The sequence below is a fragment of the Mauremys mutica genome, chromosome 5 (genome assembly GCF_020497125.1).
Source record: "Mauremys mutica isolate MM-2020 ecotype Southern chromosome 5, ASM2049712v1, whole genome shotgun sequence".
Classification (NCBI taxonomy): domain Eukaryota; kingdom Metazoa; phylum Chordata; order Testudines; family Geoemydidae; genus Mauremys; species Mauremys mutica.
Window position 1 is genome coordinate 14,396,571 of NC_059076.1, and position 144,179 is coordinate 14,540,749.

The window sequence follows — 144,179 nt, forward strand, 5'->3', positions numbered from 1 at the left end:
ACCATTTAAAGCTGACATGATCGCAGCAATTCATTGGAATTTCCTCTTTCAAATGTTAATGTAAGGAAAACAATTATCATATAACCATCTTTGTTTAGTGTTCTTGTAATCTTTGTCTTGTGGCGTATAATTTCTCATCACTCATCCTAGCTGCCACTTCTGTTATGCTGCATCCTCTACAAGTGTTACTTTGAGAAACGGAGTTTGCCTCTTTGAACATGCTACAAAACAGTCTTCTACAAATTGTACATTTCAATGCTTCAGTTGACTTGGGTGTTTAATGTTAAGAGCCAACTTGTGCCACCCTTGCTCATGGTGAGTAGTAGCTTGCTACTGAAATCACAGAGATTGTGTATGTAGTCGGGTACTATTCAATATGAGTAGAGTAGCACCGCTGGGCTCTGAGGGAATATACTGCAGCCATTGGGTGCCATTGGCACGGCTCCATTGAAGTTAACAGTGGAGCTACACCAGTTTGAACCAGCTGAACATTTGGCTCTGGAATTCTACAGTTTAGGGTGGGAATTTCCCCCTTTTATGATGCCTATTGACTAGGTCAATAATCACACACTGTTCACAAAATATGCAAATAATTTGTACAACAGAACTTATTATGGCTTATTTTCCCTCCCTTCCCATTTCAAGCAGGATGTATACCATGGTTTATGATTACAGTGAAATTACTAGTGCAGGGTGCTTGCAGTAACAGAAAATTGAATTACTAGCTAACTGCCCACCTTTGAAGAAAACACATGTTCAAAAGTATATTGGCCAAATTCAGATCAACTTTGTTTGATCACATCTGTACATGATTCTATCTGGAGCCCTCTGCTGCAGTTATACATTTTTATTAGGGCTGTCAAGTGATTAAAAAAAATTAAATTGTGCGATTAAAAAAATTAGTCATGATTAATCACACCGTTAAATAACAAAAGAATACCATTTATTTGAAATATTTTTGGATGTTTACTACATTTTCAAATATATTATTTTCAATTACAACATAGGATACAAAGTGTACAGTGCTCACTTTCTATTTATTTTTATTACAAATATTTGCACTGTAAAAAACAAAACCAAAAAATTTCAATTCACCTCATACAAGTATTGTAGTGCAATCTCTTTATCATGAAAGTTGAACTTACAAATGTAGAATTATGTAAAAAAAAACTGCATTCAAAAATAAAACAATGTACAATTTTAGAGCCTACAAGTCCACTCAGTCCTGCTTCTTGGTCAGTCAGTCACTCAGACAAACAAGGTTGGTTACAATTTGCAGGTGATACTGTTGCCTACTTCTTGTTTACAGTGTCACCTGAAAGTGAGAACAGGCGTTTGCATGGCACTGTTGTAGCCGGCGTCGCAAGATATTTACGTGCAAGATGTGCTAAAGATGCATATGTCCCTTCATGCTTCAACCACCATTCCAGAGGACATGCTTCCATGCTGATGACGGGTTCTGCTTGATAACAATCTAAGGCAGAACGGACTGACGCATGTTCATTTTCATCATCTGAGTCAGATGTCACCAGCAGAAGGTTCATTTTCTTTTTTGGTGGTTTGGGTTCTGTAGTTTCTGCATCAGAGTGTTGATCTTTTAAGACTTCTGAAAGCATGCGCCACACCTCGTCCCTCTCAGATTTTGGACGGCACTTCAGATTCCTAAATCTTGGGTTGAGTACTGTAGCTATTTTTAGAAATCTCACATCGGTATCTTCTTTGTGTTTTGTCAAATCTGCTGTGAAAGTGTTCTTAAAACGAACATGTGCTGGGTCATCATCTGAGACTGCTATAACGTGAAATATATGGCAGAATGCGGATAAAACAGAGCAGGAGACATACAATTCTCCCCCCAAGGAGTACAGTCACAAATTTAATTGACACATTTTTTTTTAACAAGCATCATCAGCATGGAAGCATGTCCTCTGGAATGGTGGCTGAAGCATGAAGGGGCATACGAATGTTTAGCATATCTGGCATGTAAATACCTTGCAACGCCGGCTACAAAAGTGCCATGTGAACACCTGTCAGGTGACATTGTAAATAAGAAGCAGGCAGCAGTATCTCCCGTCAATGCAAACAAACTTGTTTGTCCTAGCGATTGGCAGAATAAGAAGTAGGACTGAGTGGACTTGTAGGCTCTAAATTTTATACTGTTTTGTTTTTGAGTTCAGTTATGTAACCAAAAAAATCTGCATTTCTAAGTTACACTTTCACAATAAAGAGATTGCACTACAGTACTTGTCTGAGGTGAATTGAAAAATATTATTTCTTTATCATTTTTACAGTGCATATATTTGTAATAAAAATAATATAAAGTGTGCACTGTGCACTTTGTATTCTGTGTTGTAATTGAAATAAATATTGAAAATGTAGAAAAACATCCACAAATATTTAATACATTAAGTTGGTATTCTATTGTTATAAGTGAGGTTCATCGCGATTAATTTTTTTGAGTTAATTGCGTGAGTTAACTGTGATTAATTGACAGCCCTAATTTTTATCTTTGGTCACTGTGTCTTTCAGACAGCTCAACAACCTTTGAAAAATCCAAAGGTATGGACCAGCCTTTAGACAGGGTTTGTTTTATTGGTTTATTTATCATTGATGTCATAAAGGATTTTGGAGATGAGGAAATACCTTCTCTAACTTATAAAGATAATGCAGTGAGGACAAAGCTATTTGACTACGTGGTTTATTTGTTTTTGTTTGGTTGGTTTTTTGCACTTCCTTAGCACAGCTGCAGGCTGAGTGTAAAACTAAAAATAAACTAAAAAGAAATTCCTAGTCATCCCACAAAATCATAGACAATAGAGACAGAAAAGAGTTATTAGATCAGCCAGGTCATGCTTGATTGCTCTGTACAGGACATTTTATAGAGCACCGTGCTGTCCAGTTTTAAAAAATCCCCACCCTTTTTCCTTGGGAGACTATTCTGCAGCTGATTCACGGATAGGGAGCTTTTCTTGAAATTCAGTCTGTCTTAATTTCATCCCATTCCTCCTAGTTGTATCTCTATTCCCCACAGTGTGGGATTCCTCTCCTTCCCTGGGGTCTACGCTTTTCAGATTTGTGGCCTGTTTTCATGCCCTTCTGCCTTTCTTCATTGCTTAGCTGTACATATTGCTTCTATTACAGTAGCACCTAGATCGCTTAAGCAAGGTCAAAGCCCCCGCTGTGCTTTACTGCTGGGCATGTACCTCCTAAAAGGCAGTCCCTGTCCCAAATAGCTTATAGTCTAAAGAGACCAGACAGACGAACCATAGAAACAGCATAAAGAGGGGAAGTGATTTGCCCATGGTCACCCAGCAGATCAGTGGCAGAGCTGGGAATAGGATGCAGGTCTCTGCTTCCCAGTCCAATGCACTCTCCATCAGATTATGCTGCTTCTCAGCACCAGTTTTTTAAAATATTTTTTTCATAAATTAATCCTGCCCTCCCACTACATCCCCCATCATTTTTGTTGCTCTTCTCTGAACTCTTTCCCGTGTGCCAGTATCTTCCTGGAAATGTGATGTCCAAACCTATAGCCTGACCTGAAGTCCAGGGAAGTCCTTTCTATTGACTTCAGTGGGCTTCAGACCATGCTGTTGATGCTTTTCTCAAGAAAGATACATTTTAACCTATCCAGGAAGATACAACCAAATGCAAATATTCTGACTGTTCTATTGCTGTTGATAACATTATGTACGTAGATACTGTATGCAACTTGGGTGCAGCCCTTGAATTCCTGACTAGTAGCCAGTATAACCCTCGGGTCTGAACCTGCCTCAGTGAAATCAATGGGAGCTTTGTCACAAACTGCAATGGGGTTAATCCTGTCATCCATTTGGGGGTTTTCCTGTAGAGACTCAATCCCTTGTTGGTGCCTACAGTAAGTGCTTTAGGGTGACCAGAGAGCAAGTGTGAAAAATTGGGACACGGGGTGGGGGTAACAGATGCCTGTATAAAACAAAGCCCCTAATGGATGGACTGTTCCTATAAAATCGGGACATCTGGTCACCCTAAAGTGCTTTGACAGGCATGTTCCGATCATTTTTACAGTTCTCTTGTCCAATGGCTGACACACATTTTATTTTTAACACCAAGCAAATAAAATGGTTCCATGAAACGAGTGACAGCATTCCTGCCTGCTGACCACAGACGGGAGGTGCAAGCCAGAGAGTGACACTGACTTCAGGGGAGAGAAATGATAGCAGCAGAGCCGCCAAAGGGATTTGCGATGACTAAAAGGATCTTTGCGTGGTGGAACTGGCTTCTCCAGTTTGTGCTGTCCGGCCTTCACTGACTCTGGCTTTCCTCACCTGGCCTGGGTACTTCTCCTTTGTTTGTAAACTGAACAGCTGGCTCAGATATTGACAAAGGCAACTCTGGGATGTTGATGATGTTCTGTATGGAATCCTACCAGGCTGCCCTCACAAGGAGGCAGATAAGAACTTGAGCCTGCACCCAACGTGATCCAGGGCCTGGGCCTCAGCAGCACTCAGTGGGGATTTCCTCTGCCACCTAAACCGAGGCCTGGATAGTGAATACATGATGCATTTGCTCAGCAGTCCTTTGTCCATTGCCTCTGATCAGCTGCATAGAGGGAATTCAGGAGATGTGGCTGAACAGCTCCATTAGAGTCAGGGCCGGCTCTACTGTTTTTGCCTCCCCAAGCAGTGGGCCGAATTGCCGCCGCGGACGGCGGGGGACAGTCCGTGTGCCCTTAGGAATGCAGGCGCATTTCCGCGGCGGCAGCAATTCGGCGGCAGCTTCTGTCTTCAGCCGGAAGACAGAAGCTGCGATGCCTCGGACAGCTGAACATAGAAGCTGCCACCGACTTGCCGCCGCCGTGGAAATGCGCGAGCCGCCCTAACGGCACATGGACGGCTCCCGCCCTCCACGGTGGCAATTCGGCAGACTGGTTGGGGGCAAAAACACACAGACTGCCGCCCCTTGCAGATTGCCGCCCCAAGCACCTGCTTGGGATGCTGGTGCCTGGAGCCGGCCCTGATTAGAGTAAATACTCAGATCTCAACCAGAATGGTGACATAAGAACGGCCATACTGGGTCAGACCAAAGGTCCATCTCCCCAGTATCCTGTCTACTGACAGTGGCTAGTGCCAGGTGCTTCAGAGGGAATGAACAGAACAGGGAATCATCAAGTGATCCATCCCCTGTCACCCATTCCCAGCTTCAGGCAAACAGAGGCTAGGGACACCATCCCTGCCCATCCTGGCTAATAGCCATTGATGGACCTATCCTCCATGAACTTATCTAGTTCTTTTTTGAACCCTGTTATAGTCTTGGCCTTCACAACATCCTCTGACAAGGAGTTCCTCAGACTGACTGTGCGTTGTGTGAAGAAATCCTTCCTTTTGTTTATTAAACCCACTGCCTATTAATTTCATTGGGTGACCCCTCGTTCTTGTGTTATGAGAAGGAGTAAATAACACTTCCTTATTTACTTTCTCCACATCACTCATGATTTTATAGACCTGTATCATATCCCCCCTTAGTCATCTCTTTTCTAAGCTGAACAGACTCAGCCTTTTTAATCTCTCCTCATGCGGAAGCCGTTCCATACCCCTAATCATTTTGTTGCCCTTTTTTGAACCTTTTCCAATTCCAATATTTGCTTTTTGAGATGGGTTGACCACATCTGCACGCAGTATTCAAGATATAGGCTTACCATGGATTTATATAGAGGCAATATGATATTTTCTGCCTATTATCTGTCCCTTTCCTAATGATTCCCAACATTCTGTTTGCTTTTGTGACTGCTGCTGCACATTGTGTGGATGTTTTCAGAGAACTATCCACAGCGACTCCAAGATCTCTCTCTCAAGCGGTAACAGCTCATTTAGATCCCATCATTTTCTTTGTGTAGTTGGGATTATGTTTTCCAATGTGCATTGCTTTGTGCACATTGTGACACTACCCTGGGCGCCGGCATGGGAGAGGGAACGTCTCCCTGCCACCTATCTCCGCACTGAAGTGCGTGAGGGAATCAAGGGAAGGAGTGTGGAGCTTTTGGAGACTACAGCCAGTTCTGAGGCCCATAAATCCTTAGCCCAGCTCTGTACTGTCCCCCCCCCCACCCATTTCTGAACTGACTAAATCATGTACCTTATATAAAGAGTCAGGTCAGTCTCTGTGCACTCTAGGCATACCCTGGCTAATCTGACTCAGGCAAGAGTCCCTGTGAAGCCATCGGCATTCTCACCTGAGTCAGGACTGCAGCCTACCCTATGTGGACAGTGGAATCTACCCTATAGTTTGGTCTTTGATGTATACTGGTTTGTTTAAAGCTCGGGGGCGGGGGGCTTTCTGTATCCCCACTTCGGCTAGCCACGACCTTCATATCTTATGCCCAGGTAGGGGGGAGACTTTAGTAGCTTTATGTGCTTTTTCTCTGGCTGCCCAACAACTCAGAATGAGCATCCTAACCTTTACTGGACATCACAGAAACTATGACAAGGTAGTGACAAGTGGCGGAATAAACAACATTCCCCTGAAACTCCAGGATCCAGACAGCTTAGCCAACGTGTGCCTTAGCAGGAAATGAAATCTATGCGCACCTTGTATTTGTTTTGCCTGGTAACTTGTAGCTAGGCACTGGAGCAGACTCAACCAATTAGTGGAATTCCCCCATCCAGGAGCATTATAGGACACTCCTAATGTTGTTATAATTACCATTAATCATTTCTATTTCGGTAGCATCCAGAGGCCTCAATTAGGCTTGGGGCCCCACTGTGCGAGGCTTTGTCACGCACAGGTGAAGAGATGTCCCTGCCCTAGAAAGCTGCTAAATCCGTGTGTCCACTTCGTCACCATTGTCACAATGCCAGCTGGCCCCTCTGTGGCCCACAGCCAGCTGCCCTACCAGCTTGGCAGCCAGTGGCTCAGCACCTGGCTAAGTCACATGGAGCTGGTTAAGGTTTGCACCTATCTGACGCTCTCACCATCTATATGTGTGTCTCTGTCACACACCCACAAACAGCCTCCGTGATCTACTTGAGTAAACGGGTTCCAGCTCTGCACTTTTCCCCTGACAGCCCACTAGAAGGTTTGTTATTTATTCTCTCTGTAGCCAGAACCCCACACCACAGCGGTAATGGGAGAGCAACCTGTCCTTGCCTTCCAGCCATCCCGCAGGCAGACCATAGCCTGTGGCGCTACCCTCGCCAGAGAGGCAGTAGCCAAGACACCAGGCAGTCTGGCTCTGGCCTGGCCCTAAGCATGCCCCCTGAGAAAAAGCCACAAACACCTCAGGAGGCGGGGAGCCGGGAAGGCCACAGCCAGTTTCATCACCCATGGAAACCAGCTGCCTGAGGCACCGATCTCCCTTCTCCCACCCTTTGCAGGCAGAGATGCTGCCAGCTGCCAGGAACGAGGAAATAGGTCAAAGGTATTTGGCCAGATCCTCTCCCTCAGCCTTCAGTCCTGGAGAGGGAGCCAGATCCTTCCCTCTAAGCAGGGTTTGGTTGGGAGAGCTGGCCAAACACAGCCCGTTTGCCGTCCCCATGGCAGGTTCTGCAGAGTGCATCTACTGGCCTGTGGGGACGGGTGGGCTAAGGCTGCACTGCAGCGCTGCTTGTTAGCTATAAGGGTGTGATAACACAGCACCCTTGGCTGGGCCGCAGCTGGCTCGGGTCAGCTGACTCTGGCTTGTGGGGCTCGGGCTGGGGGAGGCTGTAAAATTGCTGTGTAGATGTCTGGGCTCGGGCTGAAGCCCAGGCTCTGGGACCCTGCAAGGCGGGAGGGTTACAGGTTAGATCCTCCCACCTCGCAGGGTCCTCAAGTCTAGGCTCCAGCCTGAGCCAGAACGTCTACGCTGCAGTTAATAAGTCCCTTAGCCTGAGCCCCACAAACCTGAGTCAGTTTTGCCAGGCATGGGCCAGAGGCCGGTGTTTTATTGCAGTGCAGATAGACCTGAGGCCTCTGCTGGGGCTCTCCCTTGGTGGTATCTCCTGAAGACCTGCTGTCTCCAGCAGCCAGGCTGCTTCCTGCAGCTGCCTCACTGGAGAGCTTTCAGGGGCCTCTTTGGATGCTACAGCAGGGGGCAGAGCTTATTCCTGAATGAGGGTGAGGAGAGGGGGCTACCGGGGGCTCCTCCGAAAGCCCACATAGTTAGAGAGACACCTTCTGCCCCATATTGGGGCTACAACATCCCATGGCCTGCAGGGTTTTTTCCCCTACATCAGTGATACGCCAGCTCTTTGAACACAGCGACCGTTGTTTTTAACTACCTGACACATTGGCCAAACCGGACAGTCTCTATGCAAAAGAATAAATGGACACAAATCTGACATCAGGAATCATAACATTCAAAAACCAGTGGGAGAACACTTCAACCTCTCTAACCACTCAGTGACAGACTTGAAGGTGGCAATTTTGCAACAACAAAACTTCAAAAACAGACTCCAAAGAGAGACTGCTGAACTCGAATTAATGTGCAAATTAGATACAATTAGCTTAGGTTTAAACAGAGACTGGGAATGGTTGGGTCATTACACTAATTGAATCTATTTCCCCATGTTACGTTCTCCTCACACCTTCTGTGGGTCATCTCCATTATCACTTCAAAGGTTTTTTTCTCCTGCTGCTGCTAGCTCATCTCAATTGATTGGCCTCTTAGTTGGTATGGGTACTTCCACCTTTTCATGTTCTCTGTATCTATAAATATCTTCTGTCTGCATGTTCCATTCTATGCATCCAATGAAGTGGGCTGTAGCTCACGAAAGCTCATGCTGAAATAAATTTGTTAGTCTCTAAGGTGCCACAAGTCCTCCTGTTCTTTTTTATTAGAAACTTGTGTTTCACTGGACTTGGTTTAGCCGTTGAACTGAGACTATCACTAACCCAGGATAGACAGCCTCTGCTGTACACTCCTGAAGGCAGGGACTCTGCTCTTCGTACGTATGGAAGGCACCGGGGATGGTGCTGTGAAAAACCACAGAAGGAGATAAAACTAACATGAAGAATGAGGGACGAGGCTGTGGAATCCAATCACTGTCAGATCTGCAAACCTAAAGTTAAGCCTCTAAATCCAATATTTAGGTTCCTCCGTGAAAGTGGCCTGATTTCTAGAGGCGCAGATGACCCCTGCCCCCACCACCGAGAACGTCAGTGGGAGCTCTGTCCCCCTGAACATTGGGGCATTTTTATCTAAGAAGCTAAATATTGGATTTAGACACCTAACTTCAGGCACTCCAGTTACAAACGTTTAGCCCTTTACTTCAACAGGAGTCCTGCAGAGGTGTCTGAGAGTAGGACTTCTCCCTTCATACATAATATTCTCCCGGTCCAACTCCACCCTCATATTAATCTGCCCTGCCCGAGACGCACATCACTGAATATACAAGCAACCTCTGTTCAAATTCAGAACAAAATTAGTACAAGAGATTGGCCAGAACGAACCAGGGATTTGCCAATCTTCAAATCCTCCAGAACACTTTGCAACAGAGGGCTCCTCTCTCAGACTCGCCTCATCTCCCATCAGTTTCTCTGCCTGGGTCTCAGAATATTCCATTTGTGGAGCACCAGCTCCATGAATGGTTGGTGTTCCTGAGGCCTCAGTATCAACACTTATTACTTATCCTTCAAAATGCATGGTTTTTATGGGCACAGAGGTTTAATGCACTTAAAATAAGATCTTTAAGGAAATCTGCTTATATCAGTCTTATGCAATGCAGTCCAAATTGCAACATTCCTTTGGTTATGCTGGGGCATCATTTGATTACAATATGCATCAGCCGTATCACATACCATCTGACTTGCCATCTGCCTTACAAACACTGGAAGCATCTTTGGGTAATGGGCTTCCACCGTTTACATAGTTTTTGTAAACAGGATATTACCAAATCGTAAATATCCTGTTGGAAATTTCATCGGCTGTGAATCTGCAGCTTCAGAATAGATTAGCTTAAACATGCTAGTTTGTGACTTGTCTCGATTTATTAAGAATCCGCTGGTAAAGTTGCACAATCATTGCTAACAATGACATCTGCCTCCAGTTTTACGTATTTCAGCATTTTAATTCCTGAATTGGAAAGGTTACATCTCATGTGAGTCAGAGGGCCTTCACAACGGTGCATGGGGACTAAATCATGGCTTTATTAGTAAGCTGCAGACTATAAGTCACGTCTTTAGTAATCAGCTGAAGTAATATGTTATTGCTAGCCTCATTTTTCAAGGGTTTGCACGGTTGTAGTGCATTTCTGATCTTCTTTGCCTACAGAAAACAGTTTGACTCATGCTCGTGCTGAGTTCATTTTAGTACATCTTGCCCTGAGACTACTTGGAGATTATAAAGGTTCTTTTCCACACATATGTGAACATGAACTCATTGCCTTATAAGAATTAGCTAAGACTTTTCTAAAGCATTGATGAATGGGTGTTGATTGGGGTGGATCACCATTCAGTGGCCCATAAACACAACATTCATCTGCAATACGTTTTAAAATACTTTTTAGTAAAGGTGTCAGCACGTTCCATTGTGTTACATCATCCGGTACCATGACGTAACAGGTCATCAGGACAAATGAGAGGTGAAACGTTTCTTTGGGACTGAATACCTAGTGTGGGTCCAATCAAAGCTATTACCTCACCCACCTTGTCTCTCTAATACCCAGTGTATTAACGAGTATAAAACAGAACACGGTCAACCTGGATTTTTGGCAATTACTTAAAAGATTGGATACTCCCCCTGTGTAGTTCCAGTGATGGGCATTTTTTGCCTACATGCATGTGGAATCTCCAGTTTGGAAGGGAATACAAATACTCTGATTGAAGAATCACATCTCTTCTCACCAGGGGCTTTTCCTACCAGTCCCCAGGGTGCTTCCCCCTGCCTCTCCGTTCCTTCCTCTCTCTATAGCAGCTACCTGCAGTCACTGCTCTCTGCACAGCTCCACACTACAGCTGCCTTAGGTACTCACAACACTGTGGAGATGGGGCCATGTAAGTGCCTAGATAGACAGAGGCTTCTCCCTGGACACTGGTTGTTCTGGGCCCTATGGTGCATGCCTCTGACCCTAGATAAGATGGGAACGGGGAACTGATCCTGCCTGACACCTGTTTCTGTGCCCAAGAAGGGTGGCTTTCCTTGGAACTAGCTCCTTAGGATAAGTCTACACTGCATTGTAAACCCAGGTCTATGGGACCTGCATTTATGGGTTTTTAAGCCCATATTTAAGCAGCTGCATCGCACTGTAAAACTGGGTTTAGACTCCCTGGACCTGGGTCTCACAGACGTGCTAATGCATCCTTCCTGCACTACGCAGACCTTCTGACTCTGCGGCTTGAGCTGTGTCCACACTGCAAAAAGACAGGGCTTGGCCCAGAGTCACAGCAGGACTCGGACTCTGACCCACGCCTCCCCCAGTGAGGGTTCTAGAACCCGCGTCCTAAGGTCCTAACCTCAATCAGACTAATTTGTGTGTGGACGGAAGGGGAGCTCTGTGCTCAAACCTGAGTCAGGGCCTGGGCTTAGTGTGTAGTGCAGCCCTACCCGTAAGGCCTTTGGAGGTGTCCTCCACCCACCTAATTCTCTACTGGCTTGGATCATCGACCTTTATATCTCTGCTTCCCCCACCCCTGGAATGAAGTATGCTCTTCCAGGCATTCATAGATTATCATAGATTATTAGGGTTGGAAGGGACCTCAGGAGATCTTCAGCAGTGGCCCTGGCCATTCTCTGCATGCAAGGAAATGCCTGGCAGCTCTCCTTAAGGTAAAGCCCTCCAGACATGCAGTCTGCCATAGGTAGGAATTTTAGGAACAGCCCTTTTCCTTGGTGATATTTTTGCCCCAAAGCTACTAAAACATGGCAGCAGACCCCAAGTGTCTTGAGCTGCTTTGGATACTAGAGCTGGGTGAAAAATTAAAAGGATCTGTTTGGCAAAATATTGGCAATTAAAAGGATCTGTTTGGCAATTTCAAAATTGGGTGCATTTCGAAGTGTTCAAAATAGACCTGTTTTTGGCTATTTGCAACATTTTTAGTGTTGTTGTTGTTGTTTTTTTAAATATTGAAAATATTTTCTAAATGGTTACGGACCTTTTTATTTGCTGAAAGTTTTCACGTGATAGTTTTTTCCCTGATGTTTTCACTAAAAACATCAAAAGGCACATTTTGTGAAAAAATGGTTGATGGCGACCTTTCCCTCAAAAGAATCCCTACAAAAGCGGCCATTTTTCTACTAAAATCCCCCCCAAAAAACTAGTTTGAAACATTTCAGACAGTTCTAGTCTAGATCAGCATAGTGATATCAACGCTGAGTGGCTGGAGAGCCCCAGTCCGTAAGAACCAGAAAGTCATCAGGACATTTCTTTGCAGGGTGCTGTGAAACATCAATGGTAGGGTGACCAGAGGTCCTGATTTTATAGGGACAGTCCCGATATTTGGGGCTTTGTCTTATATATTACCCCCCGCCCCCGGCCCGATTTTTCAGCCTTGCTATCTGGTCACCCTAATCAATGGTGACATTGCACCCCCAAGGTACCTCATCACCAGAGCTCCTTTGAGTCTGCACTGGTTCCTTTCAGTGCCGTCTCTGTCTCACTCTCCTTTAACTCCCCGCTGATGGGAGGGGGGGCTGTTTCGCCTCTTCCTTTCTTTTCCCTTCCCCCCAGCTCTGCTTGCTTAAAGGATCACCACGGCTCCTTTTCTCTGCACCACCAGGCCAGTTTTCTCGTGCTCCCAGATGTATCAGGCCAGTGTGGGGATTGTGCTTCTGAGCAGCACTCTTCTCAGCCGGGGCAAGATCTAGACAGAGCAAGACAAACGCTGATCAGATCCAGGGTCTGCGAAAGTACGAGCCTAGAGGGCCCATGCTTGGTGCAGGAGCTGTGGGCTGAGTACCGTTCCGCCGTGAAGGAAAACAGGAATGCACGCCACGTTTTAAGCGTGTTTCCCAGTGCAGCCCCCACAACGGAGTTGTCACCATAACACTGGCCCCCCTGTTCTTTGCCTCCACTCTGATATAGGTCACATGGAAGGAGGGCAAAGATGGCTCCCCATAGTCTCAGAGCCACAGGTGCTGACTTTCTATTTTTCTTGAGGCCCTGCCCCCGCTCCACCTCTTCCTGCCCCTCCCCCTTCCCTGTTGCCCCTCCCTCTCTCCACTCCTTCCTGTTCCGCCCTCACCCTTGAGCCCCCTTGCCTGCCTGGCCCTCGCTGCTCTCTGCCCTCCCCTGAGCACCTCCTGCCAGCCATCAAACAGCTGATCGACAGCCCCGCCAAACAGCTGTGGCTGGTGGGTGATGAGCACCCCCCCCCTATTTTTTTTCCGTGCATGCTTGAGCCCTGCCGCACCACGGAGTTGTGCCCAGAACTGAGGATATGCTTGACTCCTCATGTACGTTAGAGCAGCTTCGGGGAGACCCTAACTTACAATCTAGCTGTCTATAAACTCTGTGGGCATCTGAGACTGTGCACACTCTGGCCACACCCTCTCTGCACCTCCTATGATGGAGACTGGGAATGGGGGTTGGTGCAGAGTCATTCCAGCAGTTCTGTACTGCCAGAGGAACTACCATAGGCAGGGGACACGTCTATGCTCTTGAGGCTGCTGCAGCACGACCGAAATGCACCGTCCAGTGCATCCACTTTTAAAGGGAATAATTGTCTCTTTTTCTCTCTCAGAACTTAGGTGAAAACACTGGTCAGACCCAAAGCATTAGGCTGGCACTAGTCGTTGCATATTGTCCTTCTACCCTCTGCAGGGCTTCACGGGGTGTATTTCCAGCTTACTTCTCAGATACAGCAGGAGGAAACTGTACCAGCGCACCCACTAGCGAGAGCCAAGGAGCAACATAACCAAACACCCTCAGGGAGCTATGTGAGGTATTTAAGACATAAAGGTTGCTTGCTTTTCCCTCACAAGGCAAAGCGACAGATAAACAAAGCTCTCTGTTCAAATAATGCTCACAGGACTGACGCAAGCCCGCAAAAGAAAGGAAATCAAGGCTCAAACTGCGTTCTTAACTGAGCACACTGCAGGGATGCGCACCCCAGACGAAGGAATGCTTCCCACCAACCCAAAATGCTCAGCTCTGTTTGAGACTCGCAATGGCCTGGCCTGTCAATGGAAACACGGGGCCTGTGCATGCTGCTCTGGATGTTGGCAAGAGGACTCCAGCGTTTCACACCAGCCTTCCAGCCAAGCAGGAGTTGCTGGATTTAGGCTCAGGACCCGGGGGGCAGACACTGCTCACTGTACATTGTGTGCCGACGGAGGGCGGGAACAGTTGGTTTCACTGCTCTCACCAAAAGCCTCTATTAGTGAGGGTTGTGAAAGCTCCTCAGGCAAACAATAACCTAACAGCACCCTATGACATTCCCACCCCCTGGGAAACGCCCCCCTGTTGTTTGGTGATGGGGGGGGGTGGAGTGATGTGAGTTGCAAAGGGTGCAAGCCCGTCTCTGCAGCTGCCTGCAGTGCCATGGGAAGAGGGTAACAACAGTCTGGTTTCAAACAGGGCTGCCCAGAGGATTCAGGGGGCCTGGGGCAAAGTGATTTCAGGGGCTCCTTCCATTAAAAAAAGTTGCAATACTATAGAATACTATATTCTCATGGGGGCCCCTAGGGGTCTGGGGCAAATTGCCCCCCACCACCCCCCGGGCGGCCCTGGTTTCAAAGGGAACATTGACTGCTTACAGACAGTCTGCACCCAGCGCTGAGGGAGGTGTGGCAGGCAGGTCAGGGCGATTGTAGGGAGCCACTGAACGCAGGGTTTTCAAACTGGGGTATGCGTACCCCTAGGAGTCTGCGAGCTCTCATCGGGGAATGCATTTTATTTAGTCCGCCTCGGCAATCCAATCACAGGTATACTACGGTTCCAATCGCAGGTGGTGGTATGTGGTAGACTACAGCCTAAAAAGTGTGAAAACCAGTGCACTAAACCCACAGTCCGCTGGAAGGGTCGAATAGGACCTGGAGCTGGGGGGTCAGCTGGCTATCTTTGTAGCACCACACCAAAGGGCCTGGGGTGAAAGGTGCTATATAAGAGCTAGGCATTATTATTATATGGCCCCTACTCCCAGAGCAGTTGAGCTCCTCACTCCCGTTAACGTATGTAGCCTCACACAGAGTGGGTAAAAGATTTTTTCAACTAGAAAGGAGCCCACTCTGTGTCACCAGCTACGGCTCTGTCCCGAAACTCCCAGCAGAAGCAGCTACACCGACGCACAGCCGTCCAGGCCCATTAATCAGCCGTCGCCTCTAAAAGGGGTCCCCTATTAATGCATGGCCACAAGTTTCCCCCAAAACTTTCAGAGGCTGGTTTTGATTGCCTGGCTCAGTAGTGCTGCCCTTCGTTCCCCCAGAACATATAAATATGTTCACATTACAGTAGTTAGATGCACATCTGTGGAGTTTCTGAGTCCTGGGCTGGGCCAGAACAGCAACCAAAGGCTCATGTTGGAACCATCCTGACACGTGCATTGGATAATGTCTGCAATGCCAGGCTGTAGTTTAGCAAGGTCTGTTCCATACATAAGTCTTTATCTGGCAACTTCTTGTATGTGATTGCGGTGGGGCGTAACTAGAGTATAGCAGCCTGTCCTCATGCTAGAAGTTTCATGACGTAGGCTCTGATCCTGCAACTGTTTTTTCCCCCACATTGGGTTATTTTAAATGTGAAATTTCCAGGATCTCTTTAATTTGGGTGGGGTCAAAGAAAACGGTAACGTTCTCTGCAGGTTTTTCCCCCATGTAATTGTGTTGAACAACCTTAATTCCACATTAACCAAGTTTTCCCTTAGGAATTAAGGATAAAGTTGCAGGCCTGTTCTTATATTTTCCTACTTTTTGAAATCAAAGTCTCAGCCTGAAGTGGAAACATTTTTGAAGTTTACCATTATTCAGTCTCTCCCTCCCGCCATGGAAGACGAAAGGGTGCAATTGGTATACAACTATATTATTCAGATTATATGAATTGCAGTAGTACATAAACACCCCAAGATCAGGGTTCTACCTTGCTAGGTGTTGTGCGCACACACACACACACACAGAAAAGATGATCCCAGCCCCAATATCCTGGCCCGACTTACAATAGTATAGTGTCCTAACTTGACCCCTTTGGACATCCGTACCGGATCCATTATGTGTTAGCTGAACTTTGTATTGTGAATCTGTATCCACAGCATTCTCCCCTAGAAACAAGTGGCCAATTTAGCATAGGCTGTGGAATGCATACTAAAATTAGACATTTTTATATGGCTATGGAATGCGTTTACTACATTTTATTACGTATTTGCATGCCAACAACCCATAACACTAAAAATAATTGGGCATAGCAGAAATTACGCATGTGTGGCAGCAGATCTTTCAATTGCCTTTTTATTATCTGTCTAATTTGTTTTCCCTTTTGTCAATGACTATAACGTAAGGTGTGTTGCTTCAGAGCATGGTTGATACATGGAGTACGATAGCATGGTGGTTTTTTAGGCTTACTGCAACAAGTTAATGTTTAATGGACAAACAAATCATTTTCTACTCCTATATGATAAGACGACTTAGCAAGAGCCAATGGGTCGATATCATTTTAAAATTATTTATTATTTATTAAATGCTAGGGATACATATGGACTTTGGTCCATATTTTATTATTGTTCCACCTGCTTCGAAATGGAAGCTGCAAGCACTTTGATAGATGGGTTGAAACACAGTTTAGTTTCGTGGCAGATACTGGTGTCTGAGGTCACTTGTTGAGTTTCATTGGAGGGATGACATGTGAAGAGAGGGTAAGGGCCACATTCTGAGCAGGTGTAAATAGGCTTAGCTCCATCCAAATCAATGGGCCAGATCCTCAGCAGGTGTCAATGGAGCTACGCCAGCTGAAGATCCGGCTGTAAAATAACTAAATATGGAGAGAGACCTTTACAGAGACAACAATATTCCCAGGATGAAGATAACCCCTTTGCCATATTTCAAGTCTCTGCTCCAAAGCATGAAGGGGCTAGAGCGTGTCAACGTTACAACTGTAAGAATATTTTTTTAACATGGACAAAATAACGTACCTTCCCTAATCTCGGTTTTGGAAACAGCTGAACTATTTTTGCTGAAACTTTCCAAAACAATTCAGCCAAAGTCAGACACCCGGCATGGAAAGTTTCAGCCCAAATGGTTCAAGTTTGGCAAAGTTATAAGAACTGACACCAGGGTTACAGAATGGAAAGCGTCAGGCAACCTTAACTACAGGCATCACTGTCCGCTCTGCCTATAATGACAACTAGGGGGCAAAACGAAGAGTGCACACATATCTGAAAGGTGTAAACACCAAGGAGGCACAGTAATTATTTAGGGTGGTTCATGGGGTAACAGGACAGAATTAGGGAAGGGAGAACGTAAAGGCTGACTAACAGGAATACCACCCTGCCCATTTCTCCCAATGGGAGGGGATGTTGAATGGACCAGCAGTGGGATGAACAGCCATGCAGAAGGGAGGGAGAGAGGGAGCACACATGCCTGAGGATGCTGGGTCTGGGCCCTTCCTTCTAGCTCCGTGGCAAGAGACCACGCTGGCTTAACCAGGAGATCTTCAGTGATCTGAAACTCAAAAAAGAGCCCTACCAAAAGTGGAAGCTAGGTCAAATTACAAAGGATGAATATAAACAAATAAAATTACGTAGGGACAAAATTAGAAAAGCCGAGGCATAAAATGAGATTAAACTAGCTAGAGACATAAAGGGTAACAAGAAAACGTTCTACAAATACATTCGAAGCAAGAGGAAGACCAAGAACAGGGTAGGCCCACTACTCAATGAAGGGGGAAAAACAATAACAGAAATTGTGGAAATGGCAGAAGGGCTAAATGACTTTTTTGTTTCAGTTTTCACCAAAAAGGTTAATAGCAATTGGACGTCTAACATAGTGAATGCCAGAGAAAATGAGGTAGGATCAGAGACTAAAATAAGGAAAGAATAAGTTAAAAATTACTTAGACAAGTTAGATATCTTCAAGCCACCAAGGCCTGATGAAATACATGCTAGAATATTATATTCTATACAATAGAGATATAGGAGATATCTGAGCCATTAGTAATTATCTTTGAAAAGTTATAGAAGATGGGAAAGATTCTAGAGGCCTGGAAAAGGGCAAATCTAGTGCCAATCTCTAAAAGGGGAAATAAGGACAACCCGGGGAATTACTTCAGTACCCGGAAAGATAATGGAGCAAATAATTAAGCAATCAATTTGCAAACACCTAGAAGATAATGAGGTGATGAGTAACCAGTCAGCATGGATTTATCAAGAACAAATTGTGTCAAACCAACCTGATAGCTTGCTTTGACAGGGTAACAAGCCTTGTGGCTAGGGGGGAAGCGCTAGAGGTGGTATATCTTGACTTTAGTAAGGGCTTTTGATACTGTCTTCCATGACCTTCTCATAAACAAACTAGGGAAATACAGTCTAGATAGAGCTACTATGAGATGGGTGCATAACTCGTTGGAAAACCGTTCCAAGAGAGTAGTTATCAGTGGTTCACAGTTACAGGGCTGCCCAGGGGGCCTGGGTCAAGGCAATCTTGGGGGCCCCTTCCATAAAAAAAAGTTGCAAAACTATAGAATATTATGTTCTTGTGGGGGCCCCTGCAGGGCCCGGGGCAAATTGCCCCACTTGTTCCCCCGCCCACCTCTGGGCGGCCCTGCACAGTCATGCTGGAAGGGTATAACAAGTGGGGTCCCGCAGGATCAGTTCTGTTCAATATCTTCATCAATGATTTCGATAATGGCATCGAGATAGTACACTTAACAATAACGATACCAAGCTGGGATGGATTCCAAGTGCTTTGGAGGATAGGATTAAAATTCAAAATGATGAGGACAAACTGGAGAAATGCTCTGAAGTCAATAGGATGACATTCAATTAAGGACAAATGCAAAGCGCTCCACTTAGGAAGGAACAATCAGTTGCACACATACAAATGGGAAATGGCTGCCTAGGAAGGAGTCCTGCGGAAACGGATCTGCATGTTATAGTGGATCTCAAGCTAAATATGAGTCAACAGTGTAAAATTGTTGCAAAAAAAGCAAACATGGTTCTGGGATGTATTAGCAGGAGTGTTGTAAGCAAGACATGAGAAGTAATTCTTCCACTCTACTCCGTGCTGGTTAGGTCTTAGCTGGAATATTGTGTCCAGTTCTGGGTGCCGCATTTCAGGAAAGATGTGGACAAATTGGAGAAAGTCCAAAGCAGAGCAACAAAAATGATTAATGGTCTAGAAAACATGACCTATGAGGGAAGATTGAAAACATTTGGTTTATTTAGTCTGGAGGAGAGAAGACGGAGAGGGGGCATGATAACAGTTTCCAAATACATAAAAGGTTATTACCAGGAGGAGGGAGTTCGATTGTTCTTTTTAGCCTCTGAGGATAGCACAAGAAGCAATGGGCTCAAATTGCAGCATGGGGGATTTAGGTTGGACATTAGGAAAAACTTCCTAACTGTCAAGGTGGTTAAATACTGGAAAATTGCCTAGGGAGGTTGTGGATTCTCCATCACTGGAGATTTTTCAGAGCAGGTTAGACAAACACCTGGCAGTGATGGTCTAGATAATACTTAGTCCTGCCAGGAGAGCAGGGGACTGGACTAGAGACCTCTCAAGGCCCCTTCCAGTCCTATGGTTCTATGATTGTATTTACTGAAAGTTAGGCTGGGATTTCACAAAGCACTTCATGCTGGCCTACCCCTGTTCCCATTGAAGTCAACAGGAGTTTAATTATTGCCTTCAGCCAGGCAGAGTTAGGCCAGTGTTGAGTGCTTGAGAAAATCTCAGCCTCGTGTACAGTTTATTTAAAAAAAAATATCAGTAAAGAGAGATTTTTAACTGGCCAAATCCCACAAATACTTGGTTTTAAAAAGAGAAAGAAAAGAAAAGCTCAGACTAAAACCTTACGGAATGCCTAATGCATGGCCTTACATCCTGCAGCTCGCCAGTGTTGAATACAAACCCTGGAGCATTAAAGAGTGATAGCATCAGAGCAACTGCCATTCACTTAGCACGAGGACATATGCTTCCCTCTGCTACGGTGAGCAGAGGGGTGTCATAGCCGGTGGAAACTGGCCAGGGGGTCACTGAAGGGTGAAGCAGTAACAATATGGCATGCTCTGTCCTTCCTCCTCACCCTGCAGAAGCCTCTCTGCTCTTCATTCCACAGGGGTATGGCTCAGCTTTTTAGAAGGGTGTGCAGGGTTCAAGGCCAGGGTGCAGCTACTGTCTGCAGCATTGTCCCACCGCATATCCATGGTGTAACGGGTTGGACTCACCCCTGCAGCGCCTCCTGCTGGTGACTCCGGGAATTAGCTCTGTCCAGCGCTGGAGCGCCCTCTGCAGGCCGGTGATCCGCCTGTCCTCTGGCCCCCGTGTTCCTCCCTGGACCCGGTGCCCTCTTACATGGGGTGCTGCCCCCTGGCAGTAACCCCTTTCTCTCTAGGTCTCCCCTCCTCAGGGAACCCCCACCCTCTATCCCTACCTTGCCTCAGTATTTGGCTACTGCCAGTCATTGTCTAGCCCCCACGCCCTGGGGCAGACTGCAGTGTCAGCCTACTCATCACCGGCAAAGGGGTTTGGACCTGCTGCTTTGCCTACCCCTGGGCTGCCCTCTGCAACCCTCAGTACCAGTTGGCCCTGTGCTAGGCCGCAGCCTGGGGCTTTCTAGGCTGGAGCTCCCCAGCCCTTAGCCTGTCCCCAGCCCTGCTTCCCTCAGGTACTTGGTCTAGCTCCCTGCAGCCAGGCCCATCTCTCTCTCTACAGGCAGAGGAAGACTGTGTTGGCTTCTGGCTTCCCTGCCTTCTTATAAGGCCCTGTTGCTCTGTTTGGGGCGTGGCCCCAGCTGCAGCCACTTCCCCAATCAGCCCAGCTTTTAGAGCCACTGCTCTCAAGCCCTGCCAGGCCACTTTTAAACCCCTCACAGCAGGAGCAGGGTCCACCCTGCTACAATGGAGAGCAGGGGCGGCTGTATAAATTAGAGCGCCCCAAGCAGGGCGGCACGCTCCGCCGCCCTTCCCCGGTCCCGCAGCTGGGTCTGCGGCGGGTGCGCTGGTCCCGGCTCCGGTGGAGCTTCCGCAGGCATGCCTGCGGGAGCTCCGTCCGAGCCGCGGGACCAGCGCATCCGCCGCAGGCATTCCTGCGGGAGCTCAACCGGAGCCGCGGGAAGAGGGGACCCGCCGCAGTCATGCCTGCGGCAGGTCCGCTCGTCCCGGGCTCCGGTGGACCTCCCGCAGGCATGACTGCGGGAGGTCCGCCGGAGCCAAATGCCGCCCCCCCGGGAAAGGGCCGCCCCACGCGCCTGCTTGGCGCGCTGGGGTCTGGAGCCGGCCCTGATGGAGAGTTCCTCATTAGAGACAAAGTGGACCTAGTCCATTTCCCTGTGCAGACAGACCTCTGTCCTTGGTGGGGATGCTGTGGAGCAGGACGGCTCTGGAAGTAGCCGTGCTGTCATAAGGGATGGGAGCTCTGGAGCGGCAGGGGCTCTGCCCTGCTTCTCGCCGCCATCCTGAGAGATCCATAGGATTTCTTTGAAGATCTCAGAACAGCGCTGTATTTGGAGAGCCACACCCCTGACCTGTCTCACTGTCACCCTTTGAAATGATTACAAGGAAGTTGATGGAATTTGCTGGCTCCTGCACAAGTTTTTACGCATAGGGAAGCATCCAGCTCACAGTCTCAATGGAGAACATTTTTGTGACTCTAATCTTGATGGAAAAGCAGATAGAGACGGAGGAAAGAATTTGGGGGGGGGGGTTATTGAAAAGCCTGCTGGAAAAGAACCATTCGGCTTACGTACTTTCAGAAATGCCTGTGTGTGAAAGTATTGAGCGTGTGACTAGGAAAAAAGTCAAGGAAGGTACTAATGAGGCAGCAGGAGGGAGGCCAGGTGAGCAACAGAATTTCCTGTTTTCAGCATCTTTAGCCATCCTGCTTTCATTGTGGCTGTATTTTCCGTATGCTGGTCCATTCCAACAACCCAAGACAACGGAATGGGGGGTTGTGATGAAGGCTCAGGAGACTACTCAGCTGTGACTCATGTGCAAGTGTATTTGCGGCACTGTTGTAGCCGGATATCGGGGAGACAAAATTGATGAGGTAATATCTTTTATTGGACCAACGTCTGCTGGTGAACGAGACGAGCTCTCGGGCGACACAGAGCTCTTCTTCAGGAACAGCTTTGACTGGAAAACAGGGAGCAATCACCTTTTAGCTTGTGTTTATCTGTGATACGTGCCCAGGAAATTGCCCACGTAATATCCAAAGTGTGAGTGAAAGAAGCAAGTGATAAGCAGTGCCTTAAAATGGTGCGAGTGGGAATTGGGACCAAATCCAGCTTGTCTTTCTCCAGCCAGCTCTTTGGTGATGATGCAAGCACAAACCCCAAAGCGAGGAGAGCAGGCAACTGTTTCTCCTTTTAAAACTAACCCAGAAACCATAAACACACTGCTGGATTGTTTAGACACCTGCGTAGTAGAGGCCAGCTCTGCGGCTGATGGAAATCTGCCCAGATCTCATTGACTTCAATGGAGCTACGTCAATTGACACCAAGTAAGGAGTGGTCTCTTGAATTTTTGTTCTGTCCCTAAGTACTTGGTGTTGCTCCCATTGACTTCAGTGGTACCAGAGCAATCCTTGAGTGAGTATGTGGAAGGCTAATTAAGAACAGTGCACTTCAGCCAGCAGCCCAGCCACAGCTAATCACACTCAACTGGATACTTAGTATGTTCAGTGGTTAGAACATAAGAACGGGCCATACTAGGTCTGACCAAAGGTCCATCTAGCCCAGTATCCTGTCTTCCAACAGTGGCCAATGCCAGGTGCCCCAGAGGGAATGAGCAGTACAGGTAATTATCAAGTGATCCATCCCGTCGCCCATTCCCAGCTTCGGGCAAACAGAGGCCAAGGACACCATCCCTGCCCATCCTGGCTAATAGCTATTGATGGACCTATCCCCCATGAATGTATCTAGTTCTTGTTTGAACTCTGTTATATTCTTGGCCTTCACAACATCCTCTGGCAAGGAGTTCCACAGGTTGACTGTGCGTTGTGTAAAGAAATACTTCTTTTTGTTTGTTTTAAACCGGCTGCCTAGTTCTTGTGTAATGAGGAGTAAATAACACCCTTCTTTATTTACTTTCTGCACACCAATCATGATTGTATAGACCTGTATCATATCCCCCCTTAGTCGTCTCTTTTCCATGCTGAAAAGTCCCAGTCTTTTTAATCTCTCCTCATATCTTTCAAATCTTTACAATTTTGCCTTTTTGCCTAAGAACCATGACTGCAAGTCTGATGGTAACATTTATTAATGGAAACCAATTATAAAGATTTTAACAGCCACCCCTGTACCCGTGACAGCCATTACACAGCCCAGATTTTGCTCTTACTTCTGCATAAGGATCTGACCCTGATTTCAATGGAAGGATCAGGCCCATCGTAAACAAATACCATCCTGCCTGCCAAGCAGTCAGATAAGACGCTGGGACTTTAGACTCAGTTATTTTCCTTGTTGGGAGGGAAATGAGTGGTACTTGCCAGATCCTCGGCTGGTGAAAATAAACACATCTCTGCTGACTGTAATGGAACGACACCTATGTGCAACATCAGGGGATCTGGACCAGTATGTTCCCCAGTCCTGTTCACCTAGACAAAGCCAGTGAAAAGACCTCAAAACTTCACAGAGACAATTCCCCGTCCAGAGCTCCAGTTAGAACACCTGCACCGGCGCTTTTACCAGCAGCCTCTCTCTCTCCCTCTGCCTGGCTGTGTCTACACTAAAAGTTGTCAGTGATTCTCCCACTGGTGCAGCTAGAGCAGACAGGGCATAGATATTTTTAAACACCGGGGTTGTGACAAGGCATTGTACCCTGACACCGTCTCCATCAGCTAACACCATAGGCAGGGCCCTACCAGTGACAGACAAGAGTGGAGAATTTCTGAAGGACACGCAAACGCAGACAAGGCCTTGGCAGCCTGCTTCCAGCATTATGTCCCTGGGTGTCCTGATAGCCGGCCTCAAACACATAGGCAGACCCCAGAAATTCACAAAGAACGTCAGCAAAATGCATGTCCCGTTGTCCAGCTCCCCAGGCGTGTGATTCAGGCATAACGGTCCCTCGCCTCCTCCACTGCATGGTCAGCTTGTCTCCGCTCATCCAGCCCCACTTGGCGTTTGGCTGGGGGGACCCATTCACACAAGTGGATCCTCCCTGCTACATAAAGCTGCAGTAGCTACCTGATTAGTCCTCTCTCCCATCTACTTGTTGCCTAGCTACCATTAAGCTTTGCAGTGTTAACCCCTGGGAGGGGCCCTGGAAGGTGTGTCATATCCAAAGCTTCTGCTGGCCCATATTAGGCAGCTCAAGAATTCAATAAATTGCAGCTCATTATTGTCTTGCCATAACAATAGGAGACAAATACACTTTCTTATCTCTAGGTAGTTCTGTTTAAATACTTCATCATAACGTAATTAGCTTTGCCTGGGTTAGTCATACACGTCTAGGAAGCAGAGTCCTTCCTCTTCCTAATTATTGCAGCCCTGGCTGCTATATTTTTCTACATTTCCTAGCTAGATTCATCTTACTACAGCATCCTAGGATATGAATTATTTGGACTGATTTCTGTTTCTTTAAAAACCGGTGCTAAACGGCGCTTCTGCCACATGATGCACTACAAAGGAGAAAGGTGCAGAACTCCCTCTCCGGGGGCCAGCAGTAATCTGGCTCCAGTTCTAGGGAGTGGAAAGGCTGGACAGCTAACACAGCCAGCAGCGATAGCTACTCCAGAGGGGGGATTTCTAGGCAGATCTGCGGCCTTACCTGCACTGCACACTGGATAGCTGTGCTTATGTGTTGGACACAGGTGTAGCGAGGCAGCCTTCCCTGCATTCTCCCTGCCTCTAAATATACTTTTCAACGGCAGAATACTTACAGGCACTGCTGCCTCTCTATCCCCAGCACTGGTCAGCTTTGCGAGAGCCATATCTGAGCCCTTTGTCTCTCGATATTGTACTAACCTAGTGAGCTTTGCTGAGTACTGGTAAATTATTTCAGTCCTTAAGCACTAAATTCTGCCCTTTGTTACTGCATCATGGCCAATCCAACACCCGCTGAACTTAATGGAAAGACTCCCATTGATTTGAAATGAGTGTTGGGCGTGGCTCCTAAACCCTGATTCAGTAAAGCACTTAGGCACACGCTTAAGTTTAAGCGCATCCTGAAATCCAACTGAATTCAATAGGATTTAAACACGTGCTTAGCTTTAAGCATGTAGTTAAGGTCTTCCATTAATCAGGGTTGAATTACATAAGACATTTGAACTCCAAAAGTTGAGCTATTCTGGAGTGCTATGGATCACCAAGCAAAGGCAGACACTTCTTTGTAAAAGGGAGAAGGCACTGGAAGATGAATAGGTTTCTAACTTTAAAATCGTGTGCTTGATTTCCTTTGAACTTAAAAGAAAAGAAAAGAAATTCACCCGTGAGAGACAGAAATTTCTGGCCAAAAGAAGGGGGCTTTGTGTGTATCAAAGTTAAAGGAAGTAAAAAATCACATTTGATAATCTATGAACAGTTAAACTTGCAACCTATTATGAAGCCAAAGCAGATAATTGTGAACATCTTGTCTGATCTCTTGTATAATACAAGGCATAGGACTTCCCTGAATTAATTTATATTTGAACTAGAACATGTAGTTTAGAAAAACATCCAATACAGAGATGTTTGCTCTGTAATATCTCTGCCTGTCTCAGCATCCAGCACAAAAAACTAAAGATCCATGACAAACCACTGTGACACTAAAGTAGAAAATCAGATCTGCTTTAAACACACAGGGTGAAATACATCCTCCCGTTTTGTGACCCTTTTGTGTTTGCTCCCCATGAACCTCTGAGTTTTGTTAGAATCAATGTCTGCAGAAATCAAATTTGAACATCACATGTGTCAGTATTTGTGCTGGAAGTGCTTATATACTCATCTAATCAGGGAACAGAAAATACTATTTGACTTCTCTGACCAGTCATGACTAAGACATGCGGCTTGACCTTTAAATATCAAGTATTAAATGTGCACAGTGAACTATTCGCAATTCACCCATTGAGCAAAAGAAGGGGAAAAAAAGATGAATAGATAAGAATAATGAACAAATATGAGGAAATCACAATCTGTTTGAGAACATTCATCAGATAAATTTATCACAAAGTCTTAATTGCAAAAAATTTTGTGAACCTCAACGTTTAAGTATTGGCCTGAAGCAAAACCTCAGATCTGGACATCTCTGAACTTTGTGTGGGTTAGGAATTCAACTCTGAATCCACATGAGAATTCCACAGATGGCCCAATCTCTATAATGGGGCAAACAGAAACCTCAGATTGAACCCCCCCTGGAATCTGGAGCAGTAAAACACGTCTAAACCCACTCTCTAAGCCTATCTCTAATTCTTATGAAGGATGGGCATTTAAAATAGTCCTTATTCCAATTTGTGTTTGAGATTCTTAACCAACAAACGCAATGAATGAGTCTCACAGGCTAAACCGCCAGGGCCCCCGTCTCGCAATGAGAACAATGGTGTCCACGTGGACTTGATTGCAGGCTTGGGACCGTAATGTTTTGGGAGAAAGGGGGAAGGGGTAGAGTGAAATGAACTAGAAGAACAAGAGAAGGATAAATAGGGTGACCAGATGTTCCGATTTTATAGGGACAGTCCTGATTTTTGGGTCTCTTTCTTATATAGGCTCCTATTACCCCCCCCACCCCCATCCCGATTTTTCACATTTGCTGTCTGGTCACCCTAAGGATAAATTCCAGGTTTCTTGAACCCTTTCATACTTTAAATACCTGCCATTTGATGTCCCTTCTGTGACTTTGTTTATCAACTTACTTGCAGTCCCAAGAAGGCAGCAACTATCAGAAGAATGCTGAGAATTTTGGTTTTGCCTCTTTTAAGAAAATGCCCTCACTGGACACTGCAAATTCCTGTTTGTCCTGCCAAGACCTCCACAATGCTCCTGGGGATGAGCTGCAACATTGGTGACCAGAGGGTGTGGTACCAGATTGATTTCGCCTTTCTTTTCAGGCCCTTACACTACCCTGATCTCTCCTGCAGTGGCTAATAAAAGAGCAGAGCCTTAACGCTGCTGTATGCCCTGGACTGGGCGGCAGGAGGCCTGGATTCTGTTCCTAACTCTGCCATTGTGCAACCCTGGTCATGTTACTTCCCCTCTCTGTGCGTCTGTGTCCCCCTCCACTCCATCCTTTGTCCATCTTGTCTACTGAGGCTGTAAGCGCTTTGGGGCAGGACTGGCCTCTCTTTATGTGGGTGTACAGCACCTAGTACGAGGGGACCTTGGTCATGATTGGGGCGTCTAGAGGCTGCCGTAATCGTCATTGTGCTGTGTGTGTCTCTCCTGCAGAATGCACTCAGCGTTCAACCACGCTGACAACCTGGAGATGGCAGCCTCCTCCCTGTGACTCAGGGAGTATTCCAGCTCCTCCAGGCTCATTCTAATAGGCCTTGCTCACATTGAATTCAGAGAGAGTAGAATCAGGTCCAGAATGCAGTCATAGGACAAGATTTTATTGCTGCCATGACTTTTTACACTGAACTCTTAGTGAGCAATCCCTTTTTAAACCTAGGTTGTGAAGGAGTCCCAAATGATTTACCTAGTACAATAGGGACCTCTACAGGTGTCTTCCTCTTGATATCAACAAGGACAATAACATGCTGGGAGTGGGATGTGACCAAACAGAGAAATGCAACCGCCAAAAAGAGACGCTGTGAACACAGGGGACAGATGAAGTTCAGAGCTCTCAGATCCATACCAGCCTTGCAGAGCATAGGACTGTATCTGTACTGCATACTGGTAATGTTACTAACCTGTGCATAAACAATGAGGAGTAGGGTGGAACCTTAAAGACTATCAGATTTATTTGGGCATAAGCTTTTGTGAGTAAAAAAACCACTTCTTCAGATGCATGGAGTGAAAATCACAGATACAGGCATGGATATACTGGCACATGAAGAGAAGGGAGTTACCTCACACGTGGAGAACCAGTGATGACAAGGCCAATTCAGTCAGGGTGGATGTGGTCCACTCCCAATAATTGATGAGTAGGTGTCAATACCAAGAGAGGGAAAATTGCTTTTGTAGTGAGCCAGCCACTCCCAGTCCCTGTTCCAGCCCAAATTAATGGTGTTAAGTTTGCAAATGAATTGTAGCTCTGCGGTTTCTCTTTGAAGTTTGTGTTTGAAGTTTTTTTGTTGAAGGATGGCTATTTTTAAATCTGTTATTGAATGTCCAGGGAGATTGAAGAATTCTCCTAGTGGCTTTTGTATGTTATCATTCCCGATGTCTGATTTGTGTCCATTTATTCTTTTGCTTAGAGACTGTCCGGTTTGGCCAATGTTCATGGCAGAGGGGCATTGCTGGCACAGGATGGTATATGTCACATTAGTAGATGTGCAGGTGAATGAGCCCCTGATGGTGTGGCTGGTGTGGTTGGGTCCGATGATGGTGTCGCTAGAGTAGATATGGGGACAGAGAAGGCAACGGGGTTTGTTATAGGGACTGGTTCCTGGGTTAGTGTTTCTGTGGTGTGGTGTGTAGTTGCTGGTGAGTATTTGCTTCAGATTGGGGGCTGTCTGTAAGTGAGGATTGGCCAAGGTCTGTGAGAGTAGGGGATCATTTTCCAGGATGGGTTGTAGATCGTTGATGAGGCACTGGAGAGGTTTTAGCTGGGGGCTATATGTGATGGCCAGTGGTGTTCTGTTATTTTCCTTGTTGGGCCTGTCCTGACTTCAAAGAGAAACTGCAGAGCTACAGTTCATTTGCAAACTTAACACCATTAATTTGGGCTTGAACAGGGACTGGGAGTGGCTGGCTCACTACAAAAGCAATTTTCCCTCTCTTGGTATTGACACCTCCTCCTCAATTATTGGGAGTGGACCACATCCACTCTGACTGAATTGGCCTTCAACATTGATTCTCCACTTGTAAGGTAACTTCCTTCTCTTCATGTGCCAATATATATTTATTCCTGTATCTCTAATTTTCACTCCATGCATCGGAAGAAATGGATTTTTTACCCACGAAAGCTTATGCCCAAATAAATCTGTTACTCTTTAAGGTGCCACCAGACTCCTTATTTTTTGTGTGGTTACAGACTAACACGGCTACTACCCCTCTGATACTTCTAACCTGTGCATGCTACTTGGCCAAGACCAGGATTAGTGAAACATAACAAATTACTGCTCGTTTTTTTTTCCCCGTCACTACTTTTTCATGCTTACTTATTAGGGGCTAACCCAGCCACCCTAACTCACTTCATGTAGCTCCTTTCTGTGGGAGTGGCCCTTGAAATCAATGGAACTGCTTGAGGAGCAGGGTTCTATTCAAGGGAGTAAGGGTGGAATAATCCAGCCAGCAGGTTATTTAGCTAGACCACTCAAATGATAATTTTGGCATATCCTTCCAATTCGTCATGAAATTTCCCTGGGAACGGTTACACAGACAAATACCAAGTTTGAACGTGATGATGCAGACTTCGTATGTATATTAAAAAAGGGTATTTGCTCGTGGTCTTCCAACACAGCTTGCCCTTGAGAGCAATAGTCTGTTTCCTTCTTACCCCTTCTCTTCTGCCTTTTGTGAACTACTGTGCGTGCGTAATACAACTATTTCACCGTAATTACACTAAGAAACTCACTATCAGTGGAAAAGAAGGATGATCCAATAGGTAGGGCACCAGCCACGGACTCAGGAGATCTGAGTTCAATTCTTGGCTCTGCTAGAGACTCCCTATGGGACCTTGGCACCTCTGGAGCCCTTTTAAAAAATTGGCATCACATTAGCTCTCCTCCAGTCATCTGATACAGAAGCTGATTTAAATGATAGGTTACAAAGCACAGTTAGTAGTTCTGCAATTTCACATTTGAGTTCTTTCAGAACTCTTGGGTGAACACCATCTGGTCCTGGTGAATTATTACTGTTTAGTTTATCAATTTGTTCAAAAGCTTCCTCTAATGACACCTCAATCTGCGACTTTCCAAGGAAACAAAGGAACGTGGCGTGACCATCGCTACCAGTGATGGCCAACTGGCAAGGGACGTGTTAGAACTCCAGTGCGCTGGGCATGCCTTTCCGAGAAAGGCAAGCTTCCCCAGAGGGAGGCTAGAGGAACAAAGCTAATCCTCTTGACTCCTAAACTAAGCTAATTTAACTAACAAGCAAACTATCTAAAACTAAACATGCAATGAGGCAAAAAAACTTTTAGCCAAGGCACGCTCAAGGTATGACGCTCTTAAGCACCATCTCAAGCCAACGTGGTCAAAAAGGAGCTGAGGGTGTTTCACCTGAGCAGCCCTACGTAATCTCGGTGCTTGGCACAAAGCTGCGTAGGGAGCATGAGAGGGCTGAATGGACAATGCTAATGGAAATCTGCGATCGAAGGCGTGTGGGGCACACGTGCACGTAAAGTGGGGCATCCAGAGGGGGACACATCTCGGAAAAGAACCTGTGGAGGATCTTCAGGAAGTTAGGCAAATTAGGCAGCAACATAGAGCATGAGCCCAAAAGCAGCTGGCACTCCCCAAAGAACTGGTAGCAAAGGCCCAGCATGGCTGACTCCATGAAGGAATCTCTTGCAGCATGGACTTCCTTAGTGGGGTCATGGAGTCAGCTGCTCACTCAGTACCTAGTGTGACACATTTGTCTCCAGTGCCGCAGAGGCACAGGGGGCCTGGTGCGATACATACCTTGGGTTAGCAGTGACAACCGCCTTTCTCCCCCATTGGCTGCGTCTCGGGAGCAATCTGTACATCGTCCCCTCCACCAATCACCTTTACCTGTGTCACCGACACCAGATGTGGGCCAGGTCAGCGTCCCTGCCCAGTTGCCCAAGTTACAGCACTTGATTGGCGAGGGTGCGATCTCTGGAGGCCTCAAAGTCACCCACTGAAAGGGCAGTGGAGAAATAAAGGAGGGGCACCGCCTCTCTCCTTCTCTGCTCTTTCCCATTTCATTTCCCTTTTCTTTCTGTCTCAGATTCGCTTATACGATCCATGTCTAACCTGCAACATTTGTCTGGTGTTTCTTTTATTGATCTTTTCCTCCACCAGCAGAAGCGTCAGAGGTTCTCCCTAGGCAGCCTCTGCCCTGGCACCGGAGAGGAACCTGGAAGAGAGCCTAACAATTTGGGTGTGCCCTGATCGTGCCTCCATTTCAGGCCACACAATCTGCGTAGCCATCTCCCTGCCCAGTTTGCTCATATGCTACTCGATCCTCACAAAACACAAGAATCAGGTGTGCACATCTTTAGGCACCCTATGTGCCTTGACACCCCTTTGAAAATCAATTATGCACCCTGTTAAGTATTACTTGGCCACTTAGCCAAGTCAGCTGCTCACCCCAATGGGCTTCAGAAATTGCAGCCAGGATGTTAAAACAAACAAAACCACGTCTCTCTGTGTAAACCTTTTAAGGTTATAAGTTGCCGATGTTCATACCCACAAAATATGTGCCCTTCAAACAACTCATTAATCTATATTCTGGCACACAGCAATTCTGTGCAAAGACGGAATCACGTGCAACCTGCATAATGTGTGTGCACATAAAGATCATTGCTGGGTAAAGAGAGACACAAAAAACCTGAAGTCTTCCACCTTTGACTCATTAGACTACTGCCAGTTTCACATGAGAAAATGTCGAACCCTCTGTCTCCAGGCTGAGCATAAGTTTCTACGTGAAGCACCTGCCCCAATGATTTAATCATTCCGGGCCAGATTTTGCTCTCATTACAAAAGCATTAAGTCAAAGAAAGTTGCTTCAAGCTGATGAATTTACTCTGAGCGGAACAACTGAGAGAGGAGAAATTGTAAAAGTGTAGAAAAAAGAAGTCAAGATAATGTAAGGGAACTGCGCTTATTTAGTCTGCAGAAGAGAAGAGTGAGGGGGGATTTGATAGCAGCCTTCAGGGGTTCCAAAGAGGATGGAGCTCGGCTGTTCTCAGTGGTGGCAGATGACAGAACAAGGAGCAATGGTCTCAAGTTGCAGGGAGGGAGGTCTAGGTCGGATATTAGGAAAAACTATTTCACTAGGAGGGTGGTGAAGCACTGCAATGGGTTACCTAGGGAGGTGGTGGAATCTCCTTCCTTAAAGGTTTTTAAGGCCCGGCTTGACAAAGCCCTGGCTGGGATGATTTAGTTGGTGTTGGTCCTGCTTTGAGCAGGGGGCTGGATTAGAACCTCCTGAGGTCTCTTCCAACCCTAATCTTTTATGATTAACTAGACAGCTAGAGAGTTTAATGAGGTTGACCTTGAGAAAAAGGAAAACCAAACCAACGTACCTTAAGGAATGCTCACTTCAAAACCTAGAGGAAATGGATGGTAATGCACCTAAGGTCAGCTCCTTGCCCATACATCCTTGCTCTTGTATTCATTGTACATTGGCACTTCTAATCAAGCAGGGCATGTCATGCTAGAGGACTTAGGGTCCAGTTTAAAAGGGGAAATGTGCATGTTGACCTAATTTACATATTTTGTTGTGAGCATTTCACTTCTTACTAATGACATTATATAAAAAAAACACGACACGCATCACTTGGAAAAAGTGAATACACATAACAAGGGAGCCCGATTTTCAAAAGACAAATGAGGTCCCCAAATTAGCCCTTACACAGTTAGGCACTGTTTCCCCATGGGTGTCTAAATGCAGCTGAAATCTGGATCCACAATGTGCAGCACCTGAAACAAAAACAAAACAACAAAAACCCTTCTGAGCAATGTTGAAAATGATCAGCACCAGTATTCCAAAACTCACAGTTAGAAGCTGCAAAGTCTTTCAGGAGCCACTGTCCTCTGAATCTATTTTATTTCCCTATCTCAAGAACAAATCTCCCCATCTGAAGACATCTTGTGGGTGAGAAGATGAAAAAGAAAGCACATAATATTAATCTGGCAGGTTGGAGCTGGGCATATTTCCTTTACCCATTTCATTCTTGTTTAAATGGTGATATACTACAAGTTCCATGAGCGTGAAGCCAGCTGGGTAGAACTGTATTAACGAGTCCTTATAACAAAATAGCAAGTAGAGTCTTGTTCCTCTTGTCCAGCAGTGCACATCACTGGGCAAGAAGATGCCTGACTGACAAGTCTGGGAGTGTGGGGAGCTGCTATTTGATGTACTGGAAGATCAAGGTTGTCCAGATGAACACTTTCATAGTCTTCTCAAAACATCATTAGCCCTTTGTCCTCTAAGATCTCAAGGGCTGCTCTCATTCTCAATATTATTTTTCCAAAATCATCTGATCTTTATTCTTCTTCGTTTTAACGATATCTTTTTTCAGTCATCCATTTCCCAGTGCAAAGCCTTGGCCGCCTTTGTCCACTGTGGCAATAGAAGCATAAATTGCATTTAACCCACTTGAGAGATCCGCCGTATTCATGTCAGCCCAGGCCCACACTATAGGCCATTGGGAAACCAGAAGTGGGCTAGACGGACTACTTGCCTTTGGCAGCGCGTGAACTCCATTCTTTGCCTCAGAGTGTTGAGACACACATCGTTGTCTTCCTCCATACAGAATGCCTTTCCCTGTTGAACAATCAAGGCTTGAAGTTACCAAAAGCAGCTAAAAGAAGTCAGATCTCCACCCAAAACCAAATGAGCCGTAGTCGGACAACGGGGAAGGATCCTCAGCCATGTCAGTCTGCTCAGATAAGTCCCCCAACAACCTTTATTAAAGCAACGAAGGCTTTTATCAAAATGAGTGAAGCCAGACAGTTCTACAGGCGTGCTAGCTGTGCACCGGTTTTTTGATTTCCACTGTCTCCGGTTATCAGTGGCGCCTGCTAGTATTTTGTTGGCACTGGTAGTTCTTTCAACTAGGAACCTCCTGTAATTTACAGGAAAATCAGTAAGCATCCGATGTCAGATCTTCACAATGCTGTCTCCCCGGTTCAGACTTTATACGGTGATTTCAACTTCCCGCACCTAAAATGGATAGCCAATTTGTGAATTTAATCACGTGGCAGAACTGTAATGATGTAAACCGAGCCAAATCCTACTTGCCTAAGTCACGTGAGCAGTCCCCATGAACTCAGTGCTCGTGGGCAGCTTCAGAATAATTTGAAATAGAGGCACAGAGGAGTTCAATGACTTGTCTAAGATCCCGCAATAAGTGAGTGACAGACCCAGGAACAGATTCCTTAGCCCTCTGCTCTATCCACTCAGACTAATATAATGCTCTTGCTTCCAGGTATTCTGAACAGTCTAGAAATTCACATAATTTTCATGCCCCGGAAAACACCATTTTCCATACCTCTTTCTTACATAGCAATAGATTAGAGCGATGATCCCACTCAGTAACATTCCAGCGCCAATTCCCACTGCAATATAGTGCTCATAAGAATTAAGCGCATACGAATTCAACGTCAAGTGTTCACATCTTTCGCCGTTGTAACCTGTCAGGCACCTAAAAAGAAAAAAAAAATCCACAAGAGTATTCAGAAAATCTTAACTTGAAACTGGAAGATACCTGTTACCTTTGATTCATTTTAAACACTTTGCAATTAAAACGTGGAAGGGAACTAAACTGGGGTGGGCAGATTCTATTTTGCAGTCGGAACCCCGTATGTCAGAAAGCTGCTGGATCCCCTGCACTGCGAATCCCCCCAAGAGAGGGTGTAGTGAGAGAACACTGTGCTCTGGTGATACCGAGCTGCTGTAATGACCATCGGGCCCACAGGCAGCCAAGAATAGCTCTAGAAAGCCCTGAGGTCCGTCAGGGCCGGATTTGGCGCACAACCACTCCCAGAAGCAGGGAGTCCCTGCTAGCTCCTTTGCGGTCCCTGCCCAGCAGTCAAGGGGCACAGCTGTAAATTTAACCCTTTGGCTTCAGATTGCAGCTCGATGCTACAGTTCTGATAGCAGAATGTGTCAAAGCAGCTTCCAAGCACTTCATCTTCTGCTTTAGCTTCTCCAGTAAGCTTTAATTACCAAGAGTATGATGTTGTCACAGCTCCATTGTGTTGTTAATAAAGAACCTGAACTTGCATGGAGCCTAATTTGAAGCATGTGCATAGGTCGCACTGGCTTCCGTGGAACTACTCAGATGATAAACGTATGCCCGCATACAGATCAAATTGCAGGTCAGGATAAATGTTAAGTGTAACATACACAGGAAAACAAATATAAACTCGTCTACTTCTCCAAGAGTGTCTATTTAAACATTCAATGTATTTACCTGCATATGGGTTTCTTGAGTTCACTATGAAACGCACAGAGGCCATTAATACAATAACTGTTGTAGTCTTCAAGACAGGATTGCATAAACTTCAGAGCAATAGGTTCCTCTGTGTGGTCTATTGGGAAAGACGTAGGGGAGGAGGAAAAGTTACATTTGAAGAAATAAAATGGTCTGAAAACAGTAATCACGTCATTTTTAAAAGTACAATCGTTTACAAGAGAAAACCCCATTGCACACACGTTGAAGGTGATGTAAAATTTGCTGACCAATAGCGACACTGCCAACTAGAACAGAATGGAGACGCTGGACACCTTAGCCTGGAGTTTTTCAAACACCAGTGTTAAATCAATGATTTCTTCTTAATAAATGTGCAGAAGTTTAATGAATATGCTGGATTCATTCCAAGTTAATGTCAGCATAACCCAGCCTGAAACCCAGCAGGATAGGAGCACAGAGGATTAGCAGGATTGTTGTTAGCCACTGCTTCTGAATCTGGCCTAATTTGATTAATTTTTAATCAAAAGGACAAAACACCATTGCTTTAAGGCAGCTTGCCCGTCGTTTGTTCCCAACACTGGCAGCTAATTGTTTTATGTAAATGGCACAAATCAGGACCATTCTTCAGGATTGTGGCTAGATCACTATTTGTAGATAGAACGAGCCAGAGGCCAACAGTAATGGGTCGCGGGATGGGGGAGTGTGGTGGGGCAAAGGAAGGGAAGATGTCAAAGGCTTGCCAGTTGGAGGAAGTATTTGTTTGAACAGGTCTCCTGGCTGCAGGAGTTATTGATTGGGTGGAGCGGCCAATCAATGCCTGTTATTTCGGGGAATTGTTTTAGACATAGCCGAGTGAGTTCTAACCTGAATATTTCACAACACCGGCTTTCAGTCATGACCGCAAGAAAAGCAAAAACGCATGCAGGACAAGAACAACACCACTTCCAAGTCACTGCAGTCTGGTATTGGTCTTTTGTCAAGCGGAAAGCTTCCCTCTGAGTACACGCTGAAACAATGCTCCACCAGGGCACTCATGTACTCTACGTCGTTGGAGGTGCCATCAGAGATGTAAGCCCAACGTCCTGTCCTGACCACTTGTGGTCACTGACAATCCCATGACACATTTCTCAAGAGTGACATTATTAATCCCCCATTTCCTGACCAAATTCCAATCGGAGAGATTCCATTCTGCCTTGCTACATTCCCCCGTGCTCTCAGCTCTTCCTCTTCTCATCCTAGTCCAAACAGTTCCAGGTGGCTCTTGTGTGCCAACGTATTGTAAACCACTTTTGTCTGATGAGTCGAGTGATTCTGGCATATAGAGGGCCTGATTCTGTCACCGTTACTCAGGCTGAGCAGCAGCTCCCTAAGGGAGTAGTCCCACTGCCATCCAAGATACCGTTATGCTGAGTGAGAGGGACTGGAGATTGCGTCAATCATGTACCTCTTTGAGACTGGATGCGAACTCACCCTTCAGTTAATCAGAAGCCCCTCCACCATCACCCCTGCATCAAAGACAAAAGGGGGTTGTGAACCTGCCCAGGAGTTTGGAGTGAGAGGGCAGAGGAGAGCTTTGCTGAGACACAGAGAGTGGACCAGAAGGCACACACAGAGAGGCAGGCAGACGCAAAGAGCAAGCCAGCCAAACAGTAGCCAGAGAGTACAGGAGGGTTGCCACCCGTCTGGGTTTTACCTGGACAACCCGGTTTTTGGCTTCGGAGTCCGGGTGCCATTTAGGATTGCCAGGTGCCTAGTTTTTGACCGGAAAGTCCGGTTGAAATGGTGACCTGGCAGCGCCCAGTCAGATGTACTGACTGGCCACCAAAAATCCAGTTACCGCAGGGAAGGAGGCGGAGCCAGGTCATTAAGCCACACCAGCCCCTGCTCAGCTGGGGCTGCCTCCTACCTGCTGGCAGGCTCCTTGTCAGGCTGCAGCAGCTCCCATCCCAGCCCTGGAGCAAGGGGGCCCAGCTGGAGAGGGAGGAAGGTGGAGAGGATCCAGGGAGCTACAGGGGGAGGGAGGGAGAGGACAGAGGGATTGGGGCGGGGCCTTGGGGGGAAGAGGGAGAGAAGGAGGCAGGGCCTCAGGAGTCCTGTTACCAGCAATTAGAAAGGTGACAACCCTAGAGTAGACTGTGACCCTGGAAAAAGCTACAGAGAGTATTTTTGGGTCTGTTGGCTAAAGAGGCTTGGAGCTGTAAGCTCAGAAGTCGTTTCCTGCTATGTAATGTTTTCTGCGCTCACTCAGAGATACAGGACTTTGTACAGTCTTTGTAAACAAAATTGCATCAGATAAATACCTGATATCACCAATTTCATCTCTCAGCTGAACATCCTCAGAGCTCCAAACTGCAGCTCAGGTCAAAAAGAGGCAAAGAGTACAACGCAGCCTGTGTATTGGTAGCAGCACCAAGCCTCGGGGTTGTTAAGTGCTTTGGTATTTTAGGGGATGAAAGAGCCTACAGACATTTATTCTTGAAATAAGTAGGTGGGTTATTCCTCCCTTTCAGGAAATGCTGCTGGAGTGGGAAGAACGACCTTAATTTAAAATGAACTTTTTTAGGCGGTGAAGCCAAATTCTCTGCTGCTGTAACCACAGAAGTCAATGACTCTTGCTAGCAGAGAATTTGACCCTGTATCTAATAATCAGACTAAAATGTCCCACACTATAAACCATGCCCATGTTAACAGAGGCTGACCAAGCCTCAAGTGATGGTACTACAAAGCCAGGGCCGGCTCCAGACCCCAGCGCGCCAAGCGCGCGCTTGGGGCGGCATTTTGCCGGCAGGGCGGCAGGCAGCTCCGGCGGACCTTCCGCAGTCATGCCTGCAGGAGGTCCCATGGAGCCGTGGGACCAGCGGACCTCCCGCAGGCATGACTGCGGAAGGTCCGCTGGAGCCGCCTGCCGCCCTCCCAGCGCACCCTCCGCAGGCACGTCTGCAAGAGGTCCCCCGGAGTGCGGGACCGGCAGCGCGCCCCCTGCGGCATGCCGCCATGCTTGGGGCGGCCAAATTCCTAGAGCCGCCCCTGTACAAAGCAGAGGCTTGGCAAGAGTCTTGCAGGTCAGCTGAGGATGGCCGGGCTGTGCAGACAATGCACTCAAACCCTGGATTGTGGGAGCACTTTGGGTAGGTCTACACTGCAGTTAGACACCCAGAACTGGCTCAGCCCACAAGCCCGAGTCAGCTGGCATGGGCCCGCTGCGGGTGTTTAATTGCAGTGTAGACATACCCTTTCTGTCACTCCGTAGCAACTCTTGCGGCTGACTCAGAGGGAAGTGCATTTAAGACATGTGACTCCTTTGCGGAAAAAAAAGAGTATAAAAAGCAAGCAAATTAAATTAGTGTTGGGATTCCTTAATTAACGCTTAAAGAAGCAATGCTGCTGGACAGAGTAGCCAAAACTCTGCTCCGCGGGCTCGAGTAGGACTGTGAACCAGAGGGGTCTCCAGGCAACCGAGGCCTTGTTTCGGGGCAATCCGAGACAGACCAGAGGGCTGAAAAGAACAGATCTGGAAGGAAGAAGCCGTCTATAAACTTGGTAACCACCTTCTCTGTTTGCCAAGCAGGAACTGCGTGAGGCTAGTGCAGGGCCTGTTTGTGTATGATTGTGAAAGAGAGACTCGTTAAGGGGAATGTAATGTATAGCTCTTAATGTCTAACATAGGAGTTATGTGCTTGCTATAACCCTTTACCACTCGTGTAATTCCTTCTCAATAAACTGCTGTGCATTGAAAATAATGACTGTGGACCTTTTTCACTGGCATGACAGTAATCGCTCCGCCAGGAGCCAGTAAAGATCCATTTCAGGGGTAGTAGCACCCCCTGTTGTCAACCCTGGGGAGGTAGGATTATTCTGCTAAATATTTCACGTAAAGCCATGGTATAATGGTTAAAATAAATTAAAAACATTTCATTAAAATTTGCTAATCTACATAGAAAAAAGCACAAAATCTCCCGCTGTCAGAATAAAACTATAATATTTTCACTCTGCATAAAAAAACACCTTCCTGGTTTTCTATAGAAGTACCACAGCAAGTTGCCAAAAGGTGGCAGCATTCCATTTTCATAGGATGAAAGTACAAAACAGCTGTATCAGACCTCATTGTTATTCTAAATGCATTTAAAACAGGAATGAAAACAGGCCTAGAAAATGTTTTGAGACAAAGCTTGGAGAGAACAATCTTGTAATTCAAGGGCCCAGTCCTACAGTAATTTTTCACACACACACACACACACACACACACAAAGCCCTCGCTGACATCGGTGGGAGTTTTGTCTAACTAAGGGCTGCAAGCTCAGATCTCAAATCCAGACCCCAAAATTAAAAGTGCTAAATACTGTAACACTACAATTTAAGAGGAATTACATTCAAATGAATTATAAAATCTGAAACAAAAAGAAAAACGTTTTTTCTAATCACATATGGAGACAATTCTACTAACTTAAATATCATATTATCCACCTACACACTGGATAAGCTGTTTAAAGAGCACATAGTGACACTGACCTTTGCAAAGCAGTTTGTGATCTATCAACGAAAAGCATCATATAATAACCGGGTATTAGTTCCCATTTGCCCTTTAAGTCATGTGAAGAAAATACGCAGTATAAGCATGCATATAGACGGATGTTTGCCACATGCGAGTCATACAAAGAGGTGAATTTGACCTGATCTGACATGAAATCAAAATAATGGATAACTGAAGGATTGGTCATGACAAAACTGACAAATTTTACAGTTTGACACAAAATGACAGAGCTGCTATAAAAGAAAAACTAAGTGTATATGCTATATAGTTACCATATGTACCAGCACACACACACACACACACACACACACACACAGAGTCCACGTGTGCACGCACATCCACATGCAAAATATCCAAAAACCATTGTGAGTGCCAGAGGTAGATTTGTATAAACTACAAATGCCCAGCCTTAGCTCCAGACTGCAATGCACTTAATAGAAATTGCATCAGACAGAAATCCGTCATTTCTTCTGCATTAACTTTGATGCATGTTGCCCCATTTCTGAGCAGGTGAGAACTAATCATCTCCAGGGATGCAGGTAAATGCGTCAAAGAACTTATCTGACCACAGTACGACAGCTGATCCATCAGGGGGCTATTTGGAGTAGGCTGTGCAAAACAGACCAGGAGTTGGCTGGATGGCCTGCACAGGTTCTTTTCCCTGCATTTTGAGAGTATATTCACCCTCAGCTCCTGGCACTCAGCTGATGACGATGAGTATGTAGATTTTCATCCGTGATCCAGTTCATCTAACTCTCTCCCAGTTCTGTCCCACTCTGAGTAAAACAAGACCCTTCCTATCTCCCCAATTCCTTCCTGATGAACACTGGAAGACGTCCCCCTCGGGCAGGAAGAAATTCTCATATTCCCTATCAACTTCCAGTCAGCTGCCAGCCCAGCCTCCTGTCTCTCCATGTTGCTTCTCTCCTCTCGCTGACCTTGCCTCTCAAGATGAACCACCAGCCCCTAAGTTTTGAAGTTGAGGATGACTGCGTACGACATGCAGACCAGGGAAGGAGGAAGGTTCCTGGCTGATGGGTGTGGGACTCAGCTCACTCTTGCCTGGATCCACAATCCCACAGGATAGTGCCATTTCCAACCTGGCATTCACTTGGGAGTTAATTAATTTCCTAAGGGTTTGTTATTAACATGCTTTAATTATGAGCTTCCTTACTTCAGTGTTTAATGACTGTTCCACCTGTCTAGAAATGGAAGCTGCAAGAATGGAGTGAAGGGATGTGGCCAGTTTCACACAAGAGTCTTTAAACATTTCCATCCACCCTGAAGTCCAGACTTCTAACTCTTAAAGGGTTACAGTTTTTAAAAGCAGAGGACTCTGATGAAGTGGGTTATATCCCACGAAAGCTTTTGCCCAAATAAATTTGTTAGTCTCCAAGGTGCCACAAGTACTTCTCATTGTTTTTGCTGATACAGGCTAATACGGCTACAGCTCTGATACTTGTATCTGCAAACCCCAAGTGTGCAATTGCATGCCTGTATTTGTGAGCAATTGTTAAAGCTGACTGCAAATATCCATTTTATATCCATAACGACAGCAAGTGCGCATTGAGGAGGTACAGCTGCCCACGTGGCTTTGTTCATGCAAGTGAACCTCTCATTTGTGAAAATCTGGCCCACAATAAATTCTCTCTCTCTAGTACCACCAGTATTTCAGACAGCAAGGCTAGTCAATGAATCACAGCATAAATGTCTACAGCCATGTGACACCAAAGAGCACCATTTTTTCTTCTTTATCCAATGCTGGAAGAACACCCATGTCACAGAGAAACACTCTAGGCCACATCATGGGCTCCATCTACATCAGGTGTGGGCAAAGTACGGCCCGCCAGCCGTTTTAATCTGGCCCTTGAGCGCCTGTTGGGGAGCGGGGTCTGGGGCTTGCCCCACTCTGGTGTTCCTGCCGGGGAGCAGGGTCGGGGGCCACTTCACGCGGCTCCTGGAAGCAGCGGCATGGCCCCCCTCCAGCTCCTACGCATACGTGCAGCCAGGAGGCTCCGCTCTGAACGCTGCCCCCACAGCTCTCATTGGCCGGGAACTGCGGCCAATGGGAGCTGCAGGGGTGGTGCCTGCGGATGAGGCAGCGTGCATATCTGCCTGGTTACGCCTCTGCGTAGGAGCCGCAGAAGGGACATGCCACTGCTTCTAGAAGCTGCTTGAGGTAAGCGCCGCCTGGAGCCTGCACCCCTGGGCCACAGCCCCGATCCCCCTCCCGCTCGCCAAACCCCTCAGTCCCAGCCTGGGGCACCCCCCTACACCCCAAACTCCTCAGCCCCAGCCCCACCCCAGCCCCCAATCCCCTACCCCCTCCCGCACCCTGAACTCCTCATTTCTGGCCCCACCCGGAGCCCGCACCCCCAACCAGAGACCTCACCCCTCCCACACCCGAATCCCAATTTTGTGAGCATTCATGGCCCGCCATACAATCTCTATTCCCAAATGTGGCCCTTGGGCCAAAAAGTGTGCCCACCCCGATCTACATTGATAAAGGAAAGTACTGCACTTAAAAGCAGACCAAAAATTATGATGAATGTCTTTCAGTACTACTTCTTGCATACTGCTATGGCTCTCATGTGACTATGACTGAGACCAGTCAACAGGATCAGTATTTTGACTCTTTGTGGATGATGGGGGGAAAGGAAAGTTTACAGACTGACTAAAAAGCTACTTGAAAGCCTTCAGATGACCTAGCATTAATTGAATGCATATGTCAATTTAAAAACTAAAAACAAATACATCTTAAAAACAGAATAGTTAAAAATCCATTCCTCCTTTCCTTACCTGCCAAGACCTGAGTTCAAGATTCTTCACTTCCCTAACAACAAGTACACCGCTACCTTGATATAACACCACCCAATATAACACGAATTTGGAAATAATGCGGTAAAGCAGCGCTCCGGGGGGGGGTGGGTGGGGAGCGGGGCTGCACACTCCGGTGGATCAAAGCAAGTTCGATATAACACGGTTTCACCTATAACGAGGTAAGATTTTTTGGCTCCCAAGGACTGCGTTATATCGAGGTAGAGGTGTACTGTCATCACATTGCTAATACCTATGGTAGCATCAAGACTGCAGCTTGCAGGAAAAACACAAAGCTCTGTACTCAGATCTTGGCAACCTTTCAAGTTTACCTTTAAGCAGACGTATATTGAAGAGAAACAAGAAACAGAACAAAAGGACACCATCAACATCAGTTGCAGTGGTTTTGGCAATCAAAGACTGCAGTGCAACAAATAAAGAAGCTGTCCAATAGTCCAGTATTCGGGTATCAGCTGCATTCTCACTTGATGCACATGACAATTCGGATTTAAGAAATAGCTGCTGATACATAGAAAAGGAATAATGGTTCAGGCTGGCAGAAGAGACCTTCAGAAAGTGCACAGAATCTACAGTATCTGGTTATTACATACTTAAAAAAAACCAACCCTGCGTATCTTGGGATAAGTATCAGCAGAGGGGAAATTATTTTTTTGTAGTGACCCAGCCACTGCCAGTCACTACAAAAAATAATTTCCCCTCTGTTGATACTCACACCTTCCTGTCAACTGCTGGGAATGGGCCACATCCACTTTGATTGAATTGGCCTCGTTACACTACAAAAAGTAATTTTCCCTCTGTTGATATTCACCCCTTCTTCTCAACTGTTGGGAACTGGCCTCGTTAGCACTAACAACTCCACTTGTTAAGGCAACTCCCATCTTTTCATGTGCTGTATATTTATACCTGCTACTGTATTTTCCACTCCATCATCCGATGAAGTGGGTTATATCCCACGAAAGCTTATGCCCAAATAAATTTTAGTCTCTAAGGTGCCACAAGGACTCCTTGTTTTCACTGATACAGACTAACAGGGCTACCCCTCTGAAACTAATAGAGAAATGTTCGCATTACAATAAACGCTACCATTTGACTAAATGACAGTCATGTTAAGAGTAGTTATCAATTCAGGTACACTCAGTAGATAAGCATTTGTAGACTGAAAAAAAAATCCTATTTGAGACAATACAGAGCAGAGCAGAAATACCTTCTGTGTTGTTTTTTGCCCAGCTATTCCATAGGTCTGTGGTTAGCGACGAAACAGTAATAGCTGCCTCTTCACCCAGCGCTACCATTGCTGTATAATGCAAACACATATTGGCTTTAGCAGGAAAACACTTTTGATTGAAGCTTATTTCATCTGTACAAATGTGTCCATTAAATGGACTGCTGAATGACTAAACTTAAATAATGAGGATTTCTTTTTATTACGTTCTTGCCTCTTTGAATTCCTTTTGTCACAACTTAGTTATGACTGTGGGGAACAGAAAATGAGCTACTGTTTGTGTAGTCTCAGAATACATATTCATGCTGTTATAAATCCCATTGTAATTACTGGATATTGTACAATACAGTTCACTAGAACATGCTATATAAGGCATATCTACTGATAGATAGATTCTCTTTAAAATGATTCGAAAGGAAATCATCTCTATCCAAAAATTCAGTGAAGTCAGAAACTATTGAAACTAATTTTGTTTCTGAATTCCTTTGAGCTTTTTGGATTTTCTTCCCCACTGCTTATTACAGAAAATAGGAGTGAACTTTTCTTAAACAAATGTATAAATACAAAACCTTATGTCTGTAAGACACCAAGAAAAACCCCAGTAAACCTACCTCTTAGCAAAATATATATTAGCATTCCAAGAGCCATATCTAGCAGCAGATTAACAGCATTTGCTTCTCTTCTTTCCAGACAGCTGGGTTGTTCTGCTTACCTGTGCTCATGTGTCTTCCTTGCACTTATATACCGTGAAGCGTCACCTGCTGTTCTGACCAATCAAAAAAAAAAAAAGTGCATCTGGCAACAACCTAAAGCCTCAGGGCAACCACACATTCATTTAGGAAGCTACCATTATCTAGCAATGTGTTCGGGTTCTCTTTTGAAATACCCGTTTCCTATTACCTGTAGGCATAATTGTGCATGCAAGGACACTATTTTATGGAGAAACCTGGTATCTGTCAAAGCAGAGTAACAAGATGCAGTGAAGCAAAAGTCAGTGAAACGAAATGTATGCGCTACTTACAAATGAGAGATATTTTCTGTGTGGCTTGTACTTTGGGGGGCTTGTATTATTCCTAGAGAGGAAGGATTGGCCAATGGTTAAGGCACTAGCTGAGAACTTAGAAGACACAGACCTCACTGAAGCTGATGGGTGTGCTAGCCACCTCTCATTCAGGCTAAAAAGGGAGCAATGAAATTTCTCTTTGTTTAGTGATAGCTGAAACAATGGGAGACCACCACCCAAGCTACTGGCTGCATAAAGGCCTGGGCAGAGGCTTAGCCATGCATGCCAATGGCTTTCCTTAGAATGGATTGAAAATGCAAGGGTTGGGGCATTCTTTGGTTGGAGCTATGGGGGTGAGAAGCAGATAACCTGGGGAAAGCCAGAGAAGAACTGGTAGCATGGCTCTGAAAGGAAACCAAGAGGGCTTCTCTTTGGGCAGAAAGATAGACTTGGAAATTGTGAGGAAGAAAACTGACTCTTCCTGTTTCTATTGTGTGCAGGGAAACAGGACACTGTTTACATTCTTTGTAAATAAACAGGGTTGCACTGACAAATATACCTCACTCCTATCACTCATTGCTCTTTCTAATGGAAACAATCCTGCAAGGCCATCCATATTGGTTAACAGCTCAGGCCAAAGGGGCACCAAGAGCCATACAGGTACCTAAGAAGATACCTGAAAGATAGTACAACATCAGTTACATTTCTATTAGTATCTACAATTAGGACTGGTCCCTCCCAGGGTCACTAATTTAATCAGCGGTCCCTTGTCCAGCAAAGCACGTGTACATGCAGGTAGTCCCATTGCCCTAACTCTCACACATTGTTATGCTCACAGACCATTAGCAGCCACTTCCACTTTCTCAACAGAGAGCTAGAGGGAGGGATGAACATTTCACAATGTAAGGGCTGGTCTACACTGGGGAGGGGATTGAACTAAGATACGCAACTTCAGCTACGCTATTTGCATATCTGAAGTCGAAGTATCTTAGTTCGACTTACCTGGCCGTCCTCACGGTGGCGAGTTGACCAACGCGACTCCCCCGTCGACTCCACTTACTCCTCCTGCCAAGGTGGAGTATGGGCGTCGATCCCCGATAGATCGATTACTACCCGCCAATCCGGCGGGTAGTATAGATGTACCCAGAAAGGATACTGTGGTACATCTCTAATGTGTCTCACTGTGTCAGGTTATTCCTCTGTGTTGTTCCTCTCAGTGACCCATGGGATTAGATCCAGGAGCTTCACTTGTCAAGAGGCAAATGGTGTGCTAGCCTTGCCCATTCTAATTTACTCTCCTGGGAATGTGTTACAGCCAGGACGTTTTGATCTTTGTCAGGTGTGCTGAGTCACTGCACACTTGCACATTCGTGGGGTGCAGCTTGTGTTTTATGCCTAGGTGGGTAACCCAGGCTAATAAATCGCAATTCAGGAGGACAGATAGATCAAGCGAGCTTTATTTTCTATATCTAGCATCCATCCACCCACCCACACAATAGGAACTTAATTGTACTAGTACCCACAAGGTGGCTTCTTCATTATCAGTAGGTTCAGTAGGATTGTATCCTTATATCCTGATCCTGCAAACACTTACGTGTGTGTTTAAATTTAAGCACATGCCTAAGGCTAGGTCTGCACTAATGTACTGCTGCAGCTGTGTTGCAGTAAGGTCTCTGTGTAGCCGCTCTCCTGCTGGCATAATTAAACATAGTGGTAGCTATGTTGGCAGAAGAGCATCTCCCGCTAACAGCACTGTCCACTGGCGCTTTTGTTGGTGAAACCTGTGTCAGTCTGGGGTATGTTTTTTCACAGCCCTGACTGACAAAATGATTTGCCAACAAAAGTGCTAGTATAGACAAAGCCTAAGTGTATGCAGGACTGGGACATGATTTGTACGTGGTTGCTGGACACTGTTTATGCCTCAGGCTTCAAATGTTCTTCCTGTAAAAAACACATTACAGAAATGATCATTTTATTCTGTTCATTTGGCACAACAGTTTTATTTACTTCCTTGGTTTATGCTATTTTGGCCACCATTAATTTTTCTAAATATGTAGAAAAAATGTTAGCAGAAATATAATAATAGGAGATATACCAATCTCCTAGATGTGGAAGGGACCTTGAAAGGTCATTGAGTCCAGCCCCCTGTCTTCACTAGCAGGACCAATTTTTGCCCCAGATCCCTAAGTGGCCCCCTCAAGGATTGAACTCACAACCCTGGGTTTAGCAGGCCAATGCTCAAACCACTGAGCTATCCCTCCCCCCTTTATAAATACTTTTACTTTTCATTTTTGTATTTTATGTAAATTTAACAAAAATAGCAAGTATTTGGGGTTTAAAAATTAAACAGAAAAAATCGTCATAAGAAAAATCAGTACAAATGTAACTTTCCAACATTTTTTTATTGTAGAAAGTACATTTTTGCAATTGAAGAAATATTCAGCATTATATTTGGGCTTTTTTCATTCAGGCAATCTACAAACTACTAGCAAGCATCAATGGCTCTTGATTAGAGTAAATAATCAAAACCCTCTCTACTGAGATTCAGAGATGTAAACAATGGCCCAATCTGACACCAACTGACGTCAGTCGGAGCTGGAGTGGGCCCTCAGTGTTGTTAATATATGCAATCAACATCAGAATGGCTTATTTTTGGTATTCACTGGCATTCCCATTTTAATTTTACATCACATTTGATTACTCTAATCCAGTTTTTGAACTGACTCTCTCAATGAATGAATAAGTGAACATCAACATTTTTATTCCTTCTTTAAATGCAGATAAATATTCTCCATTCTCCCAAGTTTGCCTCTTATTTTTATAGCAGTAGTGTCCTCTTCCCAATGTCACTCTTCTGTGGTCACTGAAGTTAATAGCAAAACTCCCATGGAACCTGGATTGGGCCTTATGACTAAGAACATCAGCTGATCGCAGGAGGCAAGAGGGAATGCAGTTCATAATTTTAACACAACTATTTCATTCTGGATGATCTTTTCCTCCCCTTTTATGTTACCAATGACACATTTCTATAGTAGGTTTTACTATAGACTTATTAATCCCAGTCCTGATCTTGCTAAGTGAGCCATGCATGGTCACATCGTAGGACCAGGGCATATCAAACACTGAGCATGCTTAAAAAGAAACAACACACTGCATGTGTATCAACACATTTGGCTAACGAAGCCTGGATTTTGAAGGAGACAAATTCTGGTTTCCATTCTAGTGCACGTAGCTCCCACTGACTTCTGGGTACGTAGATAAGGTCAGAATTTGGCCTCTGGTGTATAAGCTCATTTTAATTTAAAAAATGTACATGCTGAATGTGAGCCCTTCATGATTTCAGCATGACTGGCATGCAGTTGAATCTTAGGTTTGAATCTTGCATTACTTGGGCATGCAAAGTGCCTACTGACATCAACAGAAGTTTTGGATTTGCAAGGAATTCAAGATTTAGAATAAAATTTTCAAAAGTGTATAAGTGACTTGGGAGCCTAAGTTCAATTTTCAAAAAGCGATTTAGCATTTAGGAGCTTAAGCTTCATTAACTTTCAATGACGTTTAGGGTCCTAACTGACTAAGTCACTTTTGAAAATAGGACTTAAGAGTAAAATTTTCAAAAGCATCTTAGTCATTTTTTTTTATAAACAAGATTGACCCACAGAACAACAATGCACATGTGAAAGCTGTGACTGCACATTGTTTTACTCACAATTCAGCTGCAGGAGGTAACAGAAGGTATTGCAACATTTTGTAAATCATCATCAGAGTCATAATATTTTACATGAAAAAATAAATACAATGTAGAAATAAATATATTTGTAGTAAAAAATAAATGTTTTATGTATCGATAAATAGAATGACTTGGATTCATCTTTTAGTGTCGCAGTAGCTCTCTAGTAAATGAGCTTTTTAGCAGTAATGAGCGTGTTCTTCAAGAGCATGGCCACAGTCATAGGCCCTACTCCTCCTGGGACTGGAGTGATAAAGCCAGCTTTCTTCTTTACCTCTAATATAAACAGAAAAAAGATACGACTGTAAGAATATTTCCAAACACTATATTTTCAAAAGCTCTGATATTTCAAAAGTGTGCATGAATTTTACTGCATCATCTCAGGAAAGTTTGGGAATCACACTTTGAAAATAAAAAAAGGAAGCCCAAGTCACCTGTGCGCCTGGTGGATGGAATTACAGATGGGCTTCCACCATCACTGTTCTAAAAACGTACAAACAGCAGGGCTGCAGTTGAGGTTTGAGCCCTCTGTCTCAACGTGGCCTACCGCCTGTGGCCAGAATACTTAGGCCTACACTGGAGGTGGGGATCGATCTAAGTTACGGAACTTCAGCTACGTGAACAACGTAGCTGAAGTCAACGGACTTAGATCTACTTACCATGGCGTCTTCACTGCAGCAAGTTGACTGCTGATGCTCCCCCGTCAACTCCGGAGTACCAGTGTTGACAGGAGAGTGCTTGGCAGTCGATTTATCGTGTCTAGTGAAGATGCGATAAATCGACCCCTGCTGGATTGATCGCTCTGGAGGTAAGTGTAGACATGTAGTGTCCATCAAAGGAAAGGGAGGAGTAAAAAGAGAGCGGAATTTACCGGCTAACACGGCTTAGAGATCTGGGATAAGACCAAAAGACAAAGTTGGGGCTGAATGGATCCAGCGCCTCAAGTAATAAATTCTCCCGGGGGTCATCAGTTTTACATAATTCGTTTCCTCAGAGGAGGCTGCTGAAAACCACACCAGCAATCCAGTCACAAACCATGAAACATTACCCCCGCGCAGGGTTAGGACATTCTTTCATTACTCGTGAGAAATACTAAGGCAGCGTCCTGGACATTTAAAAAAACAGCCTTTAAGGACACAGGAGAAATGGAGAACAGTGTCACATTAACCTGCTGGCATAGGAGATGGAATTTCTTGGCACAATGTGCTACTTATATATTTTGCATAAGGTTACCCATTGGAACTCCAGGCTAATCACTTGCAAGGGAATCATTTAACTTTCGGAAAATGATGGAATGCAATCAATACATTATGTGCTAGTTGTGGTTATTCTACATGGCAAGTCTATTTCTGCACTCAACTGTCCAGACTGCTGCAGAGCTTGTGATTTTTTTCAGGTTGTACATCTTCACTTCCCCACTACCTGCTTCAGAACTGGCAGTGCTAGCTCTTAAGGAATTGCCAGAAAAATCAAACCCTGTTATTTCTGCCAAATGCATGAAACAGAATAGAGGAGTGAACTGGAATTGCTAAACAGCATTTGCCACTGAGTTGGGCTCTGCATAGCATGTGGACTCTGCTAGAGAACAGTTTGGGAAAGGCACCTATTCACAGCATATATACATGGATTAAGAAGGAAACATCTTTTTTCCCCTAAATGGACCATGTTCATCTCTGATGTAAGTGGGAATATCCCACCAAAGTCAATAATGGGTTGAAATTGCACCATTATTTTCAAATTAAGCATTATATGAGATCCATGGAGATTAAGGTCTAGAAAATTAGGCGGCTAAAATATGAGGAATAAAGTTACTTGACAATAGTACCGATAAATTAAATGTACTTGGATCTGGTGCTCGACTGGTGAGTAAATGAAAGATTTTAGAAAAGCATTGAGAGGAAATGAAGGGTTGCTATTAATTATTTTCTAGCTGTTTTTCCTGTAACGAACAATTGATTACAAATGAAGATACCTCTCCATACTATTTTTTGCAGTTAGGGCCTGATGCTGCATCCATGGATGTAATTGACAAAGTTCCCATTGAGTTCAGTAGCACCAAATCAACCTCGTATTGAGGCGAAATCTAGTAGTGGTAATTAAAGTTGATAGGGTTTTAATTACACCATTGATTGATGCCATCAGACATGTTAAAAGCTTTTTGAAAGGTAAACATAAATTGCAATGTGTTTTTTTGCTTATATTGTACAATAAGAATGAATTTGATGAAATATGACAGTCACTCTTAAAATTCTCGGATACATGATATGCCTTTTCTTTTATTAGTTTTATAATTTTGAACGAATTCCAACTCATTTTTTGATTGAATTTGGTGTGTTCGTTTAGTCAAGTTATCACTGCACTGTCCCAATCAATGTCATAATCACTGAATGGAACTGTATCCGGGCCTGAAGTAATATTAGCCCATATCAGGACTGTTACCCTGTATTGCGAAGTAACGCAATGTTAATTAAAACAGAATGTATCTCAAATGGATATATTTCAAGTGGTAATATATCGTGGTTTTCTTTGTGGTACTATTCAGAATGCAATTCATGCCATCTTATTTACAAAGAGATGCAATATACAACCTGAAGATGTTTTTCCTGTAGAAAGCTTAGCAATGAAAATCATGCACAGTATTAATTAATTACCTGAAGTGTTGGTGTCCCTGTTAGGACTAAATGCATGGGGTGGTGTTTTTCCCAGATGCTGGGCAGTTCCTATTCTTGCACTGTATGTTAGGCACTGTATATTGTGTTATGTACTGTATCATTATCCTGCATCTGAGTGGGACAGAGGTTTACTTTTATATTGGCTTATATAACTACCTGCCTAGGATCAGTTTGCAAAGGACAGGCCAAGGGCCACATTTTTTAAATGAACATAGGTGACCAAGTAAAGCCATCTAAAAATGAGTTTGCCCTTACAAAAGGGTGAGTGCAGTCTGGTAAATCTCTAGCTAGAGGAGTAAATGTGGATGTGTTGAATGCATTTTTTGCAGACAAACTTCGGTGCCCAGATCTGAAAATTTGGCCTTGAAAGTTCTAAGGAGATTTGGTTTGACTGTGCAGCTTGATAAATCAATGTGCAGTTTCTGAGCCGGCATTTGGATATGACAGCCCAATCAACCGCAAGTGACGTGTGGCATTGCCAATTACTTTGTCTCACCTTCACTTTTAGGTGATGTAAAAGCTTTAGCCTCTGAATCTGCTTTAACTGCATGAAGACTCCTGAAACATTCAGTGCCCTAAGCATTTATTTGGCAGTCTGGAAAAAGCCAGTGTTCTAATTAAGCACCTAAGGGGAACGAGTTGTCATTTTGCAGCGTCTTTAGAACTTTAAAATATCTCTTTGATTCTTAACAAGAAATGAAAAGCAGATTGTTTCCTTGACAAACAGGATCCTCTACTTTGGAAACAGTCTTCATTTGCTAGGTTCCTTTAAAGTTAAGAACTTCAGACATTGAAGAGGATTAATCACACAATCTAAGAGTAGATGATAGTGTTCTTAAGCCAACAAACTAGACTCACTCTTGTCAACAACAGCCAGATACAAACATAACTTCACTCTTTGAACTGAACATTTGTGGGTAACAGTCTCAAGGAGCAGTCTGCAACTTTTGCAGCTCAAAAGTTGATCTGGGTACAACAGTCACGAGCATTTTGGCACAAACATTACGTTTAGCACGTTATTTACTCCAAATTGTCATTAATTTAAAATGCAACTTTTCCATTATATATTTCACACATAGTACTATTTTTTCCCTATGTGAACATCTACACTGTGATTTGCCACTTTGTACAGTAGTTACACACCAGTGTAACTCCACTGTTTCTAATGGAGCTACTTCTGATTTACAAAGGTGAAAGTGAAAGGAATGCCGGCCCACAAAATCTGTTCGATACGATCTGATCTACCTAGCAAGCTATTTGTGCAGTGCCTAGCACCATAGCATGTAGGTGCTTTGTAAAGTAATTAGTAAGAAGCATTCATTGTCTGCCCACATTAACTCTACTCCTCCCATGGATGGAAAGGAAATGTATTGAAAGTGTTGGTTTTTAGGAGGAGGGTTTGATTTGTTGCTCTGTTTCTCTATGTTTAGATCAATATATAGTCTTCTCTGTTGAACACACGTTGCTCTGAAAGGGGAAACACATAGACTCAGCCTGATCTCCAGTGTGTAAGATGTTCCATCACCAAGAGCCTCGATCCACGTGGTAGAGATGCTTGCAGATATTGGCCAATTTTTCAAAACATCCACTAATGTTGGATGCCCTACCTCAGCCCCTTAGGGTATGTCTACACAAGGAGCGCTATACTTGTATACTAGCCTGGCAAATCGCTCCTAGTGTGAACGCAGCTTATACTGGCAAAACTGAGCTTTTACCAGTATAGCTGAGTTTGTTTGGGAGTGAAAGGGTGGGTAGGGGGCTGGAATAAACTATAATGGCAGAAGCTCAGTTTTGCCAATATAGGACTTTTGCCAACACAGCTCTGTCAGGGGTCACACCTCATCATACTCCTGACCAAAATAGCTAGGCCAGCAGAAGTTTGTTGTGTGGAGGTAAGGCCTGATTTTCAGAGGTGCTGAGTACCCACGGCTATCATTGCTTTCAACAGGAGCTGTCTCCTTTGGTCCATAAGTGAAGATCCAAACACACCAGGACCACCTAAGTGAGAAAGCGTGTGCATTTGAGCAACATCTGGATATAACAATGTATTTAAGAGGTTTGGGGTATAGTAAGCACACAGAGCTAAATTAAGCATTGGTGTACACACTTAAGGCAATGGATTAACAGCTGTTTACACCAGGATTAAATTTGGTTCAGAGACCCAAGAGAGAATCTGGATGGAAAGAGTCAGTTCTGATCCTGCTTGGAAGTCCATAGCTAATTTCACACTGTCTCTGTACTTGGACCAACAAAGACCATCTGAGAACAGATCTGGTGTGCATCTCTGCATGGTCAGAAACTCTGGATGTTTTGTGTAGAAAATATGCTATGGGTACTTCAAAAACTGTTGCAGCCATCAAATTTACTATCTGCTGCAAAATCCTTATTGACATATGGAGGCTCTGCTGCAGCCTTCCTGCCAAATCTATGATATCCCAGACTCTGGAAGAAGGAAGGAAAAAGAAGACTTTTAGCTGAGCCATATGAGAAACCCCAGGAAGTTATCAGCAAATGTCAGGTTCTCTCAGCACATTAGAAGTCACTATTGAGAAAAGACCCAACCTGAACTTTGGGGTCAGGGTTCACTTGCAAATCAGATACAAGAGGGGAGGTTTTCAAAAGCACCTAAGGGAATTAGGAGCACAAGTCTCACTGACAGTCGGTGGAACTTGTGCTCTTAAGCCCCTCAGGAGGTTTTGAAAATCTCCCCCAGGACTAGTAGGGGAAAGACTTAAAAACTCAACCACAGTGATTAGGCCCTTTGACATCAATTCATGTACACGGAATAGTCGGTACACGATCAAGTGCTGCATAAAGCCCATTGTGTTGGGCCTGCACCAAAATACTTAGTCCTCTTTTGAAACTTACTAAGCTATTTACTTTAATGATACTCTGTGGAAGTGAGTGCCACAAGCTAATTATATAATGTTTTGTATGTTGCACAACTATTCCCTATTACAATTTTTATGTTTGTTTCCTTTGAGTCCCATCAGATGTCTGTTTTAGCCTTATATTCTGGGAAGAGTAAGCATGAACACCCACATGATGTCGATCCTCAGCTCTGCTCAAATGTGAAACTTGAAGGCTTTGTTTTGTTATCATTTCTTTGAGCATAAAGAGAAATTTTATAAGTACCATAAAGTAAAACTTTAGAAGATCTTTCAAAACAGGTGTAGAGAGCCATCCTGAACTCCTTCCAGCAGAGGTGGGAATTCACCCCACTGTCTACTTTTAAAGCATTTAAAGCTTACTTTAGTTTAAAATAGCATCCTTCAGTATTTATAAAGCAGGGAATCCAAGATGTTAGTTGTGATGTGGCAACTGAAGTTCCCACCGTGCTGTTAAAGGTGATCTCAAATCATACTGCTTGATTAATCCAAGCCATATTTATATATTTTTCTTACAAAGGAAATTTAAATTTGCATTGCCCAAGTGAGAATTAATGCCCCACTTTCTATTCCAGTGCACATTTTTCTATGTCAAGGATGGTTTAATAGTAAGGAACAGCTGAGATCAGGGAGGGTGGCAGGATGGAGCCAGGTGACCCTTTAAACTCTTACTGCATATTACTGCTGGCCATTTAAAGCATCTTATACTCAACTGTAAAAAAAAAATAGTGTATAAATATGAATTCAGCCAAATGGTCAGATTTTATACTAACTGATTATAATTCAGAGAATCATTAAGTTAATTCTCAGTACAATACTTTTCTCAGTTTAAGATACTGTTGGTAAAAACACACATGTAACTTAAACACATTAAATAAAAATGCAAATCTCTAATAACTCAGATTGTGATTACTATATCATTTTCACTTGTTATAATGGCTTGCTCTACTTCTCAACTGCTAAATCAAATAATTTGCATGTAAATGTTTTACTTTACAGTCTATATGCATCAGATTGTTGCTGGTTCATTAGTATCGGTGAAAGTTTCACTAAATTATTAATCAAAACAAAACAATCTCCCTATGGCAATGTGCAGCTAAGTACTACCTGTAACTTCAGTGGCATAACCCAAGTTAACAAAGTTCCTCCCTCCTTCTGGGATCTTCCCTCACCCCAGGTAAAATCCTGAGGAACAACCCACAGCAGAACTTGTCAAGACATACACAGCACAATAATATGTCTGTATGTACAGAAACTTTGAATCATGACCTGGCCATCCGGATATAGCTTTATATTATATTCAGATTTCAGAGTGGCAGCCGTGTTAGTTTGTATCAGCAAAAACAACAAGGAGTACTTGTGGTACCTTAAAAAGAACAGGAGTACTTGTGGCACCTTAGAGACTAACAAATTTATTTCAGCATGAGTGTTCGTGAGCTACAGCTCACTTCTTCGGATGCATAGAATGGAACACACAGACATGAGATATTTATTAAAAGGTGTTCATGTTCTCTGTATGTATAAATATCTCATGTCTGTGTGTTCCATTCTATGCATCCGAAGAAGTGAGCTGTAGCTCACGAAAGCTCATGCTGAAATAAATTTGTTAGTCTCTAAGGTGCCACAAGAACTCCTGTTCTTTTTGCGCATACAGACTAACACGGCTGCTACTCTGAAACTTGTGGTACCTTAGAGACTAACAAATGTATTTGGGCATAAGTTTTCATGGGCTAAAACCCACTTTAGCCCACAAAAGCTTAAGCCCAAATAAATTTGTTAGTCTCTAAGGTGTTACAAGTACTCCTAGTTGTTTTTATTATATTCAGAGTGTCAGACAAACTTTTTAAGAAATCAAGAGAAATGTGGCACACAAATTTAAGATGTGTTTCTGCAAATCATGTTTCCTTGTATATACTAGTAGTTTGTTTACTATATTTTGTTGTAGTTCTGAACAGCATCTGCTATGTAACATTTCTTGTACCATTTTACCATCTTTTACTTACTACCGTACAAAGCGGCAAGTGAAGAGAGCATTTATTACAATTGTATTTTCACAATAATTTCCTGTATATCTCTATTTTAAACATGCAGTTATACATATGCACATACACCTCAACCCCGATATAACGCTGTCCTCAGGAGCCAAATTATCTTACCGCGTTATAGGTGAAACCACGTTATATCGAACTTTCTTTGATCCGTTGGAGTCCGCAACCCCGACCCCCCCCCCCGGAGCGCTGCTTTACCACGTTATATCCGAATTCATGTGATATCGGGTTGCGTTATATCGAGGTAGAGGTGTACATGTCTAATATATATCTAGGATCAAGCCTGTTGCTCTACTCATGAGAGTAATTTAATTGACTTTAATAGATCTTTATGTGTGAGTAAAGCAAGCAAGCATGATTTTGTCTACTTTATGTATTTGAAGCTCTAGTAGTCCTTTTAAAAACATTTTGAATACAATTGTGCTGTCGGACTGAGAGCCTGTGTGCCAAGACTTGAAAGATTATTTTAAAAAAATGTGAATGAATTTCATGCATATCAAAATGAGGGGCCAACAGCTAGAACATGGATAGGTGTAAGCTTCCCACACACAGCTCTGCCAATAAACTTTAATTTTGAACTGTAACAATCCTGCTAGTCCAGTCTAGAACTTCTTTTGAGCAGACACTGTCTATCAAGACATATTGTGCAGTTGTTTGGTAATACATTGCACAAAAAAGGACACTAAAATGAGATCAATGTGCACATTGTCATTTATGATCTAAGATAAGAGCGTTTGCACCCAGATTTTCAGGATCAAAAGATTTATATATAGCAAGTCTTAGCACGGAGAAAATTACTTAAGCAAAATTAATATTTTAAAATATGAGTTTCCCGTGGAAGTGCAGAAAGATCCTTGATAACAGCAGCTTGACCAGTGATGCTGTAATACATACTCTATGCAATTGGAGTCCCTAAACTTGTTGAGGTCTGGGAATTGCTTTCTCTAAGGCCTGGTCTACACTATGGGGGGAGAGGGGGAATCGATCTAAGTTACACAACTTCAGCTACATGAATAACGTAGCTGAAGTCAACGTACTTAGACCTACTTACCGCAGTGTCTTCACTTGGGTAAGTCGACTGCTACCGCTCCCCCGTCAACTCCGCCTTCGCCTCTCACCAAACTGGAGTACAGGAGTCGACGGGAGAGCGTTCGGGGCTTGATTTATCACATCTAGACTAGACGAGATAAATCGATGCCCACTAGATCGATTGCTGACCGCTGATCTGGCCGGTAGTGAAGACTTACCCTTAGTGGTCATGGACACAAGATGCCTAAAGGGAGCAGGGAAACTTGGGGAAGAAGTGGCACCACAGCCCTTTGCCATTGCTTCCCCTGCACCTGTCATCAGTGCTGTCATGCATTTTATAGTGATACGTCCCAGTTTCCTTTAAAAACAGTTATACTTTGGCTCTTTATTAATAGAGTATGTATTAAGTTTAGATACAACTTCTTGCTTCTTCAATACACTTCTTCAGGTGAGGAGAAAATATTTTATTTGACAAATTAATTTAACCTTCTCATTTTTAAAATAATCAAATACCTTAAACCCAACTTATCTAGTCCTTTTATATCAGAAGGGATATTTTTCTTACCTTGAAAGTCCACATCCCCTACTAATTTGGTTTTCCCTGTCAGAGGGTCATGGATATGGTTGATGCCTACGTCAATCACAGCTGCACCTTCTTTAACCATATCAGCTGTAATCAACTTTGGAATACCTGAAATCATCAAGAAATATTTGATTAACGCAGCCAGATACAGAACTAAGTAATCTGCTCTTAATTATAGAAAAGGCAGGAAAAAATTGGGTTTATTTTTTCAGCATCTTTGTCATAGTTCTGATACACAGAAAACACTATGGTTTTAACTACATTTTGAGGGTCAGAAACAAAGCTGATGTCAAGAGGCTGTGTCTACAGTGAGCAAATAATTTCATTTAGGCTATGTGAGATCCTATTTCTACAGGACATCATTGGATTATTTGATTTTCCATATATTTAATTGTTAAATACTTGACATTCTAGCCATTTACCTGAACAGTGTACAATACTGTTTACGTAACATTGCTGACACAAATTTTACTATTCTAGAAGCAGATAAAATATTGCAACTGTTCAACATCTACATGCAGCCACTAGGAGATCTAGCAAGACACTATGGACTCAAGATATGCAGGTGACACACAAAAGACGGTTACTCGCCTTTTTACCTGTTTTCTTCGAGATGTGTTGCTCATATCCATTCCAATTAGGTGTGCACGCACTGCGTGCATGTTCGTCGGAAGATTTTTACTCTAGCAACACTTGGTGGGTCGGCTGGGTCGCCCCCTGGAGTGGCGCCACTATAGCACCGAATATATACCCCTGCTGACCCAACGGCCCCTCAGTTCCTTCTTGCCAGCTACTCCGACAGAGGGGAAGGAGGGCAGGTTTGGAATGCATATGAGCAACACATCTCGAAGAACAACAGTTACAATGGTGAGTAACCATCTTTTCTTCTTCGAGTGCTTGCTCATATCGATTCCAATTAGGTGATTCCCAAGACTTACCTAGGTGGTGGGGTCGGAGTGAGATGTTGCAGAATGCAAACTGCTGAGCCAAAGGCTGCATCATCTCTGGACTGTTGGACCAGTGCATAATGTGAGGCAAAGGTGTGGACCGAGGACCAGGTAGCTGCGCGACATATCTCCTGGATGGGTACGTGAGCCAGGAAGGCAGCAGAAGAAGCCTGAGCCCTGGTGGAATGTGCAGTGAGGTGGCTCGATGGAACATGGGCCAAGTCATAACAGGTGCGGATGCACGACGTCACCCAAGATGAAATCCTCTGTGAGGAGACAGGTAGGCCCTTCATTCAGTCTGCCACTGTGACGAAGAGTTGGGGCATTTTATGAAAGGGCTTTGTCCGCTCGATATAAAATGCGAGCGCCCTATGGATGTCTAGGGAGTGCAATTGTTGCTCCCTTCGCGATGAGTGTGGCTTCAAAAAGAAGACCGGAAGGAAGATATCCTGGTTGATATGAAAGGCCGACACCAAATTAGGGAGGAAGGCCGGATGTGGTCGCAACTGCACCTTGTCCTTGTGAAACACAGTATACGATGGGTCCACCGTGAGAGCCCGAAGCTCAGAGACTCGTCTGGCCGATGTAATGGCTACGAGGAAAGCTGTCTTCTAGGACAGGTATAGCAACAAGCAGGTTGCCAGAGGATCGAATGGGGCAGTCATAAGTCTGGTTAGAACCAGGTTGAGGTCCCAGGTTTGGGCGGGGCGGCGAACTTGGGGGTATAAGCGCTCCAAGCCCTTGAGGAACCTAGAAACCATAGGGTGCGAGAAAACGGAGCGGCCACTCTCCCCTGGGTGGAAGGTAGAGATGGCTGCCAAGTGCACCCTCAATGATGACACCGCCAGGCCCTGCTGTTTGAGAGACCAGAGGTAGTCCAAGATGGAATGGATCGGGACCTCGGTGGGAGTAACATTGTGCGTTTCGCACCAGCAGGAGAAACGCTTCCACTTGGCCAGATATGTTAACCGAGTGGAAGGTTTCCTACTACCCAGGAGTACCTGTTGTACCGAGGCAGAGCAACGTAACTCGGATCGGTTTAGCCACGCAGCAGCCATGCTGTGAGGTGCAGGGATTGCAGGTCTGGGTGGTGAAGTCTGCCGTGATCCTGCGTTATGAGGTCTGGGCGAAGAGGCAGGGGAATCAGGTTGGCTATCGACAGGTCTAGCAACATGGTGTACCAGTGCTGCCTGGGCCACGCTGGAGCGATCATGATCAGGTGCGCTCTGTCCCTGCGGAGTTTTAGCAGGACCCTGTGAACCAGCGGGAACGGTGGAAAAGCGTACAGCAGATGGCTTGTCCATGGCATCAGAAAAGCGTCCGAGATCGAGCCCGGGGAGAGTCCTTGGAATGAGCAGAACGTCTGGCACTTCCTGTTCTTGCGAGAAGCGAAGAGGTCTATGCGGGGAAAGCCCCACTTCCGGAAAACGGAATGGATAACGTCCGGACGAATTGACCACTCGTGAGACAGGAAGGATCTGCTAGGCTATCCGCCAGAGTGTTCCGGACCCCTGGGAGAAAGGACGCTACCAGGTCTATCGATTGGGCTATGCAGAAGTCCCAGAGCAGGATGGCTTCCTGGCAAAGAGGGGAGGATCGTGCTCCTCCCTGCTTGTTTATGTAATACATGGCCGTTGTGTTGTCTGTGAACACTGAGACACAACGGCCTTGTAGGTGCTACTGAAACGCCTGGCATGCAAGGCGGACTGCTCTCAGCTCTCTGACATTGATGTGCAAGGCCAGCTCTTGAGCTGACCAAAGGCCCCGAGTGCAAAACTGACCAAGGTGAGCACCCCAGCCGAGAGACGAGGCGTCCGTCGTCAGGGACACCGAGGGGTAAGGTGGATAGAACGGCATCCCTGCACACACACCAGGGAGGGCATCGACCACCAGTCGAGGGAGCCTAGGATGCTCGGGGGGATCGTGACAATCATGTCTATGCTGTCTCTGCTCGGGTGGTACACCGAGGTGAGCCACGATTGGAGTGGACGGAGGCAAAGCCTGGCATGTTTGGTTACGAACGTGCAGGCGGCCATGTGACCCAGGAGACCTAGGCAAGTGCGAGCCGAAGTTGTTGGGAAGTTCCGTAGACCTTGTATAATTGTTGCCATCGCCTGAAACCGAGGCTGAGGTAAGCAGGCTCTGGCGAGATTGGAGTCCAGGATGGCCCCAATGAATTCCATTCTCTGTGTGGGAATCAAAGTGGATTTCTCTATATTGATCATCAGGCCTAGATGCAGGAATAGGTCCTTGACAATGCCCACATGACGGGTAACTTGGGCCTTGGAGGTCCCTCGAATTAGCCAATCGTCTAGATACGGAAAAAACGTGTATCCGACTGCGGTGGAGGGAGGTGGCAACTATAGCCATGCACTTTGTGAATACTCTTGGGGCTGTAGAGAGGCCAAACGGAAGGACCGTAAACTGAAAATGTTGACGGTTGGCCACAAACCGGAGGTACCTTCTGTGTAGAGGACAAATGGCGACGTGAAAATACGCGTCCTTCATATCGAGGGCGGCATTCATGAACTTGTTGAGTTCCCGCAGGTCTAGGATAGGTCTGAGACCTCCCTTCGCCTTGGGGATTAGGAAATAGCGGGAGTAGAACCCCTTGCCCCTTTCGTCCTTTGGTACCTCCTCTCTAGCTCCGATGGCGAGGAGCGTCCGCACCTCTTGCAAGAGGAATTGCTCGTGAGAGGGGTCCCTGAAGAGGGACGAGGATGGGGGGTGGGAGGCGAAATAAACTGGAGGCGGTACCCAAGTTCCACTGTGTGTAGGACCCAACGATCTGAGGTTAGATGGGACCACGCAGGGAGGAAAAAGGAGAGGCGGTTGTAAAAGGGAGGGAACGGATCCTGTGTAATAACTGGTACGCCGTCCTCAGGCGTGCCTTCAAAAGTTTGGCTTTGGCCCCGCTGGTGGTTTAGAGGGACCCTGATTTTGGCCCCCTTGGGGCCCTGACTGACGCCTACGACCGTCTTGGCCACGCCTCCTGCCAAAGTCCTGTCTTTGTCTAGGAGCAGGGTAAGGGCGGTGGGGCTGGGGACGGAAAGGCCGGCGCTGAGTCACCGGCATGTGCATGCCAAGAGAACGCATAGTGACCCTGCTGTTCTTTAGGCTTTGCAGCCTAGGGTCAGTTTTTTTTGGAGAACAGGCCTTTGCCATCGAAGGGCAAGTCCCGTATAGTATTCTGCAGCTCTGGGGGAAGGCCTGACAGCTGGAGCCATGAAATGCGCCTCATGGCAACACCCGAGGCCAGAGTCCTGGCAGCGGAGTCAGCTGCATCCAACGAGGCCTGGAGGGAAGTTCTCGCCACTTTCTTCCCTTCTTCCAGGAGGGCAGCAAACTCTTGACGGGAGTCCTGAGGAACCAACTCCATAAATTTGCCCACCGCCGCCCAGGTGTTGTAATTGTAGTGGCTAAGCAGGGCTTGCTGGTTTGGTACGCGGAGTTACAGGGCCCCTGTCGAGTACACTTTACGGCCCAGTAAGTCCATTTGCTTAGCCTCCTTCAATTTAGGGGCTGGTGCCTGCTGGCCATGGCGTTCCCTCTCATTGACGGACTGGACAACAAGGGAGCAAGAGGGAGGATGTACATATAGGTACTCGTACCCCCGGAGGGTACCATGTACTTGTGTTCGACTCCCCTGGTTGCGGGCGGGATAGAGGCTGGAGACTGCCAGATGATATCCGCATTGGCTTGGATCGTCTGAATGAACGGTAGGGCCACTCTAGTGGGGGCGTCAGCTGACAGAATGTCTAGGACCAGATCCTCTATCTCCGAAACTTCCTCCACTTGGAGGGTCATATTGAGTGCCACCCATCTTAGGAGGTCCTGATGGGCCCTCAAGTCGATTGGAGAAGGGCCCGAGGAGGATGTTCCTGCCACCGCCTCATCTGGGGAGGAGGAAAAAGAAAGGCCAGGGACAAGCGGGTCCTGTGTGGGCTCGTGCTCCTGGACGACCTCCTGTTCCAGTGGGATCTGGGAGTCCAGTGGCTGAACCGGGGCTTTCTCCGTACCAGCCGGAGGGGGACAGCTAACTGTCGCCTGTGGCACCCAGTGCTCTGACGGAACAGAGCGAGATGGGATCACAGGTACGCCTTGGGCCTGGTGGCATGCCCAAGGTGTCCAGAATGACCATTGATGGGGGCCAGGGTCCTGGGCCTGGGGCTCGTGGAAGACTCGGGTGGGCACATCCGAATCACGATCCTGTGCGTATGAACTGCCCACGTGGGACGACACTGATGCATGTCTGGATGGCCATGGAGGCGCTGAAAAGCCCTGGGCAGAGTCTCCCTCTCTAGCTGGCGTTGCTTGACGTGGCACTGGGGATCGGTACCGGGAGGCATACCGGTATCGGGAATGAGATCGGGACCTGCGACCGGAGCGGTGCCGGGAGGTCGACCGAGATCTCGAGGCTCGACGACGGGAGTGGCTACGAGAGTCACGGTGCCTGGAGCGGTGCCGGGAGCTGGATCGGTGCCGAGTGTATCGGGCCGGTGAACGGGACGCTGACCGGTGCCGCGAGTACGACCGGTACCGAAATGGAGAATGGTGCCGGGATTGCAAGAGGCGTCGGGACCTGGATCGGCGACGGGACCGAGAGCGTCTGTGGGACCGTGATCGTGAACGGTGCCGCTCTGCAGTGCTGACGGAGGGTGGTCTGATCAAGGCAGGCTTGCCGATCGACTGTATAACCCGCACCGGCGGTGCCGGGGGTTGAGGCAGCACAGACTCTGTCATTGCAATCAACTCCCTCGCCGTGGAAAATGTCTCCGGCGTGGAGGGAATAGTGAGCTCAACCACAGCTTGCACCGGGGAGCTTTCAGGTACCGGACTCGACGGCTCTTGCGTGGCCGGAATCGACGGTCCCGATGTTGTCGGTGCCACGGCAGGTATCGGTGCCAGGCGGTCCGACTTAGTAGAGCGCTTGGACTGCGGAGCAGGCGGTGCGGACGCAGCAGGAGTCTTGTGCCTCTTCGCCCTCGGGGAGAGGGATCGGTGCCGAGCAGACGTTGGTGCCGGCGACGGCCGGTTCCGAGAGGCCTTGGCGGTATCGGCGCGATACGGTGCTGAGGGAGTGCTTCTTGAAGACTGTCCAGAGCTCGGTGCCGAGGGCGGAGGAGTAAGAGCTGCTTCTCTCAGGAGCTGCTTGAGACGAAAGTCCCACTCCTTTTTTGTTCTCGGCTTAAAGGCTTTACAAATGCGGCACTTATCTGTTAGGTGAGATTCCCCGAGGTACTTAAGACAGGAGTCATAGGGATCTCCTGTTGGCATCGGCTTGTGGCAGGCCGAGCACGGTTTGAAACCCGGTGAACTGGGCATAGGCCCCGGCACCGGGTGCGGGGAAGGGGATAATCCCCGAACCCCTCTGAACTATATACACTAACTATACTATAAACAAATAAAGTTAACTACAACTATATAAATCTGAACTATGTATACAAGAATTAACGAGAGAACCATGAGTAGCTAGGGAAGTGTTTGTGGATGCAAGCAGTTTTAGGGGAGAAAGGGACTGCTGTATAAGAGATAGGTGATACAACATTTCTCTCTATATATTGTATATGGATGAGTTTGAAAAGTGTTGAAAGAAGCAAATTTTCTAATATACTTTCCAATAATGTTGAGAGGTGCTGGCCTATGTCTATTTCATCAAACTGTTGCACAATAAACTGGAAGTTGTACTGGTAATAAGACAACTCCAGAATTTTATGGGGGAAATTATCTGAGTGGCATAGGGATAAAGGCATACTCTACAACTCTTATTAAAGCTAACAGGAGTTGCACAGCTAAATCCTTTATAAAAAGGTTTGAGAACATGCCCCATCAATAGAGTAATATTTAAACTAAACAAAAAAAACACACTCCCCCAGAACAAAATTAACAAAGTTATTTAATTCAGCCTCAGCACAGAAGGCTGGACTAGATGACCTCTTGAGATCGCTTCTGAACCTACATTTCTAGGATTCTGTGATTTACGAAAGCCTCCTTTGCATAACCAACTGCTAGGAGATCACTTTCTCCTAACATGCTTTACTTCTAATATGTGGGAAATTCTTAAATGCGTAGGTTTTGCAGAAAAAGCTAATTATCTATTTTTTCAATATCCCAATTTAGGCAGAGCTCTTCTCTGCAAGAAACTTGAAATAAGAACACTTGAGGAAATGAATAAAACGAAGGCTTCAAAAATTAACAATTAAAATGAAGATAGAGTATTGCATCATGAGTAGCATTTATTGCAGAAAAGGAGTCAAACGGGGGGCCAGCCTGCAAGTGGGCTTTCTATAGATGTGTTAGGGAACCCACAAGGAACCTCCTCCTGCTGGCACTTCCCACATACAGGCCTGTCACAACTGCGGCCCCACCACAAATGGGGTGGGGAGGAAATAGGTTCATGCCCTGAGCTCCCTTCATCCTAGCAGCAGAGCAAGCCAGGCACATCCGTGAGAATATTGCACCATCCAAGAGAATGATGCAGTCTGCACAGTTCCTGTGAACTCAGGGAAACTTAAAGGGATTATGCCTTCCTGAGGCGCTCTCTCTCCCTGAGCTTCCACTGGGGCTGTGCAACTCCACGCCACACCCAATGCAGGGCTGTGTGTACTTTGCACAATCTAGCCCAGATATATCTCATATTGTGTAATGAGTGTTGTATCATGTTCCTGTAACACAGGGGTTCTCAAACTGGGGGTTGGGACCCCTCAGGGTGTTGTGAGGTTAATATGTGGGGGGTCGCGAGCGGTCAGCCTCCACCCCAAAGCCTGCTTTGCCTCCAGCATTTATAATGGTGTTAAATATATAAACAAGTGTTTTTTAATTTATAAGGGGGGGTCACACTCAGAGACTTGCTATGTGAAAGGGGTCACCAGGACAAAAGTTTGAGAATCACTGTTCTAACAGGTGACATGAAGAAAAAGTGTAAGGAACAGGTATTGCTGAATTGGTCCTGAACGCAGTTTAACTGCAAGCATAGCCAACTCCTCACTTTGTTCAGAAGCTGTGATTAAACCCTGACAGTAAGTTCTGATGAACTACTAAGAAGCATTTATCTACACAGACACGCTAAAGAAAATGATTCCAAATCCTTTATTATTTTTCACTTACAATTTGTGAATTCTGGTTAAGTGCACAGTCTGGTAATCACCATGTAGGAGATCTGAGCTCAAGACCCGAGCTTATTTTCTTGCTCCTAAGCTGGCATGTGAAGTGCATTTAGCCTGTCAGGGAAAGCAGCACCTCACTTCACACTTGAACAGAAATGATAAGCCTAAGAGTAAACCATCCCCATCCCTATTCCTCGGGAAGGCAGTTAGCAAGCCTTGGGGTTTGGAGTGTGGAGGAGTGATGGGGGAGGTGAAATGACACAAATCCTGTGTACTGCAAGAGCGGCTTGAATGGCCACTGTGAAAAAAAAACAGAAGAATTGCATAGACATTGGCCAAACTTGTTTCTAATGTTGTTAGGACGTATATTAAAAATACCATTAAAGCAACATTTGCCATCCAAAGTTGGAACTCTGATTAGTTCTTTATTAGTGAAGAAAGGCCAAATCAAAACACAAGTATTTCTGTCTACATATCTCCAGTAATATCAAACCACTGAACTTTCCAGTTACTAATTATAGAAAATCCATTCTTTCAACAGCCCATTCTTCCATTTCCCTCTTTATACTGCAATTGTACAAAACAAGGATGAATAATACATACATAATACCAAAACAACCGCATTTAATTTGCCAAGGCTGACCTTAATTCTAATAGCAAAAGAAAGGCACTATTGTTACCTGAACGTGGCCTCCAGCTGATTTAAGGAAACTCTACTGTCAGAAGTTGAATGACTCACCATTTTTGTACAGTACAGAAAATGTTTTAGTTTATATAATTATACCTGTATAAGCTGTGCACTGACTGGTTTCCATTCCTGAGTTCATCCTTAAGCTTCCCTAAGGGGAAGGTGTCATATGTGATGAGAAACTAGTTTATGAATCTGCAAATATGAAGAGCAAGAACTGAGGGCCAAATCTCTTCCCTTACTCAAAACAAGCAGACCCACTGAAGCACCCTCAGCAAGCATGATCACAATCCACTTAGTTAACACATTTAAAACAACTAGCGGCACCACAGTTGTAGAAACGGAGTACCTGGTGGGTTTTTAACATTTGCCACTGTAGTATTAAGGACACTTAGTATTACCTGCAGCTACTATTATAATGTCAGCTAGTTGGGTATGGATCTTCAGCTGCTCTTTTGGAGTATATCTGTGAGTAATTGTCACTGTAGCATCACCTGTAATGTACAATATTCACAATTAATTGTCATTTATAAAACACCCACAAAGTATTTATTAACATGCGGAAACGATTCATTAGATTTTGGTATATTAAAAACACACATTTGATCAAATAAATTCCTGTCTTATGATCTGACACATCATCAGATATATTTCTTTTTTATGATCTGACACCCTTTTTCAGCATATGCAGAATGCTATTGCTTGCCTTCCCACACGTACAAAGAAGTGCAACCACATCACTCTCATCCTTCAAAAACATAACCCAGTGCAGTTGTTTAACAGTGTGGACTAAATTCCTTTCTGGGTTAATGTCACTGAGTTTCATGGAATTACATGGGAATGAATCTGGCCTCATGTATCTGTCTTACTAAATGTGATAGGAGTGTAGCATTGTAAGACCCCTTCACTTATCACAACCTAAAACACTGGATATAAGGGAAGTATGTTTATAACTTTCTCCTCATGTGCCCTTGGCTATTCATCTCTCTCTCTGCCAACTATACACCTCTCCTGCCATTCTGTGGCACAAATTCTGAGGGAGACTATGGACTTCTCTATGTCTACAACCTGAGGTAACAGCAGAGTTACCTCACATCTCGGCATTTCCCGCAGGTCAGAGTTTAGTCTTCAATGTATGTTTTGGAGAGGCTGGAATATACCAAAAGGGCAACGTGTGGTAATTAATGTTAACAGGAGCAGCATTCATTCTTGTTGATATTTCCCCTCAGATTTGGAAATGGTTCATCATGCAGGAAGGAGACATCCATGGCTCTGCCTCCGTTCTATCCACAACAGAGCTTGGATTGCATGGGGATTCCTGGGAGCTACGACAGCAATATGGAAGTCTACCACCAAGGATTTTCTGCTTACAAAGCTCTGCCCCTGGCTACCATTAGTTTCATGTTGGGGGCCAGCACAAGGAGTATCACTGTTGATTGCAGTGGCCCTAGCAGATTTCAGAGAGGAGAGGATTTCTTTAAGAAACATACATGCCCAAAACAATTAACAACACTGTCACTATTTGTGTATCTGGTAAAATTCCTATTAGACAGACTTGAGAATGCCTGTCACCGTGCCTACTTAGGGGAAGAAATTAGCCAGACCAAATCATATGGTACTATCAAATGAGGTATCTTGGCTGTCCTATGCCTTCTTCTCCTAAACCCCAGGAGAAGCACAAAGATAGCTCATCTCATACTGCTCAGACACATATTATTCCATTACTATGGATACCAAAAAAAGTAGAAAGGAAAATGTCTCCCAAATCTCCATTTCTGCTTTTCTTTCATTGCAGATGCAGAAAAGGCTTATTCCACCATCTCCTGTTACTTGCTGTTAAGCAAAGAGCTGATCACTCATCTGTGCTAGAGACCACAGGAAGAGTTTGCATGCATGGCAAATGGAGGCCTACAGTCTTTTGGGCAAACTCAGCAGCTCTGGAGCCCTGCCCTTGCATGGGTGTATGTATTTGGGCAAGGACAGTTCTTCTTTGGCGCCTAACACTAGATATGAAAAATCGTACAATTGTGGGGTACCTGAGAGTAGCCCATCACGCAAATCAAGGAGGTTCGTGAGCATGGGGACCAAGCTTCCTTGTTGTTTTCCAAAAGCAAGGAGGAGATAATTGGGAAAGCAATGAAGGTAACAATCAGCAAAGAAGACTCTTCCCAGGCCCTGAGCCTGATACCAGCTCTCTTTCTCTTTGCTATCTTCCCTGCATATCCTGAACCTGTTTCACCCCATGTTTTTCACGCTCCATCCATCTCAGGTCCCTTGGCACATTGTTTCCTCTTAAAATTTTACACTACAATTTTCACTATTTTAGTCCCTGCCATCAGCTCTGACACCTCAGGAACATCTATTATTGACCAAATCTGCACCTCATCTCATTGATACACTTTTCTTCCTATACCTTCAAACTGTGCCCTCACTGGATTCTTTGTTCTTCTTCCCTATCCATCCTTCATGTATCCACCCTACTGGGAAGGTCACTCCCTCTTCCAGCATATGCCTGTACTTTATGTGCTCTCCCACAAGAGAAATGAATCATGAGTACTACAGTAATTGGCAGCAGGGAGACACCCAGAGTGTGGGAACAGCTTCACTGAATCAGTGGACCAGAGGAGGTTACACTGACAGAATTTAAAATGCTGTTGCAAAACCCACCTATCTGTTAAAGCTTATCCATAACCAAAGTTAAAAACAAACAAGGAAAAAATAAAACCAAATAAGCTAAAGGAAACAAACAGGCATAGATTCATAGAAACTGGAAAGGGTGAATCCCCTACAAAGTACCCTCTGGACATCAGCATGCAGATCTGATCTAACTGTTCAGCACTGAGGCTCTTTGTTGATGGGGTCCCTGGGGAAAAAAACCTGGATGGTTGGCTGGCTGAAACACAATTCTAAGTGACAGGAGATAGACAGAAAAGATGATAAGGGGTCAAAGGGAGGGCAGCAACTTTCCATACTCAAATTCAGGCTCTAAGGACAAAGAGCCTGGCTGCAGCTGACTCTGGGTGTTAGCTGGACCATTCTTCTAGAATCTCTTATCTAATAAGTCTGCTGTGACAGAAACACCCCCAATCATTCTTGTCAAGAATCCTATAGATGAAGCCTAGGCCTTGAGGTTACTTAAAGCTACATTTTCCTCCCTTAGCATCTTAGGGATCAATAAATGAAAGGAAATGCACAAAACATATATTGTGGAAACAGAAAGGAGATGTTATTCTTTCTGGAAATCTGCTGTCCTGTCTTTCAACTTACTGATTATCATTGGCACAACAAAAATTAATGAGGGAGCAATCCCACTGGTTGTTTAGATGGCAAAAGTTTATCTTCTTCAAGGATCTCTCTCTCACATAAGTGAATTGATACTTTAGCCAACCTGCTTGCATATTGAGACGTTTATATGAGATGAACCTCTTTTATAGTTAATTTATTTTTTCCACCCAAATTGCAGAAGAACCAGATCTCTTCTTAGGAAATTAATGCTATGGGTTCATTGATATAACTAATAGGTTCCAGATTGTCTGCATTGATCCATTATTGCTGAGATTTCAGGAGAGAGCACTGAATGCCTCACATTGCCAGGACAATCTGACTCTGGAAAACAGCCTGAGGTGTAGATGCTATCCTGAATGGAAGAGCTTTATGCTGGTACTAATCATTCCACATTACCAAGTGCAGGAATTGATAATGCTGTGGAGCTACTGGAATGTGTAACACAACTCCTCCGAGCATAAGTAATGCCCCAGCTGAGCTGCTGCCGCCACTGATTTCAAATTTCTTGTAAAAAAACCCCAAAAGAATTCAGCTATTTTACATCATTGCTTGGTATCCTTAAACTTCAAATGAACTGTGAAGAACAGGGTAGCGTGTCTACCTTCCAGCTCCGTGCTAAAACTGCAGTACCAGAGATGCAGTGCTGTAGACCCACCCTCTTTTCTAGACTGATGGGGAGATCAAAAGGGACAAAGCCACAGAGGAGGAAATGTCCATGAGGCAGCAATTAGAAACTGGATGTTATCGGTTTCCATTCCCTTAGGGAGAAGAGTCGAGGGAGGGGAAATATAGACCCTGACATTATGGAATCCAGAGCCAAGAAACATAGCTGTGTATCTAATAGGGGATCTCTGAAAGAAGAGCCACCTTTGCAACAGTACATATGGGTACAGTTCTTATTAAGATTTTAGAAAGGAAGACTTTTTAAAAGCTGAAAGGTCCACACCAACTGTCATCAAAGAAACTTCCTCTGAGGAGAGGAAATGCCAGCTTGTTTAGAAAAATATACCTTTCCTTCATGCACATAATCACACAGCCTTTTGAGCTACTATACTGCTGGCCAGAGATTCTGCAAAGTCAAGAGTAGGCTTGAAACTTAATCAGCTTCTAAGGATGAACATTACAGGCTTTCCCTACAACTTCTGAGGAAGGATTTGTCCTTAGGCAGTCCCTAAAGCCAAAGAACTAGCAGCTGCATTGAAGAATGGGCTTCACATCCACAGCAGTTATCATGGGACTTGTATGAACCTCAAAGTAGGGAGCTTTTCTGTTTATTTTGTGGTTAGGTTAAAATACCATAAATATATGTTTTCCATACACCATTACCTAAACTTCAAGAATAAACCGGAGGAAAAGATTTTGCTGACTAAGGCTTTTTGTGTGATCCTGCTAAATCACTCCACCAGCCTGCAAATATAGTTAGGATTGAAGCCTGGTTTCTAGAGCAGCGGTTCTCAAACTGTGGGACGGGACCCCAAAGGGGGTGAGACTCCATTTGAATGGGGTCACCAGGGCTGGCTCAGACTTGTTGGGGCTTGGGGCCAGGGCCAAAGCCCGAGCCCCACCGCCCGGGACCAAAGCCCAACCCCAAGTGCTTCTGCCCTGGGCGGGGAACCTGCCACCTGGGCTCAGGCTTTGGTCCCCCTCCCCTTGGGGTCATGTAATGATTTTTGTTGTCAGAAGTGGGTCACAGTGCAATGGAGTTTGAGAACCCCTGTTCTAGAGAAGAATATGATTTCCTTTCTGAGGCCAGCATCAACTTTCCTGCCAGAGGGATCAGATAGGGAGGTGTTGCCATCTGCAGGACAGAAGGACTTCTAGAAACAGATCAGTATAGTTGAATCCAGCACAGGAAAAGAGCCCCATAATTGTGATATGTCTGTAAAGAATTTGTATCAATTTATCAAAACTTTTAGATATGGGGGATTCCCCATCAGGAACATCTCTGACCTCCAATACAATCTAATCCTGATCAGATAAAGCTAGACAAATTCTGTATCTCCTCTCAGCCTCTAAAAAGATCCCCCGTGCCCCCAACTTTTTCAGCTTTAAGACAAGCCTGAAAATCTGTAGAAAATAATTTAATCAGATTACTGATGCCATCCAATTTAACGTTCCTCAAAGAGTCATTGTTTGAGGATTTGTATTTATTGTACTCACTGGGTTCTTAGGAGGAAGAGGAAACCTTTTAAAGTTTCTTTTGAAAGTGTGTGGGTTTGTTTGGGGGTAGATGTCTTATTCTTAGGAGAAACTGAGGGTGACTATTTTTACTTACTTTTCACCTTTGCCCTTATTGGTGGAGGAGGGATCATTGTTGTCAGAGAAAGAACCACTCAGAAAAAATACAGAATGGGACTTGGTTTAGTGAGATTTGGCAAGGAACAGGGGGTTGTTCCATCAAGAGGTCATAAACGTTTAAAGGGTGGTTCGACTCCAACCAGTGGCTGCAAAAATGACACTGTGGGGTTAGATGCTTATTGTCCTTCACTGATTTCAGATACAATCCTTAATTTTATAAATAAAAATATGCATTTTAAAAAATGTTAGACCTTCAAGCTCTACGTGAGATCTGAAAGTCAAGCTTCTTTTCTTTTCTCCTCACTCATCATCATCAATTACCCTGAGCCAAAATGATGTGCATTGGATTCCAGATGCTCCTTAACAGCAGGTTGCCATATGCTAGGTGGGGCATTGTTGGTGGGATGGTCTTGGGACAACACTGTGAGGTTTTTGATTTGTCAGGGAAGTGGGGGTCAGAATGAGGGAAGAATTCTGACTAGTATCTTATTTTTTAGAAGTCAGATGGTAAGAGGTAGCTGGTTTATGAGGGTAGGTTCAAACGTTGTATGATGCAAATTATAACTCTTAATGTAACCAGGACACATATACGCTTTAAAAAAAGATTTATCCCATTAGATCATTTCACCACAATTAGTATATTCACTCTCATTTATAGATTAAAACAAGGAAAAGGTATGTAAAAATGTATGCCAAAATGCTAAATTTGAGACTTCAAATTAATAATAGAAAATCCAATGAAGATTCCCTTAGCTACTATCTCCTTGTTCTCAGGGATTACAAGAATGTTGTCCATTATCTGAGCATTGGGTAACGACTACAATGCAGTAAATTATACACATACTATACACAAAAGAACTTCACTTTGCTGGAGGAGTCTCTGCAGCTTGAGGTCTTCAAACCACGATTTGAGGACTTCAATAACTCAGACATAGATTAGGGGTTTGTTACAGGAGTGGGTGGGTGAGATTCTGTGGCCTGCATTGTGCAGGAGGTCAGACTAGATGATCATAATGGTCCCTTCTGACCTTAAAGTCTATGAGTCTATAACCAAAGATGTGAATACTGTTGCAGATTACAAACATGTAAGTATAATAGATATTTGTAATCTGCAACAGTATTCACATCTTTGGTTATAAAACAAAGTGAAGTTCTTTTGTGTATAGTATGTGTATTATAGTACGTGTAAGCTGAGTGTTTTGAGGAAACCAACAAAACACTTCCCTTGTTTTATCATTTCCCTCTCACCTGGGCCCTGATTCACCTGGGCTGTGGCTGAGCTGAGGTTGCAGGAGCCTCATAAGTACAAAGGTGGCTGTACGCTTCTTTTGCACCTCCCAGATTAGGATACAGCAGGGGCTGCTCTAAATATGCTGAGCCGCAATGACTCCGCACAGAGCCACCTAGCACTACAGTGTGGCTGAAGTGCAGAGCTCCATTCCACTATGACAGGGACTGTATAAGAGAGGGAGCCAGTTCTGCTGGCTATATGCCTCTTGGGAATCCCCTCTAAGACTGGGAGCTTTCCATAGAGCCATCATACAGGGGTCACAACACAGGGCAGAATCTAGCCCCTTGTGTCTGTAATTCAACCATTTTATACAGACTGATTAAATAGGGATGGAAATCACACCTACAAAGACAACTTCTGGGTCGTCTACAAAGCTCCTATCAAGCCAAATACTGGTTAAACTGATAGAAGCATCTTTAATTAATTCATCCTCTAATAAGTCACCCAATTCCCAAGTTACGGCCAGCTTTTGGGTTGGCAAAAGCCCTCTTACACACCTCCGCATCCATCTTCCTTTCATTCCCGCACTTGTTTTGTTACGGTTGCTTTGACTAGAAGAATAGATAATTTAACCTATAAAATACAAAGACACCTCTCTAGAAGTACAATACATTTGGCTGGGAGGAAAGCAGCATGTTGTATCTTTGCCAGCCAGGAGCACGCCGGGAGTCTCAACATGGGAGGGAGAAAAAAAGAGTAGGTTGGAGGCACAAGTTGGGAGCAGATACTGTGGTTGAGTTTTATGGGGGGCGGTGTGAGGAGGAGCCAAGGGCATGATGGTGATCTCCTTTATCAAGCTATACAAAAAAATGGATTCTATTCAGTGGTTGGGTGAAGCTTTTCGCTGGGTCCCCTTGTTCCCCTGCCTCATTTCCCCAATGTTCAAATATTAAATCCTGCTTCAAAGGCGAGCCAGTGAAAAAGCCACTTATATGCTGAATGGTACCTTATGCACAGAAATACAGGAGGAAAAGGACCTATTAGTAACAATAGTCAGAAAGTAGAGGCTTCATCCTTGACAAATAAAACAAGCAAATTAAGTCCTACAAAGTATATGCAGGGTGAACATTTAAAGACCCTGTAAGATAACGCTACCCTTTTAGAAGGCAATGTTGGATGACAGTCTATTGTGTACAATACAGAAATGAATATTGAGTCTACAGAGACATTCAAATTCTGGAAAGAGTACAGAACTTGCCAAATTAGCTCAAGGGGCATGAAAAAGATTTCCCAATGAAGCAAGGCTCATTGAATTTAAAGATATGTTTTGAGAAAAGGTGACGGCAAAGGAAGTGTTGTTATAGCTTTTAAGTACCTCTGGGGTGAAACAATGAAACAGGAAATATTTCCAGGAGGAGGGTTTTCAGAAAGCTGAGTGAATAGTGCAAAACAGCATTTGAAAACATTTGCTGGAATAAAAATCCATAGATGTATTTCAGTGGTAATTCATAACCCTTTCATTTCTCTCTCACAAATATTCATACAAATAACGTTCATGTGCAAAAACGTTCATAGAAAGAAAAAGTCTTACAAATACCTGTGCAAATATATAGTTGCAAAGTTTTGTGACACAAGTATTTGCCTGGTCCTCTGGAAAATGACTTAAACAGCTTCAGTGACTTATTCAATTCCTCCCCCCTGTATATAAAAGTTTCAGACATCCAGTAATGGAACAGAAACAATAGTCCTGGGACTCAGATGTTCAGTCACACAGCATAAATAATTAATTATGGATGGCAAATAGGAGCTGCTTATAATCTGTGAGCAATCCCATAGACTGAAAGATATTTGCATAAAACATTAATCAAATATGTTGAAAAAGAAGTTCATACTAGCTTAAGTCTGTTGATATAAGTAAATCTGCAAACAGACAAAGAACTAATTTACTCAAATAAACTATTCGCTACAAATACTTTACACAGTTCTGGATATCAAATGTATATGGAGGAGTCATGCAATCACAGAATCACAGAATATTAGGGTTGGAAGAGACCTCAGGAGGTCATCTAGTCCAATCCCCTGCCCAAACCAGGACCAACCCCAACTAAATCATCCCAGCCAGGGCTTTGTCAAGCCTAGCCTTAAAAACCTCTAAGGATGGAGATTCCACCACCTCTCTAGGTAACCCATTCCAGTGCTTCACCAACCTCCTAGTGAAATAGTGTTTCCTAACATCGAACCTAAACCTCCCCGACTGCAACTTGAGACCTTTGCTTCTTGTTCTGTCATCTGCCACCACTGAGAACAGCCGGGCTCCATCCTCTTTGGAACTCCCCTTCAGGTAGTTGAAGGCTGCTATCAAATCCTCCCTCACTCTTCTCTTCTGCAGACTAAATAACCACAGTTCTCTCAGCCTTTCCTTGTAAGTCATGTGCCCCAGCCCCCTAATAATTTTCGATGCCCTCTACTGGACTCTCTCCAATTTATCCACATCCCTTCTGTAGTGGACGCAATACTCCAAGTGAGGCCTCACCAGTGCCAAATCGAGGGGAATAATCACTTTCCTCGATCTGCTGGCAATGCTCCTACTAATAGAGCTCATTATCCCGTTGGCCTTCTTGGCAACAAGGGCATACTGCTGACTCATATCCAGCTTCTCGTCCACTATAATCCCCAGATCCTTTTCTGCAGAATTGCTGCTTAGTCGGTCGGTCCCCAGACTGTAACGGAGCATGGGATCCTTCCGTCCTAAGTGCAGGACTCTGCACTTGTCCTTGTTGAACCTCATCAGATTTCTTTTGGCCCAACCCTCCAATTTGTCTAGGTCACTCTGGACTGTATCCCTACCCTTCAGCATATCTATCTCTCCCTCCATCTTAGTGTCATCTGCAAACTTGCTGAGGGTGCAATTCATCCCATCATCCAGATCATTAATAGAGATGTTGAACAAGACCGGCCTCAGGACTGACCCTGGGACGCTCTGCTTGATACTGGCTGCCAACTAGACATCGAGCCGTTGATCACTACCCATTAAGCCCAACATTCTAGATAGCTTTCTATCCATCTTATAGTCCATTCATCCAATCCATACTTCTTTAACTTGCTGGCAAGAAGACTGTGGGAGACCATATAAAAAGCTTTGCTAAAGTCAAGATATATCACATCCACCACTTTCCCCATATCCACAGAGCCAATTATCTCATCATAGAAGGCAATCAAGTTGATCAGGCATGACTTGCCCTTGGTGAATCCATGCTGACTGTTCCTGATCACCTTCCTCTCCTCTAAGTGCTTCAGAATGGATTCCTTGAGGACCTGCTCCATGATTTTGCCGGGGACTGAAGTGAGGCTGACCAGTCTGAAGTTCCCCGGATTCTCTTTCTTCCCTTTTTAAAATATGGGAACTATATTTGCCTTTTTCCAATCATCTGGGAACTCCCCGATCACCATGAATTTTCAAAGATAATCGCCAACGGCTCTGCAATCACATCAGCCAACTCCCTCAGCACCCTTGGATGCATTAGATCTGGACCCATGGACTTGTGCATGTCCAGCTTTTCTAAATAGTCCTTAACCTGTTCTTTCACCACTGAAGGCTGCTCACCTCCTCCCTATACTGTGTTGCCCAGTGCAGCAATCTGGGAGCTGACCTTGTCTGTGAAGACCGAGGCAAAAAAAGCATTGAGTACTTCAGCTTTCCCCCCCATTTAGTAAGGATCCCACACTTTCCCTGACCTTCTAATTGTTGCTAACATACCTGTAGAAACTCTTCTTGTTACCCCTTCACATCCCTTGCTAGCTGCAACTCCAGTCGTGCTTTGGCCCCTGCATGCTCGAGCAATATTTTTATACTCCTCCCTAGTCACCTGTCCAAATTTCCACTTCTTGTAAGCTTCCCTTCTGAGTTTAAGCTCACCGAAGATTTCACTGTTAAGCCAAGCTGGTCACCTGCCATATTTGCTATTCTTTCTGCACATTCTGCTATTCTTTCTGATTTAAGGAAAAGGTTTAACATTAGTTATGGATGTAGCTGTGCAGATTTTTAATTAAATTTTCATATAATTTAGGCCACATGTTAGGGGCAACAGTAGTAAGTAACAGGATACTCAGGAAGCAGGCTGAGCTTTCATTGGAGCAAATACATTCACATGGCAGTTGCTACAAAGAAAACACTGGGAGAACTGGTTCATTTAAATACTGTATCAACAATTCTAAGCATGAGAGAACAGAGGCAAATCCTGAATACAAGTGAAGAAAACTGAGGTATTTAACTGGCCTGAATATCTAAGCTGTGAAACAGGTCATTCCGAACTAATTCCATAGCAATTTCTCTTTCTGATTATAAAACAAAAAGTGTCTCAGATCATTAATTCTTCTAAGTCTTGGCTGGTAGAAGCCAGAAAACTGTACAGTATTTTTGCCTATCAAACTTCACTGCTCTAATTAGATCAGCGTTGTAGACGGGAACTTGGAAAGTTAGCCCTGCTTCCTTAAACCTGATAACTAACAATATAAGAGAACTAATTCTTCTTCCAGGGCAATGAATGGCAAAATTCCCACTGATTTTCATGAGAGCAGGATTGAGCCCAGAGCTTTTCACTGACTATAATTACTACACAAACATACAGAGATGTTCCAAACACTAACTTTCCCACAGAGGCTGCATGGAAAAAACAACTATATGATTAGTAAGAAGCTTTCAACATTTCATTATAGTAATAATACATTTCACTACACTCCTACTAAACATGACCGAAATTAAGCAACACCCATGTTTACTTCATTTATAAATGACACTTCTGAAGTTCTAACATCAAAACAATGTTGCAACAGGGTAATATCTTATTTAAAATTAAATAGCATTTGTTATTCTTTTTACACTGCAATTATAGCGGCATATCAGTGCCGCTATAACTAAGGAAGCATCAATAATTCCTTAATAAACCTTATTTTCCCTTATTTTCAGGGGGACATAAATTGAACCATAACTAAATTCCTCCAGGCTAAGAGTTAATGTTATAGGTCTCAGTTGAAAAGATACTTTGGTTTTCATTTATAAATGTTGATAAGCACAGCCTAAATAATATGGTATACTACAAAAGTGGTCAGATGTACATACCAATAATTTAAAAGAATATAAAAAAATTAAAAGTAATATACAAGTTTGGAGAACGAGGGATGTATCTGTATTATTTTTTTCCCTAAATATCATGTGTACCTCAGTTTACCTCTGTGATATCACGCTGCCTGGCTCCACTGAATTAAATGAAAGGATGCTGCTAGGGGGAAATCAACGGGAAATGAAACTATGGCAAAAATAAGGTACAGTCCAGAGAACACCACCTTGGGGAAAGAATGAGGAAGCTATCAGTTGGGAAATACCCTGGGCCAGATTCCAACTAGGCTGGCAAAGTTTACTCTTCCGTGCCTAGAATAATAGGGGATGCTAAAACCTTAAAGATGCTGGCTTAGGGAAGAAGGAGGCAGAGTTAGTTGTCAGCAGCTGCCTTGGGGGAGAAGACTCTGACAGAGACACATTAAGAAAGCAACACAAACCGCAGCAAACCGGCTCGCCCTCTCAACCCAGAGATGGAGACAGCCAGGCCGAAGGGAACTTTCAAAAGCTTGCAAGGAAAGATTATGGTGTAGGTAAAGACCTATGCGTATAAATGTTTTGGTTGTTATCCTTTGTTGTGTGAATTATGTACATTTGGCTGAATAAACAATGCTTTCTTTTGAATGAAATATTTTTGAGTCACTTTAATCAGCAGCTGTTTCAGGCTCCCAGAGGAAAACAGTTGACAGGTGCCAAACACAGTTGGATCTTTTGGGTTTACATGGTTAGTAAACGGGAGACTGAAGCCCAGACATCAAGTCTGAGAGCGGTAGGACCATATGGTTTCACCCGAGAGGGCTGAAGGTAGCTAAACCTCTCCCCAAAGGGGTGCAAGTTGAGAGAGATTAAAGGTCTAAAGTGCATCTCGCCCTGTAACCGGGACAACATGACTGACAGAGGATACTATTTTAACACATTGAAAAATTAATCATTATCAACAGTTTTAAGCCATATTGGAACAAACAAAGTTGATTTGTTTTGGATGCATTTTCTCATTAATATAACTTAAAAACCCATCCTTATCTGAAGTCAGTGGAACTATTTATGTGCTTAAAGTTAAGAATGTGTAAGTACTTCGCTGAATCAGGGCCTTAGGTATATGGAGGCAAAAGGGGAGGGCCTTATCCTGAGGTCAATGGTAGCAGCAGGAATTCAGCAGATGCTCAGCACCTTTCAGGATTTGATCCTAATCAGTTGTGTAAATTAATACTTATCGCTCCGTACGATCAAGTCCAAATGAATGGCCTTACACGAATAGTCCCATTTAAGTCAATGTAATTATTTGGGAGAGAAAGACAAACTGCATTTGTCGCATAGCTTTGAAATCAAGATGAAATGGCTGTTGCTGAGAGTAGCCTCGGTGATGAAATATTGTGACTGGCCCAGAAAAAACAAGGGACAAGGAAGACAGGAAGAGAAGGCGCGTTGGGATTATGGATAGTTTGTCATACTGACACTTGAGCTAGAAACAAACTACCATTTCTGCTTTGAGATTTGTGTTTCATAGAATCATAGAATATCAGGGTTGGAAGAGACCTCAGGAGGTCATCTAGTCCAACCCCCTGCTCAAAGCAGGACCAACACCAACTAAATCACCCCAGCCAGGGCTTTGTCAAGCCTGACCTTAAAAACCTCCAAGGATGGAGATTCCACCACCTCCCTAGGTAACCCATTCCAGTGCTTCACCACCCTCCTAGTGAAATAGTGTTTTCTAATATCCAACCTAGACCTCCCCCACTGCAACTTGAGACCATTGCTTCTTGTTCTGTTTCTGAGCAAGCTTTCAGTAAGGTCCTAAGTATGGACATGTATAAAAAATTAAGTCACTACATATCATTTTTAATATTTCTATGGTCAACATTTCTTATAGAAAATTTAATTTAGTTTTAATCAACCCCTTCCTCAATACACTGTTAGAGACCACTGTCTAATTGCTTCAGTTGTGCTTATCATCAGATTCAGTGCAGAGGAATATCTATCTTGGGAGACTGGTTCTGTGTTTGCGTGGAAAAGATTTGTTGGTGAGTAGAGAGATTTCAGATAATTGGTTATGCATCTAAACAAGGTAAACTTAGAAACTATACATTAACAAGATTGCTAGGATGTGTTCCAAAAATGACAAAAGGCCCTCCTGGCCAAATTGAACATGTTTATTTTAAGTAGGGATTGATGAATCTCAGAAGTGCAGAGTTTGGGCTGAATTTGGATAAGTATCCAAAAGGTCAGATTCTTATCCAAACAACCTGAACCTCAAGAGTTTAAACAACTAAGCTGGAAATTTTGCAAGAACAAATATTTTCACGAGATTATGAGCATGGTGTTTTCTGCATGGAAACTGGAAGGAAACATTATTAATCCAAACATATTCAGAACACAGAAAAGATTGTTTGAGTATGATTCTAAAAAAATAAAGTGATGGTACTAAGGGATGGGCATCTTCACTGATCAGGTTATTAAACTAAATCATAATACTCTTGGACATACCTCCAGGCCTTTCATGTTCTCCATCTGTATGTAAAAGCATTGAAATAGGCATTCCTACATTCTTAGATCTTCCAGCTACAACAACATTTTTTCCAAATGTTTGTATTCCTTACAGGGAAAAAACAAAATAAAAAAATAATTCAGCTAGTCTAAAAGACCCCAAAACCTCACCACTTGAACTTGAATATTTTTTTTTCTATTTTAGTGTTAAAATAGGTGTTTTCATACGAGGGAATTTTTGCCCTCAATTTTATATTTTTCTGCAGAATTTATCCAATTTATCACTTCAATTATCTTTCATTACTTAAAATTGAGGTTCATATAAACTCTAGTACAGGTACTTGCATATGATATTACAAAAATATGCAAAATATATCAGTGACCATAAAATTACATCATGAAAGATCAACACATTGTTTTGACTATTGTCTCTGTGCTCAATTTATTGTACATCTACTGGCTTTAAATATCTTATTCTATCTGCAGAATACTGCTCCATCCATCTTACTATTCTTTAAATATTCTTTTAATCCTTTCTTCTCCATTCAGTCCAGTACTGTAACATAAAAAAATAATATGAAGCAGTACGTTTGCTGCCAAGTTTTGAAATGCCAAACCAACTTTTGACAGCAGCAGTCTCTTCAGAGACTGAACTACTTCAGTGCAGAGAGAACATTTTTTTCATGTCAATTTATTCAACTAGTTAAATTCAATGATGAGTTCACTGGAAGTTAAGACATCAATTGGGAGTTGGAAGAGAAGGAAAACTTCTTTTCCTCTTCTGATTTAGGAATAAAAACTTGGTGAAAGTGCATGGGATCTACTAGTTCTAAAATTTGGAAGCACATGGTGACCAGAAGTAATCTGTTCAATTCACTAAACTACAGATAATATTTACTTTGTTTAATAAATCAGTTAGTTTATCACACATTTTGAAAAACGTTGTTTTACATTTAAAACTTTTTTTTCTTATGCATCCAGCACATTTAAGGTAGCTTTATTTAAAAAAAAATAAAATTCTGTTTTTGTTCATGTTTAATTGAATTTGAATTTCCATCCAAATAAAATTTGGCACTAATCACAAGTAAAAAATTAATCATCATCTAATAAATAAGAAAGGCATAATCCTTCATTTTCTAATATAATAAAATATGTAAAAGTTAAGAATCTCAATTAATAGAAGTTTAGCTCAACTAATCGCTTAAATAAATGTATATAGCGCATTCTCCTGGTTAGCAAAAAGAAGCACCAAATTTAGTGAAAGGCTATATTTAGTAGCAATTCAACATGTTTTAAAGGTTACCAACTAATGAGAATCAGACTTTCTTTAGGAAAGAGCTTATTTAAATCAAGCTTTCCTACTTACTGATTAAAATTGATTATTTAAATTGCTTTGATTTAAATCAATCCATCCTGCTGTATTCTATCACGTAAATTTCTTTTTTCTTCTCCAGAGCATTTCAATAGACATTTAGTTTCCTACCTGTTCTTTTTATAATTTCCCAAACAGCAGCAGCAGTGGCAGGTATTACAGAAGGTTGATCAAGACACAGTCGTCCAATGTTGATAATATGGAATCCATCCACATCCTTTTCAGGTGCAACAATATTGCAGACTGTTCGTTCATCTATATGATCTGGAAAATTGTTATTTAAAAATTATATTTCTTCTCAGCTGTCAACAGAAGTGAGCACTCCCAGCCCAACTATTTTATTTTTAAGGAAAACCACATGTATTTTATTCAGTTCAACAGTCTGTCAGGTTACCATTATTATTCACCATGACTAAACTGCCAGCCTGATATGGGGGAAAAATCCTTCCTACCCCACATATGGAGATCAGTAGTTTAACTGAGATCTATGTCAAACAGATTTAGTTAAACTATCACATATTTTGTAATATAGACAAGCCCAGTTACCTCATGAGTTAAAATTTAAATCTGTTGTTAAAATATAGTGTTCATTGGTCTGTGTGAAAATAGTGGTTTCAGTCCAGGTTCCAGTGGATTGATGTCTGCAACACTCAGAAACCACCACCATAAATGACAGTCTAAACAGAGTAGTGAAGGACCAAATGAGAATGGAGCGTGAATTACTCTCTCGCTCTTAGGGCATGTCTACACTACCCACCAGTTCTGCGGGCAGCGATCGATCCTGCGGGGATTGATTTATCGCATCTAGTCTAGATGCGATAAATCGACCCCCGAGCACTCTCTTGTCAACTCCTGTACTCCAGCGCTGCGAGAGGTTCAGGCAGAGTCGACGGGTGAGGGGCAGCACCACTCACCATGGTGAAGACACCAAGGTAAGTCAATCTAAGTATGTCGACTTCAGCTATATTATTCACGTAGCTGAAGTTGCGTCACTTAGATAGATTCCCCCCATCCCTCGCAGTGTAGACCAGGGCTTAGGCTATGTACGCAACCACTTATCTCAGCAGATGTTGCTCAGGGGTGTGTAAAAAACACCTCCCTCAGCAGCATAAGTTACACTGACATAAGCGCTGGTGTGGACAGTGCTATGTTGGTGGGAAACACGCTCCTGCCGGCACAGCTACTGTGGCTCATTCGGGGTGGTATAATTATGTCAATGGGAGAGCACAGAGCAGCTACATGAGAGATCTTGGTGCAGCTGTGCTCTGTAAGCTGCCTAGTGTAGACATAGTCTTAGATCAGCGCAGAGGCCTAAAGGCAGGGCTCTGCAAGAAAGCGGAGCGTTTACAAAGCCACTACTGTAACTGTTCTGAGTATATAGAGAGGACTTCAATCCCCAGGCTTTGAGGTGGGACCTTTCACCAGTTCTAAATTCACAAGAAATACTTAATGAACAACTCTCACCTCCACCCTTGAATCTGTTAATATCGCTGCTGCTGCTTTGCAGACAAAACCAATGACTCTAGAGCTAAAAGTCAGCACACTCCAATCTATTCCCAGAGTCAATCATTAGTCAGTAAATCAGACTTTGTCCTCCTTACTTATGTTACAGTGCCATCATGTGGCCAATTCATTCCACTGATTGAAAACTGCTGAAAATAATACTAGATAACCTTAAAAGTTTTGCACTTTAAAAACAAACAAAAAACCAACACTTTCCAGCCACAGATCTCAAAACAACTTAAGAGATATTAAACCTCAAAATCCTTTGTGAAGTATAGATTATTTATCCCTATTTTACAGATGGGGCAACTAAGGCACAGAGAGGTGTCCAAGGTCAAAGAGCAAGATGGGTGGCAAAGGTGGAAACCTGATCTGACTCACAGTCCTGTGCTTTATTGCTGTTATTTGTATGACAGTAGACCTTAGAAACCCCAGTCAGGAGTCCGGGCCCAATTCTGCTAGGCACTGTACACATGTGTACCAAAAAGACAGTTTCTGCCCTTAAGAGCTCACAATCTAAGTGCACGATGAGACAGCGGGTGGACACAACAGAGGGGAACACAAGGCAACAGATTATGATCAGCTCAGTAAGCAGTAGTCACAGCGCACCAACTGCCTAGCCATTGCTGAGGGTTTTGTAGGCATCACAGCATGGATGGGCTTGTAGAAGAGACGTAAAGGAGGATAACAAAGGCTTTGTGAATTTTTACACACAGCTCATTCTAAGCATAAGAGATAACATGAGAAAAAGCATGAAGCTGTTTGAAGGAAAACTGGACTAATGGGTGATAAAGGTTAGCACTGCTTGCGGAACAGAGGTGAGGCTGACCACTTGATAGCTTACAAGACGCAATAGGTAGGATTGAGATATGCCATAAAAAGGCCTTAAAAGTGAAGACAAACCATTTGTTTTATGCGGTGGAGAAGGGGGAACCAATGGAGGAATGCAAAAGGAAGTGACAAAGCAACAAGCCAAGAAAATTATCGTGGCAGCAATGTTTTGAGTGTATTTAACGGGTGGTGGGCAAGATGACTTTTATCAAGACTCAAAAGAAAGAGGTTGCAGTAGTCAAGTTGGGAAATGCTGAAAACCTGCATGAGAGTTTTAGCTGTGTTGGCAGAGAGGAGAAGCTGAATCTTACGGTATGGCTACATTGTGAGCTAGCGCTGTGATACCCACCTCATATACATATACTTGCTCTAGGACTCTTCGAGCTAGCATGCTAAAAACAGTAGGACAGCCATGGTAATGTGGACAGTGGCAAGTGGTGGCACAGGCTAGCTGCCCGGAATATGTACTCACAGGATTCAGGCAAATTTGTATTCCAGGCAGCTAGTGGCTACGTTACTATTTTTAGTGCGTTAGCTCGAAAAGAGCTAGCGCAAGTATGTGTACAGAAGCTGCGTCTCACACCCCTAGCTCGTAGTGTAGATGCAGCAAGATTTAAATGTAGCCTGGATGTGTGGATCTAGAAAGAGGGCCGAGTCAAAAGAAGATGCCAGGATAAAGTGACAAGGAGGACCACAGTGTTGTCCTTGGTGACAGAGAGATGTTGGGATGTAGAAGAGTAGTTTGGGAGGATGTCTACACTGTAGACCTTACAGCCGCTGTAAGGTCTCCTGTGTAGCAGCTCCATGTCGGTGGGAGAGAGCTCTCCTGTCGGCATAATTAAACCACCCCTAAGGAGGGCAGTAGCTATGTCGGCAGAAGAGTCGGTCAGGGTGTGCTTTTTTCATACCCCTCACCGACAAAAGTTTTGTTGAGAAAAGTACTAGTGCAGACATAGCCCTAAAAGCTTGCTTTAACCATGATACCATGTTTCCTCTGGAAAAAAATTACATCTCTCACTTCTATTCTAGCTACTGTTTTATCAAATGATGTTTTTCTTTGGAGGTTATACAATAGCTGTAATTTGTTATTGATTTGTTAATTAGTTAGATACTAGTTTGTTTTCACATGCGGGAAAAAACATGCAGAAAATGTTGTCCAAAGCCTATGATTAGCAAGTATGAAGGGGTCACCTTTAATGAAAAACCTTATTAGCAGAACAAGTAATCTAAAAACAGAACAAAACAAAAACCCACTTGCATATCCCATGAAAATGATAAAGTTGGCCATGGTCAAGGAGAAAACAGAAAGATGTTTCAGAGTAGCAGCCATGTTAGTCTGTATCCGCAAAAAGAACAGGAGTACTTGTGGCACCTTAGAGAGTAACAAATGTATTTGAGCATAAGCTTTCGTGGGCTAAAACCCACTTCATTGGATGCATAGACTGGAACATGTTCTCTGTATGTATAAATATCTTCTTGCTGTATGTTCCAGCCTATGCATCTGATGAAGTGGGCTGTAGCCCACGAAAGCTTATGCTCAAATAAATTTGTTACTCTCTAAGGTGCCACAAGTCCTCCTTTGTTTAGAAAGATGTTTGACTCAATGCAATCAATACAAAATTTTCCGGGATGCTAATTAAGAAACAGCAAGCACTTTATTTAAAATAAATAAATAAAATAAATATTTTAATAAATAAATAAATAAATATTTAAAATAAATAAAATTGAGATGGAGGGGAATACATAGCAGCTGCCAAATGCCAGTATGACACACAGCACCCCATAATGAATAGGGGGAACCAGGAACCTACCTCTCCCCCACACCACCCTAAGGAGTGTGTTGGGCTCATCAGGAGAAGTATATATGGCCCACACACTGGGACTCAAGCAAAGGATTGTGTCAAAATGATAAAGGCCTAAAATGGTTAAATCTCTTGACATTTGTACTACCAGACTGCATCTGCCATAGTGTCTATGGGAACGCACTGAGTTATATAAACATGGACATCTCATATGCTTGTCCCACTTTGCACATGCATCGATCTGAGAGCCACCTATGAAGGGACCCCTCCATGCACACCTATACAGGGGTCACATTAAGCAATGATTTCTGGAGCTCTGCTTATGCAAATTAACAGGTAATTGAAGCAAATCATTAAGTAGTTCAAAGTACTTCTATCAACAAAGGCTTAACTCACTTGTAAAATTAGGACTTCCCTGGGGTCAGAAACAGTGAAGCAGTTAGCAAAGCAATCAGATCTTATATTTCTAATGGCCCATTTTTATAATTACTGTCACTCATATAAGTGTGTGTTACATAATTAGTTTTTATTATAACAATTATATTTTAATATTATAAATTATTTTCCATGATACACATTTAATTACTATATTGTGTCTGTGCAGTGTTCCAACACCTTTGGAAAAGAAAGAGATTGCAGAATATAAAAACACCAAAGAAAAAGCAAGTTCTGACCTTCCAACAGTTACAGTTTAGAAAAAAAAATAATAAGAGGCTCTTTGTGGCTGACCATCAGTTGTTAATTCATTCTAGAGAAGCTACATAGACCTAGCATTCCCAGATCTCAAAGCAAAGACAGCTCTCATTTCGTGTGCCTGCATGCATGTGTATGAAAATACCATAGGAACAGATTCTCTACCAGACAAGGAAAGAGATGCAACTGAATCTCTGAGCAGTTTGAGGAAGAATATTGCCTCATCTTTGAGAACATCCAAAAGAACCAAATTACCTTGGGAAAAGGCTAGCATTTATTTTTTAAAAATGTATTACATACTTAATGCAAAACCACTGTGCTCAAATACAGAATGGGGGACAACTGGCTTGACAACAGCACTGCTAATAAGGATCTGGGAGTTGTGGTGGATCACAGGGTCAACATGAGTCAGCAATGCGATGCTGTTGCAAAAAAAGCAAATGCAATTTTAGGTTGCATTAACATAGGCATAGCATGCAAGTCACAGAGGTGGTAATACTGCTCTACTCAGCGGTGGTTAGGCTCAGCTGAAGTACTGTGTCCAATTTTGGTCACCAGTGTGTAAAATCACACAATCATAGAAGATTAGGGTTGGAAGAACCTCAGGAGGTCATCTAGTCCAACCTCCTGCTCAAAACAGGACCAATCCCAACTAAATCATCTCACCCAGGGCATTGTCAAGCCAGGCCTTAAAAACCTCTAAGGAGGAGATTCCACCACCTCTCAGAGAAGCTGGAAAGAATCCAGAGGTGTGTGTCAAAGATGATCAAAGGGATGGAATGCATGCCATATGAATAAGGTCCTACCAAATTCACAGTCCATTTTGGTCAAATTCATGGTCATAAAATTTTTTAAATAGTAAATTTCATTATTTCTACTCTTTAAATCTGAAATTTCATGGTGTTGTAATTGTAGGGGTCCTGACCCAAAAAGGAGTTGGGGGAGGACTTTGCGAGATTATTGTTTGGGGGCTTGAGATACTGCTACCCTTACTTCTGTCTGCTTTCAGAGCTGGACAGCTGGAGAGCGGTGGCTGCTGGCCAGGAGCCCAGCTCTGAGGGCAGAGCCATGGCCAGAAGCAGCACAGAAGTAAGGTTTGCATGATGTGGTGTTGCCACCTGTACTTCTGCACTGCTGCCTGCAGCGCTGGGCCCTCAATCAGCAGCCACCACACTCCGGTTGCCTAGGTCTGAAGGCAGCAGCGCAGAGGTACGGGTGGCATAGCATGGTATTGCCACGCTTACTTCTGTGCCGCTGCTGGCGGGACACTGCCTTCAGACCTGGGTGCCTGGCCAACAACTGCCGCTCTCCAGCTGCCCAGCTCTGAAGGCAGCATAAAAGTACGGGTGGCAATACCACAATCCCCCTAAAATAATCTTGTGACCCTCCCTCGTGGCTCCCTTTTGGGTCAGGACCCCCAATTTGAGAAACACTGGTTTCCCCTGTGAAATCTGTATAGTATAGGGTAAAAGCACACAAAAGACCAGATTTCATAGGGGGAGACCAGATTTCATGGTCTGTGACAGATTTTTCATGGCCGCGAATTTGGTAGGGCCCTACATATGAACAAAGGCTGAGGGAACTGGGTATGTTTACTTTGGAAAAGAGGAGATTGAGGGGGAACATGATCGTGGTCTTCAAATACTTGAAAGCCTGCCATAAAATAGATGGAGAAAAGTTGTTTTCTCTTGCCACAGGGCGCAGGACAAGAGGCAATGGGTTCAAATAACAGCATAGCAGATTTAGATTAAATCTCAGGAAACACTTCCTAACTGTAAGAACAGTAGGACAATGGAACAGATGCCTAGGGAGGTTATGGAAGCTCCTTCACAGGAGATTTTCAAAAGGAGGCTGGATAGCCATCTGTCTTGGATGGTTTAGGAACAACAAATCCTGCATCTTGGCAGGTGGTTAGACTAGATGAACCTTGTGGTCCCTTCTAACCCTATGATTCTATTCTGGGGAAAAATCTGGAACTGGGAGTGTGTTGGGATCACCCTGTGGGGATTTTTAAGGCTGGTGAGAGAGAAGGTATGGCTGACTGGCTGCAGCACAGAGACAGACATAGCTGGGAGAGGCTTACATGCTGGAGGCTGTTTGTGAGTAGTCCAAGCTGGTGGCTTCAGCAGCAAAGCATTGGAAAGGGCATCCCAGGTTACAGGGCGGAGTGACATAGCTACTCATTAGTCTGGACTGTTCCCAGGTATGTCACAGCTTCCCCAGCCAGTGAGTATAGCCCCACCCCCTCTCACACACAACACAAGGGAGTGGGAGAAAGTCTGCCCAATTTATAAAGAGACTGACACAGAATAATTCCAGTCCACCTTTGAGAAAATATGTGAGATGCACAATATTCCAGGGCATAAACAGATACCTATCCTCTTAATCCAATTAACAGGGAAATTTGTGCATTTGATAAGAAACCTCAGCTTCAATAAGAATAATCTCCACTGTTTCATTCGTGAGGTACAGGATAAAATAAGGAATCAATATTAAATAACGGGTGTAAGCATCATGCAGCGGACTCATTATAATCAGCAGTTTCCTCTGAAGGGCTTTTTATACCAATGGGCTGCAGCTTGTATGCACAAGTTGTTTACAGTTTTTCTCTTACAACTGTCCAAATTTAAAGCATATAATAAAATTGCATTACTTACCTGGAAGAGGTAACTGGACTAATATACCATTAACTCTTGAATCATGGTTTAATTTGGCAGTCAGATCTAAAAGTTCTTCCTCAGAAATGTCTTTAGGCTTCAATATTATCTCACTACAAATGCCTGATAAAAAAGCAAAGCAAAAGATATTTGCATAGTGCAAGCTTTTTCTAAGGTGAGCTGAGACATTTTTGGTGAGGTTTTTTAGAAGTGCTCAGCGCTCGCCCAACTCTGCTCCCATTGACTGTCTTCAATGAGCACTTATGAAAATCTCACCTTTTCTGTTTAATTTTAATAGTATGCATATATAATTCATGTGTAATCTTATAAAGAAATTCATAGGAAGTTAAATGTCTTAATTCAGTAGGTCTAACAATATTAAAACAGATTTATGTATGTTTGGAAAATCCTAATCAAATAATTTGTCAAGCAACATCATAGAATCGTAGTTGTATTGATATCAAAGTGATTCAGATTTCCATTTAGACTGTGGTGTTAATTCAGGAGGGCTGCTTATTCTTCCAATGTAGTCATTATTAAATGTATTTTTCCTGCAGGATTTTAGAGGAAACATTTAATAATAATAAAAGTAATTCTTCTATTGATGAGACAATATAACAGAATTCTAATTTCATTTTATATACCAAATTCTCCATCTCCCCTATGAATTGAAATAATAAAATTATAGGGGAAAAATAAAGATTTTTGCAACATCATCTGACATTCCTGAGCAGTTCAATTTTGTTTGTTTTGTTTTTAACTTAATATAAAACCTAGTACATGAAAACAATACAATTTAATCTAAAAATATATAAAACCAACTGACTATTAGTGGGTCAATTCATTCTTTTCACTACTACGGGTAATAAAGTATAAGACAAGAATTTCTGTTTAAAGCCGGTATTCTTAAGGACATCTAAAAGAAATACCCACACCCTATCTGTTTTATATTCTTATACCACACTCATTACCATGGTGTCAGAGCATCCTGTCCCATAGTATAATCTACAACCCTTTCCAAGCAGGGTAAAGAAAGATGATGAAAATAGGGGTAAAAAGCAAGACTGTAACAGGATGGTCTGCCCCCTTTAAGGTAGTGGGGACACAGAGCCAGCTAGTGCTGTTAAATTAATTATATATCACTGGTTTCTCCTGTTAGTCCTTTCTTCACTGCTACTGAATTTTCACTGCGATCAAAAGACTGATGTAAGATAAGAGGTGAAATTCTGCCTCTATAGAAGTAGTGTGTCTATTAGGTAGAATGAAAATAATATTGTAGCTGAGCAACTGGCTGCATTCCATATATTTGCTAGGAATGACGGTTTTCTTTATGCCGAGATGTAGATGTACTTCTTGTAGTCACACTGTAAATGAAGGGTACAAAAACTGATTTTAACCTATTTTTTAAATTTTGTTAGGGAAGACCTGGATCCTTTTTCTCCCTCTCATTTTTAAGGTATACACGTTATTTTTGCTTGAGGAGGAAAAGCTGTGATTTTTTTTGGTGAGGTTCTTTGTGGTTTTCATGTAATTTCTTATTGTTTTAATGATGATATTTGAACCAAAGAAAGAATGTGCCTTGTCTTATGAAAATAGATACCCTCTCTAAGCAAGAATCCTAAGCCCGCTCTAAGGAATACTGAAAGACGTGTTCGTCAGGAAGTTTGGGCAACTTAATCCTAGCCAGCGATGATATTGCTATAAATGATACTTGGTAGAAGCTATTAAAGGGGATTGATTCGAGAAAGATATCCATAGCTAACGGCATGCGTTTTAAAAATGGTATCTAACGTTAGGCAACTAAATCCTTATTTCATCATATAAATAAGTGGACTGACTTTCAGAAGTGAATGAGAATGGAGCATGGTTAGAACTTACATTTGAAAAACTGAATCTAGGCCTTTAGCATGGTGGATCCCACTGAAAAATAACCAACCTCTGAGATGGAATTGTAAGCAGAAGCTTTTCAGAATTTTGATAGTGCAAAAGAGTTAGATGAGTTATGGGGAGTAGTGCTGAGGCGCTGTGGTCTACTGATTGGGCACTCAACTGCAGAATCTATGAGCTATTTACAGGTTTCAGAGTAGCAGCCGTGTTAGTCTGTATCCGCAAAAAGAACAGGAGTATTTGTGGCACCTTAGAGACTAACACATTTATTTGAGCATAAACTTTTGTGGGCTAGAGCCCACTTCATCAGATGCATAGAATGGAACATATAGTAAGAAGATATATCTACATACAGAGAACATGAAAAGGTGGAAGTAGCCATACCAACTCTAAGAGGCTATTCTTTAAGCTGAGACGGCTGCCTTTTGGATTTAGAGGTGTGACGCTGTTGTTTTTATTTATGAATCCAGAAAGAAGGTATTCAGTGGCAAAAGGAATTCCACAAGGTACTGTGGCTATAACTTTATATAATGCCTTACAATCATGATATTATTATATGAAATTTTCCTACAAAATGTAGCTACTTCTTTTGAGACATGTCAATTCACAAGCTTGGTTCCTTCAAATTCTAGGATATTAGAACTTGTTTCTAGTGATTCAGGTGCAGGGCCGGCTCCAGACACCAGCGCGCCAAGCGCGTGCTTGGGGCGGTGTGCCGCGGGAGGGCGGCAGGTGGCTCCGGTGGACCTCCCGCAGGCGTGCCTGCGGAGGGTCCGCTGGTCCCGCGGCTTCGGTGGAGCATCCGCAGACGTGCCTGCGGGAGGTCCACCGGAGCCGCGGGACCGGCGACCACCAGAGCGCCCCCTGCGGCGTGCCCCCCTGCTTGGGGTGGCACAATTCCTAGAGCCGCCCCTGTTCAGGTGGCTGTACTAGTTATAGAGAAAGATTAATTAAGATTGGAAAAGTAATCTCTTAAATTTATCTAAAAGTTTAAAATAAGCTATTCTGGGGTGGCTTGTGGGAAGGACCAAAAACTGGAGTGACTTCCACTTGATTACCCTTAATAATCTGTCTTTCCAAGGCAGGCAGATATAAGGCATTGCCATAAAGCACCATACAAAGAGTTGAGAAGCCATAAGCATTTTCCCCGCCGTGGTTCCCTTAGTTTCTGATCTCTGAGGGAAAGCACGCAAATAATTTATTCAAAAACATTTAAAGTGTAGAAAATTACTTCATTGAAGGCCAACACCATTCTCATGCCTAATAGAACTTTTTTCATATTATATTAATTTCTTTGTTTGCCTCTTGACTATATTCCTGCAGTATGATAATACAGTATTGTCCACAGTATGTAAATCAGGGGTATTCAAAAAGGGAAATGATTCAAAATGAAACCAAGATATTGGTCATTTTGAATGAGAACAAATCTCATGCTTAATATGCAGATATTTGTTCTTACTCATCACATACCTACAGCAGCAGCTGCCTTCATCTTATTTCTTACATATGTATGACTGGCTGGGTTGTCTCCTACTAAAATCACAGTGAGATGAGGTCTCCTGTTCCCAAGGGACATCCATGATTCTACATCCCTCTGGACTTCTTTATAGACTTGTTTAGCAAGCTGAGTCCCTGAGATAATGGTTGCTTCATCACTATAAAGACAAAGATACAAATTCAAGCGTTAAAAACCTACCATCTTAAGTCAAAAATGTCACAATCAAAATACCTAAAATACTCAGATCTCCTGTATTATATATTTACAAATGTTGGGGCCAATGGAGATCGACCTGCTGTTTGAATGATGTATAAATGATAGTATGAAGTTCAAGTGTGGCATGCCAGATGCTTTCTAAACATAAAGAAGTGGACGGTCCTGCATCCAGAGAACCCCCACACATACAAAAGGGAGCTCAGCCACCTGTGTGGCACTGTTGCCCCACTTTCCTCAGACACCCCGCTGGCTGCATCATGTTAATGCCCAGAAGTCCATGGGATTGGGGGCAGAGCCTGGGGATAAAGTCCAAGGGAATCCGATTGGAGATATCTGCCCTTAAAACCTTCCTGTAGCTCTTCCCCCCCACACACAAAGTAGGGGATACTGCTGCTCCATACTTAGTTTAAGGCTATAACTGTCCTGTTATTTACAATATAATCCCTTTTATCAGATCTAGGTGGTGCCATTTCTTTGCTTTCCCAGAGCCTACTTGAGATAAGGCATTTGGTGAGAACAAGCTGGTGGAAGCTCAATCTAGATCAGGGATCGGCAACCTTTGGCATGTGGCCCGCCAGGGTAAGCCCTCTGGCGAGCCAGGATGGTTTGTTTACCTGCAGCGTCCACAGGTTCGGCCAATCGCAGCTCCCACTGGCCGCGGTTCGCCACTCCAGGCCAATGGGGGCTGTGAGAAGCAGTGGCCAGCACATCCCTTGGCCTGCACCACTTCCCGCAGCCCCCATTGGCCTGGAGCGGTGAACCACAGCAAGTAGGACCCGCGATCAGCCAAATCTGCAGATGCAGCAGGTAAACAAACCAGCCCAGCCCTCCAGGGGGCTTACCCTGGTGGGCCACATGCCAAAGGTTGCCGATCCCTGATCTAGATAAAAGCAGGGATGTTATTTCACAGGATGAAGCAACTCAAGGAACTGAAATCCGACAGGCGTTGGGAATGCTCCACTTACAAGAACAATTAGTTCATCAGTTTCTCCAAATTTATAAAGATAAACATTGTTGATGCAAGATAAGATTAAAAAAATAAATAAAGCTAGGTCACAGAGTAGTTAGTTCTAAAGTCTCTCCTAAACAGGTAAGGCCTTGTCTACACTACAAAGTTTTGTCGAAAAAGTGATATCGACGCTCAAAAAAAATCGACATAATAAAAATAGGAAAGTCATGTTCACACTAGCTCCCTGTGTCGGCAGATCGCGTCCGCAGTGGGGGCACTATCATCGACACTGTGAACAATGCATTGTGGGTACCTATCCTACAGTCCAGCTCGACACCTTCTGTCGCTAGGTGTTGTAGGATGGCAGTGCGGATTGCGGCACATCTTGGGACCGGGCTCAATGTCCCATGGTGCATTGCTTTCTGTCCCCACACTCAATGGGCTTCCAGCTTTCTTTCATGGCATTTTTGCAATGGCCCTTCTTTTCTGTGCCCCCGGCATCTTTGTGAGAAGGGATGGATCCCACCCTGCTTTCTTATGCTCTGTTAACTGCCATGAAGACATCACAGATGGCAGTGCAGTTAACTGTGAAGTTCCTAACTGAAGAAGACTCACAGACACCTGACATGCTGCGTGATATGGATAGGAGCAACTTTAGATTGCTTTTGGCACTCACAGAACAGCTGCATAGGGTAGACTGTTGCTTTTTGGCTCGAGAAACAAGCACTGAATGGTGGGATCTTATTGTCATGCAGATGTGGGATCACAAGCAGTGGCTACAGAACTTTTGGATGTGGAAAGCCACCTTCCTGGAACTGTGTGCGGAGCTTGTCCCCACACTCCGGTACAAAGACACCAGAATGAGAGCTGCCCTATCGGTAGACAAACATGTGGGAATCGCTGTGTGGAAGCTACCAGTTGATCGCAAATCCATGTGGAGTGGGGAAGTTGACCATTGGGGCTGCATTAATACAAATGTGTAGGGCAATAAATCACATCTTGCTATGAAGGACCGTGACTTTGGGAAATGTGCGTGAAATAGTGGACAGCTTTGCAGAAATGGGTTTCCCTAACTGTGGAGGGGCAATAGACGGCACACATATTCCAAATTTGGCACCAGACCACGTTGTGAAGGAGTACATCAAAAGGAAGGGGTACTTCTCCATGGCATTGCAGGCACTTGTAGATCACTGTGGGTGTTTCACTGGCATCAACACGGGGTGGTCTGGGAAGGTGCATGACGCACACATCTTCAGGAACACCAGCCTGTACAAAAAGCAACAAGCGGGGACTTTCTTTCCAAACCAGAAGATTACAGTGGAGGTTGTTGAAATGCCCATAGTGATCCTGGGAGACCTGGCATACCCCTTACAGACATGGCTCGTGAAACCTTACACAGGACATCTGGACAGCAGTAATGAGTGGTTCAACAGCAGGTTGAGTAGGTACCGGATGACAGTTGAATGTGGCAGATTAAAGGCACACTGGCAATGCCTTTATGGCAGGTTAGACCTTAATGAGGATAATATTCCCATGGTCATAGCAGCGTGCTGTCCTTGCATAATCCCTGTGAAGCTAAGGGTGAAAGGTTTGCTTAGGGGTGGAGTGTTGAGGCAGACTGCTTGGCTGCTGATTTTGAGCAGCCAGATAGCAGGACTATCAGAGGAGCCCAGAGGGGGGCAATTCAAATCACGGAGGCTTTGGGCAACACTTTGAAAATGAGAACCAGTGATGTGCATTTCTGTGATTGGTGCTTCAACATTACATTACACGTAGTTTTCCTAGGAAGCAATGGTGACATCTGGGGCCTTACATTCCAATAAGCACATGATTAACATGCCTGTGCATGTATTGGTAGTGCCTGCTATCTCAATTTGTAGGAAACAAATAAAGATGAGTTACCATTCAAAAATTTTGCTTTATTGTACAAGAAACACCACACACAATCACACAGAGATGCTTGGTGGGAAAGGAGGTACCAGGGAAGGGCAGACCTTCACAGCTGTGTGCAAGTCCAGCTACCATTTTGAAAGTTGTCCGACGGGGTGAAGGGGAAACTGAGAAGTCCCAGAAAGGATGGTGTGGGCGGAGTTGGGGGGGGCATGGAAAAGAGTTCTGAATGTGGTACAGGGGAGGGCGGGCTCAGATCTGCGTAGTCTGCAGCGTTTGCTCCTCCATTACTTTAATCATCCACTTAGTTGCATCCTTAAACTCCTGATTCTCTTTTCTCTCCTGCTGTTTGGCTTCCCAGCACTCCTTGCATTCCCTTTTCTTTGCACTGGAGCAGTGCAGTACCTCCTGGAATGTCTTATTTGCTGTGTCTTGGGTGCTTTCTTATCTGGCAGAGACACTCCGCTGGGGTGTGGGGGGTGTTCCTGAAGGCCACATCTGCCAAAGCACAAGGGACAATGCATAGACGTGGGATTGCTAAATTCACACACAGCACTGAAACATTTCAGTTAAATACACTTTTTGCAACATAACAATCACTTTCTCACTGACTCTTGGCAGGCACAAATCTCTGCAAAGCATGGTGAGTGTTGGCGGGGTTGGGGGAAGTGCTCCACATGGGGAAAAGAGGACACACTCTGCAAGGGTTGTGGTGCAACCGACTAGGAAAAAAATTCCAAAATTCTCCCCCACTTCTCCACAGGCCGGGGTCATTGTAGCAGATGTCTCACTGCTAAGGGTAAGCAGGGAAACGAGGGTACATCTATTCCATGCTCATGGCTTCTGCCCTACCCCCTACACTGCTCGCCTATGTGCCACTTTGGTCCCTGCACAAGTGATTGCCGAATGGCATGGTAAAGTTTCCTACAATGGGGGCAGGAACAAAGCTGCACTGCCATGGAACTTTTAGCAGAGGATTGCCAAGTACCTCCAGGAAACTTCCCTGGAGATAAAAAGAAAAGGAGGACTTGTGGCACCTTAAAGACTAACAAATTTATTTCAGCATGAGCTTTCGTGAGCTGCAGCTCACTTCTTCGGATGCATAGAATGGAACACACAGACAGGGGATATTTATACATACAGAGAACATGAAAAGGTGGAAGTATGCATACCAACAGGCAGAGTCTAATCAATTGAGATGAGCTATCGTCAGCAGGAGGAAAAAAAAAACTTTTTGAAGTGATAATTAAGATGGCCCATAGAAGGTGTGAGGAGAACTTAACATAGGGAAATAGATTCAATTGGTGTAATGACCCAACCATTCCCAGTCTTTGTTTAGGCCACAGTTAATAGTATCTAGTTTGCATATTAATTCAAGTTCAGCAGTTTCTCTTTGGAGTCTGTTTTTGAAGTTTTTTTGTTGCAAAATTGCCACCTTCAAGTCTGTCACTGAGTGGTTAGAGAGGTTGAAGTGTTCTCCCACTGGTTTTTGAATGTTATGATTCCTGATGTCAGATTTGTGTCCATTTATTCTTTTGCGTAGAGACTGTCCGGTTTGGCCAATGTACATGGCAGAGGGGCATTGCTGGCACATGATGGCATATATCACGTTGGTAGATGTGCAGGTGTACGAGCCCCTGATGGCGTGTCTGATGTGATTAGGTCCTATGATGGTGTCACTTGAATGGCTATGTGGACAGAGCTGGCATCGGGCTTTGTTGCAAGGATAGGTTCCTGGGTTAGTGTTTATGTTGTATGGTGTGCGGTTGCTGGTGAGTATTTGCTTCAGGTTGGGAGGCTGTCTATAAGCAAGGACTGGCCTGTCTCCCAAGATCTGTGAGAGTGAGGGATCATCTTTAAGGATAGGTTGTAAATCTTTGATGATGCGCTGGAGAGGTTTTAGTTGGGGGCTGTAGGTGATGGCTAGTGGTGTTCTGTTATTTTCTTTTTTAGGCCTGTCCTGTAGTAGGTGGCTTCTGGGTACTCTTCTGGCTCTGTCAATCTGTTTTTTCACTTCAGCAGGTGGGTATTGTAGGTTTAAGAATGCTTGATAGAGATCTTGTAGGTGTTTGTCTCTGTCTGAGGGATTGGAGCAAATGCGGTTGTATCTTAGAGCTTGGCTGTAGACAATGGATCGTGTGGTGTGTCTGGGATGGAAGCTGGAGGCATGTAAGTAAGTATAGCGGTCAGTGGGTTTCCGGTATAGGGTGGTATTTATGTGACCATCGTTTATTAGCACAGTAGTGTCTAGGAAATGGACCGCTTGTGTGGATTGGTCTAGGCTGAGGTTGATGGTGGGATGGAAATTGTTAAAATCACGGTGGAATTCCTCGAGGGCTTCTTTTCCATGAGTCCAGATGATGAAGATGTCATCAATGTAGCACAAGTAGAGTAGGGGCGTTAGGGAACGAGAGTTAAGGAAGCGTTGTTCTAAGTCAGCCATAAAGATGTTGGCATACTGAGGGGCCATGCGGGCACCCATAGCAGTGCCACTGACTTGAAGATATATATTGTCCCCAAATGTGAAATAGTTGTGGGTGAGGACAAAATCACAAAGTTCAGCCACCAGGTTAGCCGTGATATTATCGGGGATACTGTTCCTGATGGCTTGTAGTCCATCTTTGTGTGGAATGTTAGTGTAGAGGGCTTCCACATCCATAGTGGCCAGAATGGTGTTTTCTGGAAGATCACTGATGGATTGTAGTTTCCTCAGGAAGTCAGTGGTGTCTCGAAGATAGCTGGGAGTGCTGGTAGCATAGGGCCTGAGGAGAGAGTCCACATAGCCAGACAATCCTGCTGTTAAAGTACCAATGCTTGAGATGATGGGGTGTCCAGGATTTCCAGGTTTATGGATCTTGGGTAGCAAATAGAATACATCTGGTCGGGGTTCCAGGCATGTGTCTGTATAGATCTGTTCCTGTGCTTTCTCAGGGAGTTTTTTTGAGCAGATGGTGTAATTTCTTTTGGTAATCATCAGTGGGATCAGAGGGTAATGGCTTGTAGAATGTGGAGTTAGAGAGCTGCCTGGCAGCCTCTTGTTCATATTCCGACCTATTCATGATGACGACAGCACCTCCTTTGTCAGCCTGTTTGATTATGATGTCTGTCTCTGGAGGATTCCCGTGAGATCATGGCATGCATCAACACCCTGTTCCGCCGTAATGATTAGCTACACAGGGAAATGTCCAGCATACAGAAACACAGACAGCCTCCCACATTTCTATACCCTGAACCCACCTCCACACTACACAAATCAGAGCCATCTCCTCTCCTGCTTCTTGATCACCAGAGAGCAACTGCTGAGACTGGCTAGACACCTCCGGAGCGGAGAACAGTTCCTGGCTGCCTGCCCCACTGGGAGCTCCACATCATTGTCTAACTCCATCTCTTCATCAATAACTTTGTCCTCCGGGTTAGGTCCTCTTTCCGCCACCTCCAGGCCCGCCGAAGTACCTACCGGGCTCATGGCAGCAGAGGTGGGGTCACCCCCGAGGATAGCATCCAGATCCTTATATCCTGATCAGATCCAACAGCTCCACAGTGATCCAAGCGGGAGAGTGTTTGGTGTTATAACCTGACATGGTCACCTGGGAAGATGTGATGAGACCTCTCCATGCTGAGCCAGCAGGGAATAGAATTTCAAAAATTCCTGGGGCTTCTATGGGGGAGAGACGGATGGTTGTTTACGTGGCTGCAGGACAGTGGAGTTCAAACTGCTGACCAGAGTGGTCACGATGGGCATTGTGGGACACCTCCTGGAGGCCAATTAAAGTGATGAAATCAAGCATGGTGTCTACACTGGCACTTTGTCAAGAAAAATGTAGAGGAAAAAGACATAAGTCTCTTGTTGGGGTGGTTGTATTTTGTCAGGAAAAATGCCCGGTTTTGGAGACAATAGTCGCATCACAGTGTGTATGCATTCACTGTTTCGGCGACAAAGGGCAGTTTTTGTCGACAAAACTTGGTAGTGTAGACAAGGCCTAAGAATCAGAGGCAGAGTAAGCGAGTTCTAAACACTGTATTGTTAGTAGCCAGCATGCTATATTGTTAGAGATACAGACCGAAGAAACTTTGAGCACTTTTGTACCATTTTACAGCTTCACTCTCCCTCTTTCACACATCCAACAACTAGAGGTCAGATGACTTCTATAACTATGAATAACATTTTAAAAAATAACTTATTTCTCTCTTAGAAGGGAGTTAGCACTTTCAAAGCTGATGCAAAGTATTGCAGTTCATAAAGGCAGCAACTCCCCAACCTTTACGGCTCAATCCTGTACATTTTACATAGCCAAAACTTTCACTGATTTCAAGAGGTGCATGAGGAAAATGGGATCTGCATTTTATAAGCAGGAGCAACATTAAAAACTTGTCCACCATGCCATTCAGTTGTCCCTGATTGTAATAGAAATGCTTCATTTTATATACAATATTGCCTGTCCTACAATTACCTTGTAGTAAATTAGTCATCAAAATTGTCAGATCGTGAATCTGAGGTTATAGATAATATTAGCAGTCCCACATTGTTTAAGTATCTAGTAATCTTAGTTTGTTCTTTTCCTTATTTAGGGTCTTTCTTCTACAGTGTTTCACATTTGGGCCAGCCGGTTGCAGGTTACGTTATCCAGATCAGGCACTTGTTAACCTTTTATGCTTATATTCCAGCCTATTACTTTTTCACAGAAAAGCTAAAGTGTGTGACTTTCAGATATTAGAAAATTCATTTTTGCTGTGTCAGGCAATGCACCCCTTAAATATATAAAGCAATAAAATTGTTAATCAAAGAGAAAACTTGACTCATTTATCTGGTTTGGAACAAGATGTTCTGCATGACCCAATCAACCCAAGACCACCTTTATATGTAAAAATGAAACAAAATGGGAAATTATAACCTCTATCTTTGCTTAAATTGCATCAGGCCAGGTCTGCCTTCCTAGCAAAATATCAAACTGTCCCCTCCTTACACCAATCTTTTCTTACAATACTACTTTATTATTTCAGAAACCTGTGCACCCGCTTTAATATTAATGTGGGCTGTTGTCTGAATGGACCTCAGAATGAAAATTAACTGTGGTCTCCCCAGACAGATACAGGGGGCCAAACTAATCCACCAAATACAGAACTGCAGGGAAACACAGCCCATATTTTTTTCTAACTAGAGAATCTTTCACTCTTGTCAGGTTGCCACTGTAAAATTACTTTAGCTCTGGAAAAAAAGAGCATAGATTCTTGGAACCACTTTCAACCAAGAACTCCAAAATTCGACTTCCCACATGTCTGGGCAACAGAAATTACAGGAACTTTCATTCTCAAACTCTCTAAAATCTGCCACTATTCACTCCCCTATATTTTATATATATTTAAGTAGTAAGTACACCTTGAAAATAGGAGTATGGACTATGGAGTACAGCTTAATAGGCATCCTGCTAGAAGCACCGCTAAGCAAGTGAGCAGCTGAATTCCTCACTAGCTGCAGTTTTTGAGTAAACTTTAACTTTCTCTCTCGGTCTTATTATAACTACCTTTAACCTTAACTGCCACTCTTATGCTGCTGATACTTAACTGAACTTATATTTCAGCTGCTTCTTTACCAACTCCTTCCTGTTGACTTTCTTGTCTCAAAGTGAGTTTGCAGCTCTCTCTCAACATCCCTCAGTTAACTGTTTGAAAATGGAAGTCATTCACTTGGACAAGAGCATCCTCAGGAGCAATTCCATCTTCTCCATCCAGATCTCCCATTTGACTCTCCTGTCTGTACCCACCCTGTTTTCCCTGTCTCTGTTTTCCAGTCTCACCTGTCTGACATATGTAAATATATGACATAGTAGCGCTGCGCCAACACTGCCTGCATACAGTATGACCCTGCTTGGACTACCCCTCCTCTGAAGTTACGTGTTTATCTCCTCGAATATTTCAACTCCTTGTCTTTTCTCACATTCCAAAGAAAATCAAGGAAGCCAAGCATGATAAATATATATATTTAATATTGTTTCTAGACAGGAATAGTATATCTTTTTATATTAAATTATGTCTATTATGTCTGACTGCATGTTTATAGATAACATAAATCTTACTTTCAGAGGTTTAAATAAGATATATATGACGTGCCAAGTACCAGTGGACGTGTCTACTCCTCCTGCGAAACACAGAACTGCACAGTGGAGGGTACCAGTGTTCTATTCTTACACACAGCATCAGGAGAACTGCTGGTGGGCCACAGATCCATGACACAAGGATCAGAATACTATAGGAAGCTTGCTCCCACTTTTCTAGATAGGAAGCAGGATTATGAGCAAGACACCTCCCATTCACACATCTTGCTTCCTTCTTCTGAAATTGAGATTTTTCTGAATTCATATAGGATATCGTTTTGTGTCTATACACATGCATATGCACACACTGCAAGGGACCAAGCCCTGCTTTGAACTGAGTTCAGTTTAGAATAAGTGAATTTTATGTGAGTAACAAGATTAACTTTGTTTAGAAAGTATTTTTTACGAAAAGGTGTAATACTACCAACCCAGGAGGTGTCCTTGAAAGGTCAGTGTTTGGTATAAACATCCTACTGAGAACAAACTCCATTTATTCCACAGCAAAGCCAATAAAATTATAAATATGTATAAGCTCAAATGGAACCACTAATATACAGCTGCTGTTCTTTTCCTTTAATTCAAAAGGTGGCTTTTCTCCCACAATGTTTTGTAGTGGGAAACACTATCCTTCCTTAACTATGATACTAGAGATAGGAGACAGATGTAATTTCACACTTCTCAGTTATATACATGCCCTTATTTACCCTTCCTATGGTTCCCTCTTGTCTTGCATGTTATATGCTTTGGCTATTACAATACTTTGGCTCTGATCTATCCTTTTCTACACTTGATAGTCACCCGCGTTGGGCAATACTGTGTGTATTTAATCTGCTCTTTAAAACATATTATCATAGTGTATATAAGTGAAATCATGTTATTCTCATTTAGCCTCCTAGTTTTCACTGTAATTTTATTATCAAAGGACTAATTTTCTTAATCCTACATAAACAGTCTAACCTTCTAAAACATCTAAGAGCAAGCAAGCTTTAAAGAGTAACGCCAGCCCCATGGCACAGGTCTAAAAGAGCTGACATCACTTAAGTCTGACCTTACACACAACAAAATATTTAGGACTCTCTAACATTCATCAAGCTGAAATTGGTGGTATAAACTAATATGGTTTAGAGCATGAAGTGCCCAATTAAAAATGCAATGGATAAATACAGTGCATTGACTTTGGTCAAGAACAAATGTTATGCCAATATATTGTGGCTGAGAGGTAATATATTTCTTAGAAGATAGGATATATACCTACTTTGTGTTCCTTCTAAATATAATATAAAGCAAATCATACAAGCATAAGCCAGAGCTAATTGTCAATGGTAACAGCTCATAAAAGAATGTAGCTTTTTCAATGTATTTTAACAACCGAATGGAGGGCTGTTCCTACCTAGTGGTGCATTTTGCTGAAATCATTGACATTCAAAATATCATCAATGCTTTAAGCAAGAAAGATAATCTTCAAGAAAACCTAAACACATTAAGGGAGTGAACTATCAAACAGCTGATAGATTTTAATATGAGCAAATTTAAGAGCGGAGATGGGTTACTTAAAAACTACAATACAAAAACTATAACATGCAGGGTAGAATACTGGAATATCCTGGCAATGAAAGGAAGGTTTCAAGTTAGCATTAATATGAAAATGGACACAATTTGTTCAGTTAAAGCACAGAAGGTCAAAAGGATTCCAGGCTACATCAGAAGATGTAAATAAACATAAGCAAAACAAGAAAAATTATACCATTGTAGAAGGCCATGGCAAAGCCCACCTGGAATACCATGCCCGGTTTCAGGTATATTACTTCTGCAACTATGTAGAAATTCTGGAGAAAAGTCCAAAGCTGATGAAAACTCAAACAGTAGTGACGGCCTTATCTTTGATAGGCTTCTATAAATCGAAGATAAGACTATTGAGGGAGGGAGATCTTATGGCTGTTTATGGAAATGGTCTTTACAACCCAAGAAGCATGCCACTGCAGATTCCCACGATATGAGGAAAGTAGAAATGTTAAAAAAAAATGTTTAATTTTGTATAGATGAAAAGGTTTCAGCCCTTTTTCTTGTGAAGATAAACTTTAAAATGCAAATCAATGTAAAACAATCATTAGGCCTTTGGGGAATGGAGCATTAAAGGCTATTTTCACACTCCGTATGTAAAAAGAGCCTGTTAAGTTGTAGGTATCACCTCCCTTCAAAAACAAACCTAATCTTGCTAAATCTTCCCAAAACCCTTAGGCTGGTCCCTTTGTAAATGCATACATTTTGGAGGGGTAGGAAAATAAATACTTTCGCCAGTCTATCTAAAATTGCTATAGCTGGATGGGTCTGCTTAAACTCAGCAACCAAAACAAGAAGACACCTGGACATGTGTAGAAAACAAACATAAGCATGCACTAAAGCAGTCTTGCACATTCGTTAAGAAAATGTAACAACCCATACACTGAATCTTCTCTCTCACCTTTACCAAGATGGTAAGGCTACTATAGAATATATTGTGGTCAGGTATGTAAAATAAGTCCCAAGTGAGCAGACAGGCCAAATTTTTCAGGCTGCGTTAAATACATAGAGAACATTTTCCATCGTAGAGGTTATTCAAGTGTTCTGAATTTTTAACCCCCAAATGTCATTGCAGAAAGCCCCTTAATCAAGTTTGAAAAAAAGAAATAAAAGGATTACTAGAAAACCAGTGTCTTATTGGGGTATAAAGAGCATTAAATGCTATGATGATTATTTACATGTAGGGGATTAAATTTTAAAATTATCGAAAATTCCTGTTTGTCCCCAAAGTGGTTCTTCCATGTATTCTTTAATTTATAAATGTAAATTATTTTAAGGATGCTGAAATTATTTTATCAGCAGTTATAGAGATAAAACGGATCTTTATCAGAAAACATACGTGACTTTGTAAGTTTCACTTTGTAAAGTAAGGTTTCAGAGTAGCAGCCGTGTTAGTCTGTATCCGCAAAAAAAACAGGAGTACTTGTGGCACCTTAAAGACTAACAAATTTATTGTAGCATGAGCTTTCGTGAGCTAAAGCTCACTTCTTCGGATGCATCCGAAGAAGTGAGCTTTAGCTCACGAAAGCTCATGCTACAATAAATTTGTTAGTCTTTAAGGTGCCACAAGTACTCCTGTTTTTTTTGTAAAGTAAGTAACAGTGAGCTAATAACATTTTACTTAAAACATTATTTGTACCTAGGAAAATGCAAGTGAACTATAACACTACACATAGCTCCCTTTTAAGTACTTCTTGCTAAGCACTTCTGCGGAAACAGATGGCAGCTATTTGATATGCATCTCTATTTTAAAGGAAACTCTCAGTTTGAAACTGGCTATGTAAAAGGATTAAGTTTTATTTTGCTAATTATTAAACTTTGCGACTAAGGACACTAAGTTTTAGTTATCTGTATTAATTAGGGTGATAGAACTCTGTATTATCAATGAAGCTATTATTGATTACTCCCTCTGGATCTGATTGTGAACCCTTTACTCACTCAAGACTCATTGAAGTTGTGAATCAAACCCATCAGGTGAAATCTTGACCCCATTTGAAGGCAATGGGAGTTTTACGATTGATTTCAAAGCGGCCAGGATTTCACCTCTTGTGTTTAGCATGGTCCTTGGGACCCAAACATCTTATTTTTACTGCATTTATTTATGTATTTCCACTATGCCAAACAGAACTCTGGAGTTATCGTACCATTCAGTAGCGTGCCTTTGAGATCATAGCTACACTCTCCAGTTTTGAAACTGTTTACTTGACTGGCTTTAACATTAGAGTTTTAACACTATGTTAATATATTGCATTTTTATGTTCTTTAGCCTTAGCCATATTATAGTTTACAAAATCTTAGCACAACTGTCATCAATACAAATTCCCTGAAGAGCAAAGACTAACATTTTACTCATCCAGAAATCTAACATCACAACTACCATATTATTCCCAGACTATTAAAAATGTCTCCCTAATTCACTGGACCAGTTATAAAATGAAAAGATACATGGGGTGACACAACAAGAGCCAAAATGTAGATAGTTCTCTGGCACAAATCAGTGTCCGGTGCAGCAGTTCACTGTTTGCTATGCCTATAGTTGTTCTCTGGAAATACAACAACCTGAAGAAACCTCTTTCCAGAAGGAGAAAAGATAAATAAAATAGATTTGGGGCTTGCCTCCTCTTCATATATACTACTCTTGTCAAAATAATTACAGGCTGCCTCTTTTTTCTTGCAGACTACTCCATCTTCTTCCTTTACTGGCCAAACAGCCAGCAATTTTTTTGCCCAATTTCCACTTGTGCTTAAATTATTTCAAATCAAGGTAAGGAGAAAGAAAGAATTGTTATGCGTAGACTATCATATTAATTCTTTAAGTAGTACAGATATTAAATGCTTTGGGGCTATTCATAAACACTTATTCTCTTTATGTTTTATTCAGAAAAATAGAATGCACATTGACAGAATATGAATATATTTTCACAATTAGCCATATTTGCCACGTGTGTTGAGACATCTCAGTTACACAAACAAGAACTCCTGAGACTACTATAGTAGATATACAATGGAGATTTTTTTTAAAGGTATAACATCAAATTTATTTATTTCAACATTTAAAAAAGGAATAGACTTGTACATGTCAAGTATTAGTGCAGTAGAGTAATAAATTCTTCATTTGTAGGTTAACTTTATAAAGCGCAATACCAATAATGGCTATTATAATGAGATTTTTCTACTTAAATTTCTTATCAGTGCTTTGTTATTTGATAATATGTATTTCTATTTAAGCTTTGTTTGACAAAAATGGATATGGGACATTATGAAAAGAACAACTGGGAGTGAAATCTTGGCCCCCTTGAAATCAATGGCAAAACTCACATTGACTTCATTGAGGTCAAGTATCAGGGGGTAGCCGTATTAGTCTGTAGCCACAAAAACAACACAGAGTCCGGGGGCACTTTAAAGACTAACAGTCTTAATTTAATAAATAATATATTATTATTCTCTTCATATATCAGTATATAATGCCTGCATCTGTAATTTTCACTCCATGCATCTGAAGAAGTGGGTTTTTCACCCATGAAAGCTTATTTCCAAATAAATCTGTTAGTCTTTAAGGTGCCACCAGACTCTTCACTGAGGTCAGAATTTCATCCTAGACCTCCAGGCTTGATGTGCAAGTCTAATGCATCTTGGAAAAGTATATTAGTCTGATTTGCACAAAATGTGTGGCTATAACTTCAGTAAAAAGCTATATAGAGAATATGCTGATTTTGATGGTAAAGAAAAGCATGTTAAAGGAAAAATGCTGGCTGTTAATTTCTACTTTCTTATTCGATTTAGTAAAATAAATTGCTCATGTTTTGTTGTGACAGCGATCAATATGATTTTTTTTTGAGAGGAGAGGCTAACCACTCTATACGTTCAATACAAAACCACCACCCAATTTCTTGTGCAAATACACATATAACAGTTAAAAATCACCTATGCAAAATGTAGTTTGACATTTATAACGAGTTTTAAAAAGGGACACTGTCAAAGTTTTTAGATTCAAAATTTTGACCAATTTTAAATTGATGTCTGATGAGTACAGTCCTCTGAATTCATTTTTTAAGCTTATTATTTGATCAAACAATAAATGTATTTAAAGGAAGCAATATTTCTTCAAGTCGCCTAAAACCAGTATTGTGCTCCTTCTCTACTAGAGCAACACTTAAATTGCTTCCCCAAAGTAACACCAATTGAGTACATGTCTACAGACAGGAAGATGTTTTGGCATGACAATAAGACACTAAAATAACAAGAAAATTGTTGATGATTCAAGATATAGGAAAAATATAGATACAGATGTTTAGACTTCTAAGAAGATTAAGTGCAATTAAACACAATTTAGGGTAAAATTAATATTAAGGATTATTTTAAAATATTACTTGGCAGTGTCCCTTTAATGATTAAAAAAAAAAAAAGGTCTAGGGAGGGCATATGGGGGAAAGCAGACAGTGGTGAATTCTGGAAGATGGAATCTCTTCTCTCTGCTGGTCCTAGAAGAGAAAAGAGAAACCAATAAGAATAAACACACTGCCTTGTATCCACTCCAGCCTTGTCCCACAACTCAACATCACGCCATTCACAACCTGACACTACTTCTTCATGGCACTCTTTTGTATGAATTATATTATATTAAGAAATATATCACTTTTATCAGTATAACATTCTGGAAATTCCTATTATGAGAATTTTTTTCACCATATCTAAACTGCAAATTTTTACTATCACTTCTAAGCCTCCTGTTAATATCTACCAGCTTGCTGAAAATTATTATTTGAGACTACAGTAGTATGGGCAGAAATTGTGAACCAGTTCCTGGGCATCCATATGGATATAAAAATCAGAAGATAATGCCACCATTTAATATTTAGGCAAAAATATACTCCTTCCAAAGTAAATGTTTTCCATCTTGTGCATTTCTCTTAAGATTAGTCTATATTCTTTCACATCTGCAGCAAACATTCTAAAAAAGTGTAAAATACCAGTTACATTGAAAGCAAAGATCACATAATGTAAATTCTATTTTTCATCTTTAATATGAGGCTTTCAACCATTTATTTGCTCACTAGCTATCCACAGAATCTTATAGAGTACATTCTCTAATTCTGTAACTGCTATTAATGATAAAATGAGTTTTTCCATACTTTAAAGGAGGTGGTGACAAGTACTACTTTGGTATATCTTACACACACACACACACAAAATAAGTTCATTTCCTAATTCAGGAGACCATCAGGAACAAGAATTCTCTAAAGTAAAACAAGCATGGACTGCTTCTAAAAAAAAATTGAGATTTTTCTGAATTCATATAGGATGATTGTTTTGCATGAGACATCTCTAATTTATTCTTCTGTAGAAAGCCAACTATCCAGGGATTCCCTATATAATTGAGGCAACTATTTGAATGCTCTTTTATAACAGCCGGCAAATACTGCTACTTTTGGCATTTGGACTAGCAAATGCTGGGAAATTATTTCAATTACCCATTTAATCATAACGGATTCTGTCTAGAAGGTATTGTTGAACAGAAAAACAAATTGAAAATTCTAATATTTTGCCATCTCTCCCTTTGGCACCCTGATACTCTCAAACTACTTTCCTTCTATTGTGAATTATGATATTGGTAAGAACAGTTTATACGGCTTTTCATCCAGGAATGGGATTTAAACCATTTTTTAAAGCATAAAAAAACCCAGCTTAAACCTTTTCCCCTACTTGCCTACTCAGGTCAAAATCTAGACAACTTACTCCAAATAAAGCAAAATTAATATATGTACTTAAACTACTAAGTCATGAAACAAAATATCAGTACTTCAGAAAAACAAACATGAGATTGCGCTTCTGTGCACTGAACAAGTCAATGAGAGTAACAGTTGAAGAAAAACCTTTTTGCTTAGACCATGTCTACTCGGGCAAGTTCAGCCAGCTATATTTAACATAGTTTTATTAGTGTAACGTCCCTATGTGGATGTTCTTATTCCAGGTTTCAGAGTAGCAGCTGTGTTAGTCTGTATCTGCAAAAAGAATAGGAGTACTTGTGGCACCTTATAGTATACGAGTGGCTTTTTTCAGTTTATCTTAAACTCCTTCCCAAGCAACATAAATTAAAACAAAAAAGACACTCTTATGCCAGAATAAGAATGTCTACACAAGGCGATTATACTCTGTTTAAACTCTCCATTTAGGTTACACCACATGTTTTTGTTCCCTCTATATACAAAGCCCCAATAACTGAGCTCTGAGAAAGCCCAGCAGGGAAATAATGTAGTCTTATGTTTCTAAAGCTTGTATAAATTTACTATAGTATATGCAGTGAATGTTTCTTCGTAATAAATGCAGTAACTGATAAAGTATAACAAAGATAAAGTTGCCTAGCATCAGTTTCAGAGGATCATAGAAATACTACAAACCCAGGAGATCACATGGTCCATTACATCCTGTCCCTTTCAATCCCTGATATCCCAATGCCCCTAAGATCAATACACTCAAAACTATGTGATTTGCTGAATTCATTATCATAGAAGCAACTATTTTTGGCAGATCTGGAAAAGGATAACAGCAAAAAGCACCAAACATCCAAAAAGCTAGTCATATAAAAAGGCAATGTTTTTCGACATCCATCTCAGGAACAACGGGATCAGTTCTCTCCACTATTTTCTAGAACAATGAAAGAAGAGAGATTCGGATGGACATTTACTTAATGTTGTCACAGTAGTGCTGGCGGATTGTTTCCTTTTAGAATTAGTGAAGAGCAAATAGTATTGCATCCATGTAGGATATTTTTCATGATGTACATAAAGTCCAATGTTACTAATATTTATCCTGGAACAGACTCTTTAGATAAAAAAGGGCCTCTGGTAAGAGACTGACTAAAATCCCCTCTTCCATATCCAACAGGAGCAAAGAATTGTCATACCATGATACCAAGAGTACTTATGCATTAAGTTAGCAAACCAGCAGGCGAGCACATTAAATTATATGTTACACAGTCGAGGTGAGAGACTTGACGAGGCTTTTTGTTCATTGCTGTGATAAATTGAACAAACTTCCCACAAAAAATATTTAGTCCTTTTTTGTACGATGTTCTTGAACAAATGATGCTAAAATACAATGCATCCATCTACAATATCTTTTGTTTCTTTTTATCATATCGCATACAAAAGGACAAACGTGCCACAATATTATATTGTATTTGTATAAAGAAGAACACTATTTAACAAAGTGAAAATATTAGATTGTGGGCTATTAACACAGAAACAATTCTGGACCCAGAACAAATGGTAGCAAAAGGAGGCTCTTGGTCAAATAAAAGCTTTTAATAATACAAATCAATTTCCAAGTACCCCTCCCAGGAGCAATTAAGGTTCAAAACATGTTTATAGTGTTTGCTTCTGGGCATTAAGGATTATCTTGGGTTTCAATAAACCCATTAACAGGTCCATTTTCAGAATAAATATTTTGCAATTCTATTTCCCTCATTCAATCTGTCTGAACGGCTTGTGACACTGGTCTACATTTAAAATTTAGATATACATAGCTACGTCGGTGAGGGCTATGAAAAATCCACACTGGGTAGCTATGCCAGTCTAATTGCCAATGTAGACATAGCTAGTTAAAACAGAAAAATGCATCTGTTGACCTGGCTACCGCCATTTGGGAAGATGCTGTTCCTACATCAATGGAAAAAACACTTCTGTCACTGTAGGCTGTGTCTACACAATTGGGTTATGCCAGCACAGCTAAAATAAAATAATAATAATTGGAGATATACCAATCTCCTAGAACTGGAAGGGACCTTGAAAAGTCATCAAGTCCAACCCCCTGCCTTCACTAGCAGGACCAATTTTTGCTCCAGATCACTAAGTGACCCCCTCAAGGATTGAACTCACAACCCTGGGTTTAGCAGGCCAATGCTCAAACCACTGAGCTATCCCTCCCCCCAATGTGGTTATGCCAATACAGTCCCTGTAGCATATACCTACCCAAAGACTGTATGGAGAGATTAATCAGGAGCTCAAATGCCAAACATAGGTGCTTACATAGGTGCCCCGCTCCTATACTTTAGCTCTCAGTCAGGCAACTCTTATATGATTTCATTGCGAGTCTGGCAATGTTTGTAGATTTGCTTAAAGCTCCACCTGCTGGAGTCAGAGGATTGCATGCAAATCTCAGCTTTCAGTGGGGGAAAAAAAACAAGTGGCCCCCACGGTTGCAGAGCAAGGCTAGAAGAGAGGACGCGAGGGAATCCTTGAGGGGCAGAACCCAGATGGCTAAGAGACAGACTTGCGTTATTTTGGAAAGAAAATCTCATGATTTCCAGGCAGACTCTCAGGATTTCCCAGGCCTGGCTAAGGATTTTTGCACACCTGGGCTTGGCACTAACCCGGGGCGCAGCCAGAGCCCTGTTGGCTGATACCTAGGGGCGGTCTGGAAGGGCAGACAGCCATTTCCATACCCAAACATGGGGGCTGGGCATCTCATGGGGGTGCTCAACGTCACAACTGGGGTCACGTGGTCTTGAAGCCCCCCCCCCCGGCTCTCAAGAGGGGCTGAATGGACACAGGGGTAGGAGCCCTGAGGCCGGGGCTGCCCCAGGTGGCCGAGCCCCGCCGCGCGCGCGCTGCCCCTCCGAACGTTCGCGGGGGAGCCGTTAGCATCGAATTCCAGCCGTTAACCGCCGCCCCCCTCAGCCGCTAACGGGGAGGGCAGCCAGGGGCGCCCCCATCCAGCCCCTTCTCCCCGCCCGGGAGGCGGTTCTGCGCGGGGGAAACGACCCCCTCCCCCGTACCTGGCGGCTCTGCGCGGGGAGCAGCTGCTGCTGCTGCTGCAGCCGGCGGGCGGGGGTCGCCATCTCCGCAGACGCAGCAGGCAGGAGCGCAGCGGGGAGACGCCACCGGCCGCCGCCATGTCCGCTCCTCATCCCCGCCGCACCAGGGAGCCCGGGCCCCGCCTCCCTTCCACACCCCGAGGCGCCGCAAAGCGGGGAGCCGCGCAGGTGTCGGTGTAAGGCGGGAGCCCAGGGTCGGCGGCCGGTCACAGCCAGGTGGGGCTGTGGGAGCTGCAGGCCCCTCAGGGCGGCAAGTGCCCTGGCCCCAGGTGTGCCGGTGGGCAGGTCGGCTCGGCGCCAAGCCGCAGAGGTACTTAGGCCCCGCCCTAACTCCCACTGACAGCAGTAGGAGACCAGGGCCGCCCAGAGGATTCGGGGGCCTGGGGTCTTTGGCGGCGGGGGGCCCCGCTTCAGCAGTAATTGGGCGGCAGGGGGTCCTTCCGCTCCCCGGACCCCCCGCCAAAGTGCCCCGAAGACCCACAGCAGGAGCCCCCCACCGCCAAATTACCGCCGAAGACCCAGCGCTTTGGCGGCGGGTCCTGCTTCGGCGGTAATTTGGCGGTGGGGGTGGGGTCCTTCCACCCCAGGGAGGAAGGACCCCCCTGCCACCAAAGACCCGGAGCAGAAGAAGCTCTGGGGGCCCAGGCCCTGTGAGAGTTTTCTGGGGCCCTCGGAGCGAGTGAAGGACCCCACTCCAGGGGCCACGAAAATCTCTCGTGGGGGCCTGGGGCAAATCACTCCACTTGCCCCCCCCCCCCCCTCTGGTGGGCCTTGTAGGAGACAGGCACCTCTGGGCCTCAGCTCTGCACCTCCGATGGCCTAACCACACCTCCCTACCCAGGGCTGCCAGAGAATAAACGCCCTAAGGATTGGTAGGTGTACTGCAGCAGTGGGGCCATGGGCAGCCTAGGCCCCAAATAGCTGAGCTCAAGGAGTATGTTTATGCTGCAGTTAAACACCTGTGGCTGGCCCCTCTCAGCTGGTTCCGGCTCCTGGGGTTACAAAATTGCAGTGTAGAGCAGGGGTGGCCAACGTGCAGCTCTGGAGCCACACGCGGCTCTTCAGAAGTTAATATGCGGCTCCTTGTACAGGCACCGACTCCGGGGCTGGAGCTACAGGGAGGCGCCAACTTTCCAATGTGCCGGGGGTACTCACTGCTCAACCCCTGGCTCTGCAAAGGCCCCGCCCCAACTCCACAGCTTCATGCCCCCTTCCTTGAGCCTGCAGTTCCCAGAGCCTCCTGCATGCCACAAAACAGCTGATTGGGAGGTGGGGGAGGGAGGTGCTGATCCGTGGGGCTGCCAGGGGATGGGAGGCACTGGGAGTGGGGCTGGGGAAACTGTTGGGAAGCTGCTGATGTATTACTGTGACTCTTTGGCAATGTACATTGGTAAATTCGGGCTACTTCTCAGGCTCAGGTTGGTCACACCTGGTGTAGAGGTTCAGGCTCTGCAAGGGTCCCAGAGGCCAGGCTCCAGCCCAAGTGCAAACATCCACACTGCAATGTTAGAGCCTTGCAGCCCGAGTCAGACACGGGTCTGCTGCAGGTGTTTTATTGACATGTAGGCATATCCTAAGTGACAGGAGGATCAGAAAGAGGTGTAAAATTACTGTTCAAAACCACCCACCTCAGACATATGCTACAAAACCTTCGATCCGCAGTGGGGAAACATCCCTCCAAAGCCAGGGCATCATCTTCTGAACTACTCAGACTCTGCTGGCCTGCAATCGTAAAAATGTATGGCTGAAAAGGGCGTTGAGATCCCAGATGTCGTCTAGTCTAGTCCCCTGCATTGTTTTAACAGAATGAAATACGCAGGCAGGATCAGAATAAAAGCAGAGAATATGTCTGTATCGCAGACCTGACAGAACAAGTGCTAGCTGGGTAGTAGCCTCCAGCACACCATGGCCCTGCTGTGCTTAGTGATGTCATACATGTTGCCAGCTATTAATAAAATGCTATTTGTTAGCAAACTTGTAAGTCATAAAAGCTTATACATGCTCCTGCAGTGGTTAATAATGGTAGCAAGCTAAGGATATAAAAAAAATTGGAAGAACATTTAAAATTGTGGTATAAAGAACAAGTTCCAGGATCTTGTGCAAAAATGAGTGTCCTAACAAAAGAGGAAGGGATCACCACTGCTAACATCTTATTAGAAATAACCTTAAAAATGATAAAACAAGGAAGGGGTTTCATTTTCTCTCATTGAAAGAAGGGGGAGCAACATATTCTCACACTGTGATATTAATAATACATGTATCAAAGGGGTAGTCATGTTAGTCTGGATCTGTAAAAAGCAACAAAGAGTCCTGTGGCACATTATAGACAGTGATGAGCTGCCAAATTGTTAACAACGGGTTCCCTCCTCCCTCCAAATTTTTAACAACGGGTTCCCTCCTCCCCCCCCCCAGGGGGGGTCGTGCCCCATCCAACCCCTCATGTTCCTTGACACACACACACTCCGAGACCCCTGACCCATCCCCCCCTTCCCTGTCCCCTGACTGCCCCTTGCCGCCCCACCCAACCCCTCCTCTCATTCTCAATGGCCCCCCAGAACCCCTACCCCATACAACTACCCCTTCTCTCTGTCCCTGAGTGCCCCCACCACCTCATTCAACCCTGCTCTTTCCTGACTGCTCCCCGGGACCCTTGCCCCCATTCATTCAGCCTGTTCCCTGCCCTCTGACCACCCTGACCCCTATCCACCCCCCCACAACCCACCCCCTCCCTGCCCCCACACTGCCTGGGGCCGGACCGGGTCCACTCCCCCAGGACCAGGACCACGACCGCGGGGGGGGGGGGCAACTCCCAGAGCCGTTCGGCCGCCGCCGCGGGACCCGACTCCCCCGGCCAGCACGGGGGCTGAGCCGCCGCCGCGGGACCCGACTCCCCGGGCCAGCACCGGTGGGGGGTGGCCGAGCCGCCGCCACGGGACCCGACTCCCCGGGCCGGCACCTGGGGACCGATTCCCCGGGCCGGCACCGGGGGACGCCGCCGCGGGACCCGATTCCCCGGGCCGGCACCGGGGGGGGCCGAATCGCCGCCGCGGGACCCGACGCCCCTGGCCGGCACCGCGGTGGGGGGGGGCGAGCCGCCCGGCCGCCGCCGCAGGACCCGACTCCCCGGGCCGGCACCAGTGGGGGGTGGCCGAGCCGCCGCCGCGGGACCCGACTCCCCGGGCCGGCACCGGGGGACGCCGCCGCGAGACCCGACGCCCCGGGCCGGCACCGGGGGACGCCGCCGCGAGACCCGACGCCCCGGGCCGGCACCGGGGGACGCCGCCGCGAGACCCGACGCCCCAGGCCGGCACCGGGGGACGCCGCCGCGGGACCCGACGCCCCAGGCCGGCACCGGGGGACGCCGCCGCGGGACCCGACGCCCCGGGCCGGCACCGGGGGGGACCCGAGCCGCCCGGCCGCCGCCGCGGGACCCGAATCCCCGGGCCGGCATGGGGGGTGGGCCGAGCCACCGCCGCGGGACCCGACGCCCCGGGCCGGCACGGGGGGGACCCGAGCCGCCCGGCCGCCGCCGCGGGACCCGACTCCCCAGACCGGCACCGGGGAACCCGAGCCGCTCGGCCGCCGCTGCGGGACCGACTCCCCTGGCCGGCACCGCGGGACCCGACTCCCCGGTCCGCCAGGCCCGGCTTACCTGCTTCCTTCTCGTTTCAGGCTTCCCGCGAACATCTGATTCGCGGGAAGCAGGGGAGGGGGAGGAGAAGGAGGGCGGAGCTCAGGGGAGAGGAGGAGGTGAGCTGGGGCTGGAGGCCGGGTGGACAGCTGCCCGAGCTTTGTTAAATTTAAAAACTTTTTAGAACCTGGTTGTCCTGGAAGTTAACAACCGGTTCTAAAATGGCTTCTAAATTTAACAACGGGTTCGCGCGAACCGCTGCGAACCCGCTGGAGCTCACCCCTGATTATAGACTAACAAATGTATTGGAGCATAAGCTTTCGTGGGTGAATACCAGGACTCTCTGTTGCTAATAATATATGTTTATGTACAATACACAGATACACAAGGATGTCTAATAGCCACTTATATATTGAGACTGTGTTTACGTAGGTCCTTAGAAATTACACTTGTCTGCATCTTAGTACATAGTGCCTCACTCACTGATGATTTAAATGTATCTTCATTATATACAAACCTGGTATTTTTATTTCTGCATTTCTTATTGTTCTAAGTTAACAATGTCTACACTATGAAATTAAATCGATTTTATAGAAGTCGATTTTTAGAAATCGATTTTATACAGTCAATTGTGTATGTCCCCACTAAGTGCATTAAGTCGGTAGAGTGTGTCCTCACTACTGTGGCTAGCATCGACTTATGGAGCAGTCCACAGTGGGTAGCTATCTCACAGTTCCTGCAGTCTCCGCCGCCCATTGGAATTCTGGGTTAAGCTCCCAATGCCTGATGGGGCAAAAACATTGTCGCAGGTGGTTTTGTGTACATGTCGTCAGTCGCCCCTCCCTCCGTGAAAGTAACGACTGTCAGTCGTTTTGTGCCTTTTTTCCTGGGTTACCCATGCAGACGCCATACCATGGCAAGCATGGAGCCCATTCAGCTCACCGTCACACAGTTTAAAAACTCGCTGGTGCTGTTTAGTATCAGAGGGGTAGCCGTGTTAGTCTGGTTCTGTAGAAGCAGCAAAGAATCCTGTGGCACCTTATAGACTAACAGACGTTTTGCAGCATGAGCTTTCGTGGGTGAATACCCACTTCTTCGGATGCAAGAAGTATTCACCCACAAAAGCTCATGCTGCAAAACGTCTGTTAGTCTATAAGGTGCCACAGGATTCTTTGCTGCTGGTGCTGTTTGCTGACTAGGTCAGACCTCAGCACAACCAACATTCCTATTGTTATTGCAGCTTGCTGTGTGCTCCATAATATTTGTGAGAGTAAGAGGGAGAGATTTATGGCAGGGTGGGATGCCTGGCGTCCAATTTTGAGCAGCCAGACACCAAGGTGATTAGAAGAGCACAGCAAGGCGCGCTGCACATCAGAGAGGTTTTGAAAATCAGTTTCATGATTGGCCAGGCTACGGTCTGACAGTTGTGTGTGTTTCTCCTTGATGCAAACCCGCCCCCTTTGTTGATTTTAATTCCCTGTAAGCCAAACACCCTCCCCCCTTTGAAATAAAGTAACTATTGTTTTGAAACCACACATTCTTTCTTTAATAATTAAAAAAAATGAGATAACGGACAAGGTAGCCTGGGTGAGGTGGGGGAGGAAGGAAGGACATGGCCACATTGCTTATTCTAGCCACGCTAAAAATCAAACTGTTTAAATGACAGCCTTCTGTTGCTTGGGCCATCCTCTGGAGTGGAGTGGCTGGGTGCCCGAAGCCTCCCCCATGTATTCTTGGGCAGCTGGGTGAGGAGGCTATGCAACATGGGGAGGAGGGCAGGCAGTTATACAGTGGATGCAGCGGGGGGTCTGTGCTCTTGCTGGCTTTCCTCAGCATCGCGTCCTGCCTCCGCTCTTCGCGCACACTTAATTCTTTCCTGGCCTCTGCAACTGAATGCTTCCATGCATTAAGCTGTGCCCTAGTGCGGGAGGACTGCATGAGCTCGGAAAACGTGTCATCGCGAGTGCGCTTTTTTGGGGGGTTTTTTTGCCTTTTTTAACCTCAGGTACAGAGATGATAGGGGGAGCATAGAAATATTCTATGCTCTATTATTCTGGGGGGGACTGCATGGTAACCTGTGCTGCTGAGTTCGCCATGCTGACCAAACAGGAAATTAAATTCAAAAGTTCCTAGAGCTTTTCCTGTGTACCTGGCTAGTGCATCGGAGTTCAAAGTGCTGTCCAGAGCAGTGACATTGGAGCACTCCGGGATAGCTCCCGGAGGTCAGTACCATCGATTTGTGTCTGCACTACCCCAAATTCGACCCAGCAAAGTTGATTTTAGTGCTAATCCCCTCGTTGGGGGAGGAGTACAGAAGTCGATTTTAAGAGCCCTTTACGTCAACAGAATGGGATTGGTTCTTTCATTCATTTTAAAATCAACCTAACACGGCTAAATTCGACCTAACCCCGTAGTGTAGACCAGGCTTAAGACAATCCCACACTGAGGATCTGTAGACCTAACCCTAAGAGAGAACAGGACAATTTGTGGTTGCTTACCTGAAAAATGTTCCATTTGAAGGAATAGGTCCATAGATCTGGCCCTACCTGGAAAAAGGAGATCTGTAACTTATGGTTAACGTTCTCTGCAGTAGTTATTTTTTCTTAATGTTCATAATATTTTCTCATTGAATATCAGTATTGCAAGCTGCTGATGCAGCATAAGAGATTTGTGTTTTTTTCTGGAGTTTGGAAGAGCTATTTTTGGAAGTATCTCCAAACTCAGGGGTTCTCCAGAAGATGGGGACTAGTCCCTCATCAGCTGTCCAATCAGCTTTGTTTCTGCCCCCTTCAGCTACAGACACTAAGGATCTGTGGACCTAGCCTTTAGAGAAAGGAAATTTTTCAGGTAAACAACCACAAAGTTTCCGCTTCTTTCATTCTCCTAGACTTAGTTCAGTGGAGTCAAACCCCTGCTCTGTTTGATGTATTTATGTGACCTGCATACACAGATTCTGGAGAATTTAAACGTTTATTTAAGACAAAATGTTTCTAACCCTCTTAGTTACAAAGTTAACCTTCTAAGCTTGAAACAAAGATAAATCATTGCAACAATGGCTCTGGGAGGTATGAATTCCTCCATATCCCATTCATCTCATGGGGATGCTGACCCTAAAGCTTAATGATGACACTTTATTAACTATTTCACTGAATATTAACTATTTCATTGGTGATCATTTTAGCAGATAGAATGGGAAAGGGAGTGAGAGAAACACATGGGGGAAACTTGGAGTTGTTGAAGGGAGAAAAATTCAGAGAAGAGAAAGTAGGAAAGAGACACAGACAGGAAAAGCAGAGAGAAAGAAAGCAGGATGGGGAAAGAAGAGAACCAATGGGCAGAAAAAGGCAGTGGTCCTAAAGATGAGCATTAGAAATGGTTGAAATTTTTCAAAGGAAAAGTTTTTTCATCAAAACCCCTTTTTTATAAAATGAAAATGGTGTGAAATCCCTTTATTTTAATTGTCAACATTTTCATGCTTTTATATAATTTTTTTTCAAGTGTTATCAAAGTGATTACAAAAAGATTTCATTCACTAAAAACTTTTTTGTAAATTGGCAAAAAAAAAAAGGTAACCATTCCTTTCATGGTTTCTATAACATTTTCAATCAATTTTTTTAATTAAAAATGAAAATTTGTAAGAAAATTAAAATGGTTAATTTCAAACCTTGTAAAATGGAAACAACTGGCATTTTTCATGACACCTCCCCTGCCCCCGTTTTCAAACTACTCTAGTCAGCATATTTTCCCACTAAGTGATGCTCAGTGCAACTATAAGGTACATAGAGCATATCAATTAACTTTTGTGCAAGCTTCTCTTTGACATCAGCAGGAGTTCTGCTGTGAATATCCCACCCCATAGACCATGAATAAAAATGGAATTATGCCCTTCCCACAGTATGAGCTTGAAACTCTTTTACTTGATTATCGTCTCCCCTGCTCCCTCCTGGCTCTGCTACAGACTTCCTGTGTGACCTTGGGCAAGTAATTTAATCTATCCTATCCCTCACTTCCCCATCTATAAAATGGGAATAATACTTTCCTTCCCCCCATTATAAAATCCATTAATGATTGTGAGGCACTGAGCTACTATGGTGCCAAGACCATATAAATACATATAGACCAGGGGTCAGCAATCTTTCAGAAGTGGTGTGCTGAGTCTTCATTTATTCACTCTAATTTAAGGTGTCGCGTGCCAGTAATACATTTTAACATTTTTAGAAGGTCTCTTTCTATAAGTCTATAATATATAACTAAACTTTTGTTGTATGTAAAGTAAATAAGGTTTTAAAAATGTCTAAGAAGCTTCATTTAAAATTAAATTCAAATGCAGAGCCCCCCCCCCGCCAGACTGGTGGCCAGGACCCGGGCAGTGTGAGTGCCACTGAAAATCAGCTCACGTGCCGCCTTTGGCATGCATGCCATAGGTTGCCTACCCCTGAGATAGATTATTGCAGGCTGCATCCATGAACGCACCAATGTTGTCTGCTCCTACAGACATCTCTGAGATACTGTGTGAACTTGAAATAAAGGCTGATCTCTAAGTGATACAGAAAAGAGATTAATTTAATGTAAACTACTACTATTGTAAATTGGGGAAATACTTTGCCGAGCACAAGAAAATGGAGGTGTTTATGGTGAATGCTTGTCATTTATGGCTTCTCCAGGTCCGTGACCCTGGATTCTTAGATGTTGCCTGTAGTGATTTTGCAAAGAATAGTGGGGTGTACTGTACAACTGTCCTGGTAGCAGATTTCCATTAGAGGTCAGCAGAGCCACACAGCTATTAGCTTCCTACTATGCTGGGACCCATAGCCTGGTCCATTATAGACCTGAAATATTTCATTATTCAAAAGGTTTGTACCCTGTGTAAGACAGGAACATGCATGTGAGTCAATCTACATCTCATTAATTCAAAACACATGGGAAAAACTAACAAGTATGAATTCTTTGGATTAATATCTCAGAGATATTTGTTATGTTAAAACATTTAAATGGTGAGGCATTAAAAAGGATGGTTAAACAAGATATCTGCTATCTTTCATGCCTGCAACACCACAGATAAGTGGTTCATCAGCAGAGCTGCACTTTACTCATCTGGAGGAGAAAATACACACTATCCTTCTAAAAGAACAAATTCTCCATGTTAAAAGATGGTTTGTGTGCCAAAACATAAGTGAAAATAGTTTGTGATTACTTATTCATTTTCCAGCTCATTATTGCTTTCAGTGGTCACATAATTCACACAAATAAATGAAAAAAATGCATATTACTCAAAAAATCTCCAGGTTTTTGGACCTTCAGTCTTGAGATTTATGTCAAAGCAAGATCTAAAGGTTCCCATTCTGCACAATCATTGTGATCTCATTTACCTGTATGCAAGATTGTATATCACAGCGACTCCCTCACCCTTCGCACTCCCATAAAATCAACCTCTATTATGGGACAATTACAGAAATCAAAGTCCCTGTCAGGTCTGTATAGAAAACAATGCATGGTATAAAACTAAACACTAGATGGCAGCAACTACATGAGTTTAGGGGCTATGTTAGTTAAATGTTACTGATCCTCACTATTACATATTTCCAGTTCTTGTGCAACTTCTGTGTAAACAGCAGTACAGTACTTTGGGGAAAAAACACGGGAAATGCACAAACTAGTCTTTAAAAATGTCACACCTACTACAGTAACAGTGGATTTAGCTAAGACCATCATAATGTAAAATAGAGAAAATTAGTCACAAGAAATAAGATCCTCAAATCTTTCTGCTAATGTTAGCATTATAATCTCCATAACGATCTTTCTGATAGATAATGGCAGTTATCTATCAGATAAACGCTTCTGGGCCTTATGGCTGAGGGGTGAAAACATTATCTAATGCGAGAACAATTGGAGGCCACACAGCAGGAACATAGCTGATGACATCTGAAATAGCAAATACACATAAATTCCTCTGCAAGAACTACATTCATGAGAGAGCGGCTGTCTTCAGTGGGAGCTGTGGGGAGCATCAGGCCACTTATTTAGGAACTTAAATAAAGATATAGGTGGCAAACGTTAGGCATGCCTTCTCAAAAATCTTTGCAACCATGTAACCACTAGGATTCAGAGTTTACACCAATGGGAATTCATATGGGAATTAGTTTAATTCTTGTATTATTCCCACAGGACAGTCTGTCTTGTAAAAAAAAAATAGGATTTTTCCTAGAATTAGAAATGAAAGAATTCTTGACTAAAGGATAAACTGGAGTCATCTGCACATGTTAGCGATTAGCAGAGAATAAAATATCTTCTACCTCAACTACTTACTGATGCCTTTCTTTAGTCACAGAACTACCAATGCTAAAACGTCATATGCTGCCCTCGAAGAGCCAGTGCTTCTGGGAATGATGGTCTGGCGATTACTAAATCAGAATTGTTTGGCACAGAAATGTCATTCTGGGGAATGGAACATTGGAAGCAGTGACATGAATGAAGTAGATTGAGCCCTTGGCTGACAGCATGCTCTGCCTGTGTTGTATTATCATCTATGTGTTCATCCAGGAAATAGATGAGCTGTTTTCCCATTTAGTTTTATGTCTATTCGATTACTGTAGCATTGTGGATACGTGAAGTGATACACTTGATCAGCACACTTTTTAAAAAAAAAGATATTAATGACACACAGCATTGACATATACAGTTAAGAGGGTTTTAATGTGTATAGGCCATTAATAATACTCTATCTAAAACACTTGGTTTAAACTGTGCTTGCATGCTGTCTTTCAGGTAGTATCTAGTGTGCTTTCTTTTAAATTGATATAATTGATAATCTTGCATAACAGTAGCAAATAGACTGATGTGTGGAAATATACAGAAATGGGGCATTATGTACAGTCGGCAAGGAAGGAGAGGGGGAAAACAAAGCACTCTCCAAAAGTTCAGAAAAATTAAAAATTGGCAACTTTGAACATTTTCCTTATAGAATCATAAACACTAGAGGTGTTAGACATTCAGTCATCTAGTCTGTCCGACTGCCTGTGCAGAATGGTCCCTACAATATATTTCCTTGAGCTTTCTCTCATTTTTAAAACTCTCAAATAGTGAGGTTTCTACTATTTTCATTGCCAGCCTAATAGGTTGCACTGCCATAAAGTTTTTCCTGATATTCATTCCAATTTTTTCTTTTTAATTTCATACTATTACTCTCTTTGTACCACCATAAATGTTACCTCTCCACCTTAGTTTTCACATACTTACAATATTTATGGGTGTCCTGTCTTCTTCCCCACTCTTAGCCATTGCTTAACCAAGATATTGTTAATCTTTTTTATTAAGATGTTGTATCCATTTTTAATCTTATAAAGTAAAATCAAATGTTCCCTTGTCACCTAAAGTGATCCTGCCTAGTAAATTAAAGCTTCTCCTTCTCCTACCATGTTTCTTCACACAGGAGTTACAGGAGTCTCTTTAAAATAATAGAAAATAAAATATTCTATGTGAAATATAAAATGTTTTGCCCATCGTTTGGGGACCACAAAGGCCCTTAGCTCAGAAGGAGTTGGCTTGAACATTGCTTATAGAAAAAAAAATTGAGAGTCTCTAACTATAATATTTATATAGTGTTCTTAACAAAAGAACCACTGGATGCTTAACAATAAACACTTAAAAGCTGCAGCAAACATATATTCCTTCAACTTGATTTTAAGTGACATCACGGTTTGGGTATTCTGAATGGTAACATGGTCTGAGTACCATAATCTTTGGGCACAATGACAAAGCTGTGATTTCCATTGTCATGAGGTTATTACCAGAACAAACCAAGTAACATACCAGTTCAGATAATAATGAACTGTTAGAAATGTATAATAGGAGAACATGGTTCAAATATGCTCTATAGGGAGACAGGTATAGCTGGAACAACATATGTGTAAAAGGTTTAGCATCTGAGTGGAGATGGAGGTATGCAAAAGTTTGAGAAAGACCCTGGACATACATAGTCTCTATTACCAAGGATAGCCACAGAAACCCCAAGTAGAACTGAAGATTGTTTCAAATTGGAGAGAGGTGTATCCCTAAATCTCAGTGTGAAGGTCGGGGTTCAGGAACAAAGCTTGTGAAGTGATAAAATAAGAAAATTAAGTCTCTGATATTGGCTGAACATAATTTGATGTGCTGGTTTGGTTGACTGTTTTTTTTTTAAGATTAGATTGGCTGGGATCAGAGAGCTATAGACACAGAAGTGACACTGGAGCCATGATCAAGCACTTGGCCTGATACCCCTTCCTACTTCTCCACGTGGGCACCAATGATACTGCCAAGAATGACCTTGAGCAGGTCACTGTAGATTATGTGGCTCCGGGAAGAAGGATAAAGGAGTTTGGGGTGCAAATTGTGTTCTTGTCCCTCCTCCCTGTTGAAGGAAAAGGCCCAGGTAGGAACCATCAAATTGTGGAGGTAAATGCGTGGTTACGCAGATGGTGTTGGAGAGAGGGCTTTGGATTTTTTGACCATGGGATGTTGTTCCAGGAAGAAGGATTGCTAGGAAGTGATGGGATCCACCTAACGAAGAGAGGGAAGAGCATCTTCGCAGGCAAGTTTGCTAACCTAGTGAGGAGGGTTTTAAACTTGGTTTGCCGAGGGATGGGGACCTAAGCCCTGAGATAAGTGGGGAAGTGGGATACCAGGAGGAAACACAAGGAGGAGGGTGCAGCAGGGGAGGCCTCCTGATTCATACTGAGAAATAAGGGCAATCAGCTAGTTATCGTAGGTGCCTGCACACAAACACAAGAAGCCTGGGAAACAAGCAGGAAGAATTGGAAGTCTTGGTACAGTCAGGGAACTATGATGTGACTGGAATAACAGAGACTTGGTGGGGTAACTCACATGGCTGGAGCACTCTCATGGATGGGTATAAACTGTTCAGGAAGGACAGGCTGGGGAGAAAAGGTGGTGGAGTTGCACTGTATGTAAGAGAGCAGTATGACTGCTCAGAGTTCCAGTATGAAACTGGAGAAAAGCCTGTTGAGAGTCTTTGGGTTAAAGTTTAGAGGCAAGAGCAAAAAGGGTGATGTCATGGTGGGCATCTGCTATAGATCACCAGACCAGGAGGATGAAGTAGACAAGGCTTTATCCAGACAACTAACAGAAGTTTCCAGATCACAGGCCCTGGTTCTCATGGGGGACTTAAATCACCCTGACATCTGCTGGGAGAGCCATATAGCAGTGCACAGACAATCCAGCAAGTTTTTGGAGAGTGTTGGTGACTACTTCCTGGTGTAAGTGCTGGTGGAACCAACTAGGTGCCGTGCTCCTCTTGACCTGCTGCTCACAAACAGAAGTGGGTGACAACCTGGGCAGCAGTGATCAAGAGATGGTCGAGTTCAAGATCCTGACAAAAGGAAGAAAGGAGAGCAGCAGAATACGGACCCTGCACTTCAGAAAAGCAGACTTTGACTCCCTCAGGGAACTGATGGGCAGGATCTCTTGGGAGGCTAATATGAGTGGGAAAGGAGTCCAGGAGACCTGGATGTATTTTAAAGAAGCCTTATTGAGGGCGCAGAAACAAACCATCACGATGTGCAGAAAGAATAGAAATATGGCATGCAGCCAGCTTGGCTTACCAGAGAAATCTTCGGTGAGCTTAAACACAAAAAGGATGCTTACAAGAAGTGGAAACTTGGACAGATGACTAGGGAGAAGTATAAAAATATTGTTTGAGCATGCAAGGGTGTAATCAGGAAGGCCAAAGCACAATTGGAGTTGCAGCTAGCAAGGGATGTGAAGGGTAACAAGAAGGGTTTCTTGTATGTTAGCAACAAGAAGGTGGTCAAGGAAAGTGTGGGCCCTTTACTGAATGGGGGAGGCAACCTAGTGACAGATGATGTGGAAAAAGCTGAAGTATTCAATGCTATTTTTGCCTTGGTCTTCACAGACAAGGTCAGCTCCCAGACTGCTGCACTGGGCAACAGAGTATGGGGAGGAAGTGAGCAGCCCTCAGTGGTGAAAAACAGGCTATCGGGGAAGGTCCTGGACAATTGGAAAAAGGAAAATATGGTGCCCATCTTTAAAAAAGGGAAGGAGGAAAATCTGGGGAACTACAGACCGGTCAGCCTCACCTAAGTCCGTGGAAAAATCATGAAGCAGGTCCTGAAGGAATCCATTTTGAAGGACTTGAAGGAGAGGAAGGTGATCAGGAACAGTCAACTTGGATTCACCAAGGGCAAGTCATGCCTGACCAACTTAATTGCCTTCTATGATGAGATAACTGGCTCTGTAGATACGGGGAAAGTGGTGGACCTGATATACCTTGACTTTAGCAAAGCTTTTGATACGGTCTCCCAAAATATTTTTGCCAACAAGTTAAAAAAATATGGATTAGATGAATAGACTGTAAGGTGGATAGAAAGCTGGCTAGATCGCCAGCTCAATGGGTAAAGATCAATGGCTCATTGTCTGGTTGGCAGCTGGTATCAAGCAGAGTGCCCCAGTGGTCAGTCCTAGGGCCAGCTTTCTTCAATATCTTCATTAGTGATCTGGATGATGGGATTAATTGCACCCTCAGCAAGTTTGCGGATGACACTAAGCTGCAGGGAGAGGAAGATATGCTGGAGGGTAGGAATAGGGTCCAGAGTGAGCTAGACAAACTGGAGAATTGGGCCAAAAGAATTCTGATGATGTTCAAAAAGGACAAGTGCAGAGTTCTGCACATAGGACGGAAGAATCCCATGCACTGCTACAGGCTGGGGACTGACTGGCTAAGCGGCAATTCTGCAGAGAAGGACCTGGGGATTACAGTGGATGAGAAGCTGGATATGAGTTAACAGTGTGCTCTTGTTGCCAAGAAGGCTCATGGCATATTGGGAGCATTAGTAGAAGCATTGCCAGCAGTTGAGGGAAGTGATTATTCCCCTCTATTCGGCACATCTGGAGTATTACGTCAGATGCAATACTGGAAGGACGTGGACAAATTGGAGAGAGTCTAGTGGAGGGCAACAGAAATTATTAGGGGGCTGAGGCACATGACTTACGAGGAGAGGCTAAGGGAACTGGGCTTATTTAGTCTGCAGAAGAGAAGAGTGAGGGGGGATTTGAGAGCAGCCTTCAACTACCTGAAGGGGATGGAACTAGGCTGTTCTCAGTGGTGGCAGATGACAGAACAAGGAGTAATGGTCTCAAGTTGCAGAGGGGGATGTCTAGGTTGGATATTAGGAAAAATTATTTCACTAGGAGGGTGGTGAAGCACTGGAATGGGTTACCTAGGGAGGTGGTGGAAACTCCATCTTTAGAGGTTTTTAAGGCCCATCTTAACAAAGCCCTGGCTGGGATGATTTAGTTGGGGTTGGTCCTGCTTTGAGAACATAAGAACAGCCGTACCAGGTCAGACCAAAGGTCCATCTAGCCCAGTATCCTGTCTAGCGACAGTGGCCAATGCCAAGTGCCCCAGAGGGAGTGAACTTAATAGGCAATAATCAAGTGATCTCTCTCCTGCAATCCATCTCCACCCTCTGACAACAGAGGCTAGGGACACCATTCCTTACCCATCCTGGCTAATAGCCATTTATGGACTTAACCACCATGAATTTATCCAGTTCCCTTTTAAATGCTGTTATAGTCCTAGCCTTCACAACCTCCTCAGGTAAGGAGTTCCACAAGTTGACTGTGCGCTGCGTGAAGAACTTCCTTTTATTTGTTTTAAACCTGCTGCCTATTAATTTCATTTGGTGACCCCTAGTTCTTGTATTACAGGCGGTTGTACTAGATGACATCCTGAGGTCTCTTCCAATTCTAGTCTTCTATGATTCTATGCTGGGATATTAATAAGGGTAATAGATCTGATAGGTTTCAACCCCTAGCACCTCTGTGTAACATAGAAGCTACCTGTGCATGTATTTTTGTTCACTACCACCTGTATGCACAAGTGATGGCTGTTATGCCCAAAACCCATTTGTCCAAACGAATCACACTAATGCACAAAAGACGTACTCACAGAGTTGCCCATGGGAAGTAGATTGTTTTTCAAGTATTAAGGTCTGGATTTTCAAAAGTATTTAGGCATCTAAACACACAGATAAGTGCCTAGTGGGATTTTCCAAAGCATCTAACCAGATTAAGCACTGATTTCAATAGGTGTTAGACAACTAGGTACTTTTGTAATCTCACTGGGTGCCTTACCTCCATCTTTAGATACTTAAATGTCTTTGAAAATATGGCCCGAAATCCACAGCTCATGTTCTAACAAGACCTTTTTTCATTACATTCAATTAGTTTTTGTTTCCTGCAAAGCAGTCAGTAGATTTCCACTAGAACTGATTTAGTGTGATAAATCTAAGCATGGAATGCCTGTAACATTTGCCAAAACATTAATTTCCAAAGTAATTACTTTGAATGAAGAACTCAACATGCTCTCACAAAGAAAGTTATCTCCCACTCATTTATAAAGAGGTCAGCTCTAATACATTCCATATTAAAAACAATTACAAGGCCAGCTTTCCAGACAGCTTCCATGGGTGCTACACTCATCAAAAACTGCTTGTGTATAAGAAATTGTCATCTTAACCTTTGGGCACTAGGCATTTTTACATTCAAAATATGTTCATTGTCCCAAGAATCTCTGAAAATTCTATACATTTTTCAGTGCAGTTCACATTTTATATGCTACCATCTTGTTCCCATGCTTAGGTGTCTGCATGATCTAATCACCATAAAATGCCCATCTCCTTAGTATACAGACATTGTTACAGTGCATGAGTAAGAATCTCAGGGACTTCTGTCCAGTGCAGGACCAAAATCCTCCACTTTTCCTTGCCGTCATGGATTGTTTTTCATACAAAAGCTGCTGGGCTTTTCCTCAGTTCTGTTACTTAGAGACTGACAAGGTGGATGAGGTAATACTTTTAATTGGATCAACTTTGCTGCTGAAAAGGACAAGCTTTTGAGCTTCACAGAGCTCTTCTTTAGATCTGGAAAAGGTAACCAGAGAGTCACAGCTAAATACAAGATGGGATAGGTTGTTAAACATAAGCATAAAACGTTGCAAAAACACTTAAAATTATTGTAATGAGCCATAAAACCAGTGTCTCTGTTCAGACCATGACTTCTAGAGTCTAGTAGAATCATGAATTCAATTTCCCATGCTCATCTTTTGAAGGTGTTGTGCAGGTTTCCTTTGAGGACTAAGCCTGAGAGGTAATATGGAGTGATTGGTTTGTGAAAAGTGTTCCCCCATGAACAAAAGTGTTACCCACTTATGTTAAACAATCTGTCCTGCTTTGTATTTAGCTGTGACTACTCTGGTTATCTTTTCCAGACCTAACGAAGATCACAGTGAAACTCAAAAGCTTGTCTCTTCCACCAACAGAAATCGGTCAAATAAAAAGGTATTACCACACCCACTTTCTCTCTCTCGTATCTTGGGCCCATCATGGCCACACCACCACAAACATTCAGGAAGAGATGTTTTGTAGTGTGCTATCTATGCTCATATGAAATTTCAGTGTTTGGGACCCTACACCAAGACCACCCTGCCAATAGTCTGAACCTGGGCTCCATCAACTACAGTGTGCCAACAATCAAAGCTTCCATGGAGCAACATGGGAGGACAAAGGGTTCCTGAGAAAGCAGGCCTAGTTCATTAATATGGGTTACTGAGATTGATTTAATAATAAATATGAAGCTAAGGCTGGTTGCAGAGCACTAGTATTAGATGCTCCCCTTGGGCTGTCATGCTCCCATGTGAAAGTGATTGTAAGCTACTGAGGCCTGGGCAGCCTATCTAGTGGGTGAAGCAGGCCCTTGCCTGAAGGCTGTGGTGGCAGGTTCATGACAAGCTAAGATCCAGGGATCAGACACTGGTCCAAAGGTGTAGCCGGAGTCAAGGTCAAGGGGCTAAGCTGAAGGTCAGAACCAGGCTCAGAGGCCAAAGCCTAAGCTGACAGGTAAGCCAGAGTCGTGGTTAGAGACGAAGCCAGGGGATGAGAGCTGGGAGTCAGAAGTCAAGGTCTGAGCCAACGGGAAAGCTGGAATCATAGGCACATAGCTGAGAGTCAGAGCCAGGAGTCAGAAACCCGAACAGACAGGATAGCTGGGGAAGGGCTTGGACCAAGGATTGGAGTAGAAAGCAGAAGTGAGAGGTAGGTAAGCACGGCTGCAGGCACAGTGTGTATCGAGCAGCCAATGTGCTGCTGCTGCTGCTGCAAGACTCGAGTGGCAGACGGTTGGCTCCCCTGCCCAATCAGGAAGTGCAGCTGTCTGGAGGGAGCTCATTGGGCCCAGCTGAACTTGCTGGGTTGCCTAGCGACCAGCTGCGAGCCACTTGTGCCCCTGAGAGTCATGGACTAGTTTACTTGTGGGGGGATTCTGTGCAAAAAATTAAAAATTCTGCGCACGATGTTTTAAAATTTTGCAAAATTGGTCAAAATAACACAATGATAATCACACCAGTTTCAATTATTTTTGGTCATTTATTTCAGAATACCTGTCAGCAGTACGTATGTAACTATACAGACAACAAAAAGATTCAGGAAATGTTTTTTGACAAATAGGTTCCTTACTAGGCATATTAATACAGAACTCTGAGTAATAATTCATTTAAACTACAGTACAGAACCATATTATCCAATCCCCTCAGAAGTGGTGCAAAGGCTTGGGGGAAGTCAGGGATAAGTCAGTGGAGGGAGAGGGACGTAAATTGCTGGGAAGAAGCCTGGGTGTGAACTTGGAGGGTTGTTGCGTATAGGTGGGGAAAGTATGGAAGGGGGTTGGCGGGGGATGGGGAGGGATTGTTAAGGAGCTTCCCCCATGCAGACCCTGGCTGACCCCTAGCCTCTCCCATTCAGTCAGGCACATCTGCCCCCTGTCCCCATGTGTACATGTGTCCCACCACCCCCGCTCAGATACTCACTCCCCTCATCCCCATGTGGCCATGCACCCCCTCCCACATCCCCCTGTGGCTCTGTCCTTATGTAGGTCTGCACTCCCTCCCCCATCACCACGAGCCCCTGCACCTCCCTCCCCCCTGCGGCCCCGGGGCCTCCACTCCCATTCAGCCCCTGCCCCTAGCGGACAGGAGCTGCTGCTGTTCTTATGACAGCACCTTCTGGTGGGCAAAAGGGGGCACTATAGCAACATTGTGGCAGAAGCTTTTTTCTGCACAAAAAATTAAAAATTTGCATAGCTCGTTAATTATGCAGACATGCAGTAGCACAGAATCCTCCCAAGAATACGAGTTGCAGTTTCAGTATGGACTTCCTCTTCAGCTCCAGGCAGACAGAGTTGAAATACTCTAACCTGGAGGTGGCAAATTCACAGATCACCATGGCTGTCTTCAAGCAGGGCCGGCTCTTGCAATTTCGCTGCCCCAAGCACGGCGGCACGCCGCGGGGGACACTCTGCTGCTCCCCGGTCCCGCGGCTCCAGTGGACCTTCCGCAGGCGTCCCTGCGGGAGGTCCACTGGAGCCGCCTGCCGCCCTCCCGGCAACCGGCAGAGCGCCCCCCGTGGCATGCTGCCCCAAGCACGCACTTAGCGTGCTGGGGCCTGGAGCCGGCCCTGTCTTCAAGAGGACAAAATCTCTTTACTAATAGAAAATGGCAGAAGATTTCCCCCCCCCCCCAATTTTGGGTGTTCAGGAGCAACAATAAGTCCAAGTGGACCACAAAGCTTATTTAGCATGCCACTTTGACAACTGGTGGCAGGAATTCTCAACTGAAAGTGTGATTGAAATAGTTGCCAATTCTTCAAAGTGTTCTTTTCTCCCTATCACAATCCCCTTAGTCCTTCTTCAGAACCAAGTTGCTGCTCAGAACAACTTTCACAGCAAGCAGGTAAGAGATTGGAGGGGTAAAGATGTTCAGCTTAATTTAGGTCCAGAAAGAAAAACCCTAGAGCAAGTGCAAATTAGCCCTGTGAGAGATGTCCCCTGCAATTTTAATTCTTGCTGAGAGAGTTTTCAGAGTAGAGCAGGGGAACCAAAAATGATGGTGATTGAATGCTCATTGGAAGAGAGATTCATGGTGGCTTCACACGTCAGTACCTTGCGCAGATACAGTCTGCTATGATCAGCTGGAGAGTTTCAGAAAATATAATTGATTTGGCTATATGAAAACACAGCTGATTTTGAATACTGTCTGTTTTGGAAAAATAAGAATTTTCAGAAGAATTCTTTTTGAAAGCTATATTTTCAAATATAAAACAAAGAATAAACAGATTTATATGACTTGGGGCAGGGATAGCAGAAAGGAAGTGTAATAACTTAGATGGCAGTGACCAGAGTTTTCTTGGCCAGCCAAGCTACACTGGGCAAAATGAAACATCAGGTGATTGCAGATTCAGATTTCAACAAATGTTGAAAGTAGCTCTTTTTATGTCTGTATTTGAAATATGCTCATCATTTGCATTTGGTTGTCATAAAGATTTATTTATTTTTTATCTTGTCAGCATCAGCATGATTCCCTTTCTAAACTGGAGAGTTTACTACCCTAACGTGAACGTATAGAGATAACAATCCAATTACTATTTAGGGAAAACAGACAATTCAGTAGTTTATAAGAACACATAATACTTGATATAATGGTGTGTTGTATAATACTGCTACTGTATGCTAATTAGATAAATTTACATTTTGTTAGGTAAATAAGGAAATTAGCATTTTTTTTTCAAAAAGCCACTGATCCTACACTTATCAAATACAGAAGAATCTGTTCAGGACAGGCAGGAAGTGAAAAATGCAAAAAATCAATAAGTCACAGGCGGATTTACAGCTGGTGAGAAGGAATTTTGAAAATGCCAAACAGATTAAATTAGTCGGGATCATCTATACAGGTGTGCATGGGAGCTGACAGGAAGGGGAATTTGAAGGAAGCTGCTGAAAGGGTCAGGGCTCCCTCGCTAATAAATATAATTAATCTCTCTCACTACTGCGTGAAATGCAAGGCCAGAAAACATAACGCCAGATTCCTCCCTAGTATAGCTCCATTCCCAAAATAGCTCCATTGAAAACAGCAGATGAATTTCACCCGCAGTAACTATGTTTACACAGAAAACCTGCATTTTTTTCCTTTATGCTTATTGAGCACAACTGTTTGTAAATGAAGGGAATAAAAAACAGTCTGATACGCCTCCTTATTTAACCCACCCTGACACTTTCTCAGGGCCTTCCTGGGAACACTTTAAACTTTTTCTTCATTTAAAATGGTGATAAACAATTAACATGCAATGATAATTCAATTAAAAAATGAATCAAATATTTTTTGAGAGTTTTCATAAGCATCAGGTATCCCTCTGTTTTTTCTCTTCAATTGAGTTTCAAGAAATTCAACTTTTTTTCTGCAAATAAATATTCACTCAGATAAGTACAACAAAAAAAAACATACTCAGCATTATTGGGATCCATCCTCAAAACATCCCTGGTAGAACTAGTAATTTATAATTTGTCATTTATAGACAATTCTTCAGCTTCCAATGTTGGCAACTGAATCCAGTGTTCTTTTCAGTTATTCTTCCATATCTTTGCATGTTATAAACAGCCCTTTTATAAACAGGGGTATTTATTATTAATCATATTTATTACCATAGTGCCTAGGGACCAACCAAGAATGGCCCCTATTGTATCAGTAACTCTACAAACCAGAGCTCTGACCAGAAACCCACTTTCCAGTTACACCAAATTTAGGCCAACAAAAATGGCCATAAGTGCTAAGTGACCTGCAACAAATGATTTCTGGTCAAAAGCCCCGTGATGCCTGCATTTGACCGAGCCTAATATCTTCAGATGACTCAAATGGCTTTACAAGCCACTGTGTATGTTTGTCCTATATATTTTTGCTTAACACTTTCCCTATATATTATACACATATGAACCTTGAAAATTGAAAGTAAAACTTTTGGGAACTTTTTTGGAAGCATTTACCAGTTAGAGACAATTACTAAATAAATGGGAGAATTTGTTTATATTTCATTACTAGTGCCATTAGCTGTTCTTGTTCTTGGGTCATGAATGCCTTTTCCAGCAACAACAATAAATAAATGCTGAAAAAGAGGTGAAAATCCAGACTTGCGCAATAATATACTCCCTGACCCCAAACTAATCTGTTAAACAAACTGCAATAATAAACATCTGGCCAAGACAAGGGGGGGAAGAACTATGTCTAAGAATGATCATTGAGCCAAACTTTTAAAGTATAATAAAAATAATTGGAATGTAGCCTCAGAGAAGCAAAATGAGTGTTTCAGAACCAAGGAAGGGCTGATTTTGGCTCCAACGTTTGGCTCAAACTATTGCCAGTACCCCGCACTTGAAAGATTATCTCTTGAACAGGTTGGGTTTGCACATGTACAGCCTGTCACCTACATGCACAAGTGATAATGCTGAAAAGCATACTTGTGCAAAGCACCCCCTGGGCCTGTGCTGAAGATGGGTCAGTTTGGGTCTCCTCCAGGAGCTCTGGTTTCCTGTCTTGTTCTCTTTGTTTGCTGTTCTTTGATGCTTATTTTTTTTTTTTAAAAAAGCTGTGCTCTATTTTGCCTTTATTTGGGAATAACACTGGTACTTTGCTGGTTATGATGTGACGATGACATTCTCATGGGAAAGGATAGCATCTTTCCCTTTGTCCACCCACTCTCAGTGCCCTGAGATTTGCCACTTATCACTTCTCTGATCAAGGAAGACTAATCATAGCTCCCTGGAATCCATCAGTGCTGTTCCTGTCCTGAGACACAGAGAGAGGTTTCTACAGACCTGGATGAGGCACTTCCCCGAGGAGTGAATACTGTCTGCTCAGCACATCCCAGCATGTTGTAGTAGCCTTTTTGCACTTGGATCTTCTTTGTAAGCAGCCAGAGGCTTATTGCTTCAAAAAGAAAATCTTCTAGCCTGCAAGTGGTAGCCATTAAACAATGAACCTTTCTTTTCATTGTAAGTCGGAAGGGATACAAAGAGGAGTGGTTGGATACTTTGAGATTAAAGCGTTACAGGGGCTTTATGCTGATTTAGCATATATTGAAGTGGGAGCTTGTAGTGAGGCGGCCTGGCTCCCGACGGCCCCTGAGAGGGAGGAACCGGAACAGCCACCTCAGTGGGCGGAGCCACCGCTGCCTGTTCCCGCCCCCCGGAAGTCAAGGGGCGGGACAGGAAGTATAAAAGCCCGGCCTCAACACTCAGTTGGAGCCCAGCGGCCGGAGAGGACGGACGCTCCTGTTCAGGCTCCTGCCGGACCGAGCCTCCCTCGAGCCAGGTACCCTGACGCAGATGGACCGAGCCTCCCTCGAGTCAGGTACCCGGACGTCGACCGACCAAGCCTCCCTCGAGCCAGGTACCCCGAGGTGGACTGGCCGAGCCTGCCCCGAGCCCAGTACCCCGAGGAGCTGCCCGACCATTCCTGTGACCCGAGTCCGGAGGAGCAGCCCGACCTAGAGAGCCCTCAGCACGCCGAGGAGCCCATGGTGTGGGACCCCGCTGCAGAGCCCAGCGAGGAGCAGGTACCCATGGAGGGGGAGATGGAGTGTAGTCCGGGGGTAGCCGACCCCTGTCCGGCTGAGGGCACTGACGTGCCCATGTCAGTGTGTTGCGGCCAGGATCCTCACTGACTGCAGCGGATCCACGCCGCTGTTAGGGCCCCGGGCTGGGACACAGTGGAGTGGGTGGGCCTGTGTCCCCCCTGCCACCCCATGCACGGGTGGCAGACTCCCCCTCCTGCCAGCACTTAGGCAGAGAAGCCTGCACTTACCTGGGCTTTCTGAAACTATGGCTGCAGCCCAGCTCCTGCTACAAGGACCTGGGCCTTGAACTACTGTTTATTGCCCCGCCCTTGTTATACCAATATAATAAAAACCAGCAGGATCTTATTAAGAGGGATAAGGCAAAGATGCCACATTTATTGTAAATACCATAACAAAACAAAAGACAATGTTTTCCTACTTGTTTCTATTACTAATTATTCCTTATACAAACACACACACACACACACATATATTCATCCACACAATCATTCATTCAGGTTCTGTATAGATGTTATAGTTACCAGCCTAGATGTTGCTCATGCCAAGTTACTGGCCAGGTATCTTGGTCATGAGGATGGAGCCGAGTCTGTGTCAGATGCATCTGATGCTCTTGGAGGCTGGCAGCAGAACCATAGACTCAAAGTCCTCAGTCTTTAGAGTCCAGTTTTATAGGGATTTTTCCCTATGTTAGTTCATAGGAGTTGCTTCATTCTGCTGTTGCTAAATCAATCAGCAGATGGCTGGCTCCATGTTATTAGATGTTTTGTTTTTCCTTCCTTTGAGGTGTGGTGGGTGGATTCCAGTTTGCCCTCCGGGGGTCATCTGGTTGATCCCACTTGACACCTTCTTCAGCCGACACTGAATTCTTCAGGCTGGTGACTCCCTAACCATTCATTCATTGTTTAAACTAGGCATGCATTCACATACATTCTCTATCTTAATCACATCTATTTCACTGTCTCTTTACCTTTTGGGGTGTTACCAATTTATGTGAGACTCCCTGTCTTTTAACAAGCAAAGATAAAGTGAGATGAAAACTTACAGAGGGTGGGGGTCTCTATCTATACACTATAACAGCTACTGTTTTGGCTTACTTAGAGATAATTAATGTTTAACAAGTTTTATACAAAGTATTTCTTTGAGCTTAACAAGTTTTATACCAAGTATCTCTTTGAGCAGGCTTTACACAGACACAGCTGGTGGCTTGCAGGTTAGAAGCTAAATGTTGGGGATCACAAATTTACTTCTAACATAAACCTTAAGTTATAAAGTATTAATTAACAATAAATCAATAAATCATTTCTCATATAAACCATGTTTAATATAAACCTTCTTTAATATCCCTACACCCTGACTAAGGGTCTGGGCTTCCTGACTTATTGCTGTGGTTCAGCTCCTGAGACAAGGACCTGAGCCTTGGACTGATATTACTACTCAGCTCCTGCTACAAGGACCTGGGCCTTGAACTACTGTTTATTGCCCCGCCCTGACTAAGGGTCTGGGCTTCCTGACTTATTGCTGTGGTTCAGCTCCTGAGACAAGGGGCTTGGCTACACTTACAAGTTGCAGCGCTGGGAGTTACAGCGCTGGTCATGCAGCTGTGTAGGGCCAGCGCTGGAGTGTGGCCACACTGACAGCTACCAGCGCTGCAGTGTGGCCACACTTGCAGCACTTTCCAGCGCTGTATTGAGAGGTGCATTGTGGGCAGCTATCCCACAGAGCACCTCGTCCCGTTTTGGCGCCGTTTTGGCGCTGAGTATTGTGGGAAGGGGAAGGAAGTGTGTGGGTCATTCCGCTTCCTGTGTGCCAACGCCCCGTGGTGCATCGCTTCACATCCCAGCATTCTGTCTTTCTGGCAACGTTTGGCGCCATTGTGAGTGTTTTACTCTCTGTGTGTGAATCGCGATTTCTGTGGGAAATGGAGCCCGAGCTGCTGAGGACTGTGCTGATGAGTGTCGCCAGCACAACACGTTTGGCAGTCGAGCTATTCCTTCAGCTCCAAAGTGACAGCGAGGAGTCTGACGATGATATCGATATCGATTCTCCTGCCGCGTGTGACACCAAAGTGCTTGTGGCATTCACAGAAATGCTCAGCACCGTTGAACGCCGCTTTTGGGCTCGGGAAACAAGCACTGAGTGGTGGGATCACATCGTCATGGAAGTCTGGGATGACGAGCAGTGGCTGCAGAACTTTCGTATGAGAAAAGCCACTTTCATGGGACTGTGTGCTGAGCTCGCCCCCACTCTGCGGCGCAAGGACACAAGATTGAGAGCTGCCCTGACGGTGGAAAAGCGGGTGGCTATTGCAATCTGGAAGCTGGCAAATCCAGACAGCTACCGGTCGGTCGGGAACCAGTTTGGAGTGGGAAAGTCGACCGTTGGAATCGTTTTGATGCAAGTTTGCAAGGCAATTAATCGCATCCTGCTAAGAAAGACCGTGACTCTGGGGAGCGTGCAGGACATGGTGGATGGCTTTGCACAAATGGGTTTCCCTAACTGTGGAGGGGCAATAGATGGGACGCATATTCCTATTCTGCCCCCCCCCCCCACCTGGCATCAGAGTACGTTAATCGAAAGGGGTATTTCTCTATGGTTCTCCAGGCGCTTGTGGATCACCGCGGGCGTTTCATTGACATTTACACAGGCTGGCCTGGAAAGGTGCATGATGCACGCATCTTTCGGAACAGTGGCCTGTTCAGGAAGATGCAGGCAGGGACTTTTTTCCCAGACAGGAAGATCACAGTAGGGGACGTCGAAATGCCCATTGTGATCCTTGGAGACCCCGCTTACCCGTTACTGCCTTGGCTCATGAAACCCTATACAGGGAAGCTTGACAGGAGCAAGGACCGGTTCAACTACAGGCTGAGCCGGTGCCGAATGACTGTGGAGTGTGCTTTTGGCCGTTTAAAGGCACGCTGGCGTTGCTTGTATGGGAAGCTAGACTTGGGGGAAAGCAGCATCCCCGCGGTTATATCCGCTTGCTGTACCCTCCATAATATTTGTGAAGGGAAGGGTGAAACATTCAGTGAGGCATGGACCACCGAGGTTCAAGTCCTGGAGGCTGAATATGCACAGCCAGAGAGCAGGGCTAATAGAGAGGCCCAGCACAGGGCTTCAAGGATTAGGGATGCCTTGAGGGAAGAATTTGAGGCTGAAAGCCAACAGTAATGTTTGCTGATTTGCATGGGAGTGAATTGCACTGTTTACACTGTTATTCTATTATCCCTAAAATGATTTGCAGTGCCTCTTTCTTTACTGGGCTAAGGTATCTTTCACTATCTGCTATAATAAAGACTGTTTTCAAAGCCAAGAATTGTTTTATTGTAAAGAAAAAAAATTCCTTGACAGACAGACAGACACACAACATTTCATGAACACAAGAGGGAAGGGGTGTGGGTTGGTGAACTGTACAGTCACAAGTTTGCATATGTCCTGTCTGGAGTGCTGTTTAACGATTCCTGCACTTCAGGGTGCATATACTGCATGGTTATGGGGGTTGAGTGCAGAGGGTAAGGGTGGTAGGTATCAGGGCTGGTTGGTGAACGTACAGGTGTTGGAGGCAGCTGGTGGTGGTAAGAAACTGAATGCTGGGGAAAGGCGGTTTGAGCTGACATTGGGGCACAAGGAAAAAAGCTTTGGGACGGGGGGGGGGCTGTGGGGCAGCACGGGACTGCTCTGCCTGCATGGCTACGATAGCCTTGAGAGAGTCCGCTTGGCTCGACAGGATCTCTAGCAGCTGGTTTGTGCTTTTCTTCTTTGCCACAGCGTTTCTACGCCAATGTCTCTGGCGGATCATGCTTTCCTTCTCTCGCCACTCCTTCAATTCCTTTCTCTCTGCAGCAGAGTGATGAAGAACAGTCTTCAGCATGTCCTCTTTGCTCTTTCGGGGATTTCTTCTCAAATTTTGTAGCCTCTGTGCTGTGGAACATCTGCCCACTCCAGGAGTCAAGGTCACTGTAGAAACCCAGAAATGAAATATTTAACAGGGGCAGCATTGTATCCACTATCTCCAGACATGAATTGTTACACTGAGGGAGTTCGCACTTTAACATTCTTTTCCCACACGCATAACACGACAGAAGCCACGAAATGGTGAGTGAGGGGTGCTTATAGAAGGAGAAGTGGGGCTTGATTGATAGAGGGGGGCTGGTTGCTTCGGGTAATCTGGAGTGATAGAGGGGTTGAGTGAAGATGCAGCTGCAGGGGTGATCTTCACTATCTACCTATCTCTTCACTAAAGAGTCTCCCAACATTTTTCACAGGAGTTAATCCTGCAAGATATCTCCCTGCTGCGAGTCACTAGGGGACAGCGGGAGGCTCTTTTACAGCAATGTGGATTCCGCCCGGGACCCTACGCGGCTTGCCTGTGTTCAGAAATGATCCCCCCCCCCACTCGCGGAACAGTGGCACGGACGCGTCAGCGTGACTGGGACAAGAAACACAGTGGCTCTCCCTATAAACCTGCGCAGGCATATTGCCCACGCTCTGGCTGAAACTTTTGCTGAGATAACTGAAGCAGATTACCGCGACGTGATAGACCACATCAACGGGCTATTCCACATCTAGAGGCTGGCATGCATGCAGCCATAACCCCCCTTCCTCTCCAGAAACATTTCCACCCAGAAAATAAAAGCCGCTTACCGTTAACCCGCTCCTCTGCTTGTCCTTCTGCAACTGCTGGCTGCTGCGATTGGGTACTTTCCTCCTGGCTTGAGAAGAGCTCCTGGCTGCATGCCCACTCTGGGGTGTCTTCCCCCATCCCAGTAGCTTCACTCGTGGTTTCCTCCCCACCCCCCCGCCTCCGCCGCCGCCGCCGCCTCCGCCTCCGCCTCCTCCTCCTGTCCCCCAGCCTGCTCAGAAGTGTCCATCGTTATCCTGGGATTGGCAGTGGGGTCACCCCCAAGTATCTCGTCCATCTCCCTGTAAAAACGGCAGGTCGTGGGGGCAGCTCCGGATCGGCGATTCCCCTCTCGGGCTTTGTAATAGGCACTCCGCAGCTCCTTAACTTTCACCCTGCATTGCAGTGCGTCCCGATCATGGCCCCTATCCAGCATGGACCTTGATATCTGCTCAAAGATATCGTAATTCCTACGGCCGGAGCGCAGCTGTGCCTGCACTGATTCCTCCCCCCAAACACTGATGAGGTCCATCAGCTCGCCATTGCTCCATGCTGGGGCTCGTTTGCCACGTGGAGGCATGGTCACCTGGAAAGATTAACTGATTGCACTCCACACCTGGCTGCAGCAAACAGGAAGGAGATTTTTAAAATTCCCGGGGCATTTAAAGGGCTGGTCACCTGAGGCAAGAGCAGTAGAGTGCAAACTGATGAGCAGAGTGGCTGAACAGGAATTCTGGGATAACTCCTTATTCCCTGGAGGACACTTAAAGCACTGGTGAGTGTCCACACCTGCTGAGCAGCGCTGGATCACCAGCGCTGCACTCCTTATACCCCTGCCGGGATGGGTTTTCAGCCAGCGCTGCAACCAGGGAGTTGCAGCGCTGGTTGTGCCCTGCAAGTGTGGACGGGGTGTAATTGCAGCGCTGGAAAGCCTCCACCAGCGCTGCAACTTGTAAGTGTAGCCAAGCCCAAGGACCTGAGCCCTGGACTGATATTACTACTCAGCTCCTGCTACAAGGACCTGAGCCTTGAACTATTGTTTACTGCCCCGCCCTGACTAAGGGCCTGGGCTTCCGGAACTATTGCCATAGCTCAGCTCCTGACCTGCTACAAGGACCTGAGCCCCTGGGACTATTGTTTGTTGCCCCACCCTGACCTAGGGCTGGGGGGTTACTGACTATTGTTGCTCAGCCCCTGATGCAAGGACCTGAGCCCTGAACTATTATTGTTGCTCAGCTCCTGCTGTAAGCAGCTGAGCCTAGAACTGCTGTGTTTGGTGCCCCGCCCTGATTGAGGGCCTGGGCTTAGCTTGTTAACTTTGTTACTGCTCAGCCTGCAGGGGGATCTGAGCTCCCTGGACTCTTGTGTGCTGCCCCGCCCTGAGCTAGGGCTTGGGGCTTACTGACTTTGTAACTGCTCAGCTCCGGCTGCCAGGACCGGAGCTTAGAACTGGTTCGCTGCCCCGCCCTGAATGAGGGCCGTGGCTTATTGACTTTATGGGTGCTCAGCCTGCGGAAAGGGATCTGAGCCTAGACCTAGTGTCTGCTGTCCCGCCCTGACTGAGGGCTGGGACTCATTGCATTAACCGTGTGCCTTCTGTTCCGCCCCTGCTTGAGGGACAGAACCCCAAAACCTTCAGAACCCGGAGACTGATTTGGGCCGTGTAGTGAGGCGGCCTGGCTCCCGACGGCCCCTGAGAGGGCACGGCCCCAACCTTGGACTATTACAGAGCTGCAAAGGAAAACAAACCAAAAATTTAACAGCCTTACAACAGCAACATGTCCACATTGCCAGTATTTTTAAAAATATTGGCAGTTGTTGGTTTTTCCTTTGTTCACATGAGTCAGGAGCATTCAGCACCATTGGGGTTCAGAGGAGGCACCATTAATTGGTGTTCTCCCGGGTTATACAACTCACCCATGCCTAGAGACTAATGACATATTTCACGAAGATTCACTAACATTTTACTCATAATACAATCTAAGTGAGCCATGATACTAAGGACACTGACGTTCTTCCAAGGGTTGTGGAATCTTGGTTCACATCTAACGCCAACTACTCTAACATCAGTAAGGAAAAAAAACCTATGTGAAAAAATAAAATCAGATTCACAGCTGCAAAATTTAAATCTTACGACACCAAGAAGAGAGGCGTAGTGCATATTAGAATTAGAAAAATGTTTTGGCAACCACTACAGCAAATAAAAGATACAGGAGCAGGTATAAATACATCAAAGGATTGGGGTTTAAGTCAGTCTAACAAGATCTCGTTAGACTGACCTAACACTTGGTAAAGCAACCCCCATCCTTTCATGTATTTATACCTGCTCCTGTATCCTTTACTTCATACATCTGATGAAGTGGGTTCTAGCCCACGAAAGCTTAGGCCCAAATAAATGTGTTAGTCTCTAAGATGCCACAAGGACTCCTTGTGTTTTTTTTTGCTGATACAGACTAACACAGCTACCACTGAAACCTGTCACTACAGCAAATGAAATACTTTTAAGATGCCGTGTCTTGAAAGTATTTATGCTTCTAGAAAAGTAGATTGAATATATTGATACAATGTAGTATTCAATGTAACTGGAGAAGGAGGGAAAGATCTTTGGGAGAACCACACATATCCTCCCACAGTTCATTTTTCAAAAAACGCCTGTTGCAATTCTTGCAATCTGACCCATACCAAAGATAAAACAAGTATTTTTTTTATAAACCCAGGGCTCAATCATCTCTAGCAGGAATGGTTTGGCCATATCCAGAGAGAGGGTGACTCCAAAGTCAGAAAAATCAGCCTCACTTTCCCTTTGATCTGAGAGCCCCCTCCGGCATGTCTCTGATCAGTGCATTGCACAACACTATTCCTGTTTTACATACAGGCATCTTTTTGAAGTACAAAGATCATATATAAATGTGTTATGCTGAAAACCACATAATTACTACTGCCGCCCAGGCCAGTCCAGACAAAGTTGCCAATCTTGCAGCTGCAACCCCCGAGGTGGTTATAATTATATACGATCTTTGTTAAGACTTGCCTTAGGAAGCCATTCGTAGTGCATATCAACAACTTTATTGAACCTACTTACCAATGAACAATGCTACAGATTTTCATTTGCTAGTAGATGGTGTTCTTTATATATGCTATCTACAAGTCCAGAGATACGTCTCTTATCTAAAAAATTCATAATATTTTGCTGTTCATGCTTCAGAGCTGAGTGTTATTGAATGTGAGCTGCTTCATGCTGCGAGCTTTGCTGTGATAACTTGAACTCGTTGGGGAATCAGTATGCATCCCCTTAGGGCTTGTCTAACTGGGGAAATTGACTGGAATAGCTATTCCGCAATAGCTATTCCAGTCAATTTCTCTATGTAGGCAAGCCCTAATCTAGCCTTGGCTGGCGCCTCTGCATGAAAAAGTTTTAGCCACTACTCCCCATGACTCAGTATCCTAGTTCTAAACGTTATCATTTAATGAGAGGAAGGACGTTCTTGTGGTGCAGACACTGCGCTGGGACTCAGAAGAGCTGAACTTTCAACAGCAAGTCTTGCCAACTTCAAAGACGGTATCATTAGCCTTGTGATATTTGGTGGTTTTTTCCCTGAAGCCCCAGCTCCTGGAATCAAGTGATTATGTGAGAGTCTTAGTTTTCACTATAAAAAAGTAGGTTTCTGGCCCTCATGGTTGCAGAGAAAAACTTGATTCCTAAAGGCTAACTCCTATAATTATTTTTGTTTAAATAATATTTTTAAGCCAATCTCATTTGGGAACTTGACTTGTTAA

The 144,179-nt window shown here is 44.2% G+C and overlaps 2 protein-coding genes across 8 annotated transcripts; both read right to left on the reverse strand.

Annotated features, from left to right (window-relative positions):
- Positions 1–32,678: 32,678 nt before the first annotated feature.
- Positions 32,679–44,563, reverse strand: EPGN (epithelial mitogen). Of its 3 annotated transcripts, XM_045019346.1 has the most exons (6): positions 44,420–44,563; positions 43,791–43,880; positions 35,218–35,335; positions 34,294–34,446; positions 33,484–33,566; positions 32,679–33,362 (listed from the first exon to the last, which is right to left on the reverse strand). In XM_045019346.1, exons 1-5 carry the CDS (start codon positions 44,454–44,456, stop codon positions 33,515–33,517), a joined length of 450 nt encoding a protein of 149 aa, XP_044875281.1. In that variant the 5' UTR covers positions 44,457–44,563; the 3' UTR covers positions 32,679–33,362; positions 33,484–33,514. The 3 variants fall into 3 exon arrangements, with proteins under 3 accessions (XP_044875281.1, XP_044875280.1, XP_044875283.1); XM_045019345.1 differs by having other exon boundaries at positions 32,679–33,566; XM_045019348.1 differs by having other exon boundaries at positions 32,679–33,965.
- Positions 44,564–47,270: 2,707 nt separating this feature from the next.
- Positions 47,271–114,593, reverse strand: MTHFD2L (methylenetetrahydrofolate dehydrogenase (NADP+ dependent) 2 like). 5 transcript variants are annotated; one of them, XM_045017381.1, is made up of 10 exons: positions 114,544–114,593; positions 114,310–114,403; positions 108,237–108,347; positions 93,132–93,316; positions 89,775–89,897; positions 82,400–82,552; positions 80,917–81,024; positions 66,904–66,996; positions 57,744–57,869; positions 47,271–48,817 (listed from the first exon to the last, which is right to left on the reverse strand). In XM_045017381.1, exons 4-10 carry the CDS (start codon positions 93,235–93,237, stop codon positions 48,705–48,707), a joined length of 822 nt encoding a protein of 273 aa, XP_044873316.1. In that variant the 5' UTR covers positions 93,238–93,316; positions 108,237–108,347; positions 114,310–114,403; positions 114,544–114,593; the 3' UTR covers positions 47,271–48,704. The 5 variants fall into 5 exon arrangements, with proteins under 5 accessions (XP_044873316.1, XP_044873319.1, XP_044873317.1 ...); XM_045017384.1 differs by lacking the exons at positions 114,310–114,403; positions 114,544–114,593 and adding exons at positions 111,837–111,995; positions 112,310–112,398; XM_045017382.1 differs by lacking the exons at positions 114,310–114,403; positions 114,544–114,593 and adding an exon at positions 112,643–112,777.
- Between the last annotated feature and the right edge of the window lie 29,586 nt (positions 114,594–144,179).

Coding starts and splice junctions, on each gene's coding strand:
- EPGN (XM_045019346.1), bottom strand. CDS start 44,456: ATGGCTCTTGGAATGCTAATATATATTTTGCTAAGAG. Junction 35,336..43,790: donor GGCAAAAAACAACACAGAAG/GTATTTCTGCTC, acceptor CTTTCCCAATAG/ACCACACAGAGGAACCTATT. Junction 34,447..35,217: donor CTCAAGAAACCCATATGCAG/GTAAATACATTG, acceptor TTTTCTTTTTAG/GTGCCTGACAGGTTACAACG.
- MTHFD2L (XM_045017380.1), bottom strand. CDS start 112,761: ATGGCGGCGGCCGGTGGCGTCTCCCCGCTGCGCTCCTGCCTGCTGCGT. Junction 81,025..82,399: donor GGAAATTATAAAAAGAACAG/GTAGGAAACTAA, acceptor TTTCCCTGTAAG/GAATACAAACATTTGGAAAA. Junction 66,997..80,916: donor AGAACATGAAAGGCCTGGAG/GTATGTCCAAGA, acceptor TGTACATTACAG/GTGATGCTACAGTGACAATT.